General features: G+C 50.2%; 4 protein-coding genes and 1 pseudogene across 7 annotated transcripts; 3 read left to right on the forward strand and 2 right to left on the reverse strand.

Annotated features, from left to right (window-relative positions):
• Positions 1-1,707: 1,707 nt before the first annotated feature.
• Positions 1,708-28,005, reverse strand: LOC119976180 (zinc-binding protein A33-like). Its single transcript, XM_038816462.1, has 6 exons — positions 27,510-28,005; positions 27,269-27,364; positions 26,779-27,009; positions 8,782-8,804; positions 4,830-4,939; positions 1,708-2,559 (listed from the first exon to the last, which is right to left on the reverse strand). Exons 1-6 carry the CDS (start codon positions 27,927-27,929, stop codon positions 2,012-2,014), a joined length of 1,428 nt encoding a protein of 475 aa, XP_038672390.1. The 5' UTR covers positions 27,930-28,005; the 3' UTR covers positions 1,708-2,011.
• Positions 28,006-37,616: 9,611 nt separating this feature from the next.
• Positions 37,617-76,582, forward strand: rnf20 (ring finger protein 20, E3 ubiquitin protein ligase). 2 transcript variants are annotated; one of them, XM_038815846.1, is made up of 20 exons: positions 37,617-37,736; positions 38,808-39,027; positions 40,107-40,274; positions 41,212-41,371; positions 44,201-44,392; positions 50,390-50,508; positions 54,455-54,601; positions 55,738-55,815; positions 59,365-59,484; positions 60,099-60,278; positions 60,644-60,779; positions 61,080-61,243; positions 62,011-62,360; positions 63,415-63,532; positions 67,331-67,480; positions 71,493-71,705; positions 73,275-73,400; positions 74,599-74,739; positions 75,286-75,387; positions 76,231-76,582. In XM_038815846.1, exons 2-20 carry the CDS (start codon positions 38,872-38,874, stop codon positions 76,405-76,407), a joined length of 2,997 nt encoding a protein of 998 aa, XP_038671774.1. In that variant the 5' UTR covers positions 37,617-37,736; positions 38,808-38,871; the 3' UTR covers positions 76,408-76,582. The 2 variants fall into 2 exon arrangements, with proteins under 2 accessions (XP_038671774.1, XP_038671773.1); XM_038815845.1 differs by having other exon boundaries at positions 37,668-37,958.
• Positions 76,583-78,502: 1,920 nt separating this feature from the next.
• Positions 78,503-84,644, reverse strand: LOC119975911 (protein FAM216B-like). Of its 3 annotated transcripts, none has more exons than XM_038815850.1 (5): positions 84,612-84,644; positions 82,419-82,551; positions 81,180-81,300; positions 79,954-80,122; positions 78,503-78,639 (listed from the first exon to the last, which is right to left on the reverse strand). In XM_038815850.1, exons 2-5 carry the CDS (start codon positions 82,470-82,472, stop codon positions 78,636-78,638), a joined length of 348 nt encoding a protein of 115 aa, XP_038671778.1. In that variant the 5' UTR covers positions 82,473-82,551; positions 84,612-84,644; the 3' UTR covers positions 78,503-78,635. The 3 variants fall into 3 exon arrangements, with proteins under 3 accessions (XP_038671778.1, XP_038671776.1, XP_038671777.1); XM_038815848.1 differs by having other exon boundaries at positions 78,503-78,642; XM_038815849.1 differs by having other exon boundaries at positions 78,503-78,642; positions 84,540-84,634.
• Positions 84,645-113,824: 29,180 nt separating this feature from the next.
• Positions 113,825-118,210, forward strand: LOC119975538 (annotated as a pseudogene).
• Positions 118,211-132,042: 13,832 nt separating this feature from the next.
• LOC119976160 (muscarinic acetylcholine receptor M2-like) lies at positions 132,043-133,392 on the forward strand. Its single transcript, XM_038816383.1, has one exon. The coding sequence runs from the start codon at positions 132,043-132,045 to the stop codon at positions 133,390-133,392; it is 1,350 nt and encodes a 449-aa protein (XP_038672311.1).
• The last annotated feature ends 9,255 nt before the right edge of the window (positions 133,393-142,647 follow it).

The raw sequence follows: 142,647 nt of genomic DNA on the forward strand, positions 1-142,647 counted from the left end.
TAGAAACTGATTTACATTTAATCCCATTAGTTATTCAATACCTTCTCCCGAGTGATGGTTATTGCACCAAGTTTCTTTCCATTAACTTTTTGGGGGATTTTTAAATTACCCTCTACTGTGAAAACAAGAGGTAAAATATTGGTTCAATGCTTCTGTTCCCCATTATTACCTACGGCCAACATTTACATTAGCTATTCTCTTCCTTTTTATATACTTGTAGAAGCTCTTGGTATCAGTGTTTACATTTTCGTATAGTTTCCTTCTGTCGTTCATCTTAGCTCTTGTGATTTTGCTTCAATGTCTTCCTAGAATGCGTTGTGTTGCCATGGAACATTTTTCTCCTTTTTAAAATTCCTTTTCCTCTCAGGAACATTTAATTGAGAGGTGAGAAGTCAACATCTGCCATTGTTCCTCAATTGTCCAACCTTACAATTGTTTCCTCAGGCCTGTATAATTACCTCTGCCCGATGCCAAAACTCGTATGGCACTCAGTCCTCTCACACAATTACTCTTACCAGGGAGTTTGTCCCCTTGTTCAATGGGTTTAAAAAGATTGAACGTCCTTGCCAGGAGAAAGCCACCTTTTTTGCAACTGCTCAGCTCATGGGTGCCAGTAGAAGCCCCTCAGGTGATACGGTGCTTTCAATATCAAATTAGGATAGTGGAAACACCATGGGTTAGATTTTACAGGACATAGTTGTCCAAGCCACCAACCTCTCTACCCAAAAGCAAAGGTGAGAGGGGCAATGTGATCCCGATGGTTGCACCCACAGCAATTTAATCTATAGATTCTATTGTGTTGTAGTCAAGTTATTAAAACCCTGCCTTCAAAGTACATACAGGCAGTGTCTTAAGCTGTAATTAAGGCTGTAATTAAAGAGTAGCAAAAAAGGTGAGGTGATCATTAATTACAACCACTTACTTGGTTGCAGAAAGGGTTAATTTAATTGTGTTTTGATTGCTGAAGATTCCCTGGAGTGCAAATAATTTGTGACGGAGTGGTGTTTAGTCGTAGCTGAGCAGATCATGGAGCCTAGTCAGATATAAATGTAATTAATGAGGAGGAGCCAGGTCTGTAATTTTGTAGGCATGGAATTTTAAATTGGACAGCTTTTTTGCCAAATGCTGCTCGGCTGAGCAGATGTGTACTGGATATGCTCTTGAAAGGAACTTCCCAAATGTCTCTGCACAGGGAAGCAAGTAACCAAAAGAAATTAGTGGCAAGCACAATCTATCAAGATTTTTCCTTATTTCATTGATGTTAAGTCAGTTTTAAAGTTGGTTTTAACAAAGATACCTACTGGGCAGAGTCAATGACTCCCGGGGTAAAGTATCCATTCTTCAGTTTTACAAATTGAATTGTGTGGGTTTCTCACCCAGTCACCTAACATTGGGGCCTGGTCTATCATAACAGCACTTTTTCTCCCGGTTGTAATTTGACATTTCTTGCACTTGTCTCGAGAGTTCAAGACTAAAAGCTTCAACAACATGTCTCCCTATTTACTCAAATTGTGATATTTGATAGTGCTAAATGTGCAAAACTGCTGATAACCAATGAGTGGGATTGCAGATGCTGTTTCACTGGGAACAGTCATTCGCCTTGGTTGCTGCACAATTGTCAGTAACTATGGAATATCCGGACTGTGATAATTGAACAGAGGGGTTGAGACACGAGTAACAGGGTGAAAGAGATAAAGTAGGCATTGCTTTATGATGGATGAAATTTATTGATCTTACATTTTGTTGCAGCAGAGATGTGGGTTCTTCTGACAGATACACTAAAAACTAAGAAAATAGGAAACTAGATAATGAATATGCATTGTACGGACTTAAGAGTTTGGGCAATACATTCCAAAACCGACTAAACACACACTAGGATATTGAGCGATGCAGATGGAAGACAATTCTAATAGCTTAATCTGCCCAGTCTCACACACACACGGTTACATATTCTCAGTAATGAAAATCGTTGCTCTTCCTGGTGAGGAACAGTCATAACCAGAACCAATCTTCAAAGACGCAAGGAAACTACTGTGAGAGGACCACCATTATCTCCAGTGTCATTCAAACAGGGGCAAAAGTATGGGAATATTCTTTCGGCAAATGTCTCTGTGAAAGTGTAGAGATGAGACAGGTCAGCAGCATTGTAAAAGGAGACTTGGCCTCCCTCGTAGTCCAGGTAAATGCCAATCCGGCTGGGTTTCTCCCCCAGAGTCAGCGTGGTGACTGCCGGGGAGGTTAGAGCACAATACTGCTCCCCATTGCTCAGGGACAGTGCCAGATATCCGTTCTCTGGCTTCAAAGCAATGTCCCCCTTCCGATTGATGGACTCCCTGGCCACTCCCAGGTCCCATTTGGATTTAGCGCTCACCTCCACCTCCCAGTAATGCACCCCCGCCGTGAAGCCTTCAGCAGCCAGGAGGGACACGCATACATCAAACCTGGCTGGGTTGTCAGGGATCAGTTGCTTCGTCTCAATGGCTGTCACAGTGGTCAAGTCCTCCGACAGCCGAAGCCAAGGGTTTGCTGTTTGAGGGTCCAGGGTCAGAGCAGTTGGAACTGCAAAATAAAGTGCATGGATTACTCCTATTTTGAAGAATTCAATTAAATCTAATCAAATAAACAAAATTAAAGTGGCAGCCCCTTAACAGGGGTATTTCTTCAAAACAAAAAAGCGATTAACAAATTAAAACACAACAAAACAAAATATGATTAAGAGGATTGATTATGCACCTCAGTCTTTGTGGCACCGACCAGGTATGGAAGGCCTCCAAGTGCCCATAGACACCATGTGCTCCCTCTGCACAAACACACTGCTGCTAATATAGGTGTGGAGAGGCAGACAGTCAGGTCGAAAGACCCTCAATCACTTACTGCCTGGACTGGTTGATTGGCTAGGCCCAAGAAAATGTTCACAAGGAGGCCATCTGCCTGTTTCCATGGGTTACTGGACTTCCTGCTCAACAGTGGATGGCAAGGGGGAGAGGAAATAGCCAATTGTCCCTTCCCTTGGAGAGGACCTTGTTCAGTTTAGTTGGGACTGGGTGGAATGGGAAATAGTCTCAACTTTCCTCTTCGGAGGGGGAAATTGAGAAATAAAATAAAAAAGATTCACATTGTATAGTCGTCAAGCAGGTATTTTAAAATTAAATAAGTTGCTCAGGGCATAACAATGTTTTTCACCCAATTACTGTAATTCAGGTCACCAAGAACTGGCCAAGGGAGAAGAGCAGCTTCCCCACTAACCTCAGCAGAAAAGACAGTCCACACTACTCCAATTGGGGAAGGGAACTGATCAATTTCTAGTGCTGCACTTGAAAGTTACATCACTGCTTCATGTTCAATTAGGATTGCTCAACATGCTGAATCATGCAGAAGGGGCCAGGAAGAAAAAGGGGGGCAGAATCAGTGTGGAACATGCCCACCAACTCTTGCCTGCCTCGCAGCCATAAAAGCCCTCCAGTGCAGGAGGCAGCCATTTGGCCCACCACACCTGCACCAACGGTCTGAAAAATGCACCCTTCCTCAGACCACTCTCCCACCCTATTCCCGCAAATTTACCCAACCTGCACATCTCTGGACATTCAAAATGTGTCCCATAGCCTGCAGCTGGAACTTGTGTCTCCAACTTGAGGAAGCCCAGACTTTGAGATGCTGATGAATCAAATTGGCCAACAGCCCTCCAGCAGAGTTTCAGTGGACAGAAGAGAAACTTCCTGAAGATCAGAGCCAAAGTCCTTGGGCTGGACAGAAAAGTAAGGATCCAAGGGTGCGGAGGTTAGGGAAGGTCTGGGTTGGTGAAAAGTGGGCAATTAGTGTGCTGTGGTCCAAAGGCTACCAGACACAAGGAGGATAGCAACAGAAGTTAGCAGGGGCTATTGATGGAAGCTCCCCCCACCCTCCCTTCCTGCCCGAGGACTAAACCCAATAGATTTTTGGCTTCCCTCATGCCTGAGAAATCATCCTGCCGGCCAAAACATTTGAGGCTCAGTGAGAAACTGCCCTCATGTGTCCAATAATGGGCTACTTCAGGGCCTTAATTGGCAAAAGGGCAAGAAAGTCCATCCGCCAGTGTAAAATCACTGCAAGGTTGGAGCAAGCAAGAACTAAGAGGGAAGCCCATTCCTTTTGCCTAAACACTAGCCAGTGGGACACATAGGATATTAGTGGCTCTAATACAGCTGGATACAGGAGTGTTCCACGTAAACAACAACAACTTCGCCCCAACCAATCAGTTCAGCCACAGATAGTCTTTCTGGCTCAAAGCAGTAGAAAAGCCCCTAGTCGCCACATTCTGGCATCTGTTCAGGAACACAGAGGGAGAATTCAGAATGTCCAAATCACATAACAAGCATGTCTTTCGGGACTTGTGTTGGGAAAGGAGGAAACCTGCATGTGAACCCAAGATGGAATCGAACCCAGGTTCCTGGCGCTGCAAAGCAACAGTGCTAATCCCTTATTCAATAAAAATCTGAAACTAAAAGTCAAAGGATGATTATGGTTGTAAAAACCCATCTAGGAAGGAAATTTGTCATCTTTACCTGGTCTGGCCTACATATGACGAGACCCACAGCAATGTGGTTGACTCCAATTGTCTTTAAGAATGGCAATGAATGCTGACCCAGCCAGTGACACCCACATCTCATGGATGAATAAAAGAAAAAAATCAGATTCCTTTCAACCTCAATAGCTGTGCATCCATATTTATGTTTACCAATCCCCCATTCTGCTTTCAATGAGGTAACAATCATAATGAAACATCCTCCAATCAGTTCACCAAGTCAACCTTGAGCTGTGTATTGAACTATGATTATGATCGAGGCATTTACCTGGATGGAGGGCGGCTTTCATTTCCCTCCACAGTTTGTACTGTAAAGGGCCTCGGTATGTTCCCAGGCATATATTCCCAGGCACAACAGTGGGTGGCTCTTCAGAGAACCTGCCAACAGCATTAATTAAATTGGTTAAGAAATATCCGAGGAAAAAACAAAATAACTTAACCCCCTTCCATCTGCCCAGCCATTTGTAGCATCATGATGCAATTTCACTTCAACCATATCCACATAGCCCATCCTAAAACTTCAAAAATTCAGTTTTAGCCATTAAAAAAAATTATATTCAAGATATTACCAGTTTTTTTTTTAAATTACAAAACATAAAGCACCCTTTAAACCAAAACATACAAAGTACCACCAACCCCAAACGACAGTCAACATTCCCCCCCCACTGACATTTAACATTCCTTAAAGGCAGCAATGAATGGCCTCCATCGCAAAAAGAACCCCTCCCCCGAGCCCCTTATGCCAATTTTCGCCAGCTTGAGGAATTCCGCCAACTCACTCACCCACCCCTGCTGGTTTAGGGAGCTCCAGATCCCGCCATCCCATCAATCAGGGAGGAATGGTCAACATGCTGGTTCCCTTCCCCACCCACATTCCATCCTCAAATGACGCCGGGGCCCAGAATCGGTTCCCGGTCGGGAAGGGGCGCGCTGGCGTCAAACCCGCCCAGGTTTGACGCCAGCGCGCCCCTTCCCGACCGGGAACCGATTCTGGTCCCCGGTCGGGGCTAGCAGCCCGACGCCGTAAGCTCCGGCATCACGGGCTTAACGAATTTCGTTAAGCCCGCTTGCCGGAGTTAGCGCCGGCTGACGTGTCATATGACATCAGCCCGCATGCGCGGATTGGAAGACTCCAACCCGCGCATGCGCGGATGACGTCATCGCCAGACCAGGTCTGTTCGCCGTTCGTAAAAACAGCGTAAAGGGCTGGGACTTCGGCCCATCTATCAGCTGTGAATCGCTGCCGGCCGTAAAAAAACGGCGGCAGCGATTCGTGTCGGGAGTTGGGCGGGAAAAAATGTCAGGAAGGCCCTCCCGCTATTCTCCGACCCGTCGTGGGGGGCGGAGAATCGCGCCCCTAGAATATCACCACTCTGGTGCAGACCTAGAATAGAATATACAGTGCAGAAGGCCATTCAGCCCATCGAGTTAGCACCGACCCACTTAAGCTTTCACTCACACCCTCTCCCTCCAGGCCTATAACCCCTCCTACGATTATTGGACACCAAGGGCAATTTTAGCATAGCCAATCCACCTAACATGCACGTCTTTGGTCTGTGGGAGGAAACCGGACCACCCAGAGGAAACTCACCCGCAGACACTGGCAGAACGTGCAGACTCCACACAGACAGTGACCCAGCAGGAAATTAAACCTGGGACCCTGATGCTGTGAAGTCATAGTGCTAACCACTATGCTACCGTGATGCTCCTACCCTCACCCCCAGAATCTAGAGTCCCCAACCAATTAGTTCACCTACAGATAATGCAATCAGATCTTTCTAGTTGAAGCAATAGACTATTTTGAAAATGACCTTACAAAACGCCACAAAAATCAGGCACAACTAGAACATATGGGTGTGACTGGCCCGGCTGCCCAAGCATCGCCCATATCTATCTTCTAACCCTGGAAGAAAAATGACTCAATCGCCAATGTCATGTGGGCTGGGCACCACTTTAAACTGAACGAGGATTAGCCTCTACACAATTTTGAATTTACCCCCCAGAGCCTCATAACCCTGCCTCAGATACACCAAGCTCCTCTACCTTTCCATTGGTTCCCAATACCCTCTCCCTTCCATTTGTTCCTAGTACATGTCTGAGAATCTATCCTTCCCCATCTCATCCCAGAATTTCTTCATATCACAAGTGGGGGTGGTAACCTTGGAAAAGCGACCAGCTCCTAATATAAATTTAGAGTGCACGATTATTTTTCCAATTAAGGGGCAATTTAGTGTGGACAATCCACCTACTCTGCACATCTTTGGTTTGTGGGGGTGAAACCCACGCAGTCACGGGAAGAATGTGCAAATTCCGCACAGACAGTGACCCGGGATTGACAAATTAAGTTCTTTACCCGTCAGTCTGGTCTCAATAAAACGCGAGGGATCTGTAGGTATGTAATTACTTATTTTTAAACAACTTGCAAGGCAGACCCGCTCTATAGAGATTCAGAACACATACTACAATCTCCTGAAGCTCCCAGAACCAAGTGAGGCCGAGGACAAAGATCTCTGCACATATCATTCAAATGGCATCAATTTTCATATACAAGATTCCCATAGGTCATCCTATACACCTCCTGACCTGGCCATATATCCGGATTGGCTCACTTCGCATTCCTCAACCCTGGGCCTCTTGTTACCCAGCATTCTTTTCACCATCCTCTGTACGAGGCTCCTCGCCCCCCTTTCTGGCCATGCTTCGCTCAATTTCTTTATTCTTTGCCTGTTAACGCACTACCATCAGACCAGCTCTATCCTCTACATTATTCTAACTAATTATCCTATTTTATATCACATTAGTTTGTTCAATTCCTCAGGATAGAATCCGGGTTCTCAGCGCCGTAGGCATCAGTGCTAGCCACTAGGCAACTGTGCTGCCCCGACCACCTCCTTTCTAACAAAAAGCCCCAACCTCAAGTTAATGGCACCCATTGCCCCTTTACAAATCTACCCACTCCCACCAAATGAACAGGTCCGTAAAACGCTATCCCCACCCGTTTCTAAACCCAAAACATAGATTTGTTCCTGCAGAGCTGAATTCTATGATTGCCACAGATTAGTGCCCCCAGTGACCTTCCTTCCCATCTTAAAATGTTGCCTGCACTTATTCCACATGGAGTGATGAAACAACCACAACCAGCATGGCAAGAATGGAATATGCACCAATACAGTCACAAAACCCACCCTCCTACACAAGGCCTCCTCCATCTGCTCCCACACAGACCTCTCCTTTACCACCCACCTTCTAGCCTTCTCAACATTCATCACCCCACAGTAATTCAACAAGTTTGGACATGCCAATCCCCCCCCCCGCACTCCCCCATCAAACCCCCCATGGTAGCCCGCCACATAGACTCAAATTATCAAATTCAACCTTCCAATAAACCAAAACTTAGACAAGACCATTACCTTTACTGTACGAACTCTCAGCCAACGATCCTCCAGCCCCCTCGACCAGTTAGCCAAATTCAACCTGTGCAGTTGGATCCGCACAACCAAATATCGAAACCTCGCCTTGACCAGCCAAGAGGCAGCAACTCCAAGAGCCTTCATGAGGAACGGAACACCTTGCCGTTTACTAAATTGGATCCTGGATCCCCAAACTCCTTCAAAATCAAAATCCCCATATCTTCACCATAGTCTGCACCGGATCTGGATGCTCGTGCATCCCCCAGCACTATACCTCTCCACCCCATCGAAGCCCCAAGTGCCATTTCCAAAGGTTCAATCACCAATGCAAATAGCAAAGGAGATAACAGACACTCCTGCCTCATTTCCCAATACAAAACGACCACCAAATAAAACCACCAAAAACAACCAGACATAACAGCCTGATCCAACAAAATCCCTCTCCTTCATGGTATCTGGTCCCCTAGTGTGTAATGGTTAGGTGCAGATATGGGGATAGGCCATGGACCCATGTTCTTTCAGTGGGTTGGTGAAGACCTGATGGGCTGAATGGCCTCCTGCTGTACTATTCCTGTAGGAATGCTATGATACCGCTGCTCCCCCTAGAAATCAATCTACTGAATTTTGTGCAATAGATCTTTTGGAACGGAGGAAAAAAAAAAAAACTACCCAGAACTATGGTCTGAACCATTTCTACTAGACATGTGCAACCAACACAAATTTTCTATTAAGCGAGTTAGCACTACAGGATTCAGACTGAAGAACAAATCAGGGTGGTATGAGCAATGGTCCATTGTTGGCAACACATACCTGTCCTTCCAAGAACTGACCTCCTTGAAGAGAGAAGAAAAATAATGTTATAGAATATAAAAGCACACTTATAAGTGAATAAAACGCCAATTGGAAAACGGTGCATTCTCACCAATCTACATTCAAATGTACCTTGCTCAAACAGGGCATTATCACCAGTGTGTTTGACGTGATTAGGTCAAGTCATCTTTAAGAAAACTAAATGGATGATCACAGCAGGGAGGAGATTAGAGTTCCTAGTGATTAAATTAAAGAATCACGCCACAGCTTCATATTCTATGGATACTGACAATTGAAACAAAGCCAGCATGAATAACCCAAGTACAGAATAATTCCAGTTCTACTTTACGTACCTGCCCCTCACCAAACCAAAATGTTCTTTTATACATTCTTGAAGATCACTTGATTTGCACAAGTGGTTAGCACTGCTACCTCACAGCATCAAGGATCCGGGTTCAATTTCTGGCCTTGGGCAATTGTGGATTTTGGCCATTCTCCCATCTGGGTGCTCCAGTTTCCTTCCACGGTTCAAAGATGTGCAGGTCAGATTGATTGGCCATAGTTAAAATTGCCCCATAGCATCAAAAAGATGCCAGGTTGAGATGGGACGGACCTAGGTAGGGTGATCTTTCAGAGGGTCAGTGCAAACCCATGGGCAAAATGATCTCCTTCTGCACCGAATGATTCAATGTTTCAGCTATTCCTCAAGTTACAATTTTAGGGAGATCCTTCTATTTGATGCCAAGAGATACTCCAAATTTCCTGTAAGGCGACCAGACTGTAGATGTCTCTGCTCAAGTATGGGCTTCACTGCCTTAGAACATAGAACAGTACAGCACAGGCCCTTCGGCCCTCAATGTTGTGCCGAGCCATGATCACCCTACTCAAACCCACGTATCCACCTTATACCTGTAACCCAACAACCCCCCCTTAACCTTACTTTTATTAGGACACTACGGGCAATTTAGCATGGCCAATCCACCTAACCTGCACATCTTTGGACTGTGGGAGGAAACCGGAGCACCCGGAGGAAACCCACGCACACACGGGGAGGATGTGCAGACTCCACACAGACAGTGACCCAGCCGGGAATCGAACCTGGGACCCTGGAGCTGTGAAGCATTTATGCTAACCACCATGCTACCCTGCTCAGTGGTTTACCCATCAGAAACATTTGATGGCCCTTAACGCCCCTAGTCCAGTCTTCCCTTGAATAAAGCCTGCTTCCAAGCTAACTGGCTGTGAGCCAACACACAAATTAACAAAAGAAAACACCACATCACTGTCGACCCCATAACTCAACATGGCACACTTTGCAATACCGCACAAACTTTCCATTCTGTGACCTACATGACTAATTTCACTCAATGGAAAGGTGTGCCCTACTCCCCAGACTTGCTCCGTCCAAGCCTCAGTTTACAAATGCGGTTCTTCAACTTTTGAGCTGGAATAAAATTAAATACCTCTCCTGGGATAAATGTAGATATGATTACTGTACCAAAATCTCAAAATAGGTTAACCATGGTTCTCTCATGACCAACTGTGAGCAAACAAATAAGCCAAGCTTCGATTCACATTACAATAGATGGATTACCAGGGAGCGTATTCTTATTCAGCTGCATCTAAAAATTAAATTCCTAAATTAATGGCCAATTTCTAAAACATGCCAAATATCTAGTTTCAAAGTGTTTGTATTGCTAAAGGCACACAAATTCTGGCTTTCTTTAAACTCATCGGATAAGAATGTCATCAGTCAGGCCAGCATTTATTGTCACTCACCATTGCTCTTCAGAAGGTCGTGGTTATCTGCCTTCTTAAACTTACCAGTTCACATTGACAGATGCAGGATTGGACCACAGGTATGGAGGGATTTCTTTAGGAGGAGAGATTGAGTAGGCTGGGCCTCTGCTCATTGGACCTGGGATTCTCAGTGGGCTTGGCAGGGTGCTGATCGAGATGATACCCTGGGACCAAACTCCGGCTGGGGCCCCAGTCAGTATTTAGACCGACATTCTGTGTAACTTGGAATACTGAAACTGCAAATCTTTCAGAAGGTAGTGAATCTGTGGAATTCTTTACCATAGAGAGAGAGTTGTAGGGCCTGGGTAATTTTGTTCAAAGCAGAGATAGAAGATACAGATTTTTAATAAGGGAATGAAAAGTTATGGGGAGGGTGAAGAGGAGTTATGGATCATAACAGATCAAATATGATGTAATTGAATGGTGAAGCAGACTGGATAGGCTGAACAGTCTATTTCTGCTTCTGGTCTTTGATCCAGTGAGCACAGCAACACCAATATGTAGTGCATTAAGGGCACCTGCTGACGCAGATCAAAGAACCTGGTTAAATATACAGGACCAGGGCAGCACGGTGGCCTAGTGGTTAGCACAACCGCCTCACGGCGCTGAGGTCCCAGGTTTGATCCCGGCTCTGGGTCACTGTCCGTGTGGAGTTTGCACATTCTCCCAGTGTCTGCGTGGGTTTCGCCCCCACAACCCAAAAATGTGCAGAGTAGGTGGATTGGCCACACTAAATTGCCCCTTAATTGTAAAAAATAATTGGGTAATCTAAATTAAAAAAAAAAAAATATACAGGACCAGTGTGAAGCTAGTTTGTGTGTATGTGCGTGTTAGGTTGGCAAATAACTCAGATGTGGAATGGCAAGATCAGGAAAAGGGCATGCAGTCCAGTGCCAAGTGATTGCTTTACTGCCAGAGGGGATCAGTTCCAAGTCAAGGTCCGTCTCGTCAATAAATTATAACATCACAAAATTAAAAAAGGTCCTATTTAATACAATCCCATGGAGTCGGCACTGATCCTCCAAATGCACCATACCCAGACCCACTCCCCAACCGATCCTGACAACCACACTTTGGACAGTAAGGGGCAATTTAGCATGGGCAATCTACCTAACCTGCATATCTTAGGACTGTGGGAGGAAAGCCACGGAGTCAGTGAGAATGTGCAAACTCCAAATAAGCATCAAAGGTCGGAATCGAACCCGGGGGCCTGGTGCTGTGCCACCATTGCACACTGAGGTTCCATTAAAAAGTCTAAAAAATATCACTGGGCTCCAGCTGGAATATGCACACCCAGTTCTGGGTACCATATACTGGGAAAGAGAGAGAGAGGTTGGTGACAGTACGAGAACGGATTCGAGAGAATAGTTTGCAGAGCCGAGTTTATTACGATTACGTGGACAGATTGGAAAAAAGGTTGCTTTGAGGAGGAAGCCCCAAAATAAAATTTTAGAAAATAGGGAGTTGCTGAGACACAGTAACAGCTTCCAATGGCTGAAGGATTACTAACTGGGGAGGGGGGGGGTTCGCACAGAAACGGTTTTAAAATGTGAATGGCAAAAAGAAAAATTTGCACAGATTGTTCATCTGGATTTTTTTAATGTTCAAGTCTTCCAGGGTACCAGCTACATCACCATGGGACTGACACGTTGCAGAAAGGACTAGCACAGATTCACTGGACCAAATGATCTTCTCTGGTGCTGGACTATGCAATGGTCACCAAACATTTTCCCCTCATTCATCTCCATGCTGGTCAACAAAATGACCCTCCTGTCTGCCAAGCATCAGTCATTGCATTTCAGCAGTGGTTTATAGGAATCTTCCCACTCACATCAGTTGACCCGAGAACCAATCCAAAAAGTTTCCTGCAGTTTAATGCTTGGCCTGCAGTCTGTCACAGGTGTGATGGACAGTAGTTGGGAAGAGTGGGTGTGTTATCCTGGTCACAAGCATTGTCCAATCTCCATTTCAGCTGGTTCTCTCAATGGAGTGATCAGCTTCTCCCCAGATTCTTTTCTTCCACTTCAGGTAGCCTTGGGCCAAGAATCCGCAGGTGTCAGTTGGGAATGTTTCATTTCCACCCACCCCTCCAAAAGGAAGCTCCGAGGGTACTCTCAGCCCCCAGGGCTCGTTTTCCATAGGGCAGAGTGCTCATGTCAGGCAAGCAGACAATGTGGTCTGGAGTGGAGTGTGACTGATTCAATACTGCGGCATGTTTGCCCAAGGGAGGTGCATCTGTCCTGTCAATGGATTTGCTGTGTCTTGCAAAGGCAGTGCTGGTGGTACGTCTCCAGGGCTTTGAGGTACATTCAGTATTTAGTCTATATAGGAGGGTGGGTATCACTACTGCTCTGCAGACCATGAGCTTGGTGCAGAGTCAGAGGTTCTTTCTTCAAAACTCCTCAGGTGACTGAAGACTGTGGTAGCATACTGAATGCAGTGCTGAACTTTGTTGATGTCTGCCCTTGTTGAAAGTAGGTTCCAGAGATGTGGAAAATGATCCACATTATCTTGGACATCAAGCCTTGGTAAAAGTTGATAATGGCTTGGAGCTCTCTCAGTGGCAGAGATGCAAGCAATGTCTGTATACTGCAGTTCATTGACGGAGGGTGGCATGGTCTGGTCTGTAGGCAGTGAAGGGTGAACAATAACTTGCCAAGGGGGAGATGGAGCATTGCAGGATGAAGATCATTCCCTTGGGTCCTTCAGTGCTTCTCCGGGTCCCCCATTTATCATGTATTCCCTTGCCTGTCTGGCCCAATTGCATCACCTCACTAATCCGGATTAAATTCCATTTGTCACTGATCAGCCCATCGGACCAGCTTGTCCATACCCTCCTCCAAGCGATGGCCATCCTCCTCACTAGTTGCATCCCTACCTATATTCATATCCAAATCCAAATCATTTATGTAGACCATGAACTGCAAGGGCCCCAACATAGATTCCTGCAGGACCCCAATGGACACAGGTTTCCAGTCAGAAAAACACCCCTTGATCATCACCCTCAGTTTCCTGCCACTCTGCCAATTCTGGCTCCATTCTCGAAGTTCCCTTGGATCCCATGGACTTTTGCCTTGGCTAATCAGACTCCCATGTGAGACCGTATCAAAAAATTTGCTGAAGTCCAAGCTGTGGGTTTTGGCCAAGGGTGGTATAATGACTGGTACAGGCTTGGGTCTGAAGGACCTGTTCCTGTGCTGGACTACACCAAATGCATTTCCTTCATTTAAAAGAAAATAATTTACGGGATGTGGACATTGCTGGTTCAGCCAGCATTTATTGCACATTCCTAGTTGCCCTTCAGAAGGTAGTGGTGAGCTGCCTTATTGCACTGCTGCAGTCCCAGAGGTGTAGTTACACCCACTATACTGTTAGGGAGGAGGTTCCAGGCTATGCCCACACAACAGTGAAGGAGCAGGGACATATTTCCAAATCAAGCTGGTGAGTGACTTGAAGGGGTACCTCCAGGTGGTGTGGTTCACAGTATCTGATTGTCTTCTCTTTCTAGATGGTAGCAGTTGAGAGTTTGGACTGTGTTGTTTAAGGAAACTTGGCAGTTTAATGCAGTGCATCTCGTCGATGTTGCACACGGCTGCCACTGTTCATCGATGGTGGAGGGTTTGAATGTTTGTGGAATGGTGAAGCAATCAAGCAGGCTGCTTTGTCCCGGATTGTGTGGAGATGCTGGAGTGTTGTTGGAGCTGCACTCATCCAGGCAAGTAGAGAGAGTATTCCATTACACTTATGACTTTTGCCTTGCAGATGGAGGGCAGGGTTTGGGGGCCAGGAGGCAAATTACTTGCTGTAGGATTGTAGCTTTAAACCTGTCCTGGTAGGTGCAGTTTATGGCTAGCCTAGCTCAGTTTCTGATCAATGGTAACTGCCAGGATGTGGATTGTGGGGGATTCAGCAATGGTAATTCCATTCAATGTCAAGGGGTGATGGTTAGATCCTCTATTCTAGGAGATGGTCATTGCCTGGCAGTTGGCTGCCAGTGGAAAGTTACATTGGCAGCACAAGCCTCAGTATGTTCCAGGTTTTGCCACATTTGTACATGGACGGTTTCATTATCGGAGGAGATGCAAATGTTGATGTACAGTTATCTATGATCATCCTCACTTCTGACCGTATGATGGAAGGGAGACCATTGATGAAGCAGCTGAAGATGGTTGGGCCGATGACACTACCCTGAGGAACTTGTACAGAGCTGTCCTGGAGCAGAGATGGCGTACCTCCAACCACGACCACCACCATCTTCTTTGTGTCAGGTATGACTCCAACCAGCAGAGATTCCCCCCCCTCCCCAATCCAATTGGACTCAACTAGGGCTCCTTGATGCAATACTCAGTCAAATGCTACACACAGAAAAAAAAAAGTGTTAACTGGTTGTATTTGGAGCATGGGGAAATACAAAAGGATTACCTGGAGTGAGGTGAAAAATACAGAAGACAAATAACATGCCAGTGACTGATGGAAATGGGGCTTGACAGAGGAGGATCTCGAGATGATTGTTATCACTAAGGAGGTTGTGATGGGCAAGATAATGGGGCTAAAGGTAGACAAGACTCCTTGCCCTGATGGAACGCCCCAGGGTACTAAAAGAGATGGCTAGGGAAATTGCAAATGCACTAGTGATAATTTACCAAAATTCACTGGGTGGTCCCAGCGGATTGGAAATGAGCAAATGTGACACCACTGTTTTTTTTTTAAAAAAAGGAGGTAGTCAGAAAGCGGGTAATTCTAGGCCAGTGAGCTTAACTTCGATAGTAGGGAAGATGCTGAAATCCATCATCAAGGAAGAAATAGTGAGGCATCTGGATGGAAATTGTCCCATTGGGCAGACGTAGCATGGGTTCATGAAGGGCAGGTCATGCCCAACGAATTTAGTGGAATTTTTTGAGGACATTACCAGTGCTGTAGACAATGGATGTGGTATATCTGGATTTCCAGAAAGCTTTTGACAAGGTGGCATTCAGGGTAAAGTAGTAGCATGGATAGAGGATTGGTTAATTAATAGAAAGCAAAGAGTGGGGATTAATGGGTGTGTTTCTCAAGTTGGCAGTCAGTAGCTAGTGTGACCCTCAGGGATCAGTGTTAGGCCCACAATTGACATGGATGTTTTGAAGTTGGAGACCAAGTGCAATGTATCCAAGTTTGCACTCGACACCAAGGTGACTGGTAATGCAAAAAGTGCAGAGGGATTTGGATAGTTTAAGTGAATGGGCTAGGGTCTGGCAGATGGAATGCAATTTTGACAAATGTGAGGTTATCAATTTGGTAGGAATACCAGCAAACAGGATTATTAAAATGAAGAAATATTAAAACATGCTGCTGTGCAGAGGGACCGGAGTGTCCTAGTGCAAGAGTCGTAAAAAGTTGTTTCACAGGTGATTAAGGCGGCAAATGGAGTTTGTCCTTCATTGCTAGAGGGATGGAGTTTAAGACTAGGGAGGTTATGCTGCAATTGTATAAAAGGTGTTAGTGAGAGGGGGGGGGGGGGAAAGAGAAGAATCTTACAGAAACATAAATTATGATGGGAATAAGTAGGATAGATGCAGGGGAGGTAGTTTCCACTGGCAGGTGAAAGCAGAAGTAGGGGGCATAAGACCATAAGACATAGGAGCGGAAGTAAGGTCATTCGGCCCGTCGAGTCCACTCCACCATTCAATCATGGTTGATTTCAACTCCATTTACCCACTCTATCCCCATAGCCCTTAATTCCTCGAGAAATCAAGAATTTATCAATTTCTGTCTTAAAGACACTCAACGTCCCGGCCTCCACCGCCCTGTGTGGCAATGAATTCCACAGACCTACCACTCTGGCTGAAGAAATTTCTCCTCATCTCTGTTCTAAAGTGACTCCCTTTTATTCTAAGGCTGTGCCCCCGCGTCCTAGTCTCCCCTGCTAATGGAAACAACTTCCCTACGTCCATCCTATCCAAGCCATTCATTATCTTGTAAGTTTCTATTAGATCTCCCCTCAACCTCCTAAACTCCAATGAATATAATCCCACGATCCTCAGACGTTCATCGTATGTTAGGCCTACCATTCCTGGGATCATCCGTGTGAATCCCCGCTGGACCCGCTCCAGTGCCAGCATGTCCTTCCTGAGGTGTGGGGCCCAAAATTGCTCACAGTATTCTAAATGGGGCCTAACTAGTGCTTTATAAAGCCTCAGAAATACATCCCTGCTTTTATATTCCAAGCCTCTTGAGATAAATGACAACATTACATTTGCTTTCTTAATTACGGACTCAACCTGCAAGTTTACCTTTAGAGAATCCTGGACTAGGACTCCCAAGTCCCTTTGCACTTTAGCATTATGAATTTTGTCACCGTTTAGAAAATAGTCCATGCCTCTATTCTTTTTTCCAAAGTGCAAGACCTCGCACTTGCCCACGTTGAATTTCATCAGCCACTTCTTGGACCATTCTCCTAAACTGTCTAAATCTTTCTGCAGCCTCCCCACCTCCTCAATACTACCTGCCCCTCCACCTATCTTTGTATCATCGGCAAACTTGGCCAGAATGCCCCCAGTCCCGTCATCTAGATCGTTAATATATAAAGAGAACAGCTGTGGCCCCAACACTGAACCCTGCGGGACACCACTTGTCACCGGTTGCCATTCCGAAAAAGAACCTTTTATCCCAACTCTCTGCCTTCTGTCTGACAGCCAATCGTCAATCCATGTTAGTACCTTGCCTCGAATACCATGGGCCCTTATTTTTCTCAGCAGTCTCCCGTGAGGCACCTTGTCAAAGGCCTTTTGGAAGTCAAGATAGATAACATCCATTGGCTCTCCTTGGTCTAACCTATTTGTTATCTCTTCAAAGAACTCTAACAGGTTTGTCAGGCACGACCTCCCCTTACTAAATCCATGCTGACTTGTCCTAATCCGACCCTGCACTTCCAAGAATTTAGAAATCTCATCCTTAACGATGGATTCTAGAATTTTGCCAACAACCGAGGTTAGGCTAATTGGCCTATAATTTTCCATCTTTTTTCTTGTTCCTTCTTGAACAGGGGGTTACAACAGCGATTTTCTAATCCTCTGGGACTTTCCCTGATTCCAGTGACTTTTGAAAGATCATGACTAACGCCTCCACTATTTCTTCAGCTATCTCCTTTAGAACTCTAGGATGTAGCCCATCTGGGCCGGGAGATTTATCAATTTTCAGACCTTTTAGTTTCTCTAGCACTTTCTCCTTTGTGATGGCAACCATATTCAACTCTGCCCCCTGACTTTCCTGAATTGTTGGGATATTATTCATGTCTTCTACTGTGAAGACTGACACAAAGTACTTAAGTTCCTCAGCTATTTCCTTGTCTCCCATCACTAGATTACCAGCGTCATTTTGGAGCGGCCCAATGTCTACTTTTGCCTCCCGTTTGTTTTTAATGTATTTAAAGAAACTTTTACTATCATTCCTAATGTTAGTGGCTAGCCTACCTTCATATTTGATCCTCTCCTTCCTTATTTCTCTCTTTGTTATCCTCTGTTTGTTTTTGTAGCCTTCCCAATCTTCTGACTTCCCACTACTCTTTGCCACATTATAGGCTCTCTCTTTTGCCTTGATGCATTCCCTGACTTCCTTTGTCTCATAGCCTCAAAATAAGGGGAAGTAGATTTAGGAGGAACTTCTTCATCCAAACGGTTGTGAATCTATGAAAATCCCTGCCCAACAAAGCAGTTGAGGCTCCTTCATTAAATGTTTAAGATAAAGATACAGTTTTTTGAAGAATAAAGGGTTATGGTGTTCGGGTGGGACAGTGAAGCGGAGTCCACAAAAGATCAGCAGTGATCTGATTGAATGATGGAGCAGGCTCGAAGGGCCAGGTGGCCTACTCCTGCTCCTAGTTCTTATGTTCTTATGTTCTTAGGGTAAGAGTAGATTTACTCTGCAGTTATTGGTGTGAATATTTTGAAAACAGATTTACAACACTTGGCGAAGGTCTCACAGAATAGATATAGTTTTGGGACAGTGGCTACGTGGATATGAAGGTGGTCAGATTGCAGTAGATTGGGGTAGAGTACTACATTGGCATAAATCAGTCATTCTCTAGCTGGTGGTGAACTGGCGGGTGTCACAGGTGTTAGTCCTCAAGACCTCACTGTTCACAATCTATACAAAATGAGCTGCAAGCAGATACAGAATGTAACATATCAGATGATACCAAAATAGGTGGGAAAGCAGGCAATGATAAATATGCTAGGATATTGGGTACATCATGTAACTAAAAAGGCACGTGGAATGCCAGCATTGACTGGAGTATAAAGTAGAGAAGTGTTTTTGCAATTGTGGAGTATTGTGTCCAGTTTTAATCTCCGTATTTGAGGAATGATGTGGTGGCATTCAGAGGAAATTCACCAGATTGATTCAGTGGATGTTGGCGTAGGAGGAGAGATTAAAGTACATGGGCTTATACTCACTGGAGTTGGGGTTCTGATGGAGTTATACATGATACTAAAAGGGATTGATAAAGCAAACGTAGGCCAAATGTTTCCCCTTGTAAGGCACTCTAGAATAGGAGGTCATAGATATAGGTTGAGACGCGTTTGCTTTAGAACCGAGACGAGGAGGAACTCACTGCCCCATAGCAGATATAGGTTGAGAGGTGTTTGCTTTTGAACCGAGACGAGGAGGAACTCACTGCCCCATAGCGTGGTGGAACGAGGGTCATTAAATAGTTTCAAGAAGGAGTTAGATGTATTCCTGATTTAAATGGGTTAAAGGGATATGGGGAACAGGTGTTCAGGTGGATTGGAGATCAGGAAGATATCAGCAATGAAGGGCTGAATTGTCTACTTCTGCTCTAAATCCTATGTTTCCTTGTCAGGAGTGTAAGTGGTTAAGTGATTAGAAAGGGAGTTGTGGTATTCAAGGAGCATACACTTGTGTCCATCAGGTAAACAGTTTGGAGGGATTTATATTTGTACTGGTAAATATTTTAAGCGAGGTATACAATTTACTTTAGTATTTCCACAAGATAGGGTAAACCTACGTTTTGTTTTGAATTTAGAATGTGATGTTGTACAAAATAAGTAATGGCATGATGGGAAAACTGGTCAACTACATGGTCCAATGCAAGAAAATCTGACATCGCATGACTTGAAGCCTGAATAAGATTGGAGAAGGTCAAGCCGTTCCGAAATGCCTGACCTCCACAACTTCTGATCAGACTAACTCGTCATAACCAAAAGCAGTCTAAATAAGACGAGATAAGGTCAGGAAGGAACAAGTCTCCTCCGACCTTTTAATGTTCCATCAAAGGACAAGATAATGGTAGGAGGAGTGATAGAGATAGAGAAATACAGCACAGAACAGGCCCTTTGGCCCACGATGTTTCGCCGAACTTTTGTCCTAGGTTAATCATAGAATTTTGGACAATTTTTCATGGCCAATCCACCCAACCTGCACATCTGTGGACTGTGGGAGGAAACCGGAATACCCGGTAAAAATCCACGCAGTCACGGGGAGGATGTGCAGACTCCACACAGACAGTGACACAAGTCGAAATCGAACTTGGGACCCTGGAGCTGTGAAGCAATTGTGCTATCCACAATGCGACCGTGCTGCCCTTAAGAAGTTAACCTACACTCCATTATTCTACCCTAATCCATGTACCTATCCAATAGCCGCTTGAAGGTCCCCAACGTTTCCAACTCAACTACTTCCACAGGCAGTGCATTCCATGCCCCCACTACTCTCTGGGTAAAGAACCTACCTCTGACATCCCCTCTATATCTTCCACCATTTATCTTAAATTTATGTCCCCTTGTAATGGCGTGTTCCACCCGGGGAAAAAGTCTGACTGTCTACTCTATCTATTCCCCTAATCATCTTATAAACCTCTATCAAGTCACCCCTCATCCTTCTCTGTTCTAATGAGAAAAGGCCTAGCACCCTCAACCTTTCTTCGTATGACCTACTCTCCATTCCAGGCAACATCCTGGTAAATCTCCTTTGCACCTTTTCCAAAGCTTCCACATCTATCCTAAAATGAGGCAACCAGAACTGCACACAGTACTCCAAATGTGGCCTGACCAAGGTTTTGTACAGCTGCATCATCACCTCACGGCTCTTAAATTCAATCCCTCTGCTAATGAACACTAGCACACCAAAGGCCTTCTTCACAGCTCTATCCACTTGAGTGGCAACTTTCAAATCTATGAACATAGACCCAAAGATCTCTCTGCTCCTCCACATTGCCAAGAACCCTACCGTTAACCCTGTATTCCGCATTCATATTTGTCCTTCCAAAATGGACAATCTCACACTTGTCAGGGTTAAACCATCTGCCACTTCTCAGCCCAGCTCTGCATTCTATCTATGTCTCTTTGAAGCCGACAACAGCCCTCCTCACTATCCACAACTCCACCAATCTTCGTATCATCTGCAAATTTATTGACCCACCCTTCAACTCCCTCATCCAAGTCGTTAAATGAAAATCACAAACAGCAGAGGACCCAGAACTGATCCCTACGGTACACCACTGATAACTGGGCTCCAGGCTGAATATTTGCCATCCACCACCACTCTGTGTCTTCTATCGGTTAGCCAGTTTGTTATCCAACTGGCCAAATTTCCCACTATCCCATGCCTCCTTACTTTCTGCATAAGCCTACAATGGGGAACCTTATCAAATGCCTTACTAAAATCCATGTACACTACATCCACTGCTTTACCTTCATCCACATGCTTGGTCACCTCCTCAAAGAAGTCAATAAGACTTGCAAGGCAAGACTTACCCCTCACAAATCCGTGCTGACTATCCCTAATCAAGCAGTGCCTTTCCTGATGCTCAGAAATCCTATCCCTCAGTACCCTTTCCATTACTTTGCCTACCACCGAAGTAAGACTAACTGGCCTGTAATTCCCAGGGTTATCCCTATTCCCTTTTTTTGAACAGGGGCACGACATTCGCCACTCTCCAATCCTCTGGTACCACCCCTGTTGACAGCGAGGACGAAAAGATCATTGTCAACGGCTCTGCAATTTCATTTCTTGTTTCCCATAGAATCCTTGGATATATCCCGTCAGGCCCGGGGGACTTGTCTATCCTCAAGTTTTTCAAAATGCGCAACACATCTTCCTTCCTGACAAGTATCTCCTCAAGCTTATCAGTCTGTTTCACACGGTCCTCTCCAAAAATATGGCCCCTCTCATTTGTAAATACTGAAGAAAAATACTTGTTCAAGACCTCTCCTATCTCTTCAGACTCAATACACAATCTCCCGCTACTGTCCTTGATCGGACCTACCCTCGCCCTAGTCATTCTCATATTTCTCACATATGTGTAAAAGGCCTTGGGGTTTTCCTTGATCCTACCTGCCAAAGATTTTTCATGCCCTCTCTTAGCTCTCCTGATCCCTTTCTTCAGTTCCCTCCTGGCTATCTTGTATCCCTCCAGCGCCCTGTCTGAACCTTGTTTCTTCAGCCTTACATAAGTCTCCTTCTTCCTCTTAACAAGACATTCAACCTCTCTTGTCAACCATGGTCCCCTCACTCGACCGTCTCTTCCCTGCCTGACAGGGACATACATATCAAAGACATGCAGTACCTGTTCCTTCAACAAGTTCCACATTTCACTTGTGTCCTTCCCTGACAGCCTATGTTCCCAACTTTTGCACTTCAATTCTTGTCTGACAGCATTGTATTTACCCTTCCCCCAATTATAAACCTTGCCCTGTTGCACACACCTATCCCTTTCCATAACAAGTGAAAGTCACAGAATTGTGGTCACTACCTCCAAAATGCTCCCCCACTAACAAATCTATCACCTGCCCTGGTTCATTACCAAGTACTAAATCGAATATGGCCTCCCCTCTGGTCGGACAATCTACATACCGTGTTAGAAAAGCTTCCTGGACACCCTGCACAAACACTACGCCATCCAAACTATTTGATCTAAAGAGTTTCCATTCAATGTTTGGGAAGTTGAAGTCACCCATGACTACTACCCTGTGACTTCTGCACCTTTCCAAAATCTGTTTCCCAATCTGTTCCTCCACATCTCTGCTGCTATTGGGGGGGCCTATAGAAAACTCCCAACAAGGTGACTGCTCCTTTCCTATTTCTGACTTCAACCCATATTACCTCAGTAGGCAGATCCCCCTCGAACTTCCTTTCTGCAGCTTACTATCTCTAATTAACAATGCCACCCCCACCACCTCTTTTACCATCCTCCTAATCTTGTTGAAACATCTATAACCAGGGACCTCCAACTACCATTTCTGCCCCTCTTCTATCCAAGTTTCCGTGATGGCCACCGCATCGTAGTCCTAAGTACCGATCCATGCCTTATGTTCACCCACCTTATTCCTGATGCTTCTTGCATTAAAGTATACAAACTTCAACCCATCTCCTTGCCTGCAAGTACTCTCCTTTGTCAGCGTTACCTTCCCCACTGCATCACTACATGCTTTGGCGTCCTGAATATCAGCTTCCTTAGTTGCTGGACTACAGATCCGGTTCCCATTCCCCTGCCAAATTAGTTTAAACCCTCCCGAAGAGTACTAGAAAACCTCCCCCCCAGGATATTGGTGCCCCTCTGGTTCAGATGCAACCCGTCCTGCTTGTACAGGTCCCACCTTCCCCAGAATGCGCTCCAATTATCCAAATACCTGAAGCCCTCCCACCTACACCATTCCTGCAGCCACGTGTTCAACTGCACTCTCTCCCTATTCCTAGCCTCGCTATCACGTGGCACCGGCAACAAACCAGAGATGACAACTCTCTGTCCTGGCCTTTAACTTCCAGCCTAACTCCCTAAACTTGTTTATTACCTCCACACCCTTTTTCCTACCTACGTCGTTGGTACCAATGTGCACCACGACTTCTGGCTGCTCACCCTCCCCCTTCAGGATCCTGAAGACACGATCCGAGACATCCCTGGCCCTGGGAGGCGACATACCTGTCGGGAGTCTCACTCGCGACCACAGAATCTCCTATCTATTCCCCTAACCATTGAATCTCCTATTACTATTGCTTTTCTATGCTCCCCCCCCTTCCCTTCTGAGCCCCAGAGCCAGATTCAGTGCTAGAGACCTGGCCGCTGGGGCCTTCCCCCGGTAGGTCATCCCCCCCAAACAGCATCCAAAACGGTATACTTGTTTTGAAGGGGAACGGCCACGAGGGACCCCTGCACTGTCTGCCTGTTAGTTTTCTTTCCCCTGACTGTAACCCAGCTACTCTTGTCCAGTACCTTTGGTGTGGCTACCTCCCTGTAACTCTTCTCTATAACCCCCTCTGCCTCCCGGATGATCCGAAGTTCATCCAGCTCCAGTACCTTAACACGGTCTCAGAGCTGGAGCTGGGTGCACTTCCCGCAGGTATAGTCAGCGGGGACACCAGTGGTTTCCCTCACCACCCACATCCTACAGGAGGAGCATGCAACTGCCCTAGCCGCCATCCCCTCTTACTTTACAGAATTAGCTGCCCCTTGGACCAACTGGACCTCCGCCCTCCGACTCTACTTCCAGTCAGCTGTACTCTAAACTCCTGGCTCCCTTCACGCTCTTGGGTAAATATAGGAAATTAAATGTAAGGAGCACCTTACTCCCTCCTCACCTAACTCCCTCGGTCACCAAACTCTCACTGTAGCACTCAAATGCCACAAGCTCAGCACTCCAGTGCAAACAAAGTCTGCACTGTAACTAGCTCCTATTTATGCTGTGACTCTGGCCTCTGAAAACTGGCCTAATGCAATTAACAAGCTCCAGCTGCAAGTACGTACAAGTAGAACCTTGTTTAAAGCGGATTCAAAATTCACCTTCTTATAGACCAAACAGCAATTTTAAGTTAATTAACTAAATAAAAGAAATACTAGACTTTAATTAAAAAGGAATCCTTATACTCCCTCAGTCTCCAAACTCTCACTGTAGCACTCAAATGCCACAAGCTCAGCACTTCAGTGCAAAAAAAATCCTGATGAGACAAGAGTCCTGGAAGGTCAGCAAGGTGACGCCCATTTTATGATATTGCTTATGTTTATACTTCTGATCGAATTCCTGACTAAGGTGTAGTCACGTAATCCTGATAACGTATAAATACAGCTGATTCTCTGTGAAAGCGTGAACTTAGGAAGGAATCAGCAGTAATACTAACTGCTCTCTAACCTCAAGTTTCAGCCATTACTGCATGCAGTCTGTTCGTAAATAAAGTCTTGTTATCTTTCCATAACGAGCATTGTTGAATCTTTCTCCCACAGTCCAGAAGCAGGAAAAATATTGTCTTCTACAAGAGTACCCAATTCATTTTTTCGCAATCAAGGGGCAATTTAGCATGACCAATCCATCTAGCTTGCACATTGGGTTGTGGGGGCTAAACCCACGCAAAGACGGGGCGAAATGTGCAAACTCCACACGGACGGTGACCCAGAGCCAGGATCGATTCTGGGACCTCAGTGAGGCTAACCCACTGTGCCACCTTACTGCCGTAACCTATGGTTAAGACTCATGCTGGACAAAAGTGTTTGCATACGCAGGAGTTTTGATTACAATTCAAACTGTGCTACATAGACAACAATCCAGGGACCCATTTCAAGGTAGGAAAGAGTTTTGAGTTTCATGTTTGGATGGATATGATTGAAGGGAAGCAGCTTGGAAATGAACATCTCACAACTCTGCCAGAAGCAAAATTGGACAGCATTAGGGGGCTGTGAAAGGGCAGACCTCCCAAAGAGCTATACAAATGTCCAGGCTTCCAAACAGTGGCGGCACAAAGAATGTCTTCCGAAGGAAGTTAGGGCAACATAAAATCAAGAAGCTAAACAAGGAACAGTTCAGGAGAATTCAAGGGAAAAGCAGATGAAGTGAACAAAATTGGAGAGAGCTCCAAAGCCGGATTTAAAGTGGAAAAGCAAACTACAGGAAGTAAAACAAATGTGGTGTTAAAACTAGTTAGCAGACCAGTGATAGATCACCTAGTTTTCTAAAAACATAGAGCCAGGGTTTAATTCTGGGATCTTCCCATCCAGTTACATCAACTGGGATTGTAACAAATATTAGAAATAGAATACACAAAGCAACATTTCAAGGTTTACCAGTGACCTGGCCAGGGGCTAAGCAATAGGCGGAGAGAGGTTTTTGACATTTGGACAAACAAATGCAACTATGAAGCCATGAATTTTAACAAGGTGAATGAAAAATTATGAACCTAATAAAACTAATGGATGTCAGCAAGGAGTCATATCTACAGAAAAGGAAAAAGGTTGTCGTGGACTGATGTCAATCATCTCAGTTCCAGGATATTACTGCAGGTGTTCCTCAGGGCAACCCCATCTATATTCAACTGCGTCAATGACCTTCCTTTCAATGTTTGCTGATCACTGTACAATGTTCAGCACCATTCGCGACTCCTCAGATACCGAGGCAAATGCCAGAAGATCTGGACAATATCCAGGCTTCGGCTGACAGGGTAACAGCACAATTGGCAAGCAATGGTCATCTTCATTGAGAGAATCCACCCATAGCCCTTTGACAGTCAAATGGCATTAGCATCACTCAACTCCCAGTATCAACACTCTGGGATTACTATTGGACCAGAAACTGATCTAGACTGGTTATCGAAATATTATGGCTACTAGAGCCTAGGAATCCAGCAGGGAATAACTCCTCACCCAACACCCCAAAGCCTGTTCACCATTTGCCAGGCCCAAATCAAGAGTGTGAAGTAATACACTTAACCCCACAAACATTCACTCCCTCTGCAACCTATACTCAGCAGCAGTGTGTACCAACTAGAAGGTGCACTGTGGCAACTTCAAAATCCACTGTCATCTAGAAGGACAAGGGTAACAAATATGGAGAACACCACATTCCTCTCCTAAGTCACTCACCATTGTTACTTGGAATTATAATCGCCATTCTTTCACTGCCACTGGGCCCACATCCTGGGACTAGCTTATCAACAGCACAATGGGTGTTCCTGCACTTCAGGGTCTAGAGCAGTTCAAGGCAGCAGCTCACAATGCCTTTCTCAAGGAGCAATTAAGGGATGGGCAATAAATGTTGGCCTAGCCAGTAAAGCCCACATAAGAGAATTGTAAAAAAAAACAATCAAACATTTGGTTCAGGTTACCCACAAGCTGCTGAGTGGCTTGGAAGCCTAGCCACAGATGTTCACAATCTCCATGATGGAGAGTCACTGGGACAGGATCAATGGTGAGAGAAGAGAAAAAAAAAAAGTGTTTACCTTGAGAGAGGCTAGGTCACCTCGCTCCAGTTTGGCCTCCATGTTGGTGATATTCAGCTCCGTGGAGAAGAGCATTCCACGGAGTTTTGACAGGTTTCCATCCATTTCTGCTAAGCTACTTTCCACCTCAACTTCCAGCTCTTTGATCAGCCGTTGCTCTCGCTCATTGAGGAACTGGTGCAGATGAGCAAACTGCTGTGCAATATGGCAAATCAAACTACAGCCCAGTTCCTGAAAAAAAAGATTAAATATGCACACAGACTTCAGAATTCAACAGAGTTGATGGGACCAATTGCATCCAATCAAGGCAGGCAATAATAAAACCTAGAAATTCTTCAATATTCTCAGCATTTCCCACACCAAATGATTGGCAAGACCACAGATTTTGCTTTGAGGCCTATTAGATGCCCTACCACCCAGCCCACTTTAGCAGCAGGGCCACAAAACATGTTATTTGAAGACAAATAACATTTAGGTCAGATAAACTTACTTTAGTTTCTGCACTCTGGAGCCCTTGTTTTTGCAGGGCATCTTTCAAAGAGACCACCTTCTGTTTTAGAGAGTTTAATAAAGCAATTCCTTGATTCTGCAGGAGAGACAGGAGGAAGAAGTGTAATGAGCTGGGTACAAGACCAGTTATGGAAAGCTGCCAAGCAGAAGATAAATCAGAAATCCATATTGCAGTCCTTGATAACCCTTTCGCCATCTCCACCCTTTAAGAGATACCATACCTTGCATGTTGTGACAAATTCGGTCCGCTCCCTAAACTTGTGTTGCTGGTGAAGTTTAGAGTCTCTGCACACCAAGCAGATAAACATCCCATCCGTCTCGCAGACGAGGCTCAGTTTCTCCTGGTGTTCGGGACACAGAAGCCTCTCCTCCCCCTCCTTCCCTTCCTGCGGGCCAGTCAGCCGGCGAATCTTGTCCACGACATTCCTCAATACGCGGTTGGGCTGCAGGGTCAGATCTGTAGCGTGCTCACCACACTGGGGGCAACAGAGGGTGCCACCCTGATCCTTCCTGTAGTAAAGAATACAGGAGCAACAGAAATTCCGGTCACAGTCCACAAGGACAGGGTCAACAAATAGCCCAAGGCAAAGGGGGCAGATGAGGGATTCTCCATAACTCCCAATCTCTGGACTAGAAGCCATAAAACAATCAATCCTGAGACTAGGCAATTAGTCAGAGTAACCCAACAGGTCTTCTTAAAAAGAGTGTGCACTCACAGCAAAGGACTCAATCCGGTTCATTCCTTCCACCTGAATGTCTTTTATAGGTTTGTTCCATATAATTGAGCTTAATTCATTCCCCCAATGCTGCAAAGCTGGGTTGCCTGGTCCAGTCTAACACGAATACATCTCCAATGAAGATTGACAGGTGAAGCTATTTCCCCTTTAACCCTGTCAGGAGTTTTGACTTGAAACTATTGAAGAGACCAATCATTCATTCTCTCCAGCACAAGAGAATATATTCAATAAGTGGCCCTCCCTAAAATACCACAATTTGACCTGACAAACCAAAATGATATTATGCGGTTGGTGACGTGTAGATGGATTATCAAAAGGCGTTTTGACAATTTTAACATGATAGGTTTGATTATAAAACTCAAGTTGATGGGATTTAAGCTTGGATTAAAAACCTTTCCTCAGGAAGAGAAAGCACTATGGGCGAGATTCTCCCAAAACGGGAGAAATCGTAAAGCTGCCGTAAAACCCGGGCGGGTTTTACGGCAGCGCGCCCCTTCCCGACGGGGGACCGATTCTGGTCCCCGGTCGGGGCTACCAGCCCGACGCCGTAGGCTCCGGCAAGACGGGCTTAACGAAAATCGTTAAGGCCGCTTACCGGAGTTAGCGCCGGCTGACGCGTCATATGACGTCAGCCGCGCATGCGCAGTTTGGAAGACTCCAACCCGCGCATGCGCGGGTGACGTCATCGCGTTTTTGCGCGAAACCCGCGCATGCGCGGGCCGGGTTGCCCCTCAGCCGCCCCGCGAATGGATACTGCGGGGCGGCGGAAGGACAAGTAGTGCGCGGGCATCGGGCCCGCTGCCCGCGATCGGTGCCCACCGATCGCGGGTCCATGGCACCCTTGGCACGGCCGTGGTACTGCCGTGCCAATCGGTGCCATGGTTATAAAAAGCGAGTTGGTGACGCCGTTTTTACGAACGGCAAGACCAGGTGTGTTTGCCGTTCGTGAAAACGGCGGAAAGGGCTGGGACTTCGGCCCATCTAACAGCTGTGAATCGCTGCCGGCCGTAAAAAAACGGCGGCAGCGATTCGGGTCGGGACTTCGGCGGGGGGGTGGGAGAATAGCGGGAGGGCGGGAAAAATGTCGGGAAGGCCCTCCCGCTATTCTCCCACCCGTCGTGGGGGGCGGAGAATTTCGCCCTGTGGGTTTCCCCCCCCCCTAATTGGACAGCACTGAATTGGGGGTGTTCCTCAGGGGTAGCTATTTCATTTATGGGATGTGGGTGTCATCAGCTTGGCCAGCATTTATTGCCCATCGCCAACCGCTCTTCGACTGAGTGACTTGCCAAGTCATGTTGGAGGACATTTAAGAGTTAACCACATGGCTGTGGATCGGCCATGACATGAAGGCCAGACCAAATAAGGATGGCAAATTTTGTTCCCTAAAAGATATTTGAATATTAGGACCAGTGCTCTATTTGGTATATATTAATGTGCTAGATTTGGCAATCATTTCAAAGTTTTAGAATGGTATAATACTCAGCAATGTGGTAAACACTAATGCAGTACTGATCTTAGTGGGGCACAGACAAATAAGGACATGGGCAGACACATGGCGGATGAAAGCTAGCACGGGGAGGCCTGGAGTGATATATTTTGGCAGAAAGAATGAGGAGAAGCAAACTTTTTAAAAAAAGGAATAATTGTAAAAAGGGTACAGGAATAGGGAGACTGGGCCATATGAAAACAATATTTGCAGTTGTTGAGAAGGTTGAGAAGACTTTTAAAACAAGATTAGCTTTATAAATTGAGGCACCTCGTACAAACGCAAAGGCAGTTCCGCTAACCTTAATTATGGGGAGACAGTGTCATAGCGATAATGTCCCTGGCACAGTGGTTGGCACTGACGCCTCACAGCGGCAGGGAGCCAGGTTCAATTCCGGCCTTGGGTCTGTCTGTGTGGTTTACAGTTTTCTCCCGTGTCTACGTTGGTTTCCTGTGAGTCTTCCGGTTTCCTCCCACAGTCCAAAGACGTGCCGGTTCGGTTCGAGGGATGTGCAGGTTAGGTTGTGGGGTTACGGGGATTGGATGGGGTGGATGGGGGAGTGGACATGGATAGATTGCCCTTTTGAAGGGTTGGTGCAGCCTCAATGGACTGAATGGCCTCCTTCTGCACTATAGGGATTCTATGATTCTACTTCAGCTGGAACGTTGTGTCCAATTCTGTCACCAAACATTGGTAGAAAATCATGGCCTTGGAGAGGGTGCAAAGGAGATTTACCAGAATAGTACCAGGAATGAGGGAGTTGTGAGAGGAAATTGGAGAAACTTGGGTTACTTTTATTAGAAAGTAGAAGGCTAAGGGGAGAATTTAATTGAGGTCTTCAATGTGATGAAGAGTTTTGACACAGTTAATCAGGAGAAACTGTTTCCACTGGCAGGAGGCTCAGTAACTAAAGGGAACAGAATGAAGGTGATTGGTAAAAGGGACAGGGAGGAAACATTTTCTACACGGTGAGTTATTGTATTCGGGAATGTCTACTAGAAAGATAAAGAATGATGGAAGTAGATTCAACAGGAATTCAAAGAAGAATTGGATATATACTTACAGAGAAAATAAAGTTAACATAACGGAAGGAAATAGAAGCCATGACAGGAGGTCTCAGTCATGTGGAATTTGTGCTTTGTAGTATATGGGAATTGTGGATGCTCCTGGTGTCCCAGATGACCACATGTGCGGGAAGGGTCAGCAGCTGCAGAACCTTGAGCTCTGATTACGTAGCTTGAGCACTGCCTGGAATCACTGTGGCGTATCCGTGAAGCTGAGAGCTACATGGCTAGCACATTCAGAGCATTGGTCACACCACAGTTTAAGGGACTGGAGGCAGAAAAAGAATGGGTGACCCCCCAGTCTAAGAAAGTTGGAAGTGGAAGAGTCTCCTGGAGTCCTGCTCTCAAATCAGTTTTCCATTTCGGAAATTGGTGAGGTGGCCTGGTTCCTCGGAGAAGTGCAAAGAAAGTATACAGAAGGGGAGAAGGAAGAGTACTGATAGGGGATTCATTAGTTAAGGGAACAGAATGTTGTTTTAGTGGCTGTAGATGTGACTCCAGGATGAAGGATATGGCTGCAGGACATTCTTCTTGGGGGAGGCTAATCAGCCAGAGGTCATAGCTCACGATGGTACCAATGGGCTAGCTGGGAAGGAGGATGATGTCCTGAAAGTGGGAGATTGAAAAACAGGTAAAGCATTAATCTCAGGAATACTTGCAGTCCCACATGCAAGCGGGTGCAGAAACAGGAGAATTGAGCGTGGCTGGAAAGCTGGTGAAGGAGGGAGGGCATCATTCCCCGAGGGATTGGGAAACGGTTCTGCGAAAGGTGGACCTTTACAAGCTGGATGGTCTACATCTGAACAGGTCTGGGATGGATATCTTGCAGGGGGATTTGTTCGTGCTGTTGGGGGTTTAAACAAGATGGATAGGAGGATGGAACCTGAGGGCAAATTCAGGGAACAGGACAAGGAGTATCAGTGAGACAAATGGCAGCATGATATAATCGCTATAATGGAAAACTTGGTTGAAGGAGGGGCAGAAATGGCTGCTCAACATGCCTGGGTGCAGAGTTTTCAGGCAGGATCTGCGGGGGTTTCCTCCGGATGCTCCGGTTTCCTCCCAAAGTCCAAAGATGTGCAGGTTTTGTGGATTGACCACACTTTTAAACTGAAGCAATTATAACAAAGCAAGCAAACTTAGGGATGAAGCAAAAAAGGGCCGTTCATGTTAGGCAAACTGCTTGAACATTTTAAAAAAAGTCAACGGGAACACAAAGAAACATCAAATGAGAGTGCAATTAAAGGGGTCGATAAAACACTTCAACTCCTATCAATGCTCACTTGGCACGGAAGGCTCTTTAGTGCCTTGGAAACCGTGTGCTCCCTTTCTCGGGACACCCGACCACGAATATAGCCACAGAAGAGGGGCAGACAATCAGGTGAGATGACCCCCCCCTCCCCCTCGGTCTTGGATGGCATTGGCCATGAGCCGAACAGCCACCATTGCGTGTTGTGCTAATTAATGGGATGTCATCCAGCCAACCCCTCCGCCACCAAGCACATTGCTGATCCTGGTCACCCCGGCAGCCACAGCCCACTCCTCCACCAGCCACTGGAATTGGTATTGGTGGGGGTGCAGATTCCTGAGTAGCGGCTCCCTGAGCACAGCCACCACTCTTGATGGGGGAGAGCTGCGGTACGAGGCGACCATGTACCAGACGTTGAGATGGTTCAGGTAAAAGATGGGCCATGCCGGCAGGGGGTAACGAAGACCCTGCAGATCTATGAACAGGAGATGCATGGCATAATTCACCTGGTGGAAGAAATGCCTCACCAGGGCCACCATCATAGAGGGGGTTCAACATAAAGGTATCGTTGTGGGGTCTGAAAGCGGAAAGTTGCCATCTGGGTCCGAAGGCATACCAGAGCCTGACCGCCCTCCCTAAGCGGGGGACTCAGAATCTCAGCAGCGACCTAGTGTAGTCTCGTGTCCCAGAAGAATTCTACAAGCATTCTCTGGATCTTTGTGACAAAGTCAGGGGAAGGGGTCAAAGTGACTAGCAGTACCACAACATGGAGGCTATCGACTGATTTATGATGAGAACTCAACCCCTGTAAGACAGCATTCGGAGCAGTCCTGTTCAGTGTCTCAAGCGAGTGGTGACCTTGGTCTCCAGCTCCTGCCAGTTATCCAGCCAGGATACCTCAGCCAGGCAAAGGTAGACTCCCAAGTAGAGGAGGCTGGTCCTGCTCCAGGTGAAAGGCCAGAACTCCTCTGGGAGGGGGATCCACTTTTTTAGCATGGACGACCAGGAGTCTGGAACACTTGGCCCAGTTGATCCTGGCAGAGGACGCAGCGGGGTACACAGCCTGGCAATCTCGCATCTCTCGCATGTCAACAGGGTCGGTGAACATGAGGAATACATGATTGGCGTAAGCCGAGAGGACCACCCAAATGCTCGGCGCAATGACTGGCAGGACCAGTCCCGATAACCTCCTCCACAGGAGACGCAAATGGAATAGAGTTGGCCAGACAAGGGGAAGCATTGATGCAAGCCTCTCCCAAAGCAAAAGGGTGCCAGCAGAGACTCGTTAACCTTAACGGGACACTACAGCAGTGTACAGAAGTCGGATCCGAGTGAAGAAATGCATCCCGAATCCGAATGCTTGCAGAGTTCCGAATAAATATTCATGTTCCACCTGTCAAATGTCTTCTCCTGATCGATGGACAGGAAGGTGCTTGACAGACTAGCCTCTGGGAATGATGGACCAGGGCCCGGACCAGATGAATGTTGTTGTGGATTGTGCAGCCCAGTGCTGTGGTCAGGGTGGATCATGTGGACCAGGACATTGCCTTGGCCAAGATCTTGTTACCCATGCTGAGGAGGGAGACCGGTTGCCAGTATTTAAGGTTGCGGAGATCACCCCTCTTTGGTAGCAGGATGAAGGTGGCCCTGCATCACGAGAGGAGCAGAGGAGCATCTCCCCGGCCGCGATGCTTTCTCCCAGGACCCCTGCATAGTCGCTCCCCAGGATGTCCCAGAATGCTCTGAAGAACTCCACGGTCAGCCGGTCTAGCTCTGGGGATTTTCCACTGGAAAGACTGTTGATGGCCTCAGTCAGCTCCTCCAGGCTTATAGGGGATCAAGCCTCTTGACCCCCTCCAGGCCGACCTGTATAAGGGCCTCCGACAAAGGTCTGCAAGCATTCTCACAGGACGGAACCCGGGAGAAGAGTGCGCTATGGAAGTTTCGGTTTCGGGACCTGACATCCTCCGGATCTGAGATGAGGGACCCGAGTCAGAAGGAGGGGGAGTCCCGTTCCATATCCATGAGACTCTGGATCCACAACCTCACGTACGTGCCATGGACCCGACAAATTGCAGGTCCAGCCGCGTGTCCTTCTCTCTGTACACCAGCCACAACACCGGGTCCTCATCGGGCTAACTGAGAAGTGACTCCAGGTCGAGCACCTTCTACTCCAACTTCTTGACCCTGCATTTTCACCTCTTTGTTGACCCTCTCGCATTCTCCTGATAGACGGCACGTATGTGAGCCTTCCCCATATCCCACCATAGCCTCAAGGAGGGGAAGCCTCCCCATTTCCATCTCCACTTGGAAGCAGCAAAACGAGCCTAGGAACCACTCATTCTCCAGCAGCAAGTTGTTAAAAGTGCTAGTATGCAGAGCCGGCGACTGTGCATGAGACAACATGGACAGCCCACACCAGACGATGGACCAAGCATGGCACCTGCTGCACAGAGGCTGTCGGAACTCAGGGCAGTTGTGCCCTTAAAATGGAAAGGCCGGCGATTCTGGATGCTCTGACCCCAGAGGGGTCACAAAGGGGAAGACGCGTCAGGACGGAGAGTCCGCCAGAGATCCATCAAGTCAAAGAACCCGACCAGGTTCCTTAACTTCACCACCATACGAGAGCCGCAGTGGGTACTGAGGCGGTTCTTAGTCCTGAGGACGCAATTAAACCCCCCCCAGGATGATGTACTCACCCATAGTGATGGTGCTAAGAAAGTCATCTGCTGCTGATAAGCCTGGGGAGCTAGCCACCCTCGCAGGCCATCAGGTGCAGCATCCGGCCCAGCACTGGCTTCTTGACCAGCAAGATGTCCGTCTGAAAATGTGGGGCCAACAAGCTAGCAAACCCACCTAAACATGAGGTCAGGTGACTCATGTGGAGCCCTGTCGACACTCCAGGAGCCATGTGGCTTCATCTCCCGGAGCGTTGTGGGTTTCTTGTAGGAAGCACGCTGCATACTTTGGATCCCAGAGGACCGAGAGACTCTGAAACCAACAGTGCATGTCCCTGCTGCCATTAATGTTGAGGCTGTCTATGGTCACCTCCATGTCAGCAGTAAGGTGCCACCTTCACCATCACCATTTTAGTCCTTGGAGGGATCAGTGGTGCCCGTGCCACTCCGCTTGCTCTGGAATCCGGCATAGGCATGGAAAGACATGCAGCGCCATGACCGATCACCGGTCGAGTATTAGCTGCACTTGGCCGGCGACTGAGGTTTACATGTAGAATTTCACGGAGTTTCCCTGGAGGAATAAGAAGTGAATGGGCATGAGAGTGTCCACTGCCTCACTGTAGATGGACTGAAGAAACTCCCGTACCCCCCCCCCCCCCCCCCCCCCCTTCAGCAGACGTCCTCCTCTGGCCAGTCGCCATCTGGGACTGAGTCTCCCGCCACATTGAGTATGGCAGTTGGCACGGACCCACCAACTAGCCCTGGGTCTGCCTCGATTCCACACCATCGACAGGGTTCCTCGCGGGTTCCTCTCGGAGGATCGGCCAAGAGGCAGGGTGCGGCTCAAACCCCGGCTCCACCTGCAATGCCGGGCCACCGAATAGATCTGGGAACAATTCGGAGAAGTGCTCCGGAATGAAGATTGGGAGTCCAGCATTGGAAGTTGGGGTGGAGCTCCATGCCACCACAGTCCAATGGCCCTGAGGTCAGGGAGCCACCGCAGCCCTCCGGCATCGTAAAAATGAACGCCTCCAGAGTGCCATGTTATATCCGGTGAAACGAGCCCTCGGGGGTCCCGCTTGCACCCGGAAGGGGAGCTGCGACAGCTGAGGGGTTAAAATCTGCTTCTTCTTTTCAGATTTTTTGTGGGGGCAGGGCGTGATGCCAGGGTCAGGGTTTGGGGCATCACCCTGCACTGGGGGGGGGGGGGGGGGGGGGGGGGGTTGGAGGGGGGAGGTGGATGGGGAATGATGTTTTACTCCTCCCCCCACTCCTCCAAGGAGTGGTGCCACTTATGGGGGATGGCCTGCACCGAGGAAACCTCCATCCTTGTATTATCCCCCTTCCCTCAACACTCTTACCCTGGCATCGTGACTTGGTTGCTTTGTGCACCGGCTCTGGGTTATGTGCATTACAGCCACCCCCCCACCCCCCTTGTTTACCCACGCTGAAGCGATACCTGGCCTAGTACCTCTAATAGGCCTGGGATGTGGTGGGGCGTCTGTGTGGCAAGCTGTTCCAGTAGCTCCCGAACCAGTGTTCCAGGGCACGGGATTCTCAACGGCGATGAGGCCGACGCCACCGTGCCTTTTTCCGGGACTTACAGTCTGGAGGACACCATCCCTCCTCCACACCAGCAGCCGAGCTGTCAGTCAGAGGAAGAGTGAGGCGGTATAATGTACTCTCCCTTCAGAAAAGAGAGCGGAGGAGCGAGGAAAGGAAAGACAGAGAGAGCAAGGGACACAATAGGAGGGGGAGGATGGTGGCACAGGAGGGTGGGGCATCATGGATGGGCTGGTACCTGTGAAGGGAGACTACTGTGCAGCTGGTGGGCACAAGGTTTGGGGAGTGAAAATAAATCTTCAGCCCGGAAGGGGCCCAGCAAATTCGCCGTAATCACAACCTGGGACGACCAAACCGATGGAAAACAGGGGTCCTCTATACCGAGAGGCCGCTGGTGTGCGAGGTCTTCAGTCTGTGAGGGGTTCAGCAAACACACCGTCTACCAGCTCAGCACCCCCACCCTGGGACAAGCACAAATGATGGAATGTGAAAAAAGGTTTGGCCTCGCAGAAAGGCAGTTGTTGATGGGTGGGAGGACCGGGCTGTGCAGGATCCTCACTCAGCCTGGTAGGGGCCCTGCAAATAATCTGGGCTCCGCTCCCACCCTGGTCTCCGTAGTCGCCCTCTTCACCTTCTCTCATTCCTTTCCTCCTTTCTTCAGTCAGTCAGGTCAACAGCAAACAAGCACTGGGAACAGGCAGCAAACAGATGAGCAACAGCAGCAACAAAGAGAGGAGCAACAGCAGCCACGCTCCATAACAGCGACAACTCGACAGTCGGCAGAGTGCCTGGCCTGCATCGGATTGGCCATGCAAAAATTGCCTCCAGTGCAGGTTAGGCGGGGTTACTGGGATAGTTTGGGGGAGTGGGCCTCGGTAGGGTGTTCTTTCGGAGGTGCAGACACGATGGGCCAAACAGCCCTGCACTGTCAGGATTCTGTGATAGGGAAGCGGATAAAAAAAACTGGGAATGTAGCATTATTGCTTAAAGATTCAATTAGAGCTGCGCGGAAGGACAATGTACTGAATGGAGCATCAAGTTAGGCCATACGGCCTGAGCTCAGAAATAAAAAAGGGGCAACCAAGCTGCTAGGACTGTATTACAGACCCCCACATATTGGGAGTTAGAAGAGAGAATATGTCGACAGAATTCTGAGTTCAAAGCCAACAGAGCAGCAATGATTGGAGACTATATCAACTGGGATTTGAACAGTGTGAAGAGCACAGGGGACCCCTGACAGTGAAACACTGATTCTGCAACAAGGAAGCCAACACAGGACTACGCATGCGCGGGACGACGGTGCCATCATCCCACCCAAGGCCGCCAGGGCAACTCTGCGCGTGCGTCGGTTATGTGCCGGAGAAACTAAAAAGCTCCCGGATGAAGGGGTGAAAACGGCGATCGTGATTATTTGGAAGGCGCCATCATTTCTCCTGGCCGCAGGCAGATTCTTGGCTCTTTATGACGTAAGGGGTCAACGGAATAGACTGCGCATGCCCGACGTTAGTGATGGCTCCTCCCCGCGCAGGCTTCCTTCCGGTCCTGCGGATGACCTTTAAACCGAGTTCAGCCCCGCCTCCGCCTGCAGACTGAGGATTCGTCTCACTTCCGGGTTTGAGGCCAAACCAGACGCTGGGGCTGAGGCGGCTGGAGTGAAATATTCTTGGGGAGGTGGGGGACTGGATCAGAGAAATCGGTCCATCCATCCCTCACGGGGGAACCATTTACAGTCATGGGGGAGGAGCAGGCGGGGTGAATTAATGGGATTGAACCTTTCAAAGTGCCAGCATAGGCTGGCTGGGCCGAATGAACATCCCCTTGTGCCTCTGTCATCTATTGATAGGGTCAGACTGAGGGAGGATCTTTCCAGTTGTGGAACAAGATCAGAACCAGGTCGGGCCCAAATGTCCCCTTTCTGCGGCTGTAAATACAATGTGGTGCCTGCTATAGCTGAATAGCACAGTGAAGGCTGCATGGTAGCACAGTGGTTAGCACTGTTGCTTCACAGTGCCAGGGCTCCAGGTTCGATTCCCGGCTTGGGTCACTATCTGTGCGGAGTCTGCACGTTCTCCCCGTTTCTGCGTGGGTTTCTTTCGGGTGCTCCGGTTTCCTCCCACAGTCCAAAGATGTGTAGGTTATGTGGATTGGCCATGATAAATTGCCCTTTCTGTCAAAAAATGTTTGGTGGGGTTAGTGGGTTACGGGGATCAGGTGGAGGTGTGGGTTTAAGTAGGGTGCTATTTCCAAGGACTGTAGACTCTATGGGCTGAGTGGCCTCCTTCTGCACTGTAAATTCTATGATCTCTATGAAAGTTTTTTTCTGGAACCTCAACCCAGGACCTTCTTCTTCAGAGGCGAGAGTCCGACCCACTGACGCTGATGGGGTAGATGTAGAGATGATGTTCATACTTGCAGGTCAAGATCAGAACTAGAGGGGGGTCATTAATAACAGGTAATGGGAATTTGGGAGAAACGTCTTCATCCAGAGAGTGGTGGGAATGTATAATTTGTTTCCACAGTAAGTGTGTGATGTGAAATGTCTTTAAGGGAAGGTCGGAATAAACAGAAGAGGGAGAAAAGAATAGAAGAATATATTGACAGGGTGAGATGAAGGGGTCTGAGGTGGCTCATAATGAACGTAAGCATGGAGCTAGCTGTTGAGCCAAATGATCTGGCCCTCTGCTGCAGACTCTGATTCTAATAGAAGAACCGTGATGATTTGCTTTCTCCTCTGCCTTCCAGTGACTGACTTGAAAAGACCCGGGGAATTCAGTCTTGCCTGGTCAGCCTCGTCACAATCCCCATCATGAAGGAGAGGGAGATGCCCAACGTAGGTAGCAAGCGTTCTGCGGCAGAGGCTCATTCCGCGGGGCCTCCCGAAAAGTCATCTAACCTGGAGGAGCCTGCCGGGAGTTCTGGAGCCAAAGTGGAGACCATAAAGCTGGGGAGTGACACCTCCACGGTAAGTGCTGTGCTATGCGCCATAAAAACGTAAGGAGTATAGGAAGAGGCCATTCAGCCCATCATGCTTGTTGGTTCTTTGGAAGAGAACCCGTGCTCTGCACAAAATGGGACTAGGGAGGATAGGGATTAATATACTGGACTAGTAATCTGGAGACTTGAACTAATGGTCCAGAGACACAGGCTCAAATCCCACTGTGGCAGCTGGAGAAGTCCTTAATTTGTAGCGTTGAATAATATCCTCAGTAATTGGGAACTTGAAATTGCCAGATTACTGCAACAAAAAAAAGACATCAGGTGGGAAAATGTCCATTACTGAGGCCACCTTCTTATTCAACGATACAAATTGATATTTCCCCAGCTGCCACTGTGGGATTTGAACCTGTGTCCATTAGGGAAGGAAATCCACCATCTTTACCTGGCCTGGCTTATATGTGACTGCATGCACGCAGCAATGTGGTTGACTCTTAAATGCCCTCTGAAATGGTCCAGCAAACCACTCAGCCCTTCAGGAAGAGGCTCGCCAACACGTCTCCAAGGGCAGTAAATGTTGAATTTGCTGATGACTGCAACAGTCTGCACAGGAATGAAAAAGTCAAAACCTTTCCAATTAGTCTCATGCCCCCTGCTTTTTCCGCATAACGTGACAAATGTTTTCTCTTTGCGCATTTAGCCTTCGAAAGTTATTATTCAGCCTGATTCCACCACCCATTCAGGCAGTGCGTTCCAGATCACAACTCACTGCAAAAAAAAAAAAGTTTTCCCTCATCTCTCCCTGTACTTCTTCTGTTGATATCTTTTATCTGTCTCCTCTGGTTACTGATCCTTCTGTCACTGGAACAAGTTTCTCCTTATTTACTCTATCAGAACATCACTGTCTCGGATAAATAGCAGAAGCTATTCCTCAACTCATTTCCACACCACATATGAGATCAGGTGACCTCATACAGGCTGGGAATAGAGATAGGCCTCTTCTGCTCTCTGCATGTTTAAAGGAAGCCTCAGTCTCGCTCCGGTAAGCCCAGGCCCTGCGGTCAGTACGAACATGACTCATCTGTTGCCCCATTAACTTTCCATCAGGAGGAGCTTGACATCCGAACTCTCCAGACTAAAAACCGGAAGCTTGCTGAGGTAATCGACCAGCGACAGAGCATTGAGGACGAGCTGAGGGAACAAATCGAGAAGCTGGTGAAACGACAGGCGACAGATGATGCAACATTACTTATCCTGAACCGCTACTGGTGCCAGGTACAGTGGGCCCTGTCCCATCAACACTCCTAGGACAGGTACAGCACGGGGTTAGATACACTGGAAAGCTCCCTCTACACTGTACCCATCAAACACTCCCAGGATAGGTACAGCACGGGGTTAGATACAGAGTAAAGCTCCCTCTACACTGTCCCCATCAAACGCTCCCAGGATAGGTACAGCACGGGGTTAGATACGGTGTAAAGCTTCCTCTACACTGTCCCCATCAAACACTCCCAGGATATGATGTGGAGATGCCGGCGTTGGACTGGGGTGAGCACAGTAAGAAGTCTTACAACACCAGGTTAAAGTCCAACAGGTTTGTTTCAAACACGAGCTTTCGGAGCACGGCTCCTTCTTCAGGTGAATGGAGAAGGAGCCGTGCTCCGAAAGCTCGTGTTTGAAACAAACCTGTTGGACTTTAACCTGGTGTTGTAAGACTTCTTACTCCCAGGATAGGTACAGCACGGGGTTAGATACAGAGGAAAGCTCCCTCTACACTGTCCCCATCAAACACTCTCAGCACAGGTTCAGCATGAGGTTAGATACAGAGAAAAGCTCCTCTACATTGTTCCAGAATACGCTCTCAAGACTGGTACAGGGACACGGTTAGATCGTGAGTTAAGTTCCCTCTACACGGTCCCCATCAAACACTCAAAGCACAGGTGCGCACGTGGGTTAGATACAGAGTAAATCTCCTACACTGTTCCCCATCAAACACTCCCAGAACAAGTACAACGTGGGTTAGGTACAGATTAAAGCTCCCTCTACACTGACCCGATGAAACACTCCCAGGACAGCTACAGCACGGGGTTAGATACAGAGTAAAGCTCCATCTCTTGCTCAGATTGTGTCTGACCTGAACTTGATCTTGATGGGGTGAAAGGTGAGATGGTAACCTCCAGTCATGATGATCATGTGGATGATGCTCCCACAGTTTGATGAGAATGTGCGGATCATCCTGCAGCGTTGGGATCTGGAGCAAGAGCAGGAGAGTCGGGATATGCTGACTGAAAAGAAGATGCTGGTTGTGTCTGACCCAGAGCCCGATTCCGACAGCAACCAGGAGCGGGAACGTCGGGAGGACAGAGAGAAAGGTAAACCATGAAAAACTGTGTATCCCAAACCCTCGTCGGTGCAGGCCCCGTCTGTCTCCCCCCCCCCCCCCCCCCCCCCCCCCCCCCCCCCCCCCACCACCACCCCAACCCCCTCGGTCCCGCCCCCCCCGGGGTCGGTCTTCTGTCCCACCCCCCCACTTTGTCCCCCCCAACACTCGGTCTGCGCCCCCCCCTCGGTCTTTTCTCCCCCCCCAACTCAGTCTCCCCCCCCCACCCTCGGTCTTTTCTCTCCCCCCTCGGTCTTTTCTCTCCCCCCTCGTCTTTTCTCTCCCCCCTCGGTCTTTTCTCTCCCCCCCCCCCTCGGTTATCTCCCCCCCCCCTCGGTTATCTCCCCCCCCCCTCGGTTATCTCCCCCCCCCCTCGGTTATCTCCCCCCCCCCCTCGGTTATCTCCCCCCCCTCTGTTTTCCTCCCCCCCCCCCCTCGGTTATCTCCCCCCCCCCCCCTCGGTTATCTCCCCCCCCCCCCTCGGTTATCTCCCCCCCTCTGTCTTCCCCCCCCTCTGTCTTCCCCCCCCCCCTCTGTCTTCCCCCCCCCCCTGTCTTCCCCCCCCCCTCTGTCTTCCCCCCCCCCTCTGTCTTCCCCCCCCCCCTGTCTTCCCCCCCCCCTCTGTCTTCCCCCCCCCTCTGTCTTCCCCCCCCCCTCTGTCTTCCCCCCCCCCTCTGTCTTCCCCCCCCCCCTCTGTCTTCCCCCCCCTCTGTCTTCCCCCCCCTCTGTCTTCCCCCCCCTCTGTCTTCCCCCCCCTCTGTCTTCCCCCCCCTCTGTCTTCCCCCCCTCTGTCTTCCCCCCCCTCTGTCTTCCCCCCCCTCTGTCTTCCCCCCCCTCTGTCTTCCCCCCCCCTCTGTCTTCCCCCCCCTCTGTCTTCCCCCCCCTCTGTCTTCCCCCCCCTCTGTCTTCCCCCCCCTCTGTCTTCCCCCCTCTGTCTTCCCCCCCCCTGTCTTCCCCCCCTCTGTCTTCCCCCCCTCTGTCTTCCCCCCCTCTGTCTTCCCCCCCTCTGTCTTCCCCCCCTCTGTCTTCCCCCCTCTGTCTTCCCCCCCTCTGTCTTCCCCCCCCTCTGTCTTCCCCCCCTCTGTCTTCCCCCCCTCTGTCTTCCCCCCCTCTGTCTTCCCCCCCTCTGTCTGCCCTCCCTCTGTCTGCCCTCCCTCTGTCTTCCCCCCCCCCTGTCTTCCCCCCCCTCTGTCTTCCCCCCCCCTCTGTCTTCCCCCCCCCTCTGTCTTTCCCCCCCCTCTGTCTTTCCCCCCCCCTCTGTCTTTCCCCCCCCCCTCTGTCTTTCCCCCCCCCTCTGTCTTTCCCCCCCCTCTGTCTTTCCCCCCCCTCTGTCTTTCCCCCCCCTCTGTCTTTCCCCCCCCCTCTGTCTTTCCCCCCCCCTCTGTCTTTCCCCCCCCTCTGTCTTTCCCCCCCCTCTGTCTTTCCCCCCCTCTGTCTTTCCCCCCCCTCTGTCTTCCCCCCCCTGTCTTCCCCCCCCCCTGTCTTCCCCCCCCCTCTGTCTTCCCCCCCTCTGTCTTCCCCCCCCTGTCTTCCCCCCCCCCTGTCTTCCCCCCCCCTCTGTCTCTTCCCTCCCTCTGTCTCTTCCCCCCCCTCTGTCTCTTCCCCCCCTCTGTCTCTTCCCCCCCTCTGTCTCTTCCCCCCCTCTGTCTCTTCCCCCCCTCTGTCCCTTCCCCCCCCTGACCTTCCCCCCCCCTCTGTCTCCCCCCCCCCCTCTCCCCCCCCCCTCTCCCCCCCCTCTGTCTCCCCCCCCTCTGTCTCCCCCCCCTCTGTCTCCCCCCCCTCTGTCTCCCCCCCCCTCTGTCTCCCCCCCCTCTGTCTTTCCCCCCCCTGTCTTTCCCCCCCCTGTCTTCCCCCCCCGTCTTTCCCCCCCCTGTCTTCCCCCCCCTCTGTCTTCCCCCCCCCCTCTGTCTTTCCCCCCCCCCGTCTTTCCCCCCCCCTCTGTCTTTCCCCCCCCCTCTGTCTTTTCCCCCCCCCCTCTGTCTTTTCCCCCCCCTCTGTCTTTTCCCCCCCCTCTGTCTTTCCCCCCCCTTGTCTTTCCCCCCCCTCTGTCTTTCCCCCCCCCCTCTGTCTTTCCCCCCCCCCCTCTGTCTTTCCCCCCCCCCCTCTGTCTTTCCCCCTCCCGTCTGTCTTTCCCCCCTCCCCCCTCTGTCTTTCCCCCCCCCCCCTGTCCTTCCCCCCCCCCCCCCCCCACCTCGGTCTCCCACCCTCGTCTCCCAACCCCCTCTCTCTCTTCTCCCCCCCCCACCCCCCCCCGATCTTTCCTCCACCCCCTCGATCTTTTCCCCTTCTCGGTCCTCTCCCCCCCCCCCCCCCCCCCCCAACCTCGGTCTTTCTCCCCCCCCCACCTCGGTTTTTTTCCCCCCCCCACCTCGGTCTTTCTCCCCCCCCCCCCCACCTTGGTCTTTTCTCCCCCCCCCCCCACCTCGGTCTTTCTCCCCCCCCCCCCCCCCCACACCTCGGTCTTTCTCCCTCCCCCCCCCTTGGTCTTTCTCTTCCCTCCCCCCCCCCCTCGGTCTTTTCTCTCCACCCCTCCCCGGTCTTTTCTTCCCCCCCCTCGATGTCTATTTCTGTCTCTCTGTCTGTCTATTTCTCTTTGCTCCTTTTAAGATGCTGCTTTAAATCTATCTGTGACTCTGCTCTCAGTTATCTATCCTCATCTCTCCTGATATTGGTGGGTTTCACATTTCTGTCGAATTTACACTCCTGTCAAGTACATGGGGATGTTTGGCAGTGTTAAAGGTGCTGCATAACTGCAAATAGTTTATGCGCAGGATGTGAAAGCCTCTGAATAAATGTGATTCCTGCCTTTATGTCCTGACAGGGTCCAGGGATGGACAGAGTGAGAACGCGCTGCCATTCTTGGCTATGCTGGCCAGCAGCACCAGCGAGGAAATGGAACTGCAGCTTCAGGATCGGGTGATGTCCTCCAGACTGGCCCTGTCCAGCACCGTCGACATCTTTGAGAAGCTGAGGCTCAGGATCAGTCAGCTAGTTGAGTGGGTCACCAGCAAGGGTGAGAAGACTTCTCCTCATGCAAACAGAGAAACCAGGAGCAGGAGTAGGCCATTCGGCCCTTCCAGCTCGCTCCGCCATTCAATATGATCATGTCTGACCCTCTATCTCAACGCCACACTCCTGCGCTCTCCCCAGACCCCTTCACACCTTTAGAGGCTTTAAATCTAACCATTCCCGTACCAGCCTCCCCGAACAGGCGCCGGAATGTGGCGACTAGGGGCTTTTCACAGTAACGTCATTTGAAGCCGACTTGTGACAAGAAGCGATTTTCTTTTTCATTTCATTTCATTTCCTTCTTAAATATATTCAGTGACTTGGCCTCCACTGTCTCCTGTGGTAGAGAATTCCACAGGTTCACCACCCTCTTAGTGAAGAAATGTAGGAACAGGAGGAGGCCATCCAGCCCGTCGACCCTGTCCCGCCATTCAATGAGATCATAGCTGATCTGTGACCTAACTCCATACACCTGCCTTTGGCCCATATCCCTTAATACCTTTGCTTCACAAAAAAAATCATCTACCTCAGAATTAAAGTGAACAACTCAACTAGCATCAATTGCCGTTTGTGGGAGAGCGTTCCAAACCTCCTCCACCCTTTTTGTGTGTAGAAGTGCTTCTGAACCGTGTTCTAGACATTTCTCCTGAATGGTCTGGCCCTAATTTTTAGACTCTGCCCCTTGTTCTCGAGTCTCTACCCAGTGGAAACAGTTTACCTTAATCGACCCTGTCTTTTCCTTCTCCTCCTCATCTCAGTGCTGAATGTCCTACCTGTGCCCTGAGACAGTGATCCCATGTTCTGGACACACCACCCAGAGGAGAGCCCATCCCTGTTGCCAGGGGGGAGGGGGTGATGCAATGGGGTAGTTGCTGGACTAGTTATCCAGAGACTCAGAGTAATGTTCTGGCTTCCCATCACGGCAGATGGTGAAATTTGAATGCGATAAAAATCTGTCTGATGATGACCATGAAATCATTGTCGGTGTTGTTATAACCTAACTGGTTCACGAGTCTCCTTTAAGAAAGGAAATCTGGCTAACCTGTGACTCAGTTCAACGGCTTTTTGAATTTTTGAAAAATATATATCAACAGAACAATAATAACAATAACAATAATAAAAAACCCCCGCGACTCCCCGAACACCTGACGCACCTGTCTTCGCCCCCAAAGAACCTACTCATCCTAGATCCGGACATGTGGGCCCGGTGCAGCACCTTAAACTGGATGAGACTAAGCCTCGCACATGAAGAGGAGGAGTTCACCCTCTCCAGGGCGTCTGCCCATGTCCCCTCATCAATCTGCTCCCCCAGCTCCACCTCCCACTTAGCCTTCAGCTCCTCTACCAACGCCTCCCCCACCTCCTGCATTACCTGGTAGATGTCAGACACCTTCCCATCCCCGACCCACACCCCCGAAAGCACCCAATCCCCTTACCCCCCGCGTTGGCAGCAAAGGGAACCCCTCCACCTGTCGCCTAGCAAACGCCTTGACCTGAAGGTACCTGAACATATTCCCCGGGGGGGAGTTCAAACTTCTCCTCCAGTTCACCAAGGCTCGCGAACTTCCCGTCAATAAACAGGTCTCCCAACTTCCTAATGCCTGCCCTGTGCCACCCCAGGAACCCGCCATCCATGTTCCCTGGGACAAACCGGTGGTTCCCCTGCAGTGGGGCCTCCACCGAGCTCCCCACTTCCCCCTTGTGTCACCTCCATTGCCCCAAAATTTTGAGGGTAGCCGCCACCACCGGGCTCGTAGTGTACCTCGTTGGAGGGAATGGCAGCGGCGCCGTTACCAGTGCCTTCAGGCTCGTACCTCCACAGGACGCCATCTCCATCCGTTTCCATGCTGCCCCCTCCCCAACCATTACCCACTTACGTACCATCGAGACGTTAGCCGCCCATTAGTACCCAGAGAGGTTGGGCAGCGCCAGCCCCCCTCTATCCCTGCCCCGCTCCAAAAAGACCCTGCTCACCCTCGGAGTCCCGTGCGCCCAAACAAATCCCAGAGTGCTGCTGTTCACCCTCCTAAAAAAGGCCCTCGGAATGAAAATGGGGAGGCACTGAAACAAAAACAAGAACCTCGGGAGCACCGTCATTTTAACGGACTGTACTCGACCCGCTAACGACAACGGCAGCATGTCCCACCGTTTAAATTCCTCCTCCATCTGCTCCACCAACCTAGTAAAATTGAGCTTGTGCAGAGTCCCCCAGCTCCTAGCCACCTGAACTCCCAGGTACCTAAAACTCCTCACTGCCCTCTTTAGCGGGAGCCTACCAATCCCCTGCTCCTGATCTCCCGGGTGTACGACAAACAGCTCACTCTTGCCCAGGTGCAATTTATAGCCCGAGAAACTCCCAAACTCAGCAAGAATCTCCATCATACAGCGTCCGCATACAGCGACACTCGGTGCTCCTCCCCACCTCGCACCAAACCCCTCCACCTCCCCAACTCCCTGAGCGCCATGGCAAGAGGCTCAATTGCCAACACAAAAAGCAAGGGGGACAGGGGGCACCCCTGCCTCGTCCCACGGTGGAGCCTGAAGTACTCGGACCTCCTCCCATTTTTCGCTACACTCGCCATCGGGGCCTCGTACAGCAACCTCACCCATTTAATAAACCCCACCCCAAACCCGAACCTCAAGTACCCCCACTCAACTCTGTCAAAGGCCTTCTCCGCATCCAATGCCACCACAATCTCCGCCTCTCCTTCTGCTGCCGGCATCATTATCACATTTAGCAGCCTTCGCACGTTATTGTTCAGCTGCCTCCCCTTCACAAAACCCGTCTGATCTTCATGTACCACCCCCGGCACCCAGTCCTCTATTCTAGTGGCCAAGATCTTCGCCAGCAACTTGGCGTCTACATTCAGCAGTGAAATCGGCCTGTATGATCCGCACTGCAAGGGGTCCTTATCACGCTTCAGGATCAGGGAGATTAGCGCCCAAGACATCGTCGGTGGTGGAACACCCCCCCCCCCCCCCCCCCCCCCCCCCCCCATGCCTCGTTGAAGGTCCGAACCAACAGGGGGCCCAGCAGGTCCGCGTATTTCTTATAAAATTCAACCGGGAACCCATCCGGTCCTGGCGCCTTCCCCGACTGCATGTGGCCAATCCCACTGACCAGCTCCTCCAACTCGATTGGCGCCCCCAGTCCCTCCACCTGCTCCTCCTGCACCCTTGGAAATCGGAGCCTGTCCAAAAAACTCTCCATTCCCCCTCCCACCGCCGGCGGCTCCGACCGGTCCAGTTCCCTATAAAAGTCCCTAAAGACCTCATTGACCTCTGCCCCCTGCCGCACCACATTCCCATTTCTATCCTTCACTCCACCAATCTCCCTAGCCGCGTACCGCTTACGAAGCTGATGCGCTAGCATCCTGCTCGCCTTTTCTCCATACTCATAGACCGCTCTCTGCGCCTTCCTCCACTGTGTCTCCGCCTTTCTGGTGGTCAATAAATCAAACTTGGCCTGCAAGCTACGCCGCTCCCCCAGCAATCCTTCCTCCGTGGCCTCCGCGTACCTCCTATCCACACTCAACAGCTCCTCCACCAGTCTCTCCCTCTCCCTCCCCTTCCCCCCTCTCCCTATGGGCTCGGATGGAGATCAGCTCCCCCTTAATCACTGCCTTCAGAGCCTCCCACACCATCCCCACCTGGACCTCCCCAGTATCATTGACCTCGAGGTACCTCTCGATACATCCCCGAACCCTCCTACACACCTCCTCATCAGCCAACAACCGCACGTCCAGACGCCAAAGCGGGCGCTGGTCCCGCACCTCCCCCATCTCCAGATCCACCCAATGCGGAGCCTGGTCCGAAATCGCAATAGCCGAATACTCGGCCTCCTCCACCCTCGGGACCAGTCGCCTACTCAAAACAAAGAAATCAATGCGGGAATAAACCCTGTGCACATGGGAGAAAAAAGACTACTCCGGAGCCCTCGGCCTCCCGAACCTCCAGGGATCCACTCCTCCCATCTGGTCCATAAACCCCCTCAACACCTTGGCCGCCGCCGGCCTCCTGCCTGTCCTTGAACTAGAACGAGGCCCAGGATCCGCAGGTTCTTCCTCCGTGACCGAAGATCCATCTCCTCCAAAGATGTGCGGGTTAGGTGGATTGGCCAAGCTAAATTGCCCGTAGTGTCCTAAAAAGTAAGGTTAAAGGGGGGGTTGTTGGGTTACGGGTATAGGGTGGATACGTGGGTTTGAGTAGGGTGATCATTGCTCGGCACAACATCGAGGGCCGAAGGGCCTGTTCTGTGCTGTACTGTTCTATGTTGTATGTCCTCGAACCGATCTTGCCACTTTTTATGAAGTGCCTCGTGTATCTCCAGCTTCCCCACGAGGGCCGAAACCACCTCCTCGCGCTCAGAGGCCTGTTGCTGCAACTCGAGTATCGCTGCACCCTGGGTTGTCTGGGTCTCCAGCAGCTTACTCGTCGTCACCTTCAGGGATTCCAACAACTCCCCTTTCAGCTCCATGAAATAGCGCAGAAGGGCCGCCTGCTGCTCCGCAGACCACTGCCTCCACTCCTCAGGGGCTCCACCGGCCGCCATTTTTGCCAACCTTCCCCCGCTTTTCCAGGGGAGCTGCTGCCGTTTTTCTCCTCGCCCCACTCCGAGTCCGCACCATAAATCCCGGGGGGTTTTGTTCCAGACCCCTTTATCCACCGGGAATCGTCGAATCAGTGCCGTTTGGGGCCCTTAAAAGAGCCCACAAGTCCTATTAAAGCGGGAGCTGCCGAACGTGCGGCTTAGCTCCGCATAGCCACAATCGGAAGTCCAGTTCAAGGGCAGTTAGGGCTGGGTAATAAATGGTGGCCAAGCCAGCGACACCCACATCTCATCAATGAATTCAAAAAATAGTCTGCCCAGCCCTGTCAGAATTGGCTATGTTTCAATTGACTTTTCCCGAATTCCGGTGAAACCCGGCCCGGCCGATCCAATCTCCCCTCATACGCCAATCCTGCCATCCCAGGATTCAGTCTGGTGAAGCTTCACTCCACTCCCCCTATGGCAAGTGCCTGAGGCAATTTAGCCCAAGTCCCTGGTGCTGTGAGACAGCAGTGCTTGCCAATGTGCCACCCTTTTCAATCTTGCCCCTCGCCTGAGGTGTGGTGACCCTAGGGTTAAATCACCACCCGTCAGCTCTCCTATTCAAAGGGGAAAGGGGTCTATGGTCACCTGGGAGTATGGCGACTTTACTTTTACCTTTACCGACCTATCTTCAACGTCATCTGCAAATTTAGCAACCGGACCTTCAATCCCTTCATCCAAGTTATTTATGTAAATTGTAAAAGATTGAGGCCCCAGCACCAATCCCTATAGCACACCGCTTGTCACAGTAATGCCAACCAGTAAAAGACCCACTGATGCCACTGATTGCGAGCCAATCTTCAATCGATGTGAATAAAATTCAATGTGGCAACATCTGGAAGTCTAAGCACAATACATCCACCAGTTCCCCTTTATCTACAGCACGTGTGACTCCTGCAAAAAACTGTAATAAATGGGTTAAATCTGATTTATCTTTCATGAAACATGTTGACTCTTCCTGATTGCCTTTAATTTTGCCAACTGTCCAATTGAGATAAATAACTTTGGTATAGGCACTGAAGGAGATGAAAACTGCACATAAAATTACAGGTGTGGTCTCACCAAGACCCTGTATAGCTGCAGTAAGTCCTCAAGTCCTGTTGCATATAGGATAAATATACCATTTGCCTTCCCAACTGTTTACTGAAGCTGCAAGTTTGCTTTCAATGATTGGTGTATAAGGATTGGTTTAGCTCAGTTGGCTGGACAGCTGGTTTGTGAAGCAGAGTGAGGCCGACAGCCTCGACTGACCCTGTGTTTAAACCTCTGACAGTTCGGAGTTCACCTCAAGCCTGTCATCAAAGTTCTGCGAATTCAGGGTTCCTCTCCTGCACCCGTGTTTAAATGTATGAATGTCCAGGATTCCACTTCCTCAGACTTTGTTTCATCTTGTGACTGCTCTCTACCCAGGTTCACCCCAGCTGGAAGAGGCATTGAGGGAGCTGAACTCCCTGCTGTCGAGGGAGAACCAGAGACTGCTGGAGTTGACAGACTTCCTCCGAGAGAAACACCGCAAAATGTCACAGGAGGCAAGAATGGTGGAGAGGCCAAGGAAGGGGAGGTGGGGGGGGTTGGGGGGGCAAGAAGAGGAGCATAGCTTCGGGTGGAGGTGGGATCCAGGAAGGGCAGGGTGTGTGATGGAGGTGGGGTCCAGGAGGGATCAGGGCTGGTAGGGGGAGGGTGTGATGGAGGTTGGACTTAGGAGGGAGCAGGATGTGTGATGGAGGTGGGGTCAAGGAGGGGGCAGTGTGTGCAATGGAGGCGGGGTCAAAGAGGGAGCAGGGTGTGTGATGGAGGTTGGGTCAAGGAGGGAGCAGGGTGTGTGATGGAGGTTGGGTCAAGGAGGGAGCAGAGTGTGTGATGGAGGTTGGGTCAAGGAGGGAGCAGGGTATGTGATGGAGGTGGGGTCAAGGTGGGAGCAGGGTGTGATGGGGGTTGGGTTTAGGTGGGAGCAGGGTGTGTGATGGAGGTGGGTCAAGGAGGGAGCAGGGGTGTGATGGAGGTCGGGTCAAGGAGGGAGCAGGTTGTGTGATGGATGTCGGGTCAAGGAGGGAGCAGGGTGTGTGATGGAGGTTGGGTCAAGGAGGGAGCAGGGTGTGTGATGGAGGTTGGGTCAAGGAGGGAGCAGGGTGTGTGATGGAGGTTGGGTTTAGGAGGGAGCAGGGTGTGTGATGGAGGTTGGGTTTAGGAGGGAGCAGGGTGTGCAATGGAGTTTGGGACTAGGAAAGGGGCAAGAGTTGGGAGTGTCACTGGGCTGGGAGGGCCGTGATGTGGGAGGAAAGTGGGGCCCTGATGAGTCAGGGGGAGGAACAGTAAGGGTTAATCGAGGTTTCCAGAGGTGACCATTGATCCAGGAGCTTTAATCCTGACCCTGTTGTGATAGATTCCGTTCTCAGATCACTGGCGAAAGGATCCTGTGACGATTCTCGCACTCTAAGGCAGCGCGGCAGCACAAGTGGATAGAACTGTGGCTTCATAGCGCCAGGGTCCCAGTTTTGATTCCCCCCTGGGTCACTGGCTGTGTGGAGTCTGCATGTTCTCACTGTGTTTACGTGGCTTTCCTCCGGCTGCTCCAGTTTCCTCCAATAGTACCAAAGACATGCAGGTCAGGTGGATTGGCCATGATAAATTACCAGTAGTCACCAAAAAGGTCAGGAGGGGTTATTGGGTTGGAGGGAGAGTGTGGAAGTGAGGGCTTAAGTGGGTCGGTGCAGACTCGGTGGGCCGAATGGCCTCCTTCTGGAAATTATGTTCTATGTTCTCCTCGCCTCTGCCGCCTGCCCCGCCCTCCGCCGCTAGCCCCGCCCGCCCCGCTCTCCGCCGCCCTCCGCCGCCAACCCCGCTCTCCGCCGCCAACCCCCGCTCTCCGCCGCCCTCTGCCGCCTGCCCCGCTCTCCGCCGCACTCTGCCGCCTGCCCCGCCCTCCGCCGCCAGCCCCGCTCTCCGCCGCCAGCCCCGCTCTCCGCCGCCAACCCCGCTCTCCGTCGCCCTCCGCCGCCAACCCTGCTCTCCGCCGCCAACCCCGCTCTCCGCCGCCCTCCCCCGCCAACCCCGCACTCCGCCGCCAACCCCGCTCTCCGCCGCCAACCCCGCTCTCCGCCGCCCTCCGCCGCCAACCCCGCTCTCCGCCGCCCTCTGCCCGCCCGCCCCGCCATCCGCCGCCCGCCACCCTCCGCCGCCCACCCTGCCCTCCGCCGCCGGCCCCGCCCCCTGCCGGACCCGCCACCCGCCTCTGCCCTCACCCGGCCCCTGCCCTTCCTCCCAAGTCCCCTCCCCCACCCCACCCAGCACCACCTCGCCCCTCCTCCCCACCCCCTCGCCCCTCCTCCCCACCCCCTCGCCCCTCCTCCCCACCCCCTCGCCCCTCCTCCCCACCCCCTCGCCCCTCCTCCCCACCCCCTCGCCCCTCCTCCCCGCCCCTCGCCCCTCCTCCTCGCCCTCCTCCCCACCCCCTCGCCCCTCCTCCCCACCCCCTCGCCCCCCTCCCCCCACCCCCTCGCCCCTCCCCCCACCCCCTGCCCCTCCTCCCCGCCCCTCGCCCCTCCTCCTCGCCCTCCTCCCCGCCCCCTCGCCCCTCCTCCCCGCCCCCTCGCCCCTCCCCCCTCCCCGCCCCTCGCCCCTCTTCCCCCCCCCTCGCCCCTCTTCCCCGCCCCCCTCCGCCCCTCTTCCCCTCCCCTCGCCCCTCTTCCCCTCCCCTCGCCCCTCCTCCCCCTCCCCTCGTCCCTCCCCCCGCCCCCTCGCCCCTCCTCCCCGCCCCCTCGCCCCTCCTCCCCCCCCATCGCCCCTCCTCCCCCCCCCCCTCCGCCCCCCTGCCCGCCCCCCGCCCCCTCGCCCCCCGCCCCCTCGCCCCTCCTCCCCGCCCCCTCGCCCCTCCTCCCCCCTCCCTCCCCCGCCCCCTCGCCCCTCCTCCCCCCCCCCCCTCGCCCCTCCTCCCCCCGCCCCCTCGCCCCTCCTCCCCGCCCCCTCGCCCCCTCCTCCCCGCCCCCTCGCCCCTCCTCCCCGCCCCCTCGCCCCTCCTCCCCGCCCCCTCGCCCCTCCTCCCCGCCCCCTCGCCCCTCCTCCCCGCCCCCCCCCTCCCCCCCCGCCCCCTCGCCCCTCCTCCCCGCCCCCTCGCCCCTCCTCCCCGCCCCCTCGCCCCTCCTCCCCGCCCCCTCGCCCCTCCTCCCCCCCCCGCCCCCTCGCGCCCTCTCCCCCGCCCCCTCGCCCCCTCTTCCCCGCCCCCTCGCGCCCTCTTCCCCGCCCCCTCGCGCCCTCTTCCCCGCCCCCTCGCCCCTCCTCCCCGCCCCCTCGCCCCTCCTCCCCGCCCCCTCGCCCCTCCTCCCGCCACCTCGCCCCCCTCCCCCCACTCCCCGTCGCCCCGCCTCCCCCACCCCCATCGCCCTCCTCCCCACCCCCTCGCCCCTCCTCTTCCCCACCCCTAGCGCCCTCCTTCCCCACAGCCCCCTCCGCCCCTCTCCCCAGTCCCCATCGCCCCTCCGCCCCAGCCCCCTCGCCCCTCCGCCCTCCCCACCCCCGTCGCCCCTCCTCCCCATCCCCCTCGCCCCGCCCCTCGCCCACTCCGCCCCTCGCCCCTCCTCCCCTACCCCTCGCCCTCCTCCCCAGCCCCCTCGCCCCTCTCCCCAGCCCCCTCGCCCCTCCTCCCCGACCCCTCGCCCCTCCTCCCCAACCCTCCGCCCCTCCTCCCACCCCCTCGCCCACCTCCCCCAGCCCCTCGCCCCTCCTCCCCAGCCCCCGTCGGCCCCTCCTCCCCAGCCCCCTCGCGCCCTGCCTCCCAGCCCCCTCCGCCCTCCTCCCACCCCAACCCCTCGCCCCTCCTCCCCCACCCCCTCAGCCCCTCGCCCTCACTCCCTCCCCCTCCATCCCCACCCCCCTCGCCCCTCCTCCCCGCCCCCTCGCCCCTCCTCCCCAGCCCCCATCCGCCGCCTCCTCCCCAGCCCCCTCCGCCCCTCGCAGTGCGCCACTCCCCCATCGCCCCTCCTCCCCAGCCCCCTCGGCACCCTGCCTCCCCAGCCCCCTCGCCCCATCTCCCCCAGCCCCCTCGCCCCTCCTCACCCCCACCCCCCTCGCCCCTCCTCCCCAACCCCATCGCCCCTCCTCCCCACCCCCCTCGCCCCCCTCCTCCCCACCCCCTCGCCCCTCCTCCCCACCCCCTCGCCCCTCCTCCCCACCCCCCCTCGCCCCTCCTCCCCACCCCCTCGCCCCTCCTCCCCACCCCCTCGCCCCTCCTCCCCACCCCCTCGCCCCTCCCTCCCCACCTCGCCCCTCCTCCCACCCCCCTCGCCCCTCCTCCCCAACCCCTCGCCCCTCCTCCCCACCCCCCTCGCCCCTCCTCCCCCCCCCCCTCGCCCCTCCTCCCCGCCCCCTCGCCCCTCCTCCCCACCCCCTCGCCCCTCCTCCCCGCCCCCTCGCCCCTCGTCTTCCCATCCTCCTCTGCTCCCTATTCTCACCACCTCTATTCCCTCTTTGCATCCTCAGTTTTCGGAACTCCAGGGGAAGCTGGAGGAGGCAGAGAGTCGCTTGTTGGACATGCAGACCACGATCGAGGACCTGCAGTGGGACACAGACAAGATTCGCAAACGGGAGCAGAGACTGAACAGGCACTTAGCGGAGGTGCTAGAGCGGGTGAGCAAGTGGAGGGATGGATACAGCATGGAGGGAACAAAGTTATACCCTGACAGTGAGCTCCCACTTCCAGTATCTGCAAACAGTACAGTTTAGAGGTTAGATAAAGAGTAAAGGACTCTCTACACTGTCCCCATCAAATCCCCCCAAGACAGATACAGCACGGGGTTAGATAGAGGGTAAACCTCCCTGTTAACTGTCCCCATCAAATACTCCCAGGACAGGTAAAGCACAGGTTTAAATTCAGAGTAAATCTCCCTGATGGGGTTAGATACAGAGTAAAGCTCCCTCTACACTATCCCCATCAAACAATCTCAGGGCAGGTACATCATGGGGTTAGATACAGAGTACAGCTCCCTCTACACTGTTCCCATCAAACAATCTCCGGGCAGGTGCAGCATGGGGTTAGATACAGAGTAAAGCTCCCTCTTCACTGTCCTCATCAAACACTCCCAGAATGGGTACAGCACGGGGTTAGATACAGAGTAAAACTCCCTCTACACTGTCCTCATCAAACACTCCCAGAACAGGTGAAAAAATGAGCACGAGGTTAGATACAGAGGTAATGCTGTCTCTGTGCTGTCCCCATCAAACACACCCAGGACAGGTTCAGCACAGGGTGAGATATAGAGTAAAGATCCCTCTACACTGTCCCCATCAAACCCTCCCAGGACAGGTATAGCATGGAGTTAGATACAGAGTAAAGCTCCCTCTACACTGTCCCCATCAAACACTCCCAGGACAGGTATAGCATGGAGTTAGATACAGAGTAAAGCTCCCTCTACACTGTCCCCATCAAACACTCCCAGGACAGGTATAGCATGGAGTTAGATACAGAGTAAAGCTCCCTCTACACTGTCCCCATCAAACACTCCCAGGACAGGTACAGCACGGGGTTAGATACAAAGTAAAGATCCCTCTACACTGTCCCATCAAACACTCCCAGGACAGGTACAGCACGGGGTTTAGATACAGAGTAAAGCTCCCTCTACACTGTCCCCATCAAACACTCGCAGGACAGGTGTAGCACGGTTTAGACACAGAGTAAAGTTCCCTTTAGATTGTCCCATCAAACACTCCCATGAGAGGTGCAGCACTGGTTATTGCCACATTCTCTCTTTCTCTCTCTTATCCAGGTGAAATCGAAAGGTTACAAGGTTTATGGAGGATCGAGTAATCTGTACGGTGGGACAGTGACCATCAACGCGAGAAAGGTATTCCTCATCGCTGGCGCTGTGAGCCTGGGACAGACCGTACTGGGCGGGGGTGTTTGTCGGTTTGGGACAAGTGCAATTGGTTATTGCAAAGGGGTCCATCTTTCTAGCCACCCAGCCTAATTCCCTTTTCGGAACCTTTGATCCTCAGCCTTGCATGTTGCTGCACTTGAGGTGCACATGCAGACAACTTGAGGGTTTTGCTGCCACTCTCTTTTCAACCAATGCGTTCCAGACTCCCACAACCTTGTGTGTGAAAACATTTCCCTCATATCCCCTCTAATCCCTCTATTAATCACCTTAAATCTATTCCCCATTGTCACTGACCTCTCTGCTGAAGTAAATAGACCCTTCCTATCCACTGTATCCTGGCCCCTCACAATTTTGTACATCTCAATCAAATTCCTCCTCCACCTCCTCTGTACCTGTGAACAACCCCAGCCTATGAAATAGTTCCCACATAGCTGCAATTTTCCAGACCTGGCAACATCCTCATAAGTTTCGTCTTTACGCTCCCGAGTTCAGTTACATCCTTTCAATTACATCTGGTGACCAGAAGTGCTTAGACTACTCAAGTTGCAGCCTAACTAATATTTTATATTGTCCCAGCATACCCAGTGTTCCCGACTAATAAATGAAAGGATTCCATATGCCTTATCAACCGGTCCTGCTACCTTCCGGGTCTGTGCATATTCATTGCCAGTACCCTCACTTCCTCTACACCTCTCCGTGTCGTCCCATTTACTGTGTAATCCTTTACCTTGTTTGAATTCCACTTTTCTGCCCAACTGACCAGTTCATTCATATCTTGCTGTAGTCTACAGCTATCCTCCTCCCTATCTACCACACCGCCAATTTTTGTGTCATCTGCAAACGTCTTGATCGTTCTCCCTCCATTTGCATCCAGGTCAATAAATATGCCCCACAAAACTCAGGGGACCTGGGAGTGAGCCCTACGGACCTCCACTGGAAACAGTCTTCCAGTCACAAAACCACCCATTGCAATTCCCCTTGGTTTCCAGTCACTGAGCCAATTTTGGATCCAGCTTACTGGATTCCACGGGCTTTTTGTTTTTCAATCAAGGATTTGCCGTGTGGAAACTTGTCAAAAGCCTTGTTAAAATCTGTGTAGACCATATCAACTATACTACTCTCATCAATCCTCCTTTACACTTGCTGAAAAAAGTCAATCAGATTAGTCAGACACGACCTTCCCTCAGCAAATCCATGCGAGCGGTCCGAGATTAATCCATGCCTTTCTAAGTGACAGTTTATCCCGTCCCTCAGAATTGCACCCAATCATTTTTCCCACCATCCAGGTCAGACTAACAGGCCTGTAATTATTCAGTCATTCCCCTGCTCCCTTTTTAAACTGAAGTACCATGCTATTCCCCCGGGGTGAACTCTCACTCCCGGCCCACTCACTGCCTGTATCAACACTGAACCAATCCATCTCTCACTCCAAATAGTACATCCCAATGCGGAATCAGACAGTGCAGAACGAAGCCATTTGGCCTGTCATGTCTGCTGGCTCTTTGAAAGAGTTTTTCGGTTTGTCCCATATTCCCTGCAAATATGTTCCATCCAAGTATTTATCAAATTTATTTTTGCAAGTCATTGTTGAACCTGCTTCCTCCACCCTCCGCAGACAGCTGATTCCTGGTCACATCAACTCACTGTGTCAAAATTCTCCTCCTCTGCTCCCTCTGCTTTCTTCGCTCATTATATTCGATCTTTATCCTCTGGTTACTGATCCTCCCGCCACAGAAAACCGCATCTCCTTAGTTCCCCTTATCAAAACCCATCACCATTATGAGCAGATTAGCAATAGCTCTTTCCGACCTGCTCGAAGGAAAACAATCTCAGGTTCTCCAGTCTCCACATTAACTGAAGTCCCTCCCCCTGTTACCATTCCAGGAAATCTCCGGTGCAGCCACTCTCCAAGAAGCTGACATCCTAAAGTGTGGAGCCCAGAATTCAACACTGTCCCCCAGCTGGAGCCAGACTGGTGATTTCTAAATGTTTGGCATCATTTCCATGTTTTCATCTCTTGCTAACAAACACATTGAATCCAGAGTGAGTTTTTAATCAGCTCCCGCAACTTGTCCTGCCACCTCAATGTCTTGGGTACCATGTGTCTAGTTTCAAATTTACTGACAGGACCAGTACGCAGGGAATGCTGCACTGTCAGGGCAGTGCTGATGGAGTGCCGCACTGTCAGAGGGTCAGTACTGAGGGAGTGCTGCGCTGTCAGAAGGCCAGGACTGAGGGAGTGCTGCACTGTCAGAAGGCCAGGACTGAGGGAGTGCTGCACTGTCAGAAGGCCAGGACTGAGGGAGTGCTGCGCTGTCGGAGGGCCAGTACTGAGGGAGTGCTGAACTGTCAGAGGGTCAGTGCTGAGGGAGTGCTGCACTGTCAGAGGGTCAGTGCTGAGGGAGTGCTGCGCTGTCGGAGGGTCAGTACTGAGGGAGTGCTGCACTGTCAGAAGGCCAGGACTGAGGGAGTGTGCCTTATAGGGTCAGTGCTGAGGGAGTGTTGCACTGTCAGATGGGTCAGTGCTGAGGGATGGCTTGCACTGTCAGAAGGGTCAGTGCTGAGGGAGTGCTGCACTGTAGAGGGTCATTGCTGAGGGAGGCGCAACTGTCAGGGTCCAGTACTGAGGGAGTGTTGCACTGTCAGAGGGTCAGTGCTGAGGGAGGTGTTGCACTTGTCAGAGGGTCAGTGCTGAGCGAGTGCTGCACTGTCAGAGGTCAGTGCTGAGCGAGTGCTGCACTGTCAGAGGGTCAGTGCTGAGGGAGTGGCTGCACTGTCCGAGGGTCCAGTTGCTGAGGGAGTGCTGCAGCTGTCAGAGGGTCAGTGCTGAGGGAGTGCTCACGTCAGAGGGTCAGTGCCTGAGGGAGTGCTGCAGCTGTCCGAGGGTCAGTACTGAGGGAGTGCTGCACTGTCAGGAAGCCAGGAGGGAGTGCTGCGCTGTCGGAGGGTCAGTACTGAGGGAGTGCTGCACTGTCAGAGGGTCGGTATTGAGGGAGTCCTGCACTGTCAGAGGGCCAGTACTGAGGGAGTGCTGCACTGTCAGAGGGTCAGTGCTGAGGGAGTGCTGCACTGTCAGAGGGTCAGTGCTGAGGGAGTGCTGCACTGTCAGAGGGTCAGTGCTGAGGGAGTGCTGCACTGTCAGAGGGTCAGTGCTGAGGGAGTGCTGCACTGTCAGTGGGTCAGTGCTGAGGGAGTGCTGCACTGTCAGAGGGTCAGTGCTGAGGGAGTGCTGCACTGTCAGAAGGTCAGTCCTGAGGGAGTGCTGCACTGTCAGAGGGTCAGTGCTGAGGGAGTGCTGGACTGTCAGAGGGTCAGTGCTGAGGGGGTGCTGCACTGTCAGAGGGTCAGTACTGAGGGAGTGTTGCACTGTCAGAGGGTTAGTACTGAGGGAGTGCTGTAATTTCAGAGGGTCAGTACAGAGTGAGGCTGTACTGTCAGACGGTCAGTTCTGAGGGTGTGCTGCACTGTTGGACGTTCAGTTCTGAGGGTGATCATCCTATTATTTGTTCCCTGCAGTTTGAAGAGATGAATTCTGACCTGGAAGAGAATAAGGAGTTGGCGTTGAACCGTCTCTCGGAGCTGGAGAAGATGCGACAAGATCTCCAGCTGGTTACCGGGGACAATGAGAAACTGAGGGTGACTTCAAACTCCTTGACCCACTGCATACTCCCCTTTTGAACCCCTTGTCTTTGAATTCTCTCGTTTTAAATCTTCACTCAAATCCTTTCGCCCTCTCTCCTGCTCTGTTGACCAATTCCTCCATGCCCAAAATCCCTTTAATCCCTTTCGGACTATTCTCTACTCTGTCCCTCCCACATCAATTTGAATTGTCTCAGAGGGTTGAATGGCTTCCTCCAGTTTCTGTGTTTGGTCTGCTTGGTCAGACAAAGTATGGAACATGAATCTCTAGAGAGGCCTCTCCCGTGCTCCAGGCCTCTCTATTTCTGGGCCTCCCCACGCACCGAACCCCCCCCCCCCCCCCCCCCCCCCCCCCCCCCTCCTCCTCCACACTCCAGGCCTCCCTGCGTTCTGAGCCTCTCCTCCCCTCTCTGTGCCTCCTCCTCGCTCCGGGCTGTCTTCCCACGCTCCGGTCTGTTCTCGGCCTCCCTCTGCCAGCCTTGTCCCCATCTTCCTGACCTACATTGCTTCCTCCCAGCCGATCTTCCTCTCAGCCTTTGTCCCTCCTACTCTCCCTTGATCTCGGTTTACTGTGTCCTTGTTCTCTGTCCCCTCGTCTTCTCCTCTCTCAGGATCAGCTGAAAACTCTTGCGAATGAGATGGTGAAGGATTCCCCGGAGTTTCGCTGTCTTCAATCCCAGTTCTCTGTGCTTTACAACGAGAGCCTGCAGCTGAAGGCCCAGATGGACGATGCCCGCAACCTGCTCTTTGCCACTCGAACCACACACCAGCGGCAGGTGGAGCAAATGGAGGTGAGTGACCCCCACCCCAGAACCTCAGATTGACACCCCTAGCCCCAACCTCTGTGAGTCGGCCTTAGTACTACAAATGTTATGTGTGTGAGACCGGCAAACAGCGCTCGGCCTGAATTTGAGCCTGGGACTTTGCCGCTCTGTGATTTCCCGATCTAGTAGCCCTAGAGTCAGCGATGGTCACTCTCTGACCCTGCTGAATTGAGGGTCAGGGGTCAGCATGTCACCCTGGTGAAAGTGGCAAGGGGGTCAATGTGTGATTATGGTGAAGGGCCAATGTGCTGCCTTTGTAACGAGGCAGGGGTGGGAGTTTAGTGGGTGACCTTGGTGCTGATCCTTAACCTCGGCCGCTCTCTATTTTCTAGGGGGATGAGGTGGGTCTGCAGAAGAAACTGAGGACGGAGGTGATGCAGCTGGAGGATACTCTGGCCCAGGTTCGCAAGGAATATGAAATGCTGCGAATCGAATTTGAGCAAACGCTGGCCGCCAATGAACAAGCAGGTAGGAACAGCGGGAGGGAGATTGGAGGTTGAGAGACAGAGGGGAAGGGAAAGGATGGAGGGAATGGAGGTGAACAGCAGTGGGAGGGGAAAAAAATGGAAGAAGATACGGAGGGACTGAAGGGATTTGCGGAGGGAGGGAGTGAAGAAAGTGTGAGGTGGAGGAGATGCTGGGAGTTGGCCATAGGATCACACTAGATAAGGCCCTGCACCCCTCCACCTCCTGCAAGCCCATCCCACTCTCATTGCAAGCACCTTTTGTTGGTTACCCTCCCTCGCTCTAATTTCTCTCCCTCCTCAGGGCCCATCAACCGGGAAATGCGTCACCTGATCAGCAGCCTCCAGAACCACAACCACCAGCTGAAGGGGGATGTACAGCGTTACAAGCGGAGACTCCGGGACAGCCACACGGAGCTGGCCAAAGTGCGCAGGAAAGTCTGGGAGACGCACAGTGACTTGGGAACGGTGAGTGAGGGGAATAGTTGGCGGGATTGTGGGGTGGGGGAGAAGGGGGTGGTTGGAGAGACGGTCAGGGGAGTAGGCGGTGAGACAAGGGGAGTAAGTAAAATTCAGTCGCAGAGTTTTCCAGTGCAAGGTAAGGCCATTTGGCCTATTAAGCCTGTGGCAGGTCTGAGAAGGAACTGTCCAGTTTCGTCTTCCACATGCAGCTTTCTCTCGCTGTATCCCTGTAAATTCACCCTGTTCAAATACATGTCCAATCCCCTTTGCAAAGTCAGTATTGAATTTGCTTCCACCACTCTTAAAAGCAACACAAACTAGATCATTTGCAACTGGGTGTCGAAAAAATAAGTAATCTCCTCATTTTCCTCCTCTCCTTGCTCCGATTATTTCAGTGTGATCCTGCCAACCCTCCTGCCAGTGGAAAAAGTAAATCCTTATTTACTCTACGAAAACCCATCCTTGTTTTGAACACTGCCATTGAATCTCTTCTTCACCTTGTCTGCACTAAGGAGAACAATCCCAGCTTCACCAGTCTCTCCACATTAACTGAGATCCCTCATCACTGGCCCCACTCTGGGATACATCTCCTTCCCGGAGCCAGATGTGATCAGTAAAGCCAGCACAAGCCGGAGCCTGGGCCTTTCCTGATTCCGCACTGGGAGTGGATGAGAAGTGCTGTAGTGAGATTGGTGCGAGCTCTGTTTACATTGACTACCCACGTCCCTGCTAAAAACATGGACACCCAACCTCTTCTCTTGTTGCTCTTCCAGGTCCGGTCACGGGGAGCCAGCGGATCCCAGCTTCAGGCCGGAGCCGAGACGGTCAAAGAAGAACCTCCAGAGGTCAAACAGGAGCCCGAGGAAGCCGGCATCAAGAGGGAGAAAGAAGAAGCTGAGGCTGCCAAGGCCAGAAAACAGCAGCAGGAGGAAGAGAAGGAGAAAGAGAGGGAGCGAGAGAGGCGGGAGAAGGAGAGGGAGAGGGCCAGGGAGAAGGGGAGAGAGAAAGAGGCAGAGAAAGAGCGTGAAAAGGACAAGGCAGAGAAGGATAGAGAGCGGAGCAAGCCAGAAGATGCCAAGAAGAAAGAGGCAGAGATGGTCAAGCAGCTCAGAGTGGAACTGAAGTAAGTTAAGGCTGTAACTTCTGTATAAAATCCGTGTAGGCTGCTCCAAGTATGGGATTCTGTGGAGACTGAAATGGTCCACAGTGCTCAAATGTTATCGCACCAAGATATATAGAGACTGGACCTACACAGTGCTCCAAATGTTATCGCACCAAGATATATAGAGACTGGACCTACGCAGTGCTCCAAATGTTATCGCACCAAGGTGTATAGAGACTGGACCTACACAGTGCTCCAAATTTGATTTAACCAAGTATATAGAGACTGGATCTATGAACAGTGCTCCAAGTCTGCAATATCTGAAGTCTGATGCAAGCATATATGCCTGCCTTGTCCCTGTAACCCAGGACATTCCTTCTTTTAGGATAGCAATTCAATTCCCTTTCGAAAACCTTGTTCGAACCTGCTTCCACCACCCTCTCAGGAAGTTCCAGTCTCCATCCACCCTCTGGGTAAAACCTTACCTAACTCCTTTTGTCCATTATTTTGAATCTGTGCCCTCTCGTTCTTGTTGCTCTCTTGAGAGGGAAAGAGTTTCTCACCAATTATCCTGTCCCTGTCCACAGCCCTCAGGACCTTGAACATCCTGCATTAAGTCTCCTCTCAGTCTTCTTTTCTCCAGGAAAACAGTCGCAACCTCTCCAATTATTCCTTGTAATTACAGTTCTCTATCCCTGGAATCAAGGTTGTGAATCTCCTCGGCACTCCCTCCAGTGTCATCTCTCGACATGCCTGTTTTTGTACACTGTGGATTTTCACCCCCTCTTTATTCCTCCAGCTTATTTTATTCACGCATGGCACCTGGATATTCCTGGCAACACCAGCATTTGTTGTTGTTGAGAACCTCTTGAATACAACTAAGTGGCTGGGCCCATTTTGAGGGCTGTAAAGCATCAGCCATGTTGCAGAGGTTCCGGGGTGACACTAGGCCGGTACAGACGGCAGATTCCCCCTCACAGCTACCTTAGTGAGATTTGAATTTGTGTCTGTAGGATTAGTTCAGGGGCCTCGGGATTGCTAATCCAGTAATTTAACTGCTGTTCTTTGCCTGCAGGAGAGCTCAGGAGAGCCAGAAGGAGATGAAACTCTTGTTGGACATGTACCGCTCATCACCGAAGGAGCAGCGCGACAAGGTTCAGCTGATGGCATCCGAGAAGAGGGCGAAGGCGGAGGTGAGTGTGAGGGGGGGGGGCTAGGTTGTTGCAATTGAGGAGTGGACAGGGGGTGGGGTTAAAAAGCAAAGCTATGGCAACCGCTCTCCAGTGCCAGTGGCCCAAGGGAATTGGACGTCAGTGGTTTGTCCGTCTTCATTGGAAGTAAGCTGGATTCAGGAGTGAGGAAGTCTCGCTGTAGGTGGGTTTTGGTGAGGCCACACTCTGGAGGACTGTACAGTTTTGGTCTCCTAACCCAAGGAAGGGTCGACATCCCTTCTGGGAGGCTGTGACAAGGAATCCCTCAGCGCTTCCCAATGTGAGGAAGCTGAGAGACGGTGCAGATTATGCCGATGTTCCAGGGAGTTTAGAAGAATGAGAGGTGATCTTGTTGAACTGTATAAAACCTTCCGAGAACTTGGCTGGGTAGACGCTGAGAGATTGGCCAAAAATTTCCAGGCCCCACCCTGCGGCAGGTTACCCCACGGGCCAGTTGGCCTGCTATCGGCCGCTGGTGGGATCTTCTGGTCCTACTGCAGTTGGTGGCAATTTGCATGGCTCACCTATCTCGCGTCCAGGCAGCTTGCGGCAGGAGCAGGATAAGGGTCGGTAAATTCCTCCCTTTGTTTCCCTCCTGGCTGGACGTTCTAGAACTAAGCATCACATGCTCAGGATAAGGTGACAGTTTGGAGTGAGCTGAAGAGAAACCACTTCGCTTAGAGCGCGAATCTTTGGAACTCTCGAGAGCAGAGGGCTTACGTGATGTTCATAGAATTTACTGTGCAGAAGGAGGCCATTTGGCCCATCGAGTCTGCACCGGCTCTTGGAACGAGCACCCTACCCAAGGTCAACACCTCCACCCTATCCCCATAACCCAGTAGCCCCACCCAACACTAAGGGCAATTTTGGACACTGAGTGCAATTTAGCATGGCCAATCCACCTAACCTGCACATCTTTGGACTGTGGGAGGAAACCGGAGCACCCGGAGGAAACCCACCCACACACGGGGAGGATGTGCAGACTCCGCACAGACAGTGACCCAAGCCAGAATCGAACCTGGGACCCTGGAGCTCTGAAGCGATTATGCTATCCACAATGCTACCGTGCTGCCCCTGTTCAGTCATGTATGTTCAGGATAGAGATAGCGAGATTGTTTTTATGATATGAAGACCAGAACTGTACACAGCATTCAAAGAGCAGTCTGGACCTGCATGATCCTGAACAGGTTGAACAGAACTACTCTGCATTTTAGGATTCACCGGCAGGCACCCTGTTAATAGAGGGAATCTCACTCCGTTTGGCACCCTGTTTAAAAAGGGAGTCTCACTCCGTCTGGAACCCTGTTTACAGAGGGAGTCTCTCTCCATTCAGGACCCTGTTTACAGAGGGAGTCTCTTCTGTCTAGGATCCTGTTTATAGAGGGAGTCTCACTCTCCGTCTGGGACCTGTTTATAGAGGGAGTCTCTCTCCATTCAGGACCCTCTTTAAAAAGGGAGTCTCTCTCCATCTAGGACCCTCTTTAAAAAGGGAGTCTCCTCCATCTAGGACCCTCTTTATAGATGGAGTCTGTCTCCATCCAAGACACTGCTTAACGTGGGAGTCTCTCTGTCCAGGGCCATGTTCATAAATGGAGTCTCTCTACGTCCGGGTCCCTGTTAATAGAGGGAGTCCCTCTCCGTCCAGGTCTCAGTTGATAGAGGGAGTCTTTCTCTGTCTAGGACCCTGTTTATAGAGGGAGTCTCTCTCTTCATCTGGGACCCTGTTAATTGAGGGACTCTCTCCATCTGGGACCCTGTTTATAGAGGGACTCTCTCTCTCTCTCTGTCTAGGGCCCTGTTTATAGAGAGAGTTTCTCCACCCAGGGCCCTGTTAACAGAGGGATTCTCGCTTCATCTGGGACCCTGTTAATCGAGGGTCTTTCTCTGTCTGGGATCATTTGTAGAGAGTCTCTCTCCATCCAGGATCCTGTTTAAAGCGGGTGTCTCTCTCCGTAGGACTCTATTTATAGAGGGAATCTCTCTCCGTTTAGGAGTCTGTTTGTAGGGGGAGTCACTCTCTTCATCTGGGACCCTGTAAATAGAGTCTCTCTCTACGTCCGGGTCCCTGTTTCTCCTCCCAGGAACCTGCTTTTGGAGGGAGTCTCGCTCCGTCCAGTACACTGTTTTTCGAGAGAGTCTCCATTCAGGACCTCCTTATAAAGGGAGTCTCTCTCCATCCGACCCTGTTGACAGAGGGAGTCTCTCTCCGTCCAGGACCCTGTTTACAGAGGGAGACTGTCTCCATCCAGGACCCTGTTTAAAGGGGGAATCTCACTGTCCAGGACCTTGTTTAAAGCTGGCGTCTCTCTCCATCCAGGACCCTGTTTATAGAGGGTTTCTCTACATCCAGGATCCTGTTTAAAGAGAGAGTCTCTCTCCATCCAGGACCCTGTTTATAGAGGGAGTCTGTCTCCATCCAGGACCCTCTCTATAAAGGGAGTCTCTCTCCATCCAAGACACTGCATAAAGAGGGAGTTTCTCCGTCCAGGACTCTGTTTATAGAAGGAGTCTCTCTCCGTCTGAGACCCTGTTTTCAAAGGGAGTCTCTCCCCGTTCGGGACCTTGTTTACAAAGGGAGTTTCTCTCTGTCCACGACCCTGTTTACAGAAGGGGTTTCTCTCCGTCCGGGACCCTGTTCACAGAGGGAGTCTGACTCTGTCCAGGACCGTGTTTATAGAGGGAATCTGTCTCTGTCTAAGACTCTTTTTAGACAGGGAGTGTCCCTCCATCTGGGACCCGGTTTAAAGATGGAGTCCCTCCGTCCAGGAGCCTGTTTATTGAGGGAGTCTCTCTCCATCTGGGATCCTGTTTATAGAGGGAGTCTTTCTCGGTCCAGGGCCCTGTTTATAAAGGGAGTCTCTCTCCATCCGTCTTTATAGAGGGAGTCATTCTCCGTCTAGGAATCTGTTTATAGAGCGAGTCACTCTCCAAATGGGGCCCTGTTTATAGAGGGTGTTCCTCTTGGCATAGGATTCTGTTCATAGACGGTGTCTCTCCATCTGGGACCCTGTTAATAGAGGGAGTCTCTCGCTCTCTCTCATCTGGGATCCTATTTGTAGAAGGAGTCAATTTCCATCTGGGACCCTGTGTAAAGGGAGTCTCTCTCTGTCAGGGACCCTAATAGAAGTGGGAGTCCATTTCTTTTGGGGGCTCTGTGTGAAGAGGAGCACTCTCTCTCTCTCTCTTTGTGTTAGGGACTCTGTTTAGGTCGGGAATGCTCTCCATCAAGGACCCTGTTTATAGAGGGAGCCTGGCTCAATCTATGACCCTCTCTGCTACTCTGGGGTACTTTATGTAGAGATAGAGTGTCTCTCTGTCGAGCACCCTGTGTAAAGAGGTAGTCTCTCTCTATGGGGGATCCTTTGTAAGGAGCAATTCACTCTGCCTGGGACCCTGTTTAAAGCTGTTAATTTGATGCTGGTTCCTCTCACGCCACTCCCCAGTTTCATTGAACTCGTCTTCGCAGGATAGATAAAAATATCTGCAGCTAAATAGCTCACTTTCCAGCCTCCTGAGGCCTGGTTTAAATTAATCAGTTGGATAACATGAGGAAGCGGGAGTGAGACGGGAGCAGGAATCGGATTGCAACAGGGAGCCGGGTAGTTACCATGGGGATGGCACAGGGAGCTAAGAGTTACCGGGGAGTTGGGATAGGAAGCCTGGTGGTTATCATGGTGATGAGATAGGTTACCATGGGGATGCTGAGTGGTTACCGTGGGGATGAGATGGCTCCCCAACCCCTCAAGCTCCATCTTCTCACTGCCAACAATCCTATTGCAGTTGGATAACCTGAGGCAGCGTGTCAAGGAATTGGAGGAGAAGGAGAGACATGAGGGGAAGAAGATGGCAGATGTGGAGGCTCTGCGCCGGATGAAGTTGGTGGACGAGCAGATGGAGCACATGCTCAAAAAGGTCGCCATGGCGAAACAGGTGAGACAAACCGGGTGAAGGGTCAAATACGGGATAGGAGGAGAGAGAGAGAAAGTGGTGAAGGAGAGAGAGCAAGAGAGAGAGAAAGAGATGGGAGGAGAGGTCGAGAGAAAGAAAGATGGGAGGCGAGGTCGAGAAAAAGAGAGATGGGAGGAGAGGTCGAGAGAAAGAGAGATGGGAGGAGAGGTTGAGAGAGAAAGAGATGGGAGAAGAGGTCGAGAAAGAGAGAGATGGCAGGAGAGGGAGAGAAAGAGGTGAGAGGAGAGGACGAGAAAGAGAGAGAGAGACTGGAGGAGAGGGAGTGAAAGAGAGACGGCAAGAGAGGGAGAGACGGGGAGAGAAAGGGGGAGACGAAAGGAGAGGGATGGAAAGAGGGAGTCGGGAAGAGAGGCTGAAGCAGTTACATCTATCCACTGGGACAAAGACTACATTGGAACCAGCGACATCAACAAGACCGATGACAAACAGCTTTGGATGATGCTGGTTTCTTCGTAAAATCCCGTTGTTTCACTGGAACAGATATTAAACATAATTTACAAGCAAACTATATGTGGACAGGTGACTGAACTCTTGGCTTTAGGCACGAAGCAGTAACTTGAGGGAGAGATGGAATGGGAGATTGCAGAGATAGGGTGGCGTAGGGGCTGGAGGAGGTACAAAGGGGTATGGGAGCTGGAGGATGTAATAGAGATACGGAGGCAAGCAGCAGCTGGAGGATGGTAGAGAGATAGGGAATGGTGAAGGGAGGGAGGAGGGTATGGAGTTGCGACGTTTGTACGGTCTGGATAAGGTTACCGAGATAGGGAGGAGTGTGGGGCTGGTGGAGTTTACAGAGATAGGGAAGGGTGTGAGGCTAGAGAAGTTGCCAGAGATAGGGAGGGGGGTGTGGTTGGTGTTTACAGAGATAGGGAGGGATGTGTGGTTGGAGGTGTTTACAGAGAGAGGGAGGGAGATGTGGTTGGTGTTTACAGAGATAGGGAACGGGGGTGGTTGGAGGTGGATAGGGAGGGGGATGTGGTTGGAGGTGTTTACAGAGATAGGGAGGGGGGTGTGGTTGGAGGTGTTTACAGAGATAGGGAGGGGGGTGTGGTTGGAGGTGTTTACAGAGATAGGGAGGGGTGTGAGGCTGGAGAAGTTTCCAGTGATAGGGAGGGGTGTGTGGTTGGAGGTGTTTACAGAGATAGGGAGGGATGTGTGGTTGGAGGTGTTTACAGAGATAGGGAGGTGTGTGGTTGGAGGTGTTTACCGAGATGGGGGTGTGAGGCTGGAGAGGTTTCCAGAGATAGGGAGGGGAGGGAGGTTGGAGGTGTTTACAGAAATAGGGAGGGGGGTGTGGTTGGAGGTGTTTACAGAGATAGGGAGGGGGTGTGGATGGAGGTGTTTACAGAGATAGGGAGGGGTGTGAGGCTGGAGAAGTTTCCAGAGATAGGGAGGGGTGTGTGGTTGGAGGTGTTTACAGAGATAGGGAGGTGTGTGGTTGGAGGTGTTTACAGAGATGGGGGTGTGAGGCTGGAGAGGTTTCCAGAGACAGGGAGGGGTGTGTGGTTGGAAGTGTTTACAGAGATAGGGAGGGGTGTGTGGTTGGAGGTGCTTACAGAGATAGGGAGGGATGTGTGGTTGGAGGTGTTTACACAGATAGGGAGGGGTGTGGGGTGCAGTAGTTTACATAGGGAGGGGGGTGTGGTTGGAGGTGTTTACACAGATAGGGAGGTGTTTGGTTGGAGGTGTTTACAGAGATAGGGGGTGTGAGGCTGGAGAAGTTTCCAGAGATAGGGAGGGTTGTGAGGCTGGAGAAGTTTCCAGAGATAGGGAGGGATGTGTGGTTGGAGGTGTTTACAGAGATAGGGAGGGGAGGGTGGTTGGTGTTTACAGAGATAGGGAGGGGGATGTGGTTGGAGGCGTTTACAGAGGTAGGGAGGGGGGGGTGTGGTTGGAGGCGTTTACAGAGATACGGAGGGGTGTGTGGTTGGAGGTGTTTACAGAGATAGGGAGGGGGGTGTCGTTGGAGGTGTTTACATAGATAGGGAGGGGTGTGTGGTTGGAGGTGTTTACAGAGATACGGAGGGGTGTGTGGTTGGAGGTGTTTACAGAGATAGGGAGGGGGTGTCGTTGGAGGTGTTTACATAGATAGGGAGGGTGGGTGTGGGGTTGTAGGTGTTTACAGAGATGGGGAGGGGTGTGGGGTTGTAGGTGTTTACAGAGATAAGGAGGGGTGTGGGGTTGGAGGTGTTTACAGAAATAGGGAGGGGTGTGGGGGTGCAGTAGTTTACAGAGATAGGGAGGGGTGTGTGGTTGGAGGTGTTTACAGAAATAGGGAGGGGTGTGGGAGTGGAGTAGTTTACATAGATAGGCAGGGGTGTGTGGTTGGAGGTGTTTACAGAGATAGGGAGGGGTGTGGGGGTGCAGTAGTTTACAGAGATAGGGAGGGGAGGGTGGTTGGAGGAGTTGACAGATAGGGAGGGGAGGGTGGTTGGAGGTGTTTACAGAGATAGCGGTGTGTGGTTGGAGGTGTCTACAGAGATATGGAGGGGTGTGAGGGTGCAGTAGTTTACAGAGATAGGGAGGGGGTGTGGGGTTGGAGGTGTTTACAGAGATATGGAGGGGGTGTGAGGGTGCAGTAGTTTACAGAGATAGGGAGGGGGTGTGGGGTTGGAGGTGTTTACAGAGATATGGAGGGTGTGTGAGGGTGCAGTGGTTTACAGAGATAGGGAGGGGGTGTGGGGTTGGAGGTGTTTACAGAGATTGGGAGGGGGTGTGGGGTTGTAGGTGTTTACAGAGATAGGGAGGGGTGTGGTTGGAGGTGTTTACAGAGATAGGGAGGGGGTGTGGGGGTGCAGTAGTTTACAGATAGGGAGGGGTGTGTGGTTGGAGGTGTTTACAGAGATAGGGAGGGGTGTGGAGGTGCAGTAGTTTACAGAGATTGGGAGGGGAGGGTGGTTGGAGGTGTTTACAGAGATAGGGAGGGGTGTGGGGGTGCAGTAGTTTACAGATAGGGAGGGGTGTGTGGTTGGAGGTGTTTACAGAGATAGGGAGGGGAGTGGGGGTGCAGTAGTTTACAGATAGGGAGGGGTGTGTGGTTGGAGGTGTTTACAGAGATAGGGAGGGGTGTGGGGGTGCAGTAGTTTACAGATAGGGAGGGGGGAGGGGTGTGTGGTTGGAGGTGTTTACAGAGATAGGGAGGGGAGTGGGGGTGCAGTAGTTTACAGATAGGAGGGGTGTGTGGTTGGAGGTGTTTACAGAGATAGGGAGGGGTGTGGGGGTGCAGTAGTTTACAGATAGGGAGGGGTGTGTGGTTGGAGGTGTTTACAGAGATAGGGAGGGGTGTGGGGGTGCAGTAGTTTACAGATAGGGAGGGGTATGTGGTTGGAGGTGTTTACAGAGATAGGGAGGGGTGTGGGGGTGCAGTAGTTTACAGAGATAGGGAGGGGTGTGGGGGTGCAGTAGTTTACAGAGATAAGGAAGGCATGAGGCCCTGTCTGGATTTAAGGATAAGGCTACAAATATTAAAGTGGAGCTATTTTTGGGAGCAAGCCAGCGAGCACCAGAGTGATGGCTGAACTGGGCTAAATTATGGGACAGGCAAATGTAGGGTGTGCTGAAGTTTGCAGACGGTTGAAGATGGAATGCTGGTCTCGGGGAGTATAGCAATGGCCAAGTTTGATGGTAACAAACACCTGGATGAGTGTTTCAACTGCAGATGTGTGAAGGTTCACATTCGGGGTATTGAACATGTTTCTCATACTGAATTTAGCTCCTGACGCCTTGAAGAAAATTCTAAATTCAGAACACAGATTAATCTGAATTGTGAAAATGACATTAGTTTGAAATTGAGATCCCTGCACATGGGCTGACACTGAGACACACACGCCTATACAGGAGCTGACATAAGACACACATGGACAGTGCAGAAGGTGACGCTAACACACGCATGGACTGTAGAGGAACAGCTGATACTTTGACACACACGGACGTGTAGGAGCTGACAATCTCACTTTGTCTTCCTCTCTCGCAGGAGGAGGAAGCTCTCCTCTCGGAGATGGATGTGACCGGCCAGGCGTTTGAGGACATGCAGGAACAGAATATACGTCTAATGCAGCAGCTCCGAGAGAAGGATGATGCCAACTTCAAACTGATGTCCGAGCGAATCAAATCCAACCAGATCCACAAACTGCTGAAGGAGGAGAAGGAGGAGCTGGGGGACCAAGTGCTGACCTTAAAAACCCAGGTCAGTGAGGGGAGGGCACTCAACCCCCTTAAACATCACTCTCTCTATCCCCGTTAACAACTCTCCATCTGTTCCCCTGTTAACAGCTCTCTCTCTCTATCATTGGGTTTACTCTCCTCCTGTTTACACCTCTTCTTCAGCCCTTCCATTAACCACCTTCCTTTCTTTGTCTCTTGGTTTCTCTGCTGTTTTCCCTCACTCCGCTTTCTCTGTTTCCCTCTCTCTGCCCCCTCTATTCTCTCACTTTCTCTATTCTCCCTCTTTGCTCTTTCATTCCCTCTCTCTCTTGTTTTCCACACCTCTGTTCTCGTTCTGTATTTTCATCTCTTTCTCTTGTCTCCATGTTTTCACTCTTGCTGTTTTCCCTTACTTGCTCAGTTCTCGTTCTCCCTGTTTTGTCTCCCTCTCTCTTCTTTCATTCCATCTGCCTCATTTTGCTTTCTCTCAGGCTTGGGGCGTGATCTTCTCGCTGCGGCGCGGCGTGGCCGGTGAAAACCGGGAGACCCCACTCCTGGGATCCACCTGACTCGCCACGCTCCGCGAGATTCAAAGCAATCTCCAGAGACGTTGCAAGGAGAATCCTGCCCACAATGGGCAGGATCACTATTTGACAAATCTGCTTATTGGAGCAAAGCCTGTTAAACGTACTCGCAAGGAGACTTTGTTCCCTTTTAGGAAGATCGTGCCCCTGGTCGATTATTCCATTTCCCTTTTTTCCTGCTTCTCTCTGTTCTCCATGATTTCTTTCTCACTTCAGTTCTCAAGGCTTTCCCTGACACACTGTTCTCTCACTTTTCCACACTTTGCTATATTCCCCCTTCCAGCCCCCAGCCTCCGGCTCTCTTTCTCTCGTCCCGGCCCTCTCTCTCTTTCTTCCCTCACTTGGTTCCCCCCTGTCCCTCTGTTACCCTGCACCACTCTCTCTCCTCTAGCCGTAGAATAGAATCCATACAGTGCAGAAGGAGGCCATTTGGCCCATCATGTCTGAACCGATCCTCCAAAAGAGGAACCTATCTAGGTTCACTCCCTCACCCTATTCCTGTAACTCTGCTCATTGATCAGGGACATTCCACTGAACCTGCACACCTTTGGACTTTTGGAGGGAACCGGAACACTCCGAGGAACCCATGCTGACACGGGGAGAACATACAAACTCCGCACAGTCACCCAAGGCCTGAATTGAACCCAGGTTCCTGGCTCTGTAAGATAGCAGGGCTGACCACTGTGCCATCGTGCTGCCATTTCTCTCTTCCCACACTTTCTCCCGCCCCGGTCGCCCCCTGGCCCTCCCCGGTCGCCCCCTGGCCCTCCCCTATCGCCACCTGGCCCTCCCCGGTCGCCCCCTGGCCCTCCCCACTCGCCCTCTGGCCCTCCCCACTTGCCCCCGTATGTCCCTCCCGTGCCCCCTCCCCCCGTTCGTCCCCCCCATGCCCGTTCCTCCCTCCTGTGTCCCCCCCGTTATTCCTCTCTCCTCTGGATCCTCTCTGTCGCTCTCTCTTCCTCACTGATTCCTGTATTTTCTCTCTCTCTCGATCTCACTCTCCTTTCCCACTTTCTCTCCCTCTCTAGGTCGATGCCCAGCTCCAGGTTGTGAAGAAGTTAGAGGAAAAGGAACAATTACTGCAGACCAACCTAACGGCCATGGAGAAGGAGCTGTCCCTTCGCACTCAGACTCTGGACATGCATAAACGCAAGGTGAGAGGGGAGGGTGTTTGTGTGCCGGGGCTCTCGTCCAGGGCTGCGTCATTCAAAAGCTGAAGAGACTGAAGTCGAGGTTCTGGCAATCAAAGTTCCTAATGGAAATCAATCTTTAAACAAAAGCTTTTGGTGCAGTTACATTGTCTTCATAGTTACACCTAGGTGTGTCTCTGCATCCTCTGTGTCCTTTCTCCCCCTCCCCCATCGCTCTTCATAATTTCCTCCCTGTCTCTCCCTTATTTCCTCCCTCATTTCCCTCCTCTCCTTCATCTGTCCCTCGTTCACTATCTCCCTTTCACATTTTTTGCTCCTCTCTTTCTGCCAACCCATTTCTACGATCCTCCCTCATTCACGCCTCCTTGTCCTTTTCCCTTCACATTGCTCCCACACACACTATCTCCCTCCCGCTCTTCATGCCTCTATCCTTGTTTCTTTCCCACTCTCCGGCGCTCCTTCCCCCCAATCTCTAACTTGAATTCTCTTTAGCCTCCTGCCTTCCCCCTCTGCCCCACCTTCTCTCTCTCTTCCACTTTTTTTCTCTCTCTCCCACTTTCTCTCTCTCTCCTGCTTTCTCTCTCTCTCCTGCTTTCTCTCCCTCCTGCTTTCTCTCTCTCTCTCCTGCCTTCTGTCTCTCTCTCTCCCTCGCCTTCTCTCTCTGCCCCGACTTCTCTTTCTGCCCTTCCTTTTCTCTCTGCCCTTGCCTCCTTCTCTCTCTGCCCCGACTTCTCTTTCTGCCCTTCCTTTTCTCTCTGCCCTTGCTTCCTTCTCTCTCTGCCCTTCCTTCTCTCTCTGCCCTTCCTCCTCTCTCTCTGCCCTTCCTCCTCTCTCTCTCTGCCCTTCCTCCTCTCTCTCTCTGCCCTTCCTCCTCTCTCTCTCTCTGCCCTTCCTCCTCTCTCTCTCTGCCCCTCCTCTCTCTCTCTGCCCTTCCTCCTCTCTCTCTCTGCCCTTCCTCCTCTCTCTCTCTGCCCTTCCTCCTCTCTCTCTCTGCCCTTCCTCCTCCCTCTCTCTGCCCTTCCTCCTCTCTCTCTCTGCCCTTCCTCCTCTCTCTCTCTGCCCTTCCTCCTCTCTCTCTCTGCCCTTCCTCCTCTCTCTCTCTGCCCTTCCTCCTCTCTCTCTCTGCCCGTCCTCCTCCATTTTCCCCTTTTCACCAGTATTACTCCATTCCAACCAAATGTGTCCCTGTTCTCCCTCTCAGGCAGTGGAAGCTGCCCAGCTGGGTGAAGATCTGAAGGTGCAGCTGGAGGCTGATCAGAAGAAACTGTCGGAGGTTCAAAACAATATCATCGAGAGCAGTGTTTCCCGGGAGAAAGAAACCTTCAACTACAAACGAGCACAGGTATGCGACGAGTGCTAGAGCAGTTTATAAACCCACTTTCAGTGTTGCGCGCACCCAGAACAGGTACAGCACGGGGTTAGATACAAAGTAAAGTTCCCTCTACACTGTCCCCATCAAACACTCCCAGGACAGGTACAGCATGAGGTTAGATTCAGAGTAAAGCTACCTCTACACTGCCCCCATCAAACTTCCAGGACAGATACAGCACGGTGTTAGGTACAGGGTAAAGCTCCCGCTACACTGCCCTCATCAAACACTCCCAGGGCAGGTACAGCACAGGGTTAGATACAGAGTAAATCTCCCTCTACACTGTCCCCATTGAACACTCCCAGGACAGGTACAGCACAGTGTTAGACAAGAGAGTAAAGCTCCCGCTACACTGCCCTCATCAAACACTCCCAGGGCAGGTACAGCACAGGGTTAGACACAGAGTAAACCTCCCTCTAGACTGATTGATGAGTGCGGTTGGTCTGGGTCTGATGAGTCCCAGAAAGAGTGGAATATTGAGATGTCTTTGTTGATGCCGCCTTCTCTCCCTGGTTTTAGGAAGACATCTCGAAGCTGCGTCGCAAGTTGGAGCGGCAGAAGAAACCGGAAATGTTCACCAACTGTGACGAGATCCTGATGGAGGAGATCAAAGATTACAAGGTTTGGGATTGGGCATTGGTGTAGTAAATAGAGGCAGATGCGGGGCACGTGTGAAGGGTGGTGTGGGCATGCGATGGGTGCGGGAAGAGTACGGTGGGCGGGTGAAGGGTGCACGGATCTGTCCACCTTCCAGGAGGAGTGGCATGTCAAATCCACATCCATATAAAAGGGGAAGGTTTGCTCTGCCCAACTTCGGGATGGAACGTGAAGGCAGATTAAATCATATTCCAGTGGCAGAGGGAGAGCCAGAGCTACCCCTATTCTGGGAAGGAATGTTATGTGATCAGTCAGTAATTCTGAGGGGGTCTAGGCGGTTGTTGTGGGGGGGGGGAGAGCTGGGATCGCGTTAATTGAATTTGTCAGGTTGGCAAGGGCATCCATTTTTATGGATGGGTGTGAGGTTGGTGGGGAGCAGCTTGTTCTTTCTTTTGGCATGGGGTTAGTGCTTGGACAGGACCACTACACTTTCTTTTCACGGAGGGTAGGTGACTTGAATGGGTCAATTTTCTGTGAGGTTGTGAGGGACAGGGGAAGTAGGTGTGCACTTGGAGAGGATCTGTCCATTTTCTTGGTGCTCATGTTTTGGGTGAGGGGGATGCTGCGGAAAGATTTGAGGGAGGGTAATCGAGCAATTGGGAGGCCATTTTTAGGGGAAGGTAACAGACCCATTTTCTTAACTTGTGGGGACAAGTAGATTGCCATTTTCCGAGGGTCTGGCTTTTCTCGGATACTATCCAGGGACTGGGGAGGGGAATGTTGTTTCGAAGGAGTCGAAAGCTGCTTCAGAAATCTCACCCTGTGCTTCTCTCGTTCTCTTCTCCGACCCGACACGCCCGAGGATAGGCCAAGCTGACCTGTCCCTGCTGTAACATGAGGAAGAAGGACGCCATCCTGACCAAGTGTTTCCACGTCTTCTGCTTCGAGTGCGTCAAGACCCGCTATGACACGCGGCAGCGCAAATGCCCCAAGTGCAATGCTGCCTTCGGGGCCAATGACTTCCACCGGATCTACATCGGCTGAGAAAACCTCTCCTCTCCCTTCCCCCTCCCCGCAGCCGAGCGGATCAGGAGTGGGGAAGCCATTACCAAGGGTCCTCGATGTCAAGGCCCGCTTCTATGACGACCTCCGTCACAGTTTGTAGTTTTTGTGTTGTAAATGTTGACATTCAGAATAAACGCGTGTATTGAGGAGGGAGGCCTGGGGCCTGTTTCTGTCAGTCTCAACACTCAGTCCACCGAGGGGTTCGTGAGCTGACTGCAAACACGTTCATCCCCCCCCCCAGCCCTGAGGACTGAAGTGGTTTTCTCAGCCAGAGTGCAGAGCTGGAGGTTCACTGGATCGATTCCCGAATGAAAGGAGAGATGGAGCGGATTGGGTCCATAATTACTGGAGTTTCGGGGATTGAGAGGTGATCTCGGTGAACCTGGTAAAGTCTTGGAGGACTTGACAGGGTTGGTGCTGACAGGTTTCTCCTGGTCAGGAGAACACGTAAGAAAGTCTAAGAATAAAGGGTCGGCCATTTTAGACCAAGGTGAGCAGACAACTCGTCACTCAGTAGATTGTGAATCTGTGTAATTCTCTACCCCAGAGAGCGATGGAAGCTCTATTGTGGGATAGATTCAAGACTGACAGACAGGTTTGTGAACATTGAGGAAAGCAAGGAATATGGGACTCGTGCAGAGTTGAGATGGAAGATCTGCCATGCTCTTGTCGAAAGGTGGGGCTGGTTCGAGAAACTAGATGGGCTCCTCTGGCACCTGTTTCTTCAGTTCTGACGAGTGCCACAGGCTCCTATGACCCGGATATGAGGGAACTCTGCACTGTCAGAGTGTCAGTGCTGAGGGAGTGCTGCACAGTCACAGATCCCTGATCTCAATGCCATATTACCGCTCTTCCCCCAGACACCTTGATGCCATTAAATTCTAAAAATTACCTATCTTATTCTTGAATACATTCAGTGACGGGCTCCACAACCTTCTGTGGTAGAAAACTCCCAACGGTTCACCACCCTCTTGAGTGAAGACATTTTTCCTCATCTCAGTTCTAAATGGTCTATGGCCCCTGGTTCTAAATTCCCCAACCAGGGGAAAAAATCCTCCCTCTATCTCTGTCCAGCCCTGCTAGAATATTATACGTTTCAATCTGGTCACCTCGAGTGAATACTGGCTCAGTTGAACCGATCCCTCCTCATAGGACAGTCCCTCCAGGCCCGTTATCAGCCAAGTGACCTCCTCTGCAGTCCCTGTGTGGCAAGTACATCCTTTCTTGGGTAGGGAGACCAAAACTGCACTCAATACTCCAGGTGTGGTCTCACCAAGGTCTTGTATAACCTCAATAGTGCATCCCAACTTCTAAACTTCAATCCCCTTGGCAATGAAGGACAGCATACCATTTTCCTTCCTCTGCACCTGCCTCTCCACTTTCATTGACTGGTGTACAGGGTCACTCAGATCCCTTTATACATACTCGCTTCCCAATGTGACTCTTAGGCAGGCACATGGACAGGAGTAAATTGAAGGGGTATAGGTTAGGTTGATCTTAGATTAGGATAAATGGTCGACACAACATCGTGGGCTGAAGGGCCTGTACTGTTGTATGTTCTAATATATCACCATTTAAGTAGTACTTTCTGCTTTTCACACCAAAGTGGATAACTTCACATTTAGCCACATTGTATTGTATCTGCCGTCGGTTTGTCCAATCACTCAACTTGTCTAAATCTCCTTGCATCCACCTCACAACTCTGCACAAATTTGCATCGTCAGCAAACCTGGACATTGAGCCAGGTCCTCGCTGGTCCCCTCAAGAAGAGCGGGGTGGGGGAAGGGTCATGGGTGCGTGGTGTGAGGGTGGAGGCGGTAGGTGAGGCTTGCGCCTGATATTGTTCCTTCCACCAACATGAAAACAGGAGCCCTGCTCAATATCACAGTGCTTTGTGGGATCTTGCTGTGCTTGATATAGTTGCTATGTTTCCTACATTCCAACAGTGACTCATTCAAAGAAAATTCTTCATTGATCATTTAATACTTCTGGACATCATGAAGTGGTGAGATACGCTGGTGAACACTTCCATACATACAGACACAAATAGTCAATAACTGCTCACAAACCTCTATTGAGAAACAGATATTTTTTTATTCATCAAGCTGATTGGGAATTATTTATCCAATGTGAAGAATATAATTCTGTCACCAAGTGCCACCAGTCTTGAGCGTGTTAGATTTCCTGTCTGGGTCCAAACAAATCATTTATCTGCTTAAAACAAAACCATAAAGTTAATTAACTCTCAGTTTTAATTACAGCTCAGACAGGGACTTGGAATTAACTGGAGCCAGGGATACTGGGATGGGATCTGGAATTATCTGGAGACTGGCCACGAGACAGGAATTCATTGGAGCTGAGGAGATTGATCTGGAATTAACAGGAACCTGGGGAGGGTGAAGATCTGGAATCAATGAGCCTGGGAGACAGTGGCCTGGACTTAACTGTAGCCTGGAGAGGCAGATCTGGCATTAACAACTGGAACCTGGGGATCGAGTCTGGAACTACTTGAGGTCTGGAGTTAACTGGAGCCTGGGGAAGAGGGACCTAGAATTAACCTCAGGACTGGGGTCTGTAATTAACTGGAGACAGGGTCAGGAATTAACTTGAATTGGGGGGGGGGGGGGGGGGGGGGGGGGGGGGGGTTGGAATGAACTCTGATGGACAGGGACTTGGAATTATATGTGGTCTGTTGGACAAGGGCCTGTAATTAACATGGAACCAGGGTCAGGGCCCTGGAATTAACTGGATCATGTGGGACTGGAGCCTGAAATTTACTGGAGTCTGGGGAGAGACGGCCCTGGACTTAACTGGAGTCTGGGGGGACTGGTCTAGAATTAACAAGTGTGGAGGACGTAATAATGCTCTTTATTAGTGTCACGAGTAGGCTTACATTACACTGCAATGAAGTTACTGTGAAAGTCCCCTCGTCGCCACACTGTTCGGGTACACAGAGGGAGAATTCAGAATGTTCAATTCACCTAACAAGCATGTCTTGTGGGACTGAACCCACGCAGACAGGGAAGAACGTGCAGACTCCACACTGACAGTGAATCAAGTCGGGAATCGATCCCAGGTCCCTGCTGCTATGAAGCAACAGTGCTAACTACTGTGCTACCATGGATATTAAATGAACCAGACCCAGGGGGACAGGGGCCTGGCATTAACAATAGCCAGGCAGACACAAGCCTGGAATTAAGTAGAACCAGGGGGACAGGGGCCTGGAATTAAGTAGAACCAGGGGGACAGGGGCCTGGAATTAACTGAAGCTTGGGGAGATGGGTCTGGAATTACCTGGAGCCTGAGGAGACAAGTCTGGAATTTACTGGAGCTTGGGGAGACAGGCGTGGAATTAATTGGAGCCAGGGGAGATAAATTTGGAATTAACTGGAGCCTGAGGGTGAGAAGTATGGAATTAACTGGAGTCAGGGACCTGGACATAACTGGAGCCTGGGGTAACTGGAAGCAGGTGGGTGGTGGGACAGGCCCAAAGAGGAAAAATTTAAAATATTGCAGATTTCGAACCTTTTTCCTGTCACACGGTTCTCAGATTTCGGTTGCAAACGGTGATCTTGCTCTCTGCGTCCCCTCGTTGCAGTTTTAACCATAAACAGGGGCCGTTTTGGATACAGCTGCTGCCTGGGGTGCCTCAGATAAGCCAGAAACTTTTCCATTTCCTCATCAGTGATGTAACCTTTAAAATCATAAAGTATTCCCATTTCTACAGAACCTTTCACTACCTCTGGACTTTCCGAAATGTTTCATAGTTGATGACCAGAGTTTTATTTTAGGGCTGCCCACTGTTGTCATTTAGCAAATGAAGAAAGGAATTTACACTTCATATCAAACAAACAACATTTTGATAAATGACAGATCATATTTTTTAGTTAACTGAGAATGTAGCCAGGATGTCATTTCAGAAATTTATCAATTCAAAACGTTCAGTGCTTCCTCAGTACTGTTTCCCTGACAGAGTGAATTACTGCTGAGTACTGTTCTTCCAACAGTGCAGCACTCCCTCAATATTGACCCTCGGACAGTGCGACACTTCCTCAGTACTGCCCTCTGACAGTACAGTATTTCTTCAGTACTGCCCCCTGACAGTACAGTACTCCCTCTGTACTGATCCTGGGACTGTGTAGCACACTCTCAGTACTGACCCTTGGCCAGGGCAGCATTCCCTCAGCAGTAAACCTTTGACAGTGCAGCACTACCTCCGTACAGATGTTCTGACATTGCAGCATTTCCTCTGTACTGACCTTCTGACAGTGCAGCACTCTCTCAGTACTGCCCATCTCACAGTGCAACACTCCCTCAACACTGACCCTCTGACAGTTCAGTGCTCCCTCAGTACTGATCCTCTGACAGTACAGCACTCGCTTAGTACTGATTGTGGGACAGTAACAAACCATTAGTACTGACCCTTGGACAGTGAAGCACTCCCATCAGTTGTGAACCTCTGACAGTACAGCACTCCCTCAGTACTGACCCTCTGACAGTGCAGCACTCCCTCAGTACTGACCCTCTGACAGTGCAACACTCCCTCAGTACTGACTCTCACAGTGCAGCACTCCCTTTGCACTGACATCCTGACAGTGCAGCACTCCTTCAGTACTGACCCTCTGATAACACAGCACTCTCTCACTACTGACCTTCTGACAGTGCAGCACTCGCTCCACACTGACACTCTGACAGTGCAACACCCCTTCAGGGACTGATTTGTTATATTTCTGTATCAAAGAATTACCCACCCATCATTCTTTGTCGAGTGAGGCTGTTGACATGCTGCTGGTAGAGGCTCCTGCGGAGGGGAACTGCATTGTAGATTGTGATGATGCTGTATAGGTATCTCTGTTGTCCAACAGTGAGGTCCTGGAGGAGACACACCAACTTAATGTGAGCGATGAATCAATGTGGTTGGCGCTTACCTACTCAATGGAATTTGGAGGTGAGCACAAATGCAGGCCTTGCCAGCGAGGCCCACATTGCATGAAAGATGAATAAATAAGATTTTTGAGCCACAGAGACTGTTTGCCAGAGTCATTTATGACTCGCTGAGCATTAACTTGAGGACTAAACCTCTGTTTCTAGTTCAGGACCCATCATCTCTCTCTCCCATCAAGATAGCTCTTCCTTTGATCTCCACAACATTGTCCATTTCCACCTTTGCCCCAGTTGGCTGGCTGCTGAGATCCGCCCAGCCATCAACAGCTGCAGATTCTACGGGAACAAATGATCACTGTTGCCAAGCAAAGGCTCGACCATTTTGGACTGAGAGGAGATATTTTCCTCACTCGAAGATTGTGAATTGTTGGAATTCCCTATTCCAGGCAGCTCTGCATGCCAGGCATTGGGAATATTCAATACTGGAACATTTACTCCCTCTCCTGCTGATGTACAGTGACAGCTGCGTGTACCATATACAAGATCATAGAATCCTTACAGTGCAGAAAGCTGCGCTGCAGTACCACACTAAGGCTCCTTATTTAACTCCTCTCAAACCCACGACCACCTGGAAGGACAAGCCTACAAATACATGGGAACACCACCTGGAGGTTTCCCTCCAATCCACTCTCCATCTTGGCATGGAAATATATTGGCATTCTTTGACTCGCTGGGTCAAAATACTGCAACTCCCTCCATACCCTATACCTCAGGGATTGCAGTGGTTGAAAAAGGCGACTTACCACGACCTTCTCAAGGGCAATTAGGGTTGGGTAATATATGCTGACCTCGCCAGCAACTCCCACATCTCAGAAATGAATTAAAGAAAGAGAGATCAATTGATTTCTTTGGGACACTTTTGGGTTCGGGGTGGGAAATTGGAATTGAAGAAGAAGATCAGCCACGATGTTATTGAATGGAAGAGCAGGCTCAAAGGGCCGGGTGATCTCCTCCTGTTCCCGACTGTTCCACTTTTACAAAGCTAGTAAACAAAACCCGATAGACTGAGTGGCCTCTTTATGTACTGTAGCAGCACGATGACTCACCTTTAGGAGTGAACCTTCCAGCATTGACTGAGAAATCTTAACTCTTCTCATCATCTTTAGAGGCTTGTGATGATTAGGCAGCCAATGGTGCCTCTTTGATGGCTTCTCCCACCAGGCGATGGCGAATGATTCTCTGCAGTGATAATAACAATGAAAATACTGGAAAATTTCAGCAGGCATGGCAGCAGCCGTGGAGAGAGAAGCAGTTATCATTTCAAATTCGCACAACTCTTCAGAGCTGGAGAGGTAGAAACCTTACATCTTCCCCCATCCCCTCTCTTTAACAATACAATACATTTCTGCACCTGTTCAGCTCTGAAGAAGTAATATGGACTAAAAACGTGAACTCGGAATTTCTCTGCACAACTGTTAGGTTTCTCCAACACGTCCTGTTTTTATTTCAAATTTCCAGCATCTGCAGTATTCTTCTTTTATTGAAGCTCTGCTGCAGTTGCATAGGGAGATGGTAGAAATCTAGACACAATGAGCTGGAGGAGGCCATTCGGCCCCTTGAACTTACTTCGCAATTCAATACAATGCGATTCTCTATCACGGCGCCAGAAGCCCAGGTTTGGTTCCAGCCTTGGAGTTTGTACGGTCTCTCCAAGGTTTCACTGGGTGCTCCAACTTCCCAAACTCCAAAGATGTGCAGAATAAGTGAATTGGCCATGCTAAATTGCCCCTTAGTGTGGCAATATTGGGATAGGGTGGGGAGGGGTGGGCCTAGGTAGGGTGCTCTTTAGGAGGTTCAGTGCAGACCTGATGTGCCGAATGGCCTTCCGTACTGTAGGGATTCTATGAATTCTACAGTCATTATCCAACAGTTTTTGGGGGAAGGTGGGATCAATGTATTTAGCTCGATGGTCAGCAATGATCATCATGATTGGTAGCGCAGCCTGAATGGCTTCCTCCTGCTTCTATTTTCTTTGGATGTTTCCATATCTCGCTCCCTGTTTTAAATTGGCTCTCAGTCAAGTTAGTAAAGGCTCACTTTTACAATTCACATCCACTTCTTCAAATCCCTGTAGGCGTCACCAATCTTCCCTAACTCCACGAATTTTTCCAGACCCTAAAGTCTTTCCTGTGTTTCATAACCTCTTTCAGACTCTGCACCCTTTCCTATCTCTGTAAATCCCTCCAGATCCTACACCCCTATTTATTTCTGTAACCTCCTCCAGTTCCTACAGCCCTTCTCATCTCTGTGATGTGTGACAGTGCAGCACTCCCTCAGTACTGACAAGCCAACAATGCAGCACTCCCTCAGTACTGACCCTCCAACAATGCAACACGCCCTCAGTACTGACCATCTGATAATGCAGCAATCCCTCAGTACCAACCATCTGACAATGCAGCACTGCCTCAGTACTGTCCCTCTGACAGTGCAGCACTCCCTCAGTACTGTCCCTCTGACAGTGCAGCACTCCCTCAGTACTGACCCTCTGACATTGCAACACTTCCTCAGTACTGTCCCTCTGATAGTGCAGCACTCCGTCAGTACTGTCCCTCTGACAGTGCAGCGCTCCCTCAGTCCTGACCCTCTGACAATGCAGCGCTCCCTCAGTACTGACCCTCTGACAATGCAGCACTCCCTCAGCACTGACTCTGACAGTGCAGCACTCCCTCAGTACTGATCCTCTGACAGTGCAGCACTCCTGTACTGATCCTATGACAGAGCAGCAGTCCCTCAGTACTGAACCTCTGACAATGCAACCCTCACTCAGAACTGACCCTCGGTGTGTGCAACGCTCCCTCAGTACTGTCCCTCTGACAATGCAGCACTCCCTCAGTACTGACACTCTGGCAGTGCAGCACTCCTCAGTACTGATCCTCTGACAGTGCAGCACTCCCTCAGTACTGGCCCTCTGACAGTGCAGAATTCCCTCAGTACTGACCCTCTGACAATGCAGCACTCCCTCAGTACTGACCCTCTGGCAGTGCAGCACTCCTCAGTACTGATCCTCTGACAGTGCAGCACTCCCTCAGTACTGACCCTCTGACAATGCAGCGCTCCCTCAGTACTGGCCCTCTGACAGTGCCGTACTCCCTCAGTACTGACCCTCTGACAGTTCAGCACCCCTCAGTACTGATCCTCTGACAGTGCAGAATTCCCTCAGTACTGACCCTCTGACAATGCAGCACTCCCTCAGTACTGACACTCGGTTTGTGTAGCCTGCCCTCGGTATTGTCACTCACAGTTAGCTCCGATCATAGCCTCATCAGTTCCGGTCACTGAATAAGGATTATAAACAAATCGGATGCTGGGCAACAGGAAACCTGAGAGGGAGGAGTCACTGTGAACGCATTGGACAAGAGCTGCAGGAAGTTTCTAAATCTCTTCAATGCAGGCAGGGTTAGAACAGAAAGAGAGCTAATCAGAATCCTTCACATTTCAGTCGCTGCTGTGTGACAGCTAGAGAGAGTCAGAAAGCGAGTGACAGAAAGAGAGCATGATGTAGAGAGATAGAAAGTGATAGTGTGAGAAATTGGGAGAGACAGAGCAAACAGCTGAAGAGAGAGGGAAAGGGACTGAGAGGGACAGAAACAGGCAGTGAGAGAGAGAGAAACAAGCAGTGAGAAAGATAGAAACAGGCAGTGAGAGAGTGAGAAACAGGCAGTGAGAAAGATAGAAACAGGCAGTGAGAGACAGAAATAGGCAGTGAAAGAGACAGACAGGCAGTGAGAGAGACAGTAACAGGCAGTGAGAGAGACAGACAGGCAGTGAGAGTGATAGACAGGCAGTGAGAGAAGAGAGAAACAGACAGGCAGTGAGAGAGACAGAAACCAGCAGTGAGAGAGACAGGCAGTGAGAGAGACAGAAACAGGCAGTGAGAGAGACAGACAGGCAGTGTGAGAGAGAGACAGGCAGTGAGAGAGACAGACAGGCAGTGAGAGAGATAGAAACAGGCAGTGAGAGAGACAGACAGGCAGTGAGAGAGACAGACAGGCAGTGAGTGACAGAAACAGGCAGCGAGAGGGAATGAAACAGGCAGTGGGAGGGACAGAAACAGGCAGTGAGAGAGACAGACAGGCAGTGAGAGAGACAGTAACAGGCTGTGAGAGAGACAGAAACAGGCAATGAGATAGGCAGAAACAGGCAGTGAGAGAGACAGTAACCAGCAGTGAGATAGACAGAAACAGGCAGTGAGAGAGACAGTAACCAGCAGTGAGGGAGACAAACAGGCAGCGAGATAGACAGAAACAGTGATGCGACCATCAATTCATGCGAGGCAGAGTTGAAGTGAACAGTGGCTTAAATCGACTAGAACAGGGCCTGCCTGTGACTGCTCTGCTACTGAGAGCAGCCTAGAGGGCAGCTGCTCTTTATACCTCCCCTCGATGGGGAGGTCGCCAACATGATACATTCCATGCAATACAGTACAATGGTCCATAGGTGGAGCCCACATGGGCAACAGCGTGATACAATGTAATATAGTGGTGAATGGTTAGTACAATACATTCACCATATTCACCCCCTGTTAAAAAATTGAAGTCCGGTGGGGGTGAAGTGCTCACAGATTCAGTCTGTCCATTGCCCTGATCGTGCGCTGCGATCGCCGGAGCTCTGGTATCGCAGCGAGCCCGGGTATCGAACTCGTCGGTGCAGGCATGGCTGGTGAACCCTTAAGTGCGGGCATATGCGTGGACTCCGGGAACGTGTCTTCAGGAGCTTCATTCCTGTGTGTCGGCGAAGGGGGGAGAGAGTATAGGAGGGGGTGTGGAGGCCATGTAGGGGTGGGGGTGCAGGTCAGTGTAGGTTTGGGGGGGGGGTAGTTTGGGGTGGTGGTAGAGGAGCTTGTGGGTGCCAGGTCCTGAAGGAAAACTGCATCCTGTTGGCCGTCGGTGTGTTCTACGTATGCGTATTGGGGGTTGGTGTGAAGGAGCTGGACCCTCTCGACAAGGGGGTCGGGCCTATGGCTCCTGACGTGTTTGCGGAGTAGGACGGGCCCTGGTGTCTTCAGCCAGGACGGAAGCGAGACCCCTGAGGTGGATTTCCTAGGGAAAACAAACAGGCGGTCATGTGGGGTCTCATTCGTGGCTGTGCAAAGGAGGGACCTAATGGAGTGGAGCACGTCGGGGAGGACCTCCGGTCAGTGGGAAACTGGGAGATTCCTAGACCGTAGGGCCAGGAGGACGGCCTTCCATACCGTCTCATTCTCCCTCCCCACCTGTCCGTTTCCCTGGGGGTTGTAGCTGGTAGTCCTGCTCGAGGCGATGCCCTTACCGAGCAGGTACTGACGTAGGACGTCGCTCATAAACGAGGAGCTCCAGTCACTGTGGATGTAAGTGGGGAAACCAAACAACGTATAGATACTATGTAGGGCCTTAATGACGGTGGCCGTGGTCATGTCGGGGCTGGGGATGGCAAAGGGGAAGCGGGAGAACTCATCAATGACGTTGAGGAAATACGTGTTGCGGTTGTGATGTGACCATCAATTCACAAGACACGTGATTGGAAGTGAACCGTGGTTTTAATGATCTTACAACAGAGCCTGCCTGCGACGAGATGAACTGGCAGCAGGCTCACGACTGCAGAGTTTATACTTCCGGTTAGTGGGAGGAGCCATGGGCGGAGCCAAGGGTGGAGCCCAGTACAAACTCCTCATCTCCCCCTATGGGCAGAGCCGCACAACGGCTCGTATACAGAGCCCACAAGGGCACAATACATATCATAGAATACAGTGTGAATTACTAGGTTTATAATTCACCACATTCACCCCTTGTAAAAAAAATCAAGTCCGGCGGGGGTGATGGGTCTACAAATTGAGCCGGTCCGGCGGCCGAGTCGTCGTTTGGGATCTCCGAAGCACTGGGGTTGCAGCCTCTTCGGGTGGCTGGGTGGTGACGGTCGGTGAGGGTACAATAGTGGACTCCGGGGGTGATTCGGTCCGAGCTTCGTACCCGACTGGTTCGACGGGCGACGGGGAGCGCAGGAAACCTATAGGCACGGGGGCATGGAGCACGGGCCATGAACCTGTAGGTGCGGGGGCGCAGGGCGCAGAGGGTTGTGTGCGGTGTAGCGTGAGGAGCACCTCGGTGGCCGTGGTGGTGGAGTTGGATCCTGCAGGCGCCAGGTCCCGGAGGGAAACAGTGTCCTAACGGCCGTCAGGGTATTCGATGAACGCGTATTGGGGGTTGGAGTGGAGTAGGAGCACTCTTTGTACGAGTGGGTCAGTTTTGAGTGCCCGGACGTGCTTCCGGAGGAGAACCGGCCCTGGTGTCTTCAACCGTGCTGGGCGCGAAACCTCCGTAGTAGTGCCCCTAGAAAAAACAAATAGCCGTTCGTGAGGGGTCTGGTTGGTGGCTGTGCATAGGAGGGACCTAATAGCATGGACCGCGTCGGGGAGGACCTCCTGCCAATGGGAGGTCGGGAGATTCCTGGACAGGAGGGTCAGTAGGACGGTCTTCCAGAATGTTGTGTTCTCCCTCTCCACCTGCCCGTTCCCCCTGGTGTTGTAGCTGGTAGTCCTGCACGAGGCGATGCCCTTGTCGAGCAGGTACTGACGCAGCTCATCGCTCATAAAGGACGAACCCCTGTCGCTGTGTACGTAGCTGGGGAACCCAAACAGTGTGAAGATACTGTGCAGAGCTCTGATGACTGTGTGGGAGGTCATTTTGGGGTACGGGATAGCAAAGGGGAAGTGGGAGTACTCATTGATGACGTTCAGGAAGTACATATTCCTATTGGTCGAGGGGAGTGGCCCTTTGAAATCGATGCTCAGGCGTAAAGGACCGGGATACCTTTACCAGGTTGTCCCTGTCTGGTCTATAGAAGTGCGGTTTGCACTCTGCACAGATCGGGCAATCCCTGGTGATGGCTTTTACCTCCTTGGTGGAGAAAGGCAGATTTCGGGCTTTGATGTAATGGGCGAGCCGGGTGACCCCCGGGTGGCTTTCAGGTGGTCGCATTGCACGCTGGCGCTCGTGCCGCCGGACAGGGCATCTGGGGGCTCATTCAGCTTCCCTGGTCGATACATAATATCGTACTTGTAGGTGGAGAGTTCGATCCTCCACCGCAGGATTTTATCATTTTAAATTTTGCCCCTTTGTGAGTTGTCAAACATGAAGGCAACCGATCTTTGGTTGGTGATGAGGGTGAACCTCCTAGCTGCGAGGTAGTGCCTCCAGTGTCGTGTAGCTTCCACGATGCCTTGTGCTTCCTTTTCGGCTAAGGAGTGTCGAAGTTCCAAAGTGGAGCGGGTTCGGGAGAAACAGGCGACTGGTCTCCCTGCCTGATTTAGAGTGGCAGCGAGAGTGACCTCTGAGGCGTCGCTCTCCACCTGAAAGGGGACGGATTCATCCACCGCCTGCATGGCCGCTTTGGCGATGTCCTTGATTTTTTAAAAATGTTTTTTTATTGAGTTTTCATATTTTATATACAACATATTACAAATCATTAGAGAAGAAAAAAAAAAGAAAAAACACGTAAAATTAACATGTATATTTACAGGAAAGCATCTTCATAATAACAATTGTGGCGGCCCCCTTTAGCCGGCATACATATTTTACATTCCCCAATATGGCCGAGGCACATGTTTATAGGCATTGAGTTATAGTTTGGTTTTGGGCCTTAGCTTGCCGTCAAACCCCCATAACGAACCCCCCCCCCCCCCCCCCCGGCTACCTTCCCCTGATTCCCGTCTATTTTCCCCTGATTCTTGGCCACCCGACTATTCTTCCTCTTGTTCGTTGGCCACAAACAGGTCCCGGAACAATTGCCTTGATGCAGGTGAAGGCCTGGCGAACCTCATCTGACAGAGGAAAGTGTGCGGCCTTAAATAGTGGGCAGGCTTTGTCCGCATACTGAGGGACCTACTTGGCATAATACGAGAAGAATCCCTTTTGAGGGCCCTGGGACAATGAGGAAGAGGGAATTGTAAGAGGGGGCGCATACTGTCCGGGTCGGGGCCCAGGACTCCGTTTTCCTCGACATAGCCGAGGATGGCTAGCCTGGTCGTGCGGAAAACAAATTTCTCCGTTTTGTACGTGAGGTTAAGTTTCTGGGCAGTTTGGAGAAATCGATGGAGGTTAGCATCGTGGTCCTGCTGATCATGTCCGCAGATGGTGACGTTATCCAAGTACGGAAACGTGGCCCGCAGCCCGTACGGTCCACCATTCGGTACGTTGCTCGTTGGAACACCGAGACCCATTCATGACGTCAAAGGGAACCCGGAGGAAATGGAAGAGGCGGCCATCTGCCTCGAACGCCGTGTAGTGGTGGTCCTCCGGGCGGATTGGGAGCTGGTGGTATGCAGACTTCGGATCCACCGTGGAGAAAATGCGGTACTGGGTGATCTGATTCACCATGTCTGCAATCCTGGGAAGGGGGTACGCATCGAGGAGCGTGAACTAATTAATGGTTTGGCTATAGTCCACTACCATTCGGAATTTTCCCCTGGTCTTGACGACCGCCACCTGAGCTCTCCAGGGGTTGTTAATGGCCTCTGTGACCCCCTCACATAGAAGCCTATGGACCTCGGTTCTGATAAACACTCTGTCCTGCAGGCTGTACCGCCTGCTGCGAGTGGCTACGGGTTTGCAATCCGGAGTGAGGTTAGCAAAGAGCGGAGGGGGGTCGATTTTTAGCTTTGCTAGACTGCAGATAGTGAGTGGAGGTAGGGGCCTGCCGAAGCTGAGTGTGAGGCTTTTGAGGTTGCTGGAAGTCGAGTCCCAGTAAGAGTGGGACGCAGAGTTCGGGGAGTACATATAGCTGGAATTTCGAATAGCTGGATCCCTGATTCGTTAGGGTCACGACGGTGCGCCCATGGAGGTGAACAGAGTGTGAGCCATAAGCGAGGGAGATAGTCTGCAATGCAGGGAAAATAGGGAGCGAACAGCGTCTTACCAGATCTGGGTGTACGAAGCTCTCGGTGCTCCCGGAGTCAAAGAGGCACGGTGTACTGTACCTGTTGATTTTAATGGTCATGATTGACTTGCGGAGGTGTTTCGGACGTGACTGGTCCAACGTGACCCGCTGAGTTGCGGGTAGTCGGCGGCTCGATCAGCTGTGCTGGAGTGGTCCCGTGATGACTGTCTGCTGAGGTCGTAGTCTTCGAGGTGAGTTTTAGAGGTTGAAGAGGCTGGATCCCAAGATGGCCACCTCCGTGGAACGCACATGACGGGCGGCGAGGAAGATGGCGTCCAAGATGACGGCCCCCATGAGTCGCACGTGGCTGACCTCGTGGAGGAGGATTGCCAAGATGGCGGCCCCCATGTGTCGCACGTGTTAGGTGGGGGCGGAGTCGGCATACGGGCTGCAGCATTTCGGGGCCTGCGGGTCTGCAAGTTTGAGAAGCGAGTGCTCTGGGCTGCGGGAAAGTTTGGAGTGGGGGGGTTTCTTCGCCAGGCAGACCTGGTCATAGTGTCCTTTGCGACGGCAGCTGCTGCAGGTCACGTTGCGGGCCGGGCAGTGCTGCTGTGGGTGTTGGGACCGCTCACAAAAATGGCATGCAGGAGCTGCGTAGTGGGTGGGTGGCCGCGCTGTGCAGGCCTGGGGCAGTCGCTGGTCGGGGGCCCATGATGGGGTCGCTTGGTCCGCGGGGAGCGACGTGAGGCTGCGGAACGAGACCTCCATAGTTGTAGCTAACTCTACAGTGTCCTCCAAGTTCTGGGCCCCTTTTTCAAGCAACCACTGGCGCACATAGTAGAACCTGAGCCCTGCCACGTACACATCTCGGACAGCGAGCTCCATATGCTGGGCGGCTGATACAGCTTGGTAATTGCAGTCCCGAGCTAAAGCTTTTAAATCGCCGAGGAATTCTTCCAGTGACTCCGCGGGGCGCTGGCGGTGGGTCCTAAAAATGTGGCGCGTGTAGACCTCGTTGATGTGCCTCACGTACATTCGATCGAGCATGGCCAGGGCCTCCGTATACGAGGTAGTACAGTTAAGTTGAGTAGAGATACGGTGGCTCACCCTTGTGTGCAGTAGGCTGAGTTTCTGCTCCTCCGTAGTTTCTGAAGTGCTTGATTCAGCCAGGTAGGCCTTGAAACATCTGAGCCAACATAGAAAGATTTATTTCGCTTCTGCAGCCTGCGGTTCGAGTTCTATTCGGTCAGGTTTGAGGGCTGATTCCATAGTCGGTTTCTTCAAGTTTCCTAAGATTATTAAATTGATGTGACCATCAATTCACAAGACACGTGATTGGAAGTGAAGAATGGTTTTGATAATCTTACAACAGAGCCTGCCTGCGACGAGATGAACTGGCAGGCAGGCTCACAACTGCAGTAATTTATACTTCCGGTTAGTGGGAGAGGCCATGGGCGGAGCCAAGGGTGGAGCCCAGTACAATCTCCTCATCTCCCCTATGGGCAGAGCCGCACAACGGCTCGTATCCAGAGCCCACAAGGGTACAATACATATCATAGAACACAGTGTGAATTACTAGGTTTATAATTCACCACAGGTTGGTAGAGGGGAGGGGCCCTTTGAAGTCGATACTGAGGCGCTGAAAGGGCCTTGATGCCTTCACCGGTCGATAGAAGTGCGGCTTACACTCCGCACAGATTTATCAGTCTGGTCATGGCCCTGACCTCCTCGGTGGAGTAGGGCAGGTTGCGGGCCTTGATGTAGTGGAGGAGCCAGATGACCCACGCGTTGCAGAGGTAATTGTGGATGGCCCGGAGTCGGTCATCTTGCATTTTTGCGCACGTGCCGTGGGACAGGGCATCTGGGGGCTCGTTGAGCTTCCCAGGATGATACACTATATAGTAATTATAGGTGGAGAGTTCGATCGTCCACCTCAAGATCTTATGATTCTTGATCTTGCCCCACTGTCTATTATCGAACATGAAGGCTACCGACAGCTGGTCGGTGACGAGGGTGAACCTCCTGTCCGCGCGGTAGTGCCTCCAGTGCCGTACAGCTTCCATGATGGCTTGGGCTTCTTTTTTGACTAAGGAGTGTCGAATTTCGGAGGTGTTGAGGGTACGGGAGAAAAATGCTACTGGCGTGCCCGCCTGATTGAGTGTGGTGGCGAGGGCAACCTCTGATGCATCGCTCTCCACCTGGAAGGGGATGGACTCGTCCACTGCGCACATCACGGCTTTGGCAATATCGGCTTTGATGCCGCTGAAGGCCTGGCGGGCCTCAGCCGCCAGAGGGAAGGTGGTAGCATTGATCAGTGGGCAGGCTTTGTCCACATAGTTGCGGACCCACTGGTCGTAATAGGAAAAGAACCGAGGTACCTTTTCAGGGCCTTGGGGCAGTGGGGAAGAGGGAGTTCCAGGAGGTGGCACATACGGTCGGGGTCGGGCCCAGAACTCAGTTTTCCATGACGTAGCCGAGGATGGCTAGACTGGTTGTGCGGGAAACACATTTCTCCTTATTATAAGTGAGGTTGAGGGCTTGGGCGTTTTGGAGAAGTTTCCGGATGTTGGCGTCGTGGTCCTGCTGGCCGTGGCTGCAGATGGTGACATTGTCCAGGTACGGAAATGTGGCCCGCAGCCCGTACTGGCCCACCATTCGGTCCATCGTTCTTTGGATGACCGAGACCCTGTTTGTGACGCCGAAGGGGACCCGGGGGAAGTGCAAGAGGCGGACATCAGCCTCAAAGGCCGTGTAGTGGCGGTCCTCTGGGCGGATTGGGTGCTGGTGGTATGCGGACTGCAGATCCACCGTGGAGAAGACTCGGCAGTGTGCGATCTGATCAACCATGTCTGCTATCCGGGGGAGGGGGTGTGCATCGCAGTGTGTGTACCGGTTTAAGGTTTGGCTGTAGTCTACAACCATCCGTTTCTTTTCCCCAGTCCTGACGACCACCACCTGAGCTCTCCAGGGATATTACTGGCCTCGATGATCCCTTCCCGCTGGAGTCACTGGACCTCGGATCTGATAGAAGTCCAGTCCTGGATACTGTATCGCCTGCTTCTGGTGGTGACTGGCTTACAGTTGGCGGTGAGATTTGCGAAGTGCGGGGGAGGGTCGACCTTCAGGGTCGCGAGGCTACATACGGTGAGTGGGGGTAGGGGTCCGCCGAACTTCAGGATTAGGCTCCTGAGGTTGCATTGGAAGTCTAGTCCCAACAGGAGAGTGCAGAGATCGGGGAGTACATATACTTTAAAATTGGCGTACTTGGCGCCCTGTATCGCGAGCTTCGTGACAGTGTGCCTCCAGATCGTCACTGAGTGCGATCCAGAAGCGATGGAGATTGTTTGAAGTGCGGGGAAGATTTGGAGCATACAGTGCCTTACCGTGTCTGGGTGAATGAAGCTCTCCGTGCTCCCGGACTCAAACAGGCAAGGTGTTTCATGTCCATTGACCCGGACGGTCATCATGGAGTTGCGGGGGTGTTTTGGTCGTGACTGGTCGAGGGTGACCGCACCGAGTTGCGGGTAGCCAGCGTGGTTGGAGGTGATGGGGTGGTCCCAAGATGGCTGCCCCCGTTGGTCGCACGTGTCGGGCAACGAGGAAGATGATGTCCAAGATGGCAGCCCCCATGAGTCGCACGTGTCGGGCAGCGTTGCAGATGTGGCCAAGATGGCGGCCCCCGTGAGTCGCACGTGTTGTGCGGGTTTGAAGATGGCTGCCCCAAGGACAACACGAGGCAGATGACGCGCCCGGAGGGGGCGGAGCCGGCAGGCATGCAGGCACACTGCGGGGTCTGCAGGGTCTTTGGGCTTGTGAGCCCGAGAGTCAGGCCTGCGATTTGGAGGATTTGGACCTGGCCAGGCAAACTTTGGTGAAGTGTCCCTTTTTGCCGCAGCCGCTGCAGTTTGCGTTACGAGCCGGGCAGCGCTGCATGGGGTGCTGGTGCTGGTCACAGAAACAGCAGGGTAGCCCCCCCGGGTTGGACGGGCAGCCATGCGGCACAGGCCTTGGGTACGCTCTTGTCGGGGGTCCACGAGGGTGTCGCGTGATCGGACGGGAACGCGTTGAGGCTTTGGAACTCTACTTCTAGGGAGGTGGCTAGTTTTACCGTCTCTTCTAGGTCGAGGGCGCCTTTCTCGAGCAGGCGCTCTCTGACATAGTTGGACCTGACTCCAGCCACGTAGGCATCCCATATGTTGAGAGTCCGTGACGGCCTGGTAGTTGCAGCTTCGCGCGAGGATTTTGAGGTCGCGTAGGTACTCCTCCAACGATTCCCCAGGGCGTTGGTGGCGAGTGGTGAGTAGCGTGTACACCTCATTCACTGGCCTCCTGTATAGGTGCTTCAGCATCGCGGGGGCATCTGCTTATGTGGAGGCTTCCTGGAGTTGTACAGAGTTTCGATGGCTCACCGGGCGTGGAAGAGTCTCAGCTTCTGGTCATCAGTGATGGATGGCGAGGTGGAGGCAGTGAGGTAGGCCTCGAAACATCAGAGCCAGTGTGAAAAAATCCCTTCGGCTTTTCGCGGCCTGTGGGTCGAATACCAGTCGGTCAGGTTTGAGGGCTGCTTCCATAGCGATGTTGTAGTCGATTAAATCGATGCGACCATCAATTCACACGATACAGAGAGTTGAAGTGATCAGTGGATTTAATCGACTAGAACAGTGCCTGCCTGTGACTGCTCTGCTACTGAGAGCTGCCTACAGGGCAGCTGATCTTTGTACCTCCCCTCAAGGGGCGGAGCCCACAAGGGCACCAACATGATACATTCCGTGTAATACAGTACAATGGTCCATAGGTGGAGCCACATGGGCAACAGCGTGATACAATGCAATACAGTGGTGAATGCTTAGTACAATATGTTCACCACAAACAGGCAGTGAGAAATACAGAACAGGCAGTGATAGAGACAGAAAGAGGCAGTTAGAGAGACATAAACAGGCAGTGGGAGGGCCAGAAACAGGCAGTGAGAGTGACAGTAGCAGGCAGAGAGATAGATAGACAGGAAGTGAGACAAAGACAGACAGTGAGAAAAACAGAAACAGGCAGTGAGGGAGACATAAACAGGCAGTGAGAGGAACAGAAACAGGCAGTGAGAGAAACAGAAACAGGCAGTGAGGGAGACAGAAACAGGATGTGAGAAAAACAGAAACAGGCAGTGAGGGAGACAGAAACAGGCTGTGAGAGGGACAGAAACAGGCAGTGAGAGGGACAGAAATAGGCAGTGAGGGACAGAAACAGGCAGTGAGGGAGACAGAAACAGGCTGTGAGAGAAACAGAAACAGGCAGTGAGGGAGACAGAAACAGGCAGTGAGAGGGACAGAAACAGGCAGTGAGAGAAACAGAAACAGGCAGTGAGGGAGACAGAAACAGGCTGTGAGAGAAACAGAAACAGGCAGTGAGGGAGACAGAAACAGGCTGTGAGAGAAACAGAAACAGAGTGAGAGGGACAGAAACAGGCAGTGAGAGAAACAGAAACAGGCAGTGAGGGAGACAGAAACAGGCTGTGAGAGAGACCGAAACAGAGTGAGAGGGACAGAAACAGGCAGTGAGAGGGACAGAAACAGGCAGTGAGAGGGACAGAAACAGGCAGTGAGAGGGACAGAAACAGGCAGTTAGACATAAACAGGCAGTGAGGGAGACAGAAACAGGCTGTGAGAGGGATAGAAACAGGCAGTGAGAGGACAGAAACAGGCAGTGAGGGGACAGGAACAGGCTGTGAGAGAGAGAAACAGGCAGTGAGAGGGACAGAAACAGGCAGTGAGAGAAACAGAAACAGGCAGTGAGGGAGACAGAAACAGGCTGTGAGAGAAACAGAACAGGCAGTGAGGGAGACAGAAACAGGCTGTGAGAGAGACCGAAACAGAGTGAGAGGGACAGAAACAGGCAGTGAGAGGGACAGAAACAGTGAGAGGGACAGAAACAGGCAGTGAGAGGGACAGAAACAGGCAGTTAGAGAGACATAAACAGGCAGTGGGAGGGCCAGAAACAGGCAGTGAGAGAAACAGAAACAGGCAGTGAGGGAGACAGAAACAGGCTGTGAGAGAAACAGAAACAGGCAGTGAGGGAGACAGAAACAGGCTGTGAGAGGGACAGAAACAGGCAGTGAGGGAGACAGAAACAGGCTGTGAGAGAGACAGAAACAGGCAGTGAGAGAAACAGAAACAGGCTGTGAGAGGGACAGAAACAGGCAGAGAGGGACAGAAACAGGCAGTGAGAGGGACAGAAACAGGCAGTGAGGGAGACAGAAACAGGCTGTGAGAAACAGAAACAGGCAGTGAGGGAGACAGAAACAGGCTGTGAGAGAGACAGAAACAGGCAGAGAGAGGAGACAGAAACAGGCAGAGAAGAGAGGCAGAAACAGGCAGAGAGAGGAGACAGAAACAGGTAGAGAGGAGACAGAAACAGGCAGTGAGAGGAGACAGAAACAGGCAGTGAGAGGAGACAGAAACAGGCCAGGAGAGGAGCAGAACAGGCAGAGAGAGGAGACAGAAACAGGCAGTGAGAGGAGACAGAAACAGGCAGAGAGAGGAGACAGAAACAGGCAGTGAGAGGAGAGAAAAACAGGCAGTGAGAGGAGACAGAAACAGGCAGAGCGAGGAGACAGAAACAGGCAGAGAGAGGAGACAGAAACAGGCAGTGAGAGGAGACAGAACAGGCAGTGAGAGGAGACAGAAACAGGCAGTGAGAGGGGACAGAAACAGGCAGTGAGAGGAGACAGAAACAGGCAGTGAGAGGAGACAGAAACAGGCAGAGAGAGGAGACAGAAACAGGCAGAGAGAGGAGACAGAAACAGGCAGAGAGAGGGGACAGAAACAGGCAGTGAGAGGAGACAGAAACAGGCAGTGAGAGGAGACAGAAACAGGCAGAGAGGGACAGGAACAGACAGTGAGAGACATAAATGGTGGAAGACATACGCAGTCAGGGAGCGAGAAACATAGACAATTGGAGCAGGAGGAGGCTATTTAGTCTTTTGTGCAGCTCTGTCATTCATTATGATCATGGCTGATCTTCTAACTCACTAACTGTTTTCCACTTTACCCCATATCCTTTCATTCCTTTAACCCCAAGGATTATACCTAACTGTTCCTGAATAGAAAGAGGATAGGATTCTCTGTCAGCCGATGGCAAAATTGAGAAAGGCGATTGGGCGGCGTATCAGCTTGACGCTGATATCATGGCAGGTGCTGCGTTCACGCCAAATTATAATTCTCCGGTGCCTCAACAGCAGCGCAATTGCGTTCCACTCCTCACGTACAGTAGATGCTGTTTGCATATCATTAGCTGGCCTGACCTGGTATTCTCCGTGGCCTCCATGATTCTCGAAATCCACTGGGAGGAATTCCTGGTGACGACGTTCCCTTATACTTTTAAAAATCGAGAAACAGGTGCCATGGCTGACGAGGGAGAGGGGAGGTAGTACATGGAGAGGTGGGACCATAGGCAACTGGCCCTAACACGTGCCAGGATTTGGTGGGGCGGGGGGGTCCTACAAAATCTGGGGGAGGGGGGATGATGGGGGGACACGCATGGGCCGGGGTGTCCCCCATGGGACTGTGGTAGCGTCCAAGCAGGGACTTAAATTGCCGTGGCCCACAATGCAGCCATCTTCCTGTGCACCCACTGACCACCCATCTTGGTCCCAGGTTCTACAGAGTGCCACTGGCTGTGTGGATGCCCTCATGGTATCACCCCTACTACCTTGCCCACGCCCTCCACCATACCAACCCCCCAATCGTCGCCATCCGCCGGAGGGCATCACCCAAGTGCAACCCCCACAGTAGCACCTATAGAGAGGTGCCGGACGGGGGGATGCGGAGTGTACCGCTGCCATGGGGAGCACCAGCCAACAGTACCACTGGCAGCAGGGTAGGGTGCCAGGGCCACAGGCCCCCATGGTGCCAAGCACTGACAGGACCATGGCTGTGGGGAGGGTGAGGAGGAGGCAGAGTCCGTAGTGGCCACCATGTAGCCATTTGGTCCTGGTTGGGCATAGGGATATACACCATGCTAATATGGTGGCCTTTCACCCCCTGCAGACAATGGATTTTGGAATACAGCCAGCAATGGTGGCTTTCCTCCTTGTTGCTTCAGCCATGGGGATGCCTGCAACTGCAAGAGCTGGAGTTGCTCAAGGAGGAGGAAGCTGCAGCAGCGTAGCCTGCCCAGAGGCTGAGCAGGACTAGGGGGAGATGCAAAGGAGGCGCTGCATGCGGCCTTGAGTGTACTGACACCACTTGTCATTCAAGCATTTGCCATCCCTAGGCCACCTCTGTGGCCAACCCAGACCAACCCACCCCTCAGACCCATCTGACAAAACACCGAGGCCAGTTGAAACATTGTGCACTTGTATTTAATGTGCAAACATATATACAGATTTGTGCCATACCCCTATTGCTAAACCATGCCCTGCACCCCTGCCAACTTAATTGCTGTCTAATTTTCTGGCCTTACAGGCCTAACAGTACATCTAGGTGGATCCCCCGATGGAAACTCAGGAGTGGAGGTGACCTGCTGTGATTCCCGCGGTGTGACCTGAGTCCCCGTTGGTGGCAACTTTTTGGGGTGCCCAGACCTGGATGGGCCTGACTGCTGTTCGGGTGTCCGAGGTGCTGTGGTGCCCCCCTGTTCTGTCCACTATATATGTGATATAGGGACAGGAGGGGTGGATCCGAAGTGCTGTGGTGTCTTGGCACCTCCCCTGCAGGAGTCACCGGCGTCATCACCTCCTTCTCTCTTTGGGTGTTCAATGACCTCGGGGCTACTCCATGGGACAGGGGTTCGAGCAGAGCAAATGCCTGAGGCCACCCCGCAACCTGGTGCTGCCAGCCCTGGAGGCCCACTGCAGTCTCAGCGAGGGTCTGCATGCTCATGGTCATGGAGCACAGGGAGTGGACCAGCTCCATCTGGGACTGCACCACATCACGCTGCGACTGTCCCATCATCTTGTGACTGTGTGCCACATCGGCCAGTGACAGTGCCATCTCCCTCTATGTCAGTACCACTTCGGCCAGTGCCTGGGAGTTGCCGCTGACGCTATCAGCCATGGTCCACTGTGGCTGGGCCACACTCAGGAGCGCTGCTACGATGTCCAGGTGGCTCTGACACATGGCTGCCTGTGTGAGGGCAGCCCTGTCCTGGGCCTCGGCCAGTGCCTGCACAGAATGCCCCAGGCCTTGGACACGCTGAGTTTCTATAGCCAAAACCATCGAACCCAATGTTGGAACCAATAATTCTACGGACACGTGCTTGTAGGATTAGAATAACGGTTTTAATATACTCACAACAGAGCCAGCCGGTTAGCCATTGATGATGGTTGACGCCGTTCAGTGTCGGGGGGGGGGGGGTTGTGGTGTTCGGGGTGGGTTGCGGTGTTCGAGGGTGGTTGCGGCGTTCGGGGGGGGGGGTTGCGGCGTTCGGGGGGGGTTGCGGCGTTCGGGGGGGGGGTTGCGGCGTTCGGGGGGGGGGTTGCGGCGTTCGGGGGGGGGGGTTGCGGCGTTCGGGGGGGGGTTGCGGCGTTCGGGGGGGTTGCGGCATTCGGGGGGGTTGCGGCGTTCGGGGGGGGTTGCGACGTTCGGTGGGGGTTGCGACGTTCGGTGGGGGTTGCGGCGTTGGGGGGGTTGCGGCGTTCGGGGGGGTTGCGGCGTTGGGGGGTTGCAGCGTTGAGAGGGGGGTAGGGGTGGAGGGGAGTAGGGGTGGTGGGGAGGGGGGTATGGGCGGTGAGGGGGTAGGGGCGTTGGAGGGGGTAGGGTGGTGAGGGGGTAGGGGTGGTGAGGGGGTGGGGCGTTGGAGGGGGTAGGGGTGCTGAGGGGGGGGGGTTGGGGTAGGGGGCAGCGGTGTGCAGAGGGGGCGACGGTGCGTTGGTCCCGGCCATCCATCGCCCCCCCTCTGCACGCCGCTGCCCCCTACCTCAACCCCCCCCAACACCGCCCCCCTCTCTCAATGCCGGTACCCCCCCTCTCCTCTCAATGCAGGTAACCCCCCCTTCTCTCAACTCAACGCAGGTAACCCCCTCTCCTCTCCTCTCCTCTCCTCTCAACTCAACGCCGTAACCCCCCTCTCCTCTCCTCTCAACGCTGCAATCCATCGATCCCTCCCTCCCTCCCTCCCTCCCTCCCTCCCTCCCTCCCTCTCCCTCTCCCTCCCTCCCTCTCCCTCCCTCCCTCTCCCCCTCTCAACTCTGCAACCCCCCCCACAAACGCCAGGTCTCTCCCTTCTCCTCCCCCCCAACCCAAACGCCGGGTCTCTCTTCCCCCCCCCCAATGCCGGGTCTCTCTTCCCCCCCCCCAATGCCGGGTCTCTCTTCTTCCCCCCCCAATGCCGGGTCTCTCTTCCCCCCCCCCAAACGCCGGGTCTCTCTTCCCCCCCCCCCAATGCCGGGTCTCTCTTCTCCCCCCCCCCAATGCCGGGTCTCTCTTCCCCCCCCCCCAAACGCCAGGTCTCTCTTCCCCCCCCCCAATGCCGGTTCTCTCTTCTCCCCCCCCCCCCAATCCCGGGTCTCTCTTATCCCCCCCCCCAACGCCGGGTCTCTCTTCCCCCCCCCAATGCCGGGTCTCTCTTCTCCCCCCCCCCAACGCCGGGTCTCTCTTCCCCCCCCCAATGCCGCGTCTCTCTTCTCCCCCCCCCAATGCCGGGTCTCTCTTCTCCCCCCCCCCAACGCCGGGTCTCTCTTCCCCCCCCAATGCCGGGTCTCTCTTCTCCCCCCCCCCCAATGCCGGGTCTCTCTTCTCCCCCCACCCCAATGCCGGGTCTCTCTCTCCCCACCACTCAAACGCCGGGACTCGCCACTTCCGCAGCGGGTGAAACTGACGCGTATCGCGTCAGTCCGCTGCTGGCCCTTTCGGGAACGGTGATTACCAGCATAAAAGAAGGCCCTGACGCCGGAGTCATCCGCACCGCTTTTTCCCGCCGGAAATGGGCGTCACTTCGGTCCGCGGAGAATTCCGCCCAAGGTGACTGTCTCTGGTATGGCGAAGGACGTTGGAGACAGCTGTGATGTGAAATCTGTGTCATTCCCATACTCCACCTCTGGGCTGTACAATAGTATGACTGAGTCCGCAGCTGCCATGCCGCATTCCCGACAGGTGAGACCATGGCAGACCCACTGCATCGGAAACTAGGCTAGATAGACTTGGAGAATAGCCGTGGCGGCCTCTGTCAATGGCCTCCTACCCACGCCGCATAGACTACACACACGGGTTTCGCAGCGATTCTCTTTGTACTGGAGAATCGCGGGAGCGGCGTCATACTGGATTCCGGCATCAACGCCCATTCTCCACCCTTGCGCCGATCGCGGTTTTGGGGCGGAGGCTCGGAGAATCCCACCCAGGTAGTCGGACAAATGGGATGTGGGAGAAAGAGACACACAGTCAGAGAGTCACCGAGTGAGAGATACAAGGACAGGCAGCCTGAGAGGTTGGACACAGGAGACAGGAAGAGAGCCAGAATGACACGGTGTGATAGAGATGTAAGACAGGGACTCAGATAGACAGGGAGTGAGAGAAACAGGACAGGCAGTCCGATAGACAGGGAGTGAGAGACACAGAGACAGACAGTCGGAGAGATAGAGGGCGAGAGGGACACAGAGAGAGGCTTTCCGACAGACAGGGAGTGAGAGACACAGAGACAGCCAGTGAGAGAGATGAGGAGTGAGATAAACAGATTTGGGGAATGAGAGAGATACAGAGACAGCAAACAGAGTGACAGGGAGTGTGAGACATACAGCGACAGGCAGCCAGAGAGTTGGAGAGAGAAAGAGTGATAGAGAGAGAGAGAGATAGAGAGAGAGAGAAGGTGTCAGAAATACAGGGACAGGCATTCAGAGTGATGGGCAGTGAGAATGATACAGGAAGAGGCAGTCAGAGAAAATCAGTGAGATATATAGAGAAGGTAGTGGGATAGGCAGGCAGTGAGGCAGAGACAGAGACCGTCCGAGAGAGAGGGAGTGAGAGAGATACAGAGACAAACAAATAGAGAGACAAGGAATCAAAGAGATGCATAGATAGGCCGTCAAATAGATAGAGAGTGACAGATACAGAGACAGACAGTAGGAAAGATAGAGGGTGAGAGAGATACAGAGACAGGCAGTCCGATAGTCAGAGAGTGGGAGAAATGGGACAGGTAGTCAGAGAGACAAAAAGTGAGAGATACAGGGACAGGCAGATAGCGAGTGAGAGAGATACTGAAACAGTCAGATAGACAGAGAGTGAGAGATAGAGGGCGCGATTCTCCCAAAACGGGAGAAATCGTAAGGCTGGCGTCAAACCCGGGTGGGTTTGACGCCAGCCCTCCCCTTCCCGACCGGGAACCAATTGTGGTCCCCGGTCGGGGCTAGCAGCCCGACGCCGTAAGCTCCGGCATCACGGGCTTAACGAATTTCGTTAAGCCCGCTTGCCTGAGTTTGCGCCGGCTGACGCGTCATATGACGTCAGCCGCGCATGCGCGGATTGGAAGACTCCAACCCGCGCATGCGCGGATGACGTCATTGCGTATTTGCGCGAAACCCGCGCATGCGCAGGCCGGGATGCCCCTCAGCCGCCCCGCGAATGGATACTGCGGGGCGGCGGAAGGACAAATAGTGCGCGGGCATCGGGCCCGCTGCCCGCGATCGGTGCCCACCGATCGCGGGCCCATGGCACCCTTGGCACGGCCGTGGTACTGCCGTGCCAATCGGTGCCATGGTTATAAAATGCGAGTGTTTACGGCCGTTTTTACGAACGGCCAGACCAGTTGTGTTTGCCGTTCGTAAAAACAGCCGTAAAGGGCTGGGAACTCGGCCCATCTATCAGCTGTGAATCGCTGCCGGCCGTAAAAAAACAGCGGCAGCGATTTGTGTCGGGAGTTGGCCGTGGGGGGGGGGGGGGGGGGGGGGGAGAATAGCGGGAGGGCGTCGGAACAGCGTGGCCGTAAAATTTTACGAGCCACGCTATTCTCCGCACCGTCGGGAGTGTGGAGAATCTCACCAAGAGTGACAAGCAGATGGACTGAAAGTGAAAGATACAGGGACCGTCAGCTGGACAGAGAGTGAGAGATAAGGAGACAGGCAGTCAGAGAGACAAGGAGGGAGAGAGATACACGGCCAGGCAGGTAGACCGAGATAGAGAAATACAGGGACAGGCAGAGAGATAGAGAGTGAGAGAGATACTGAGGCAGTCAGATAGACAGAGTGAGAGAGATACAGGAACAGTCAGATAGACAGACACTGAGAGATACAGGGACAGACAGAAAGAAAGAGAGTGAGAGATACAGGGACAGGCAGAAAGACAGCGAGTGAGATAGATACAGGGACAGGCAGACAGACAGAGAGTGAGAGATACAGGGACAGGCAGAAAGACAGAGAGTGAGAGATACAGCGACAGGCAGATAGACAGAGAATGAGAGATACAGTTACAGGCAGATAGACAGAGAGTAAGAGATACAGGGACAGGCAGAAAGACAAAACTGAGAGATACAGGGACAGGCAGATAGACAGTGAGAGAGATACAGGGACAGACAGAAAGAAAGAGAGTGAGAGATACAGGGACAGGCAGAAAGACAGAGAGTGAGATAGATACAGGGTCAGGCAGACAGACAGAGAGTGAGAGATACAGGAACAGGCAGAAAGACAGAGAGTGAGAGATACAGTGACAGGCAGCTAGACAGAGAATGAGAGATACAGTTACAGGCAGATAGACAGAGAGTAAGAGATACAGGGACAGGCAGAAAGACAAAACTGAGAGATACAGGGACAGGCAGATAGACAGTGAGAGAGATACAGGGACAGGCAGAGAGACAGGTAGTGGGAGATACAGGGACAGGCAGATAGACAGAGAGTGAGAGATACATGGACAGGCAGATCGACCGGGAGTGAGAGATACAGAGACAGGCAGTCAGAGAGACAAGGATTGAGAGAAATGCACGGCCAGGCAGATAGACAGAGTGAGATAGATACTGAAACAGTCAGATAGACAGCGAGTGAGAGATACAGGTAGAGGCAGATAGAAAGAGAGTGAGAGATATACAGGGACAAGCAGACAGACAAAAGTGAGAGATACAGGGACAGGCAGATAGACAGAGAGATACAGGGGCAGGCAGAGAGACAGGGAATGGGAGATACAAGGACAGGCAGATAGACAGAGAACGAGAGATATAGAGGGACAGGCAGATAGACAGAGAGTGAGAGGTACAGTGACCGGAAGATAGACAGAGAGTGAGAGATACAGTTACAGGCAGATAGACAGAGAGTGAGAGATACAGGGACAGACAGATAGACAGAGAGTGAGAGATATAGGGACAGACAGACAGAGAGTGAGAGATACAGGGACAGGCAGATAAACAAAGAGTGGGAGATACAGAACTAGTGCCAATCTAGTCTGAAACTAAGATCAAATCAACCTACTCCCAATCATTCTAATGCACTCTATATACCTATGCAATAGCCGCTTGAAAGTTCCTAAAGTGTCCGACTCCATTACCATAGCTGGGAGTGCGTTCCACGCCCCAAACTCCCTCTGATTAAAGAACCTACCTCTAACATCCCTACTATATCTTCCACCATGAAACCTATAGTTATGCCCCCTTGTAACAGCTACATCCACCCGAGGAAAAAGTCGCTGAACGTCCACTCGATCTATTCCTCTCACCATCTTACACACCTCAATTAATCACCTCTCATCCTCCTTCGCTCCAATGAGAAAAGCCCTAGCTCCCTCAACCTTTCCTCATAAGACCTACCCTCCAATCTAGGTAGCATCCTGGTAAATCTTCTTTGCACCCTTCCCAATGCTTCCACATCCTTCCTATAATGTGGTGACCAGAACTGCACACAATACTCCAAATGTGGTCTAACCAAGGTCTTGTACAGTTGCAGCATAACCTCATGGCTCTTAAACTCAATCCCCCTGTTAATAAATGTTGACAAAATGTTGACACACTATAGTCTTTCTTTACGTCTCTATCCACTTGGGTGGCAAATCTCAGAGATCTACGGACATGAACTCCGAGGCTTCTCTCCACCTCCACATTCTTCAGAACTCTGCCGTTAACCCTGTAATGCGCATTCAAATTTGTCCTACCAGAATGAATCACCTCACACTTACCAGGGTTAGCACAGTAAGAAGTCTTACAACACCAGGTTAAAGTCCAACAGGTACCAGGGTTAAACTTCATCTGCCACTTTTCAGCCCAGCTCTGCATCCTAACAATGTCTCTTTGCCGCCTACCACAGCCCTCCACATTATCCACTACTCCACCAATCGTCGTGTCATCAGCAAATTTACTAGCACTACCTTCAACGCCATCATCCAAGTCATTGATAAAAATCATAAATAGCAGAATACCCAGCACTGATCCCTGTGGTACACCGCCGGTGACTGGGCTCCAGGATGAAAATTTACCATCTACCACCACCCTCTGTCTTCTATGTGATAGCCAGTTCCTGATCCGATTGGCCACATTTCTCTCTGTGCCATGCCTCCTTAATTTCTGAATGAGCCAACCACGGGGCGCCATATCAAAGGCCGTACTAAAATCCATCTGTACGGCATCAATTGTTTACCTTCATCTATGTACTTAGTTACCTCCTCAAAGAATACAATCAAACTTGTTGGTCAAGACTTACCCCTCACAAATCTGTGCTGACTATCCTGCATTGAGCTGTATCTTTTCAAATGATCATAAATCCTATCCCTCACAACCCTTTTCAATAATGTACCTATGACCGAAGTGAGACTAACCGGCCTATAATTCCCAGGATTGTACCTATGTCCTTTCTTGAACAAGGGGACAACTTTCGCCTTTCGCAAGTCTTCTGGCAATATTCTTGTAGACAGTGAGGACATAAAGATCAAAGCCAAAGCCTCTGCAATCTCACCCCTCGCCTCCCAAAGAATCCGAGGATATATCCCATCAGCCCGAGGGGACTTATTTATCCTCAGGGTTCTCAAAATCTCTAACATATCTCCTTTCCGAATATCTCCCTCCTCCAGCCTACCGGTCTGCATCGCACTCTCCTCCCCAACAACATGGCCCCTCTCCTTTGTGAACACTGAAGAAATGTATTCATTTCGGGCCTCTCCTATATCTTCAGACTCCGTGCACATGTTCCCACTACTGTCCCTGAATGGCCCTAACTTCAGCTTGGTCATTCTTTAATTCCTCACATAGGTGTAAAAAGCCTTGGGGTTTTCCTTGATCCCACCCGCCAAGGACTTCTCATGTCCCCTCCTAGCTCTCCTAAGCCATTTCTTGAGCTCCTTCAGAGCTATCTTGTACCTCTCAAGTGCCCTAATTAAACCTTGTTTTCTCATCGTTACATAAGCTCCCTTCTTTCTCTTGACAAGACATTCAACCTCTTTTGTACACCATGGTTCCCTCACTCGCCCATTTTATGCCTGCCTGACAGGGACAAACATATAAAGGACACACAGTATTTGGTCCTTCAACAAGCTCCACATCTCAATTGTGCCTATCCCTGACAGTTCCATCTTATGCTCTCCAATTCTTGCCTAATCGATTCGTAATTACCCTTCCCCCAGTTATAAATCTTGCCCTGCCGTTTTTCCCTATCCCTCTCCATTGCGATAGTGAAAGTCACCGAATTGTGGTCATTATCTCCAAAGTGCTCTCCCACAACCAAATCTAACACTTGGCCCGGTTCATTACCGAGAGCCAAATCCAATGTGGCCCCACCTCTTGTCGGTCTATCCACATATTGTGGGAGGAAACCCTCCTGCATGCACTGGATAAAAGCAGGCCCATTCAAACTATGCGAATTATAGTTGTACCAATCATTATTTGGAAAGTTCAAGTCACCCATGACAACTGCCCTGTGACTATTGCAGTGATCCAAAAATCTGCATTGCAATCTTTTCCTCCACATCTCTGTTACTGTTTGGAGCCCTGTAGAAAACTACTAATAAAGTGACTGCTCCTTTCCTATTTCTAACTTCAGCCCACTTTACCTCAGTAGACAGATGCACCACAAATGGCCTTTCTTCAGCCATGATAATATCCTTGATTATCAATGCTACTCCTACACCTCTTTGACCACCTTCGCTAATCGTACTGAAACATCTAAATCCCGGAACCTCCAAAAAACCATTCCTGCCCCTGTTTTATCAACGTCTCCATTATGGCCACAACATCATAGTCCCAGGTACCAATCCATGCCTCAAGCTCACCAACCCTATTCCTGATGCGCCTCGCATTGAAATAGACACATTTCAAACCACCTCCATGCTTGCACGTCCACTCTTGTGGCCTTTGGACGTTCCTGAGTACTGCACTACCCTCAACATCCTAAACTCCAGCATCGCTATCTCCTGGACTACAAATCAGTTTCCCATCCCCCTGCCAAATTAGTTTAATCCCGGCAACCACCCCCCCCCCCCGCCCCCCGAAGAGCTGTAGCAAAGTTCCCTCCCAGGATATTGGTGCCTCTCTGGTTCATGTGTAACCCATCCTGTTTGTACAGGTCCCACTTTCCCCAGAGTGCTCTCCAAATATCCTGAGTGCATAGTCTCTACTTCTGCCAATACAGGAGAGCATTAAACTTTTTTAATTAAGCATTTGCAAACTTTTCTTCTGACTGCTGCCTTTAGGGACCTGTGTACGCGTACGCCATGATCTCTCACTTCATCTGCACCTCTTAATAAATTCCATTTATTGTGTTTTGCCTAAAAATGGTTGAACTCCCTAAATGCGTGATCACACACTTCTCGGTGTTTTAAATTCGATTTTCAGCTTTATCACACACTACACCAACTCATTTATATCATTTTGGAGATTATAGCTATTGTCTAACTGTCCACCACTAACTCAGCCATTTTGTGTCGTCTTTAAATTTCCCAATCGTGCTCCCATGTTTATGTTCCAATTGTCAACGTATAACACAAACACCAACGTGCCCAATGCCGCACCGTTTGGAACACCACTTGAAGAAACTTTCCATTTTTAAGGTCAGCCGTGAATCAACTTTTTATCCAGTTCGCCACATTGCCGTGTATCCTATGGGTTTTAATTTTTGACCAAAAATATCCAGACGCACAACATTCATTCACCACCATCATCCACCCTGCTTGTCACTTAATTGGTGTTGCAAGACCCTCCTTTTACAAATCCATACTTACTATCCCTAACTAATCCATGTCTTTCTATGTAACAGACACCTACAGATGCTGAAAGATGCCCTCGTACGAACGGGATATGGCGATCGACTCATCGGTCGACAGTTCCAATGCGCCACAAAACTGCACCGACCTTCTCAGAAGACAAACACAGGACACCACTGACAGAGTACCCTTCGTCATCCAGTACTTTCCTGAGGCGGAGAAACTACGACATCTTCTTCGCAGCCTTCAACACATCATCAATGAAGATGAACATCTTGCCACGGTCATCCCCACACCCCCACTACTGGCCTTCAAACAACCGTGCAACCTCAAACAAACCATTGTTTGCAGCAAATTACCCAGCCTTCAGAACAGCGACCACAACACCACACAACCTTGCCAGAGCAATCTCTGCAAGACATGCCAGATCATCGACTTGGATACCACCATTACACGTGGAAACACCACCCACCAGGTACGCGGCACATACTTGTGCGACTCGACCGATGTATTCTACCTCATACGCTGCAGGAAAGGATGCCCCGAAGCATGCTACATTGGCGAGACCATGCAGACAGTGCGACAATGAATGAACAGCACCGTGCGACAATCACCGGGCAGGAATGTTCCCTTCCAGTCGGGGAACACTTCAGCAGTCAAGGGCATTCTGCCTCGGATCTCTGGGTAAGCGTTCTTCAAGGCAGCCTTCAGGACACGTGACAACGCAGAATTGCCGAGCAAAAACTTATAGCTAAGTTCCACATGAATGAGTGCGGCATCAACCGGGATCTTGGATTCATGTCGCATTACATCCACCCCCCACCATCTGGCCTGGACTTGCAAAATTCCATCAACTGTTCTGGCTTGAGACAATTCACACCTCTTTAACCTGTGATTATCCCTCTCTCTGGATCTGTAATGATTTGATTACCTGCGCATTCCAAGCATTGTCTGGCATCGCTGACTTTGTCTATATAAACGCTTCTGGATCATACCTCTCCAGTCACCTGGAGAAGGAGCTGCACTCCGAAAGCTCGTGTTTGAAACAAACCTGTTGGACTTTACCCTTTTGTTGTAAGACTTCTTACTGTGCTCACCCCAGTCCAACGCCAGCATCTCCACATTATGACTTAACATGGCGGCAACTGTGATCCTTTTTCGGGTGTGGTGTGGGCTCTACAATTGTGTGACCAGCTACCTAGTAGCTATACCAGCAGAATACTGTTTCTTATTCTTATCGATCTTATGAGGTACATTCCGATTGTCTATCAGCAAGAATTTATTTTTGTGTTCTTCATCCCCACATGTAATAAGTTATTTCAATGAGTGTTCGGCTACGCTTGGTGTTAGGGCCCTGACTGCTTTATATTAACGATTTGCACGTTAACGTGGGGAGCATGATTGGGAAGTTTGGAGTAGACACAAAGATTGGCCGAGTGCTAGACAGTGTAGAGGATAGCTATAATCTTCAAAACGATGTAGATGGATTGGTGAAGTGGCTACAAGTGGCAGATGGAACTTAACGCAGATCGAAGGAAATCCACTTTTGTTAATATCTATTTTCTCCAGAAATTTAAATATTTCATGGTCAATATATGTTGTGTATTCCACATGGGTTGAAAGGTGATGGATAGACTTGGAATCTGCACAATTTTCTACCTTTGTCCAGGAAATGTACAGGGCATGGTGGCACAGTGGTTTGCGCTAATGCCTCACAGCACCATGGACAGGGATTCAATTCCAGCCTTGGGTCATTTTCTGTGTGGAGTTTGCACATTTTCACCATGTCTGTGTGGGTTTCCTCCTAGTACTCCATTCTCTCCCCCCCCCCCCCCACAGTCAAAAGATGTGCAGGTTAGGTGGATTGGTAATGCTAAATTTCCCTTATTGCCCAAAAGGTGAAATGGGGTCACTGCATTATGGGGATAGCCTGGGAGCGTGAGCGTTCTTTCAGAGAGTTGGTGCAGAGTGGATGGGCCAAACGGCCTCTTTCTGCACTGTGGTGATTATATGATTCTAAATAGCGTTCAGGTTCCATCTACTGAGTTGTTCCACAGATCCTTTTATTTATTTGTGACTCAAACTAGTCTCATAGAGCAGTTGGAGTATATCGGCAAATATATCTTTACGGAACCTGCTACATTAAATGATGTGAAGAAATGACTTATTTCTCGTGTCATCGTCCAATTGACATGACAATTGTTTCAGTAAGTTATCGTTATTCAGGAAAGACAATTACGTACCATTTTCAGTGATGTCAAAAGACTGATTTGAATTATTGAATTGAAAGTATGGAAATGTCCGTCAGCTAATTCCCAGCAAGATTATTTTGTAACGAAAATTAAATAAGCTACCAAACACGGGAATGCAGACCAGACCAGACAGGGTGGAAACATAAGGTGTTTTTGTTTTGTGCAGTGCAGAAGGAGGTCATCGGCCCATCGGGTCCGTACCTGCGCTCGAAAAGAGAAACCTACAGAGGCTCATGCCCACACCCTATCCCCCTAACCCAGTAACACCACTTATCACACTGAGGGACAATTTATCATGGCCAATGAACATAACCTGCACATCTTTGGACTTTGGGAAGAAACCGGAGCACCCGTAGGAAGCCCACACAGACACGGGGTGAATGTGCCAACTCCACACAGTCACCCGAGGTCGGAATTGCACCGGCTTACCTGGCTCTGTGGGGAATCAGCACTCACAACTGTGTCGCCCATAGGTCGATGTCGAGTTTTCATGTAAAAGTCTTCTTTCATAGAGTCATAGCGGTTTACGGGAGATAAGGTGGCCCTTTAGCCCATCAAGTCTGCACCAGTCATCAAGAACCTATCTATTTTAATCGCATTTTACTGCACTAGGCCCGTCGCCTTGTGTGCTGCGGTGTTTCGACTGTTCATCTAAATGCTTCTTCACTGTTTTGAGGATTCCATCTCCATCACTCTTTCAGACAGTGAGTTCCTTATAACCACCTCCTTTTCGGTGAAAATGTTTTCCCTCAAATGCACATTCAGTGCATTGCCCAGGCCTTAACTTTACGCCCTCTGATGATTGTTCTCTCCAATAAGATGAAAGGTCTTTTCCTGTCTATCCTATCGACGTGCTTCATAGGTTTTCACACCTCAATCAGCCCCCGGAATCCTTAGTGCTTATGCACCTAGGAAACAACCCCACCTGAACCAATCTCTTATCGTGGCTGAGGCGCTCCAGTGCACATCCGTATGAATCTCCATTGCATCCTCACTAGTGCAATGATATCATTCCTGCAGTCTGGCGAGTGGAACTACACATAGTACTCGAGCTGTGGTCTAACGAGCATTTTATATTGCTCAATCTCTGCCTCTGCTCAAAAAAGGAGGTCCTAACCGCCTTATCTACCTGTTGTGTTGCCTGCATGGATCGATGTTTCCTCTGGTCCTCTTTGCTTCCGATCGTCCTACCGTTGTTGCATATTCCCTTACCTTGTTAGTCATCCCAAAATGACAGAACATGAGATCGTCAGCGAGACATTCCCGTCTTTCACCCTGAGCTTAATGCAATACCCCAACCAGCTAGTTCTAAGATAACATATCTGCCCTGGCCTTGCAAGCGTAGGCCGTCAACCCAGCCAATGGCAATAATGTTTTTGTTTGTGGGGACGGCGTGTGGATTGCGCAGGAAATTATAAAGAAGAGAGCCGAACATGGGTGCTGTGAATTCTGCATGAACACGAAAGAGAAGAGTGAATAATATGTTGATGATGACATGCCTGGTTTAAAAGTCAAAAATAATTTTTAAACAAATTTTTAAACAAATACAATTCATAATAATAATATAACATTTTAATATAAGGCCATAGTCATTTTAAAGTGGGTTATTTGGAAACGCGTTACCTGCAGTGTGGGACGTTACTGGACAGCTGCTGAGTTTGAACATGGAACAATCAGAGCTCTGCTGCTGAACCAAACTGTGATGTGATAGCTACCCTGACTCTATGGTCCTGAAGATCGCGCTCACTGCCAGGACTTAAGTATTCATGTCCTTCAATTTAAAATACCGAAATTTCTGTGGAAGCCTAACAAGCACCAACAATTATGAACAGGTGGTCGAGCATGGAAGACGTCAGTTCACCCGTTAGAGGGGGAAACTAATTTCCATGACTCAGTCTTTACTTTTCTGAGTGGAAGATCCAGTCTTACCGATTCCTGAACTGTAGCGTCTGGTGAGATTGCTCGCAAAGCTGTTGCTCGATATAATTTATCTAATGCAGGTTAGTAGTAATGTTAGCTTTGTGAAAACCAGTAGAAATTAAATTAATTTTTGATATTACCAAATCGTTTGATGGACCTGGTCCATGAAACCTAAAGCAGATTTTATCTCAATCTTTATGTTCATTGTATTTTTTCGTTTACTTTCCGATGTGCAATTAATATTGAGACATATGGATGCAATTACATTAGTTTCTCCTCCAGAAGTGTCCTCATCCAGTGAACATATTTTAACAAGAGGTTCGAAAATATATTGCACCGGGGCAGCACGGTAGCATGGTGGTTAGCATAAATGCTTCACAGCTCCAGGGTCCCAGGTTCGATTCCCGGCTGGGTCACTGTCTGTGTGGAGTCTGCACGTCCTCCCCCTGTGTGCGTGGGTTTCCTCCGGGTGCTCCGGTTTCCTCCCACAGTCCAAAGATGTGCGGGTTAGGTGGATTGGCCATGCTAAATTGCCCGTAGTGTCCTAATAAAAAAGTAAGGTTAAGAGGGGGGGGGGGGGTTGTAGGGTTACGGGTATAGGGTGGATACGTGGGTTTGAGTAGGGTGATCATGGCTCGGCACAACATTGAGGGTCGAAGGGCCTGTACTGTTCTATGTTCTATGTAATTCGTCTTTGTTTTGATTGTTAATATTTGGTTTCCTCCTTCCTCAGTCTTCATCTCTTTCCCTATGTCTCAGTCTTCTTTCTCTCTGCTCCTTTTTCCTTCACTCATTTTCTCGGGATTCTCTCTCATTCTGTCTTCCCCTCTCATATGCCTCCCTCCATTATCTTTCATTCCTTTCGCAATATATCGCCATTTCTTCCCAAAGTGTTAAATTCGGCTGTCTATTAGTTATGATCGTTACTTACCTATGTGCAATTAACATTGAGACATATAGATGAAATTGAATTAGTTTCTCCTCCAGAAGTGTCTTCATCCAGTGAACATATTTTAGTTTATATGTATAGGTATGATCATTTTGCTTATTAATATATGACAGTTAATGTGAATGAGCTATTTAGATATTCAGCAATACACGGCATGGAGTGTTTTGACGTCACCAGCTTCAGCGTGGATTAGTGTCAGTTTAAACCTTATGATGCATTTCTACTTTTGCCATCAAATAGCAGCAAAGGAATATTATCATCACATTTGTGTTCATCACAATTCTCAAAAAATTAGCAAACCATTTCACTGTATAATTTAGAAGCTACATTTGGTGTCTTCCATACTCTTCTAATATAACACCATAACCATTTGCGTTCAAATGCATGACATCGGCATGTCGTTACTGAAGCTCGGATTGCTTTCCCTCCCAGAGATGAATCCGAACTGTAAGTCCGCAAAGTTATTTCACAGAGTCACACTGTATCAATTCATCGAACATACTTCAAGACATATTTGCAATGTTGCTCATCATCATATTCATTCGTTTTGAAGCGAGTTATTTGCAATGAATTATTTATTCATAACGCATCTAAAAACTGCCGAAGCCCTTGAGGAGTACATTGAAAGTAGGAAGGAACTTAAATGTGGAATTATGAGAGCTAAAAGGGACCATGGAATGTCTTTCGCAAACATGGTCAAGGATAATCCCAAGGCTATTTATACATATGTTATGAACAAGAGGGTAGCAAGAGAATGAGCAGGCCCACTCATGGACAATGGAGGGAAGTTATGCGTGGAAACACAGAAAGTGGGTGAAATCTTTAATGAGTACTCTGTATCGGTATGCACCAGGGAGGAGGACACGGCGGATGTTGAGGTCAGGGATAGGTGTGTGAACGCTCTTTAGAACGTCAATATATCAAAGGAGGAAGTGTTCAGTATCCTCAATTGCATTACAGTTGACAAGTCCCCAAGGCCGGTTGGGATCTATCCCAGATTACTGCGAAAGGCAAGGGGAGAAATAGTTGGGACCTTAACAGATATCTTCACATCCTCGGTGACCACAGGCGATGTTGCAGAGGACTGGAGAGTAGCGTTTGTTGTTCCCTTATTTAAGAAAAAGCCGAAGAAATTATAAGTCAGTACTTCCGGTTTTCACCAAATGTATTTTAATTAAGCATGAATTCATGGAGGACTGGCTAGACTCAAGTCAATCCAAAATGCTCTCTCGTACAGAGCTAAAAGCACATGTTTATATTGTGCAGCAAAGAGTATCTGGGACAAAGGCACGGCATCAGATTAGAGAGAGACAGACAGAAAACATTCCGCCGGAGCAATGTTTTAATTATAAACCTTGGAAAATGAGCTGACCCTTTCCGAAGCAACATAAAAATCATATTGTCAGCAAAACATTGTTTACACTGTGTAGCCTTCTGACTATTGTATACAGAACTCTTGGCTGAAATAAGGCTAAATATCCATCATGCTTTGCCAAGTGCATATTCACATGAAATATAGTGAAGCAGCTAGTTAAAATGAATACCCTGAAGCAGGCAACCAATCCGCACTCTAAAGTCCCTTCTACAGAAAGGAAACAGAGATATTCCAGCAAATTATAGGCTGTTGAGCCTGACATCAGTGGTGGGGAAGCTTTTGGAAATGATAATGAGCGCAGTACATATGCACATTCAGAGGAAAATGGACTAGCTACTGACAGATAATATGCTTTTGTATGGAGAAGGTCATGTCTCTTCAACTTGATTGAGTTTTTTGAAGAGGAGAAAAGTAAGTTAATGAGGGAATGGCAGTGGACGTAATGTATATGGACTTTAGTAAGGCGGTTTACAAGTTTCCCCCATGGCAGAGTGGTACAAAAACTAAAAACAAATGGGATGCGGGGTGTGCTGGCATGATGGATACAGAACCGGCTTGGATATAGAAGACGGGGAGTAGTGCTGTGTTTCAGAATGGATCTGTGGCTAGCGGTCTTCCGCAGGGATTCGTGCTGGGATCTCTGCAGTATGTTAAATATATGATCTGGAGGAAAATGTGGATGGTTCGATTAATGAGTTTGCGGATGACAAGGAGATTCGCAGAGTTGCTGATAGTGCTAAGGATTGTCAAAGGATACAACAGGGTATAGATAGATTGGAGATGGGCACAGAAACGGCAGATGGAGTTGTTTCCGGACAAATGCGCAGTTCTGCATTTCGGAGGATGAAATCTAGGCATGAATTATGCTGTAAATGTCAGAACCCTCAGGAACATCAACATACAGACGGATCTGGGTGTGCAGGTCCACAGTTCACTAAAAATGACAACACAGGTGGTCAAGGTGATAAAGAAGGCATATTGCATACTTGCGTTCATCATCAGGGACATTGTGTAGAGGAGTTGGGAAATCATGTTGCAGCTATATAAAACCTTGTTTGGCCGCATTTGGAGAATTGTGTGTAGTTCTGGTCACCAGACTATCAGAAGGACATGGAAGCTTTGGACAGAATGCAAAGAAGTTTCACCAGGATGTTGTCTGGTCTCGAGGGTGTCGACTATAAGACGAGGTTGAATAAACGAGCATTCTTTTTTTTACCGCAAAGAAGGATGCTTTTGGGAAACCTGATAGATACATAGATGCATATAACATAGGAGCTGGAGGAGGCCTTTTGGCCCTTCGAGCCGACTCCGCTATTTATCACTATCATGGCTGATCATCCAAATCAATAGCCTAATCCTGCTTTCTCCCCATAAGCTTTGATCCCAATCACCCCAAGTGCTATATCTAGCCGCCTCTTCAATATATACAATGTTTTATCATCAACTACTTCCTGTGGTAATAAATTACACAGGCTCATCACTCTTTTGCTGAAGAAATGTCTCCTTAAGATGTCCCTGATGGTTCTGGATTCACCCACCATCAGGGACATCTTCCCTGCATCTACCCTGTCTAGTCCTGTTAGAATTTAAGAAGTCTCTGTCAGAACCCCCCTCATTGTTTTTAAGTCTAGCGAGAACAATCCTACCATAGTCTATCTTTCCACATATGACAGTCCCGCCATCCCGGGAATCAGTCTGGTTAACCTTCACTGCAACCCCCTCGAAAGCAAAAACGTTCTTCCTCAGAAAATATCTACAAAATGGGAGGCATAGAAAGGGTGGATAGTCAAAGGCGTTTCTCACGGGTACAACTGTCAATTGCAAGTGTGCACAGGTTCAATGTGAGACTGGGAAAGTTTAAGGGAGATTTGCGAGGTCCGTTTTACACACAGAGAGTGGTGGGTTACTGGAACGCGCTGCCACAGGATGTGGTGGAAGCGGGCACATTAATAACATTGAAGAAGCATATGGATGTGTACATGAATAGCGAGGAAATTGAGGGATATGGAGCGAGTAAGAGCACAAGGTTTTTAAAAATTAATTTAGATTACCCAATTATTTTTTCCAATTAAGGGGCAATTTTAGTGTGGCCAATCCACCTACTGCACATTTTTGTGTTGTGGGGACGAAACCCACGCAGACACGGGGAGAATGTGCAAACTCCACATGGACAGTGACCCAGAGCCGGGATCGAACCTGGGACCTCAGCCCCGTGAGGCAGTTGTGCTAACCACTAGGCCACCGTGCTGCCCAGGTTTCTTTTTACTTAGTGTATCATGATCCGTACGGGCTTGGAGGGCCGCAGGGCCTGTTCATGTAATGTACTTTTCTATGTTCTTTATCCTTTATAATTGATCGTCGAGCACTCAATCCATGTGACGATTTCTATTGAAACCGAGTCTGGACTGACAATTTATTGACGTTTTTAATGAACAGGCGTTTTATGTTCTTGTAGAACTTCACTAAGCCACCAGTTACTTTTGAATTTCAAGACATCAGAAAGCAAATTCCTATTCATTGGTCTGTGGCCATTTGTGCCTCGTCAGCGCTCACAACACATGAGAGGGGAATGATGCCCAACGGAACCGCGACAAATGAATGATGCAACAACTTAACAGACTTGTTTGATCCTGGAAGAGGGATTTCTTACGAAGCTGTCAAAGTGGTCTTCATTGGCACGGTGACGGGAACATGAAGTTCGGTGCCAATTATTGGAAACATTCTGGTCATCGTTTCTATTTGTTAACCACACATGTGCAAACTATTAACAATTGCTTTCGTTTACGCCTGGCCCGTGCTGATTTGATTATTGGTGTGTTCTCCATGAATCTATTCATCATTTGCACTGTCTTTGGATACTGGCCTTTCGATCCAGTGTTATGTGACTTGTGAATTGCTCTCGATTATATTGTCAGTAATACCTCAGCCTTGAGCATCCTGATCATCAGTTTCAATCGCAACTTCTGTGTGACAAAGCCCCTCTGCTTCCCCGTGAGGACAACAACGAAAGTGGCAGGATTAATGATCGCAGCTACTTGGGTGGTACCGTTTGTCATCTGGGCTCCTCCCATTTTCCTCTGGCAGTTTATCGTCGTGAAGCGGACTGTGCGCGAGGTTGAGTGCTGTGTGCAGTTCCTCTCAAATCCACCTGTAATTTTTGGCACTACTCTGGCAACCTCTTATCTTCCTATGCTCATCATGACCATTCTCTGTGCAAATATCTCATGGTAGCAAGAGTCGAGTAAAAGAGAATAAACTTGAGCGCAAATCAACCAAGGACAAAATGTCACTCTTTGTAAGGAGGAGCAGCGCAATGGAGAAGAATAATGAAAACATACCAGGTGGGCCTGTTGGGTTGTCACATTCATTTGAAAAATTTCAACATACGTGGAGAAATGCTAACTGATATTTACCGCTAAGAGAACAAATAACACAGAACAATACAGCACAGAAACAGGCCCTTGGACACTCCAAGCCTGTACCGGTCATAATACCAATCTTTGCCAAAACCGTCAGCACGTCCTTGTGCTGTATCACTCTCTACCCATCCTATCCATGTGTTTATCAAGATGCCTTTTGAACACCGTTAAGGTATCTGCTTCCACAATCTCCCCTGGTAGCTCGTTCCAGGCACTCACCACTCTATGTGTTAAAGACCTGCCTCACGCATCTCCTTTAAACTTCGCCCCATGTACCTTAATCGCACGCCCCCTCGTGACTGACCCATTCACCCTGGGAAAGCGTACCTAACCATCATAGATAGGAGGAATTTCTTCCGCTAGAAGGTGATGAATCTATGGATCTCTTTGCCGAAGATGGCTGTCGAGACCAAACCGCTGAGTTTCTTTAAAACACAAAGAGATAGATTATTGATAAATGAGGGAACCAGAGATTATTGGGAGAAGGCACGAGAATTGGGATGAGAAAAAAAGCAGTCATGATTGAATGGCGGAGCAGGCTTGATGGGCCGAGTGGCCTAATTCTGCTCCTATGTCTGTTAGTCGAATGCCTTTCATAATCCTATGGAACTTTATCAGGTCATCCCTCAAACTCCGAAATTGTAATGAAAACAGTCCGAGTCTGTTCAGCCTCGCCGCATAATTAACACCCTCCAGACCAGGAAACATCCTGTTAAACCGTCTCTACATCCTCTCCATAGCCCCCACATCCTTCTAATAGTGCGGTAACACGGATTCTGCGCAATATTCCAAGTGCGACATTACCAATGTTCTGTACAACTGTACTATGACTTGTCAGTTTTTATACGATGCTCCGTCCAATGAAGGCAAGCATTCTGTACGCTTTCTTTATTACCGTGCCCACTTGTCTTGCTAATTTCAACGATCTATGGATCTGTTCGCCCTAATCTCTGACTTTCTGTATTCCTAAGAGTTTTTCCATTGACTTAATGTGGTCCGATCAAACACGTTCGAGGATGGCCAACCCCAAAGTCTCTTGCATAATCATAGCTTGAACATGTGAAAAAGGTGAGGACTCGGGGCACCACAACTGGAATAGTGCCAAGTGCCCGCAACAAACAACTGAAGGACAGAGATATCAGATCAGGAAATAAGATCATTAGAATAACCACAGCTGCTGGGAAGAGGAAGAGAGTGGGATCCCGAGAGAAGTATGTGACTAGGAACATACTGGCTAATCCACTGGTATTGATCATCGCCATGAACACGGACTTTATCATGGTTCTGATTGACACCGTTTGTTCAAGCAGAGTCCCCTACACAACCTAGACTATTGGATACTGGCTCCATTACATCAACAACACTGTCAACCCAGCCTGCTACTGTGTAATCCGACCTTCAAGAAAACCTTCAAGTGCCTTCTCTTATGTCAATACAAGAACATTGTTGCAATAAGATAAATTCTTCTACAAATATAATGTTATGAACCATTTATGAATCGTACGATGGTGACTCTTATAATGTATATCTAAAATGCACGTAACTAATATTTTCACTGAGTCAGATTAAAAGTCACGTCAATGGGTTGGTGCTAATAATTGTGGTAGAGAGATAGACTGGTAATGCAGACATCTAGACATTTAGACCAGCTAAAGTTTTTTTTCTGATGGTTTGTGGAAAGCGGGCGTCGTTGGCTAGGCCATCATGTATTGCCCATCCACAATTCCCTTTTAAAACGTGGCGGTGAGCTACTGTCTTGATACCTTGCAGACCCTAGGTGTAGCTACACTGACAATGCTGTTCAGGACAGGTTTGCAATATCTTGCCCCAGCGACAGTGAGGGAATGGTGATATATTTCGAAGTCAGCATGGTGGGTGGCTTGGAGGGGAAGTTACAGCTTGTGGTATTTCCAGGTATCGACTGCCATTTTCCCTCGAGGTGGTAGTAATCGTTGGTTTGGAAGCTGCTGCCTCAGGAACCATCGTCAGTTCCTGGATTGCATCTTGTCGATGATAGACAATGCACACTATTCGTTTGTTGTGTTTGGAGTGAATATTTGTTTAAGGAGCAGCCTTCAAAGAGGTTGGTTTGTCCTTGATGTTCGAAGTGAGATGGTCCCACTCCAGGGAAGAGGGTTGAAACTCACGCCGGTACGTGGCGGGTTTCGGATTCTGTTGATAAAACTCTGGTAAATAAGGATGGCCTCATAGATTGCGATGAACGCACCAGTGATGGGAACCCCCATCTGGTTCGCGAATGCCCTTTTGGGAGGACATTTGTATCTGGCCCACGTGTGACTCACAGTGCGCAGAAATGTGGTTGGATCTAAGCTGCCCTCCGAAACGGCCTATCAAACCATTCAGATGAAAATTAATACCGAATGAAGAACAAATGCTGACCACGACAGGATAACGAAAATATCCATTACGTCGAGTACTCAAGGTCTTTGCTCGTGTTTGAACCTCCAGCTGTTGTGCAGATTGCCTTTAACTTTTGTACAGAAAATTGAAAGAAGTATGGTGCTGGTTTTGCTGTTGCTTCAATCATTTCAAAACTGTCTGCCAATAATGTATTGTCTTGCACTGAGAATTTTTTTGAAATAAAAAATCAGTAAAAACAAAAAGGGGCAGCACGGTAGCATAGTGTTGAGCACAATTGCTTCACAGCTTCAGGGTCCTAGTTTAGATACCCGGCTTGGGTCACTGTCTGTGCAGAGTCTGCATGTACTCCCGGTGTGTGCGTGGGTTTCCTCCACGTGCTCCGGTTTCCTCCCACAGTCCAAACATGTGCAGGTTAGGTGGATTGGCCATGCTAAATTGTTCTTTGTGTCAAAAATTGCCCTTACTGTTGGGTGGGGTCACTGGGTTATGATGAAAGGGTGGAGGCGTTGTCTTGGGTAGGGTGCTCTTTGCAAGAGCCGGTGGAGGCTCGATGGGCCGAATGGCCTCCTTCTGTACTGTAAATTCTATGATCTATTCTGGTATTCCAGAGGCATTTGAACGATATCCAATAAACATGTAAGCTATGTGATACATGAGGGATGTGCTGATTCTTAGCTTGTTCTTATGTGTAGAAAAGGGATGAATTTTCCCTGAATCAAGCCGTGTGAAACGCAACATCAGCATGTTCAGTGAGAAAAGCTGGCTTCAACAATATTACTCAAAACAGATGCCCTAATTGAGTCGCTGCAATGTAATATAATGGCGGGAGCGGGGCGGGGACGGTTCGTTTAGCTGACCAGCCTGTAAATTGAAATAATGCAAACTGCACAGGATGAAATCCCTCTTGCAGCCTGTCTCCACATCCAATCCGGAGTAAAGATGATTTACAGAATTTTAGGGTGTCAGGGGCGCAGTGGGTTGGGTCAGGTCGGGGACCGACAGGGAAAGAGTGTAAGGGTGCTGAGGTGGCCCCACTGTGGGGTGGTGCTTGTGCATTGTGTTCCCAGGAACGCTTGGTATGAGTGTTCAGATAGCTACTCTGGTGTCAGAAGTATATTATTTCATTTGAGCTCTTTCCACATAACTATCATGTTAAAACCGAGAGAACCATCGGCTGTTACGCGATATCAATCGCTTCTGTCGGCTGTTTCCCGGCGCAGGGGAATTGTCCAGAGGGAGTTAACATTTCTCACCAATTGCCGGGTAAAGTGATACATGGGAAACTCCTCGAGGGATTTCCACCACATGGTTTGCGTACCAACTAAATGCGACGATGGGGAATACGGAAGAAATTTGGCATTGCGAACGATGAACTGACCACTGGGCGCCGACGTGCTACATATCAATCAGCCCACTTCAAGGAGAATTGCAGGAGAGGTATATACATGGTGGACATGGATAAAGACAACTGAGAGACAGTAGACAATGGCTGCGTGTTTCGGGCTAAAAGATGGGAGGGGGCCTTGGGGAGGTGGACAGACGAGAAAGCTCATCCAACCGAGAAGACGGCAAATAGAGAGTTAGAGTCCAGCAAATCCTGAACGTTGATAACTTTGAGAAAACGGGGCAGACACCAGAATGGCGCTGCTGATTCACACCGTCGGATGTAAACAGAGAACTGAGAGCCAAAGTTCAAACCACTGTCTCACCGGGCACAAGGCTGAAAGGGGCGAATGTATTTGGGTACAGGGTGAGTTTATCATTCCAGCCTGGTGCACATTGCACACATGTTCAAACATGATGCGAATATCTGTCGGATTGAAAGGGGTTAACAGAGCCTGTTTGTTCTGTGACTAATTAATTCAGTCTCCGTTGGAAGCAAATTGTGTCTCTGAAGGTCTCGCCCTTCTGTACATAAAGGCTTCTTTTCCATCTGGTTTATCTCTTAGTCTCCGTGAGAGTTTCACCTCGGACCCGAACAACGATCAACGTTCCACTGGAATGGGCCAATGGAAGATTACCTTTTTCATCCTTGACTTAGAAAAGGTTTGCTATTTTCTCCATGCTACTATTGGCAATCCTGGTAAGCCTCTACATCCAGATATTAGTTATGTAATGCATGCTCCTGCTTTGTTCTTTACATCATTTGAACATCTTAAATTGTTTTAATGAGCTTCTTTCGCTTTGTGCTTAATGTAGTTTTAATTTGTCTTCTTTTGATTACTGTGCCGTAATATTCTGATCTCAAACACTTACATCCTCACTCTCACCATTTCTCTCGCCTGTTGTATTTTTCTGAATATTAAAAGCTTGTCCGAATCACAAAGCATAGATTAGAAATCTGAAATCTGACTCAAAAAATGGTGTTGATATATATTGCGCGACTGGTGAACGATGTACCCCGCGTTACCCAGCCTTCATTCCGACACCTCTGAACTCAGAGTAATTCTTCATTTGCTAGATGATTAAATATTGGAAAAAGTGTGAATTATCAGAAGCCTCATCTGCTTGATTCGCGCCATCATTTTGCCCGAGAAATGACAGCTTCATTGATCACTGTGTCCCACTATTTCATCCAAACTATGTGTCCCTGACATTGGAGTTCCTAGTATTTATTCTTGGTGGGTGTTATTTGCGGAGGTTTCACTGTCATACAGCAATGTACACAGGGTATAGGATTTGTGTAATAAGTAATTTTGTTGCTGCCGGTTACTTTGCTGATTTCTCATGTCAATTTCATCAGCCAAAGGTCGAAGTTAATTTTTACAATGCGTGCGCAGTTCTAATCAGGAGGAGACAGGTTGTCTCTCATCAAAGATGCAAGTTATCAATATTTGCTGACAGCTGCTATTGGTGTATTGTCCGGTCTGATTCACACACTGATACACAACACCTTGCCCGATTCATACACTTTCTTGGAAGTAGGTATGAGGGTTAACCTTCCCCAAGCATGGGGAAGAATATCCATGTGCACTTGGAGCGGATCCTCTGAATGTACGGCGGTCACATCATCAGAGCATGCAGGTTCTGTCATCAGGACATGTTAGGTTTTTGATTTGACATTCAGTTTTAATCGGCTGCTGCGTTTTCCAGCTGATCCTGAGTGAATGCATTCTCCTATCACGGAATAATAGAATTCACAGTGCAGAAGGATGCAATTTGACCCATCGGGTCCGCATGGGTCCTTGGTAAGAGTCCACATCTTAACCCCACACCTCCACCCTATCCCCGCAACTCAGTAACGGCAGCTAACCTTTTTGGACACTGAGGGCAATTTCGAATGCCCAATCCACCTAACCTGCGCATCTTTGGACTGTGGGAGGAAACCGGTGCACCCGGAGGAAACCCATGCAGACACGGGAAGAACATGCAGACTCCGCACAGAGAGTGACCCAAGCGTAAATGAATCTGGGACCCTGGAGATGTGAAGCAACTGTGCTAGCCACTGTGCTTCTCTGCCACCGGAGGGAACACGTAAATCTGTAGGGCACTATCTAAACAGTCGAGACAATTCTGTATATCGCCAGATTCATAAGAACTCAATGAAACTGGCGACTGTTCTCCTGACCTGATATCTCATGTCGCCCCTGTTTAAACCGCTGACTCACAGCTAATGTATTGAGAACTGTGATCCATTTCCGGGGTGGTGTGGCCTCTCCAGTTGTGTTACTCACAACTTAGATGCAGCAGCAAATCTATTAGTTATTATTCTTTCCGATCTGATTATGAGACACATTCTCTCACAAGGCTAAATCGCTGGCTTTCAAAGCAGACCAAGGCAGGCCAGGAGCACGGTTCAATTCAAGTACCAGCCTCCCCGAAAAGGCGTCGGAATGTGGAGACTCGGGGCTTTTCGCAGAAAGCCATTCGGGAGTTGTGGGTGGAAACTGGAGCACCCGGTGTAAACACACGCAGACACGGGGAGAACATGCAGGCTCTGCACAGACAGTGACCCAAGCGGGTAATCGATCCCGGGTCCTTGTCGCTGTGAAGAAACCGTGCGAACCACTGTGATACCCTGCCACCCATAATAGGATAATATTAAAGGAGGAGCAAACTTTTCGGAGGGAATTTCAGGACTTGAAGCCAGGCAGTTACAAACAGGGCCAAATGGTGTAGCGGACTCAATAACCCATCAACCACCTTGCAACCCATGTGTAATACACCACAAACATTGACCATAACATATGAAATTTCTGGAGACAGCAAGCAGCAATATGATAGATTTCCTTCGACTCTGCATCTCCTGTTCTCTGAAGCATACTTTATTGCTGTGACAGTAGACTCTCCTAAGGGTTCTACTCGCCAATAACGTATGTCTAACGGTGAAAACGTGGAGCAGCAAAATCAGAATAAATGGAACCCCCGCGAGTGACAATGTAGTGAAGGAGCATAACTGTTAACCAGACTCCTGATTGCAATATATTCGTTGATGCAGAACAAAACCAGGGGACATTCCACACCCCACACTTATCTGAAAATATTATTTTTTTAAAATAATTTTTATTGGAATTTTTTACAGAAAATATAAAAATATAACAACAAGTATAGTAACAAACAGTAATATGCAACTAACAGCCCCATAACACCCACAATTTCCCCCCAAACCGTAACATCACATGTATCACACTCCCCCACCCAAACCCCCCAACAAGAGAACTTAACCATGAATTAAAATTAAATAAATCAAATTTAAATAAAATAAGAAAACATAATCAACGTCTCCCCCCCCCCCTCCCCACCCCAACCCCCCCCCCACCCCCCCCCCCCCCCCCCGGGTTGCTGCTGCTACTGTCCCAGTACCCTATCGTTGAGCGAGAAAGTCGAGGAAATGTTGCCACCGTTTAAAGAACCCTTGCACCGATCCTCTCAGGGCGAATTTGACCTTCTCAAGCTTAATGAAGTCCGCCATGTTATTGATCCAGGTCTCCACGCTTGGAGGCTTCGTGTCCTTCCATTGTAGCAAAATCCTTCGCCGGGCTACTAGGGACGCAAAGGCCAGCACACCGGCCTCTTTCGCCTCCTGCTCTCCCGGCTCTACCCCAACCCCAAAGATCACGAGTCCCCATCCTGGCTTGACCCTGGATTCCACCACCCTTGACACCGTCCTCGCCACCCCCTTCCAGAACTCCTCCAATGCCGGGCATGTCCAGAACATATGGGCATGGTTCGCTGGACTTCCCGAGCACCTGACACACCTATCTTCACCCTCAAAGAACCTACTCATCCTCGTCCCAGTCATGTGGGCCCTATGCAGCACCTTGAATTGAATGAGGCTAAGCCGCGCGCACGAGGTGGAACAATTTACCCTCTCTAGGGCATCATCCCACGTCCCATCTTCGATCTGTTCCCCCAGTTTCCCCTCCCACTCTTCCACCTCCTGCATAAGCTTGTAGATATCGGATATCTTCCCCTCCCCGACCGACCCCCGAAAGCACCCTGTCACTCACCCCCCTCGCAGGGAGCACAGGGAATCCCTCCACCTGCCATCTAGCAAATGCCTTTACCTGCAGATATCTAAACATGTTTCCCGGCTGGAGCCAAAATTTCTCCTCCAACTCCCCCAGGCTCGCAAACCATCCGTCGATAAACAGGTCCCTCAGCTGTCTAATGCCCGCTCTATACCATCCCTGGAATCCCCCATCCATGTTCCCCGGGATGAACCTATGGTTCCCCCTTAATGGAGCCTCCATCGAGCCCCCCACCTCTCCCCTATGTCGCCTCCACTGCCCCCAAATTTTGAGGGTAGCCGCCACCACCGGACTCGTGGTATACCTCGTACGAGAGAGCGGCCATGGCGCCGTTACCAGGGTCCCCAGGCTTGTACCCTACAGGACGCTCTCTCCATCCGTTTCCATGCTGCCCCGTCCCGCTCCATCACCCACTTACGAACCATCGACACGTTGGCCGCCCAGTAGTACCCCGAGAGGTTGGGCAACGCCAGCCCCCCCCCCCCCCCCCCCATCTCTACTCTGCTCCAAGAAGACCCTCTTCACCCTCGGGGTGCCATGCGCCCAAACAAATCCCATGATGCTGCTGGTCACCCTTTTAAAAAAGGCCCTAGGGATAAAGATGGGCAAGCACTGGAAGAGGAACAAGAACCTCGGGAGAACCGTCATTTTGATGGATTGCACTCTGCCCGCCAGCGATAGCGGCACCATGTCCCACCTTTTAAATTCCTCCTCCATCTGTTCCACTAGTCTGGTGGTTAAGCTTATGAAGAGCCCCCCAACTCCTGGCCACCTGCACCCCCAGGTACCTGAAACTCTTCACTGCCCTCCTGAAGGGGAGCCTCCCAATTCCCTCTTCCTGATCTCCCGGGTGCACTACAAATTCCTCGTTCTTGCCTAAGTTTAGCTTATAGCCCGAGAATCCCCCAAATTCCGCTAACAGCTCCATCACCCCCGGCATTCCCCCCTCTGGGTCCGCCATATATAACAGCAGGTCATCCGCATACAGCGATACCCGGTGCTCCTCCCCACCCTGCACCAGACCCCTCCATTTCCCTGACTCCCTCAACGCCATGGCCAGAGGTTCAATTGCCAGTGCAAAGAGCAGGGCGGACAGGGGGGACCCCTGCCTGGTCCCACAATAGAGCCTAAGATACTCCAATCTCCTTCTATTTGTGACTACACTCGCCATCGGCGCCGCGTAAAGCAGCCTTACCAATTTGATGAATCCCTCCCCAAATCCAAACCTCTCCAGCACCTCCCACAGGTACCCCCACTCTATCAAACGCTTTCTCTGCGTCCAGCGCCACCACTATCTCCACCTCCCCCTCCACTGCCGTCATCATGATAACATTGAGCAGTCTCCGCACATTCGTGTTGAGCTGCCTCCCCTTGACAAATCCTGTCTGATCTTCATGAATTACCTCTGGCACACAATACTCTATCCTGGTAGCCAGGATCTTCGCCAGCAACTTAGCGTCTACGTTAAGGAGCGAGATAGGCCTATATGATCCGCACTGCAAGGGGTCCTTATCCTGTTTTAGGTTCAATAAGATCAGTGCCCGCGACATCGTTGGGGGCAAAGCCCCCCTCCCACGCTTCATTGAAAGTTCGCACCAGCAGGGGACCCACCGGGTCAGCATATTTTTTGTAAAATTCTGCCGGGAACCCGTCCGGCCCCAGTGCCTTACCTGACTGCATTTGCCCGATCCCCCTGACTAGCTCGTCCAACTCTATCGGCGCCCCCAGCCCCTCTACCAGCCTCTCGTGAACCCTTGGGAAACATAGCCTGTTCATGAAGCTCTCCATCCCCTCTCTCCCCCTCGGAGGTTCCGACCGGTACAATCCCTCGTAAAAGTCCCTAAAGATCCCGTTTACTTCTGTCCCCTGCACTACATCTCCACCCCCATCCTTCACTCCCCCAATTTCCCAAGCCGCATCTCGCCTACGGAGCTGATGCGCCAACATCCTGCTCACCTTCTCTCCATACTCATATACAGCGCCCTGCGCCCTCCTCCACCGTGTCTCCGCCTTTCTGGTGGTCAACAAGTCAAAATTGGCCTGCAACCTGCGCTGTTCTCCCAGCAACCCTTCCTCCAGTGCCTCCGCATATCTCCTGTCCACCTCCAGTAGCTCTCCCACCAGTGTCGCCCTCTCCTTCCTCTCCCTCCTTTCCCTATTGGCCCGGATGGAGATCAGCTCCCCCCGGATCACTGCTTTCAGAGCCTCCCAGACCATCCCCACCTGGACTTTCCCCGTATCATTGGTATCCAGATATCCCTCAATGCTACTCTGAACCCTCTTACACACCTCCTCCTCCGCCAGCATCCCCACATCCAGGCGACAAAGTGGGTGCTGGTCCCGCGCCTCTCCCATCTCCAGATCAACCCAGTGCGGAGCATGGTCCGAAATCGCTATGGCCGAGTACTCGGCATCCTGCACCCTCGGAATCAATCCCCTGCTCAGGACAAAAAAGCCTATCCGGGAATAAACCATATGGACGTGAGAGAAAAAGGAATACTCCCGCGCTCTCCCAAACCTCCAGGGATCCACACCTCCCATCTGGTCCATGTATCCCCTCAGCACTTTGGCCGCCGCCAGTCTCCTACCCGTCCTTGAACTGGACCAGTCCAGTGTGGGATCTAGCTCTATGTTAAAAACTCCCCCCATGATCAGGCCCCCTGCCTCCAGGTCCGGGATGTGGCCCAACAATCGCCTCATGAAGCCAGCATCATCCCAATTCGGGGCATATACGTTCACCAGCACCACCTTCTCTCCCTGCAGCCTACCCCTCACCATGATATATCTGCCCTCCTTGTCCGACACCAGCTCAGCCGCCTCAAGCGCCACCCTCTTCCACACTAGAATCACCACCCCCCAGTTCTTCACGTCCAATCCTGAATGATAAACCTGCCACACCCACCCCATCCTCAGACGGACCTGGTCCGCCACCTTCAGGTGGGTCTCCTGGAACACAGCCACGTCCGCCTTCAACCCCTTTAGATTGGAGAACACCGTGGTTCTCTTAACCGGCCCGTTCAGCCCCCTCACGTTCCAGGTATTCAGCCGGATCAGAGGGCAACCCACCCCCCTCCCCCGCCGACTAGCCATAGCTTGGCAGATGTTTGCCCCAGGCCAGCAAACCCTGCTCGACCCGTTCCCCATGGCGATAGCGCCTCTCCTCTTCCCCCCCCCAGCCCCCATTGGCTCCATCCTAGTCCTTCCAGCAGCAACACGGTATCCCCCCCTTCCCCCCAGGCTAGGACCCCTCCTAGCCGCGTTGCACCCTCCATGGTACTTCCGTGAGTCAGCTTACTTCTGCTGACCCCGGCAGCTCCCGCCAAAATCTATCCCCTCCCGGCATGGGGTCATCCCCCTCTGGCCACACCTCCTTGGCATTGCTGCAGCGCATGAAAGAAGACCCGTAGAGGCCCCGCCCCCACCGCAAGCTCCTGTCCACCCCCCGCCCCGTAGTGCGGGAAACCAGAGGAAAGCTTGCGCTTTCACACTGCCACACCCCACCTTTCTGACGCAGTTCCCCAAAATCCAATTTCCCCTCAATCCCCAGCCCCATACAGAAGAGAACATATAGAACACAAACCCCCAACACTCCCCACCTAACGAACAACCATGCCCAACAAATAAACCCACCCGTAAACAGAGCAAACAGAAAACCAGCATACATTACACACATGTCGAAGTTAAAAAAGTTGAAACAGTTGGAACAAAACAGGCACAGCGGAAACAACGCCGGCCAAAGTATGTCCCCAGGCCCTAGTTCGAGTCCAGCTTCTCCGCCTGTACAAAGGCCCATGCCTCCTCCGGGGACTCGAGTTAATGGTGCCGGTCCTTGTATGTCACCCACAGGCGCGCAGGCTGCAGCATTCCAAACCTGACCTGCTTAGCATGAAGCACCGCCTTCTTCCGGTTGAACCAGGCCCGCCGCTTAGCCACCTCCGCACTCCAGTCCTGGTAGATCCTCACTACCGAAATCTCCCATTTACTGCTCCTCTCTTTCTTGGCCCAGCGCATCACACACTCCCGGTCACTGAATCGGTGGAACCGCAACAACACCGCCCTCGGGGGCTCACCTGCCTTGGGCCTCCTGGCCATCACTCTGTGCGCTCCCTCGAGCTCCAGGGGCAAATGGAAGGAACCCACTCCCATCAATGAGCTCAACATCGTGGTCACATACGCCGGGAGATCCAACCCCTCCAGCCCCTCCGCCAGGCCCAGGATCCTCAGATTCTTTCGCCTCGTGTGAACGTCCAGCTCCTCCAAGCGGTCCTGCCACATTTTATGAAGTGCCTCGTGCAACTCCACTTTCCCCACGAGGACCACGGCCTCCTCCTCTCTTTCAACGGCCTGCCGCTGCAACTCCCGAATAGACTCCTCCTGGGCCGCCTGGGTCCCAAGCAGCTTGGTCATTGTTGCATTCATGGAGTCCAGCAGCTCAGCCTTCAGCTCAGAAAAACAATGGAGGAGCGAGGTCTGTTGCTCCTGCGCCTACTTCCACCAGTCCTCGGGTGTTGCACCGGCCGCCACTTTGTTTTTCTTCCCCCTTTTTTTTGGGGACTTACCCCAGCTTTTTTCATCATATAGTGTGGGGCAAGTTCTTCCAGGCACCTTCCCCCACCGGATGCATAGAAACAGCGCCGTTTGGGGCCCTCGAAACGGCCCAAAAGTCCCTAAATAGCGGGAGCGCCGGCCGCCATTTTGTTTTTCTTCCCCCTTTTTTGGGGGTAACTGCAGCCTTTTTCTGATCTGAAATTATAAAATACTACATAATATCCTTTAGATCACTGAGTGAATTCACTGTTCCCAGAGCCACCGTGGCAGTTTGAAGCCTACTTGTGACAATAGCGATTTTCATTTCACCTTCCGACCGGCAAGAGTTTCTATTTGTGTCCTCAGTCCCCATGTCTAATATCTACAGTGTCCTGCGTTATGCAGCCGGAGACTGTTCTGTCCGGTTTACCGTCACTTTCACCTTTGGTCGATTTGTCATCATTTGTTGCCAGCAGCTGAAAAGGAAAAAATGCCCAGAGTAATCAATGTTTCAGTATATTGCATTTTTCCGTTTATTTTCCTGTTTGCAATTAATTCCAAAAGCATTGACACATATGGAAGCAATCACATTACCTTACCCCAGGAGTGTCTTCATCCATTGAACATAATTTAAAACGTGGTTCGACAATATATTGCACCATGTAGTCAGTCTCGGTTTTGAGTTCCAACATTTGGTTTTCCCTCTTTCTCAGCCTTCACCTCCTTCTCTATGTTTGAATCTGCTTAATCTCTGTTCCCTTTTCCTTCGCTCCTTTCTCTTGAGTTTCTTTCTCACCCCCGCAACCTTTTGCTTTAAACTGCATAACATCGACATGAAGTGACTAAAACTCAGATTGCTGTCTCCTTCTGAGACGTGAATCCCGAAAGTGTAAGTCCTCAATGGTTTAACCGAGCAATACTGGATAATTTATTCTAAAACAGCGGTAGAGATGTTTCCAATGCTGCTCATTATCATCATTATTCATTTCGAACCAAGTTATTAACAATGAACTCATAACTGATTGCACAGCACTCGATCTATGGGAGATTCCTATTAAAACAAAATCCCTCTTGACAAACATATTGACGTTTCTCTCAGCAGATAGCGTTTTATGTTCTTGCTGGTAGAACTTCACTGAGATACCAGTTACATTTTAACTTCAAGATGTGGAGATGCCGGCGTTGGACTGGGGTGAGCACAGTAAGAAGTCTTACAACACCAGGTTAAAGTCCAACAGGTTTGTTTCAAACACGAGCTTTCGGAGCACGGCTCCGAAGAAGGAGCCGTGCTCCGAAAGCTCGTGTTTGAAACAAACCTGTTGGACTTTAACCTGGTGTTGTAAGATTTTAACTTCAACACATCGTAAAGCAGCTATCTAATAATTTTTAATTTCTGTATTCCAGCCTCACCAGTGCTTACGACAGATCATAGGGGAATGATGGCAAACGCATCACAGCTAAATGAATCTCGTGGCAACGTAACGGACTTGTTTGATCCTGGAACAGCAATTTTTTACAACGTGGTCGAGATTGTCTCCACTGTGACTGCAGCAGGAGTTTTAAGCTTACTTACAATTATTGGAAACATTCTGGTCATCGTTTCCATCAAAGTAAACAGACATTTACAAACTATTAACAATTACTTTCTTTTAAGCCTTGCCTGTGCTGATTTGATTATTGGCGTGTTCTCCATGAATCTGTTCACCCTTTACACTGTGATTGGTTACTGGCCTTTGGGCCCAGTGGTATGTGACTTGTGGCTTGCTCTAGATTACGTTGTCAGTAATACCTCGGGCTTGAGCGTCCTAATCATCAGCTTTGACCGCTACTTCTGCGTGACAAAGCCCCTCAGCTACCCCGTGAGAAGAACAGGGAAAGTGGCAGGATTAATGATCGCAGCTACTTGGGTGGTACCGTTTGTCATCTGGGCTCCTCCCATTTTCCTCTGGCAGTTCATCGTAGGGGAGCGGACAGTTGGTGAGGATGAATGCTACATACAGTTCCTCTCAAATCCACCTGTCATTTTCGGCACTACTCTGCTCACCTTCTATCTCCCTGTGCTCATCATGATTATTCTGTCTGTGAAAATATCTCGTGCCAGCAAGAGTCGAATAATTGAGAATAAAGTTGAGCCCACATCAAGCAACGTCAACATTTCACACTTTCTAATGAAGGACAAGCTAATGGAGCAGAATAATGAGAACTTATCTGGTGCACCTGATGGTTTGTCACACAGTAACCTACAAAGTGCCAAAATCCCTGGAGAAATTATAATTGGCCAAGAAAAGAAGGAACCCTTGAATGAGTCAACGTCTCCAACAGAGGTCCCATCAAACCGTCTGAGGATGGAAAATCTCGAACTCTCTTGTCTAAATATAATTAGCGAAATTAAAAACGGTGACGACTCCGGCGGAGGAATAGAACCAAGTGCCCGCAAGAAGGAAGGAAATGACGGAGCGATCAGAGCAGAAACTATGATCATTAGGATGACCACGATCACTCCTGAGAAAAGGAAGCGAGCGGCATCCCGAGAGAAGAAGGTGACTAGGACCGTCCTGGCTATTTTCCTGGTATATATCATCACCCTAAGCCCATACTTTATCATGGTGCTCATCTACACCGTTTGTTCAAGTTGTGTCCCCTACATAGCGTGGACTATTGGATACTGGCTGTGTTACGTCAACAGTACATTAAACCCAGCCTGCTACGCACTGTGTAATCCAACCTTCAAGAAAACCTTCAAGTGCCTTCTCATGTGTCAGTATATGAACATTTGCACAATTCGATAAACCTAGCTACAAATAGAATGTTAAGAACACTTGATACATTCTGATGATGGTGTCCAAGATAATGTTCACGTAATATATATATATAGCCAATATGTTTGTTGTGTTAATTCACGGTCAGATCTACAGGCTGTGGATACAGAGATTTTAGAGAGAAGGACATTGGGAATGTAGCTGGACAAGAAATCCGGAGCAGCTAAAGTTATTTCTGTCTTGATTTATGGGGGCTGGTGTCACTGGCAAGACTTACATTTATTTCCCATGCACAATTGCCCTTGAGAAGGAGGCAGCGAGATACCTTCTTGATCTGCTGCAGTCCGTGCAGTCTATGAACATCAACAGTGCTGTTAGGGAGAGAATTCCTGGAACTTGACCCAGTGACAGTGAGGGAACAGCAATACATTTCCAAGTCAGGATGGTGAGAGACCTTGAGGGGGACTTCCAGATCGTGCTGTTATTAGGTATTGACTGCCCATGTCATTCGAGGTGGTAGTTGTGGCTTTGGAGGCTGCTGTCTCCGCAAGCTTGGTGAGTTCCTTCAGTGCATCTAGCCGATGGTAGACATGGCTGCAAGTGTTCATCGTTGTGGAGGAAGTGAGTACTTTGTAGGAGGTAGCAATGAAACAGGCTGTTTCGTCCTTGATAGTCAACGTTGGTGATGCCTCTCTGGAAAAATTTGTTGACATCATCCCTCCCCGGCATGTGGTGGGTTTTGAATTCAGTTCATTAAATGTTGGGCTTTAAGTATGGTCTCTTTGATCACAATGAACTCTCCAATGATGGAAACACCCATTGGCTTGTCCTTTCGGGAAGGGTATCGTCACCGGGCGTTACACGTAAGATAACTATTACAGGTAATAGTGCAAATATATTTGTATTGTATGCGATGCATTTCAAACGTCTATGACAAATGAACGATGAAGGATGTGCTGATTATTAGAATGGGGTTATGAGTGATTAGGAAGATGAATCTACTCAAAATTAAACCTCATGGAGCAAAGCGTTAGCATGTTTAGTGAGAAACTTTCACGGAAGCAATACATAGACTAATTGAGCCGCTGCTATTTAAAACAAGGGTGGGGTACGGAGTGGGTCCGGTTAGGTTAGTTGACCAGGATGTGGATTGCATTCATGCTAGAGCACACGATTCCATCACACTCCGAGCCTGTCTCCCCAAACAATTCGGAGTAAACAAGAATGACGGCTTTTTACTGATTCTGTGCAGAAGAGGGTGGAACCTGAGTTGGGTTAGTGGATTGAATAATAATCGAATTACTTCAAATTATACAATGAACACCATGCTTGTTGGGTCGAGAGCCTGTGACACTTTTTGTGCTATATTGTCCGAGTAGATTAGATGATAACTAATTCATAACTTTTTAAAACATTGATTAAAATTGCGGAAGGCTTCTCCTGCTCTTCAAATGATTCACAGGCATATCGCCCGGACTTACACCAATGCGACAAAGAGGTTCCCCTTATCAATTTCTTCTCTTTCTCAGCATGAGATTCTGTCCACATGTTAATTCAATCATAATAGACTCGCATTCAAAGTATCATATCGCATATTTGACATTGTCTCTATCTATGTTTTGGGAACCCACCTCTTCATTCACCTGAGGAAGGAACAGTATTTCGAAAGCTAGTAATTAGAAACAAACATGTTGGAATTTAACCTGGTGTTGTAAGACTTCTTACTGTACTCACCCCAGTCCAACACTTGCATCTCCACATCATGGGTACCATCGACACCGCAAACTGCCGCCTCAAAGTGGATAGGATCTCCATGAATATCGCACATATAGATACTGACATTACATTTATACAAAAAAGCAAGAATGCTGACAGAATCCCTAAAGCGCGAGTGATCACAAACCCACTCAAGTCAAACTACAACACACACGATGCTGAGAGACTCTACCGTCGCACCTCTCTCACACTCCTCAACCACCTCATACACCAAGTCTATAGCAGGTGCCGCAACGTGGAAAGCAAGATAGAGTCCATATTCTCAACTTGCCCTCAGGAAACAGTGGACCAGCTGCAAGCACCGCAAAACAGACGAGACAACGATACTACGCCACCTATATGCACACGAAGAACAGGAAGCTTGAAAAATTCGGCATCACCACCAGCATCAACCACCACCACCGGTACCACATTAGAAAGCAATACAGGGAAATCTATTGTCAACTTGTCGGACTACACCCTTCTACCAGAGAAAATCAAATTCCTCAGCAGAGGGCTCAATTTCTGCACCACCACAAAAATGGACCCCATCAGTCTCGCAGCAGTCACGGAAGGATTCGTCAGGAAAATGAGGCTCCGGGAATTCTTCCACAGAACCCAAGAGGCCGACAGCGAACCCAATGAGACAATCAATGAACCGGAAGAGCAGAGCAAGAGACCTGCAGTGCAGCAACCGAAGAGGAAAGAGTCGAATTCGACTTCTCCGGAAGGCCGCTGTTTGAGCCAACATGTATGTTCGAGCCGTCAGGACTCTTAACTAGTGCAGAAGAGTTAAGTAATATGTATATTGAAGTCAGACAGTTGTACAGCACCTGGAATGGAGAGAACCTCCAGAGACAACGAAAAAGAAGCATAGGAAATACCAGAAACTGATCCTAAATTCGCAATATTAACAGAAACTCACTTTCTCAACCCAGAGTTGAAAGTATATCTGTAACATTTGACCATTTTCAGGAGTTTCATTTCACCTTTGTAAGGAATGCATGTAAGTGCATCATGCATATCGTTTGGGTGTGACGAAAAGGAGCCGCACCACTGTCAAGTCACTAAAATATATGAGGAGAGCGATCGACAGCAGCATCATGTTCGCCTCAACCATTTGGCCCGATAGCGGTGCTGGACACGGAAAAGCAGCTGTAAGGAGGGGCGACAACTAAAACAGGACCTACAGGCAGATGCTTAGCTGACCCAACATATGAGAGCATCAGTGGTTCAAGTGGACCAGCTTTGCACACATTGCTAATGGCCGAGAAGTGTCTGGAGAGAGAATTTTCTCATGGTCTGTGTCGCTCATATCGAGTGGTGTTCTCTTCTCAACTGCAAGAAGAAAACTCAACGAAATGTGAATACTCTTAATGGCTTGTGTGCTGTGGATGTAAGTACAATATTTGTGAACGGCGACAATGAGCGGACAATATACCCAGTGTGAATGTTGGAGATCTGGATGGAATGGGAGTTAACCAGATTGTAGGAGAATGCCGAACTCAACAGGCTTGACCCGAGCTTGCAGCATGGGTTGGTACCTGGGATCTCGATGTTGTGGCGATTTCGGAGACATGGGTAGAGCAGGGACAGGAATGGTTGTTGCAGGTTCCAGGATTTAGATGTTTCTGTAACAACAGAGAAGATGGTAAAAGAGGGGGGGGGGGGGTGTGGCATTGTTAATCAAGGAAAGTATTACGGCGGTAGAAAGGACGCTTGAGGACTCGTCTACTGAGGCAGTATGGGCCGAGGTTAAGAACAGTAGAGGAGAGGTCACCCTGTTGGGAGTTGTCTATAGACCTCCGAATAGTCCCAGAGATGTAGAGGAAAGGATTGCAAAGATGATTCTTGACAGGAGCGAGAGTAACAGGGTAGTTGTTATGGGGGACTTTAACTTTCCAAATATTGACTGGAAATACTATAGTTCGAGTACTATAGATGGGTCAGTTTTTGTGCAGTGTGTGCAGGAGGGTTTTCTGACACAGTATGTAGACAGGCCAACAAGGGGCGAGGCCACATTGGATTTGGTACTGGGTAATGAACCCGGCCAGGTGTTAGATTTAGATGTAGGTGAGCACTTTGGTGATAGTGATCACAACTCGGTTATGTTTACTTTAGCAATGGGCAGGGATAGGTATATACCGCAAGGCAAGAATTATAGCTGGGGGAAAGGCAATTATGATGCTATTCGGCAAGATTTAGGAGGTATAGGATGGGGAAGGAAACTGCAGGGGATGGGTACAATCGAAATGTGGAGCTTTTTCAAGGAACAGCTACTGCGTGTCCTTGATAAGTATGTACCTGTCAGGCAGGGAGGAAGTTGTCGAGCAAGGGAGCCGTGGTTTACTAAGGAAGTTGAAGCACTTGTCAAGAGGAAGAAGAAGGCTTATGTTAGGATGAGACATGAAGGCTCAGTTAGGGCACTTGAGAGTTACAAGTTAGCCAGGAAGGACCTAAAGGGAGAGTTAAGAAGAGCGAGGAGAGGACATGAAAAGTCATTGGCGGATAGGATCAAGGAAAACCCTAAGGCTTTCTATAGGTATATCAGGAACAAAAGAATGACTCGAGTAAGATTAGGGCCAATCAAGGATAGTAGTGGAAAGTTGTGTGTGGAATCAGAGGAGATAGGGGAAGCATTAAATGGATATTTTTCGTCAGTGTTTACACTGGAGAAAGACAATGTTGTCGAGGAGAACACTCAGGTTCAGTCGACCAGGCTAGATGGAATTGAGGTTCAAAAGGAGGAGGTGTTAGCAATTTTAGAAAATGTCAAAATAAATAAGTCCCCTGGGCCAGATGGAATTTTTCCTAGGATTCTCTGGGAAGTCAGGGAGGAGATTGCAGAGCCTTTGTCCTTGATCTTTATGTCGTCTTTGTCGACAGGAATAGTGCCGGAAGACTGGAGGATAGCAAATGTTGTCCCCTTGTTCAGGAAGGGGAGTAGAGACAACCCTGGTAATTATAGACCTGTGAGCCTTACTTCGGTTGTGGGTAAAATGTTGGAAAAGGTTATAAGAGATAGGGTTTATAATCATCTTGAAAAGAACAAGTTGATTAGCGATACTCAACACGGTTTTGTGAAGGGTAGGTCATGTCTCACAAACCTTATTGAGTTTTTTGAGAAGGTGACCAAACAGGTGGATCAGGGTAAAGCTGTTGATGTGGTGTATATGGATTTCAGTAAGGCGTTTGATAAGGTTCCCCACGGTAGGCTATTGCAGAAAATAAGGAAGTATGGAATTGAAGGTGATTTAGCGGTTTGGATTAGTAATTGGCTAGCTGAAAGAAGGCAGAGGGTGGTGGTTGATTGCAAATGTTCATCCTGGAGTTCAGTTACTAGTGGTGTACCGCAAGGATCTGTTTTGGGGCCACTGCTGTTTGTCATTTTTATAAATGACCTGGAAGAGGGTGTAGAAGGATGGGTTAGTAAATTTGCAGATGACACGAAGGTCGGTGGAGTTGTGGATAGTGCTGAAGGATGTTATAGGATACAGAGGGACATAGATAAGCTGCAGAGCTGGGCTGAGAGGTGGCAGATGGAGTTTAATGCGGAAAAGTGTGAGGTGGTTCACTTCGGAAGGAGTAACAGGAATGCAGAGTACTGGGCTAATGGCAAGATTCTTGGTAGTGTAGATGAACAGAGAGATCTCGGCATCCAGGTACATAAATCCCTGAAAGTTGCCACCCAGGTTAATAGGGCTGTTAAGAAGGCATATGGTGTGCTAGCCTTTATAAGCAGGGGGATTGAGTTTCGGAACCACAAGGTCATGCTGCAGCTGTACATAACTCTGGTGCGGCCGCACCTGGAGTACTGCGTGCAGTTCTGGTCACCACATTATCGGAAGGATGTGGAAGCTTTGGAAAGGGTTCAGAGGAGATTTACTAGGATGTTGCCTGGTATGGAGGGAAGGTCTTACGAGGAAAGGCTCAGGGAATTGAGGTTGTTTTCGTTAGAGAGGAGAAGGCTGAGAGGTGACTTAATAGAGACATATAAGATAGTCAGAGGGTTAGATAGGGTGGACAGTGAGAGTCTTTTTCCTCGGATGGTGATGACCAACACGAGGGGACATAGCTTTAAATTGAGAGGTGATAGATATAGGACAGATGTCAGAGGCAGTTTCTTTACTCAGAGAGTAGTAGGGGTGTGGAACGCCTTGCCTGCAATAGTAGTAGACTCGCCAACTTTAAGGGCATTTAAGTGGTCACTGGATAGACATATGGATGAAAATGGAATAGTGTAGGTCAGATAGGCTTCAGATGGTTTCACAGGTCGGCGCAACATCGAGGGCCGAAGGGCCCGTACTGCGCTGTAGTGTTCTATCTATTCTATCTATGACACTAGACCTTGCTATGTCGCTCACATTTCCCAATATTCTGTAATTTCAGCTGTTTTATTTAATGCTGCATTTATTGCGCATCCATTGTCGCCCTTAAACAGTCCCAGACATCCATCTCAGAAGACACTTAAGAGTCGACGACACAGCAAATGTGGTCCAGAGACACTTGTAGGTCTGAACACTTTAGTGAACTAGGTGGGCTTTTACAATGATGGGCAATGGTTCAATTGTCATCATTAGGGTATTAAGTTGTGATTTGTTATTTATTTCAAATTCAACTGTCTGCTGTGGTGGGATTCAAGCCCTGCTCCCGAGAGCATTACTCTGTGTCTCTCGATGACTAGCTTGAAGGTTACACCAGCTTCGCCCCATGTCAGCCAGCTGAGGATGGTTGATTTATTCACAATAGGACATTCGTCACGGTAAAAAAGAAAATACCCGGCTGCTTATTTCCTCGTCATTTCCGTTTACAATTGCTCGGTTTGAGGAGGAATCTTCTCAGCCCCGTCTTCCCCCCTCCGCTCCTCGCCAACCAACCCCACGTAGAGCTGTCTGCGAGACGTCAAGTACCGCAGAAAGACGCCCAGTAAGTGGCTAAACTCCAGGACATCCCAGATCTCCTCTCCATTCCTGTGGTTGCTACAGCCTGAAAAATGTAGTGTCGCCGATAGGCCATTAACTCATGCCATGTTTAAATTACTTCGAATCCTTCCCCGAGCAGAATGCGTGTCAACTCTTCATCCCTCCCTAATTGCTGAGGGAGCCTGGGGGAGGGATGTATTAAAGTTGCTCTGCGAATGACCCAAAAGAATGGTCCCGCCATTCCTTAGGGGCTAAAGTGGAGAGATTCTGTCCATGTTTTCATATCCATGACTTTTCATCATGGACAATGATGAGGAGTCATTGAGCTATGAAGTTGAACTCTGCTTTTCTCGCCCACTAATGCTCAATAACCACATGAATATGGATACCATTGCATCGAAATGCCATTTTCCATCAACTCACAATTATGGCATCTCTATGACATTCTTCAAATTTCCTGAGTGAAAGCCACCGCCTAGAGAACCAATTTCCTCCGTCTGGAGTTTCATTGAAATTGGGAGTATTTTTTGCAACTAACAGCTGCTAATTTTAAAATGACGTCTCAAATGACTACGCATTTCCAAACATTGTAGGCATATATCAAGGCAGCCCGCTATTCTGCCTAATCCCCTCTCAGCCTGTGCATCACCACACCAAATACCCTTCTGTATCTATTCACTGCTGCTGGGTGAGTGAATTATCAGGTCTGGCACAGGTGTTTAATCATTATGTGTATCAAAACATTGTCGAAATACTATATCTTTTTTTTAGCCTAGGTTTAATATCCCTCAGTTACTTAACTGGGGCAACAACACAACTACAACTTTCATTTCTCTCGCACGCTGAGAAGAGCAAAACCTCCAAAGGTGTTATTTTTTTAGGAGAGATCATAAAACAAATACTCATTACCTGTCAGGTGTACACGTGGAGACACACTTTGCCGGCTGGGTTCAACTGCCGTTGAAGGCGATGGATGATTGAATGTTCGGTCGCACTTTCCAGCAACACCCTCCTGCCCCAACACTGTTCAGGAAGATGATGGTACCTGATGCTGGCAGATGATCTCGGGTCTCAAATGGAAAACAGGCATGTGGGATTAAGGAAGACATTCACAACCAATGATAATGATAAGGAGGTCCACAGAACCAGGGTATTATACAGTCTTTAGACTCAAGGACTCCGATGGAGACAGAGAAGATAATTTTAATAAGGTACCATGAGTCGTGTCCACGAGATCATGGGCTAATCATGTACCAACCCACCTTATGCAATGCCAAATTTCATTGGATATGTGACTAATGTATAGCATTTATAATCAATATTATTGTAGAATGTCCAGCCGTAATGGGCTTTGTAGATGGTTTTAAAAATGGATTGTTCGTTGGAGAGAGGCATAGGCTCAACAGCTACCATCTCCCTGTGGGCATAATAAATTATTTGATGCGAGGACCAGCCCTGAGCTTTGAGTAATTCCTTCGAGTATCTCTCCCGCTTAGAAAGTCCAAAGTGTACCATGAAGCTCACTTGATCTATAACTTTTATGTTGTGCTTGGCTAAAATGAGCGCAAGAGCCTTCACGTCAGGTATAATTCATCAGATTTCCTAGGAGCTTTTATCAAAATAAAGTTTAATATCAGAATATTGTTAACACATGTAAAACAAGAATTTGTGACCCATTATCAGCATGGAAAAACACACAACAGCTATAGTAATCTATGTATATAACTCTCAATGAATCCCCCTTAGTAGCTGTCTTAACTCAACACAAAATCCAATAGAACCAAACCCCATTCAAGGGTGTGGCCCAGCGCACTGTAATCCCATTTCAATGGGACTGGTCCATTCTCTGAGATTCTGAACAAGTTTCCAACCAGCAGATTCAAAACTCCTTCTGGAAAGCAACTCTATTTTTAAAGTTATCAAGGCAGTTTGCCACACCCAATGTGCTTTCAGTTCACTGGAACAGCTTTAAAATGAAAAAAGAGAAACATGCTGCGTTCCAAACCAAGAAACCGAACATGAAACCAAACCAGTAAGCCCCTCTCTCCTGGCAGCCACAGCCCAGCTCCACCCACAAATGACATCACTAAAGCCGTGCTACAACCCACGTGGTCAAGCAAAATCTTTATTAAAGGGTCACTCACAGGACACCCACTAACAGTTTTGTGCCGTGGCTCGAATTCACCAGTCGACTGTTATTATCAGGGACCCAGGTGAGTATAGTTCTGCACTATAAGGATAAACTTCTCCCGGAGCCCGGATGGGATTCGGTGGCTGACGAATTCCGAACCTGTTAATGGGGTCTAGTCAGTAGTGAAATGGTGGTGAATAGTTCGCTAAGGGACGTAACCATTGTGGAAAATTGTCTGAAAGTGTTTGCGACCGATTTCAAAAAGGGTTTCGTGGGGTTCCTGGGTTACTGAGATAGGGTGGAAGGCGTGGGCTGAGGTAGGGTGCTCTTTCTAAGGGCCGGTCCAGACCCGATGGGCCGAATGGTCTCCATCTGCACTGTAAATTCTATGATTCCAAGACAGGACAGATGAAACTACCAACACTCGGGGACCTAATTCCGAACGCCCCATCGTGTCAGAGGGGGACACCCCACTGC

Source organism: Scyliorhinus canicula, chromosome 13 (assembly GCF_902713615.1).
Source record: "Scyliorhinus canicula chromosome 13, sScyCan1.1, whole genome shotgun sequence".
NCBI classification, from domain to species: domain Eukaryota; kingdom Metazoa; phylum Chordata; class Chondrichthyes; order Carcharhiniformes; family Scyliorhinidae; genus Scyliorhinus; species Scyliorhinus canicula.

Bases quoted from the DNA above. Each gene is read 5' to 3' on its own strand.
- LOC119976180 (XM_038816462.1), bottom strand. From the start codon at position 27,929: ATGGCTTCTAGTCCAGAGATTGGGAGTTATGGAGAATCCCTCATCTGC. The intron at 8,805-26,778 runs GTAAACACTTTT...TCTCTCTTCAAG, and splicing joins GTGACCTAGCCTCTCTCAAG to GAGGTCAGTTCTTGGAAGGA. The intron at 4,940-8,781 runs GTATGTGTTGCC...TGCTGTTGGCAG, and splicing joins GTCAGTTCTTGGAAGGACAG to GTTCTCTGAAGAGCCACCCA.
- rnf20 (XM_038815846.1), top strand. From the start codon at position 38,872: ATGAAGGAGAGGGAGATGCCCAACGTAGGTAGCAAGCGTTCTGCGGCA. The intron at 41,372-44,200 runs GTAAACCATGAA...ATGTCCTGACAG, and splicing joins TCGGGAGGACAGAGAGAAAG to GGTCCAGGGATGGACAGAGT. The intron at 61,244-62,010 runs GTGAGTGAGGGG...TTGCTCTTCCAG, and splicing joins CGCACAGTGACTTGGGAACG to GTCCGGTCACGGGGAGCCAG.
- LOC119975911 (XM_038815848.1), bottom strand. From the start codon at position 82,472: ATGATGAGAAGAGTTAAGATTTCTCAGTCAATGCTGGAAGGTTCACTC. The intron at 81,301-82,418 runs GTGAGTCATCGT...TGTCTCCTCCAG, and splicing joins TGGAAGGTTCACTCCTAAAG to GACCTCACTGTTGGACAACA. The intron at 80,123-81,179 runs GTGGGTAATTCT...ATGATTTTAAAG, and splicing joins CACTCGACAAAGAATGATGG to GTTACATCACTGATGAGGAA.
- LOC119976160 (XM_038816383.1), top strand. From the start codon at position 132,043: ATGGCAAACGCATCACAGCTAAATGAATCTCGTGGCAACGTAACGGAC.